Source organism: Meles meles, chromosome 21 (genome assembly GCF_922984935.1).
Source record: "Meles meles chromosome 21, mMelMel3.1 paternal haplotype, whole genome shotgun sequence".
Classification (NCBI taxonomy): Eukaryota; Metazoa; Chordata; class Mammalia; order Carnivora; family Mustelidae; genus Meles; species Meles meles.
The window spans coordinates 17,633,481-17,757,541 of NC_060086.1; the positions used below are offsets into that span (position 1 = coordinate 17,633,481).

Genomic DNA, 124,061 nt, shown 5'->3' on the forward strand with positions numbered 1-124,061 from the left:
TTTGATTGTCACATTGCAGTGCTATTCTAAGGAGTAAAGGTAAGGGGCAAATCATGTTTAATAATTGATTTAATTGAATTAAACACTGGAAAAGTCACTTGTCTCAATGTGATCAGGGAAGGCCAGTTCCCTGGACTATCTTGCATGCATGTGGTTAGCATTTAATTTAGTTCAACCAATAAATACTTAGTATAAACTCCATGACAAACATCTTAAGCTCTCTGATTACTTCCTTCCTGAAGATAGAGTTCTGAACCCATATAAAAATATACTGAGGAGTCAAGATGGCGGGGAAGTAGGAGGAGGCACCATTTCAACCTGTACCCTAAAGTGAGCTGATTACCTACCAAAGAACTCCGACCACCCATGAAATCAGCCTGAGATCAGAATTATACACGTCTGGATCTCTACAGGAGCAGAAGACGCCAGTGGCAGGTAAAGCAGACTGGGAACGTCCGACTGAAATCGGAAGATAAACAAAAGGGGGAGGGAGCCACCAGAGGTGACCGATCGGAAAGTAACACCCCAACACGAGAGTGCTCTGCGTCTGGGGACCAGCATTAACTTGGAGTCTGGTTGAAAGCACTCAAAAAACAAACAGCAAAGGATCGTGGGGGGTAATAGTGGGAACCTGGGCAGTTAGGGTCAGGGACTTAAGTCCCCGGACCCAGGACAGCCTCCCCTGGTGCGGAGCCAGAGAGAGTGCGGCGGAGAAATCAGGTCTCCGTCCCTGAGCGGCCAGTGCACCTGAACGCCAGCGCGCCCAAGAACGAGTGGGGTCTGGCTCCCATGAGGGGCTGGGAGCCTGGTCAGACGGCAATCCTGAAACGCGCGCGTCCCACACCCTCCCTTGGGATAGGTGCTCATAGGCGCTAGCCTGGAGCTCTGGCAGCCGGAAAAACCAGACATTCCCAGCCCGGGACAGCGGGAAAATCTCAGAGTGTGATCTCTGCTCGGAACCTCTCTGGTGGTCTGGAGCTGCCTAGACAGCCACAACTGCCCTGGTTTTGGGTACAATGAGGAGCTCCTGCAACCCCAGGGACAGTGACTCAGAACCGACTCTGCCAGTAGCTTTTGCAAAACAGTCTGAGGCTTATCTCTGAGAGGGAGGTCGGGGTGCTGTTTGCTCTCCTGTAAACCTCCAAAAACCATCAAAAGCTGTCAAGGCGAGAGAAAGCAGATGAAAGAACATAAAAACCCCCAGAGAACAAAAGGCTGAAAAAAACAGTTTCCTGAAAAAAAAAAAGAGCTCACCCCCTTGAGGGGAGCGGGAGGACCTAACTCAGGGAACATCATTGTCTGAAAACCCACGTGGCAGGCCCCTCCCCGAGAAAACCAACCAGGAAGGAAGAAAAAAAAAAAAAGACTACAAGAGAACAACCACCACTACTTCATAAATACAACTTTTATTTTTAACTTTTTTTTAATTTACTTATTTTTATTTGTTTATTTACAGCATAAGAGTGTTCATTGTTTTGGCATCACACCCAGTGCTCCATGCAGTACGTGCCCTCCCTATTACCCACCACCTGGTTCCTGAACCTCCCACCCCCCCCCACCGCCCCTTCATAACCGTCTGGTTGTTTTTCAGAGTCCATAGTCTCTCATGGTTCATCTCCCCTTCCAGTTTCCCTCAACTCCCTCTCCTCCCCATCTCCCCATGTCCTCCATGTTATTTGTTATGCTCCACAAATAAGTGAGACCATATGATACTTGACTCTCTCTGCTTGACTTATTTCACTCAGCATAATTTCTTCCAGTCCCGTCCATGTTGCTACAAAAGTTGGGTATTCGTCCTTTCTTTTTTTTTTTTCCATTTGATTTATTTTTTCAGCGTAACAGTATTCATTCTTTTTGCACAACACCCAGTGCTCCGTGCAAAACGTGCCCTCCCCATTACCCACCACCTGTTTCCCCAACCTCCCACCCCTGACCCTTCAAAACCCTCAGGTTGCCCCAACCTCCCACCCCTGACCCTTCAAAACCCTCAGGTTGTTTTTCAGAGTCCATAGTCTCTTATGGTTCGCCTCCCCTCCCCAATGTCCATAGCCCGCTCCCCCTCTCCCAATCCCACCTCCCCCCAGCAACCCCCAGTTTGTTTTGTGAGATTAAGAGTCATTTATGGTTTGTCTCCCTCCCAATCCCATCTTGCTTCATTGATTCTTCGCCTATCCCCCTACCCCCCCATGTTGCTTCTCCATGTCCTCATATCAGGGAGATCATATGATAGTTGCCTTTCTCCGATTGACTTATTTCACTAAGCATGATACGCTCTAGTTCCATCCACGTCGTCGCAAATGGCAAGATTTCATTTCTTTTGATGGCTGCATAGTATTCCATTGTGTATATATACCACATCTTCTTTATCCATTCATCTGTTGATGGACATCTAGGTTCTTTCCATAGTCTGGCTATTGTAGACATTGCTGCTATAAACATTCGGGTACACGTGCCCCTTCGGATCACTATGTTTGTATCTTTAGGGTAAATACCCAGTAGTCCAATTGCTGGGTCATAAGGTAGTTCTATTTTCAACATTTTGAGGAACCTCCATGCTGTTTTCCAGAGTGGTTGCACCAGCTTGCATTCCCACCAACAGTGGAGGAGGGTTCCCCTTTCTCCACATCCTCGCCAGCATCTGTCATTTCCTGACTTGTTCATTTTAGCCATTCTGACTGGTGTGAGGTGATATCTCATTGTGGTTTTGATTTGTATTTCCCTGATGCCGAGTGACGTGGAGCACTTTTTCATGTGTCTGTTGGCCATCTGGATGTCTTCTTTGCAGAAATGTCTGTTCATGTCCTCTGCCCATTTCTTAAGACTAAAGAATCATGGGGAGAAAGCCATGAGTTCCGTGCTTTGCTTTCTCCTCCTCTGGAATTGCTCTGCTGTCTTAGGAATTGAACCTGCTTTCTCCTTGATAGATGAGCTTCGTCCTGGCTGGATATTTTGTTGATCTTCTGGGGGAGGGGCCTGTTGTAGTGACTCTCAAGTGTCTTTGCCCGAGGCGGGACTGCACCGCCCTTACTAATCGGCTGGGGTTTGCTTTTGGGAGCTTCTGTTCCCTGAACGCTTTCCGTAGAGTTCTGGAGGACGGGAATGAAAATGGCGGCCTCCTAGTCTCCGGCCCGGAGGAGCCGAGAGCCCGGGGCCCCACTCCTCAGTGCGCCCCCAGAGGACAGCACCCAATCACTCCCGTATCCCCAGCCTCTAGCCGCGCTCCGAGCTCACCCAGCCCGCGACCAGTTCAAGGTAACCCCGAGCTGAGAGTTCAGTCCTCGGCTCTGTCTCTGCAGCCGGCTTCTCCGTTCTAATACCTGCGAGCTCTCCGACACTCCGACACCCCCGATCCTTCTGTGACCCTGCGGGGCCTGGGGCCACGCTGGCCCCACGTGGGCTTCACCCTGGTTTAGCCTCTGGAGCAATGTCCCTCAGTGGAACAGACTTTTAAAAGTCCTGATTTTGTGCTCCGTTCCTCCGCCGCTTGCTGGGAGCCGGCCCCTCCCCCCGCGGTCTATCTTCCCATCGTTTTAGATTCACTTCTCCGCCAGTCCTACCTTTCAGAAAGTGGTTGATTTTCTGTTTCTAGAGTTGCTGTTCTTCTTCTCTTTGCTCTCCTGTTGGATTTGTAGGTGTTTGCAATGTTTAGATAAGCTATCGAGCTGATCTCCTGTTACCTGATGTAGTCTCAGGCTGCTACTTCTCCGCCATCTTAACTCCTCTGTATAACTTATTTTTGACCCCCAAATCTATTCATATTCTATTCAATGAATGTTCAACCTATTCAATTTTGACAAGGGATCATGCAGACATTTACAAAATATTCATTATTTCACATTTCCCTAGCTTTTTTATGTTAGTAACCATACAGTTTGTCATTAGTTTTTTATATTGTATATATTTATTGAGATAGAATTTATACATTGTCTCCAGCTTTACTGACATACAAGTATAATGTGTACAGTGCGTTGATTTGATACATTTATAGATTCTAAAATGATTACCACCATGGCTGATGCCTTCAGCCTTCCCCATGGTTGCTTTTTGTGGTGTATGTAATAGAGTATTGCCGTTCTGTGTCTTTGGATGAATTTAGTGCAGGTTCCTGCCATCCTAATTACAACACAAAACGTTCCCGCCACTGTCAGTTTGTTGAGTGCCTCTTTCCATTCAGTTCTACCCTACAGGTGCTTGTGTGTCTTTTTTGTCTTTCATGGGGCGTGTTTCTTGGATGCATCCATATTGTGTGGAATCTCAAATCTCTCGGATGGGAATTGTTGCAAATCATTACAGTATGTGTGACCTTTTGTGTCTGGCTTCCCTCATTAAGTTCTTTGTGGAGATGAAGAACCAAGAGAATTAGTAGTGAAACTTGTGGGAAGAATCTGAGATTCCATAATGGGACAAAAGGAGTATCTGTTAGGGTCTTGGCAGCGCCCAAAATGGACTATTTTGTGGTCAACAGAATGGTCTGGGAGAACCTTCAGATTGGAGCATATGCTGAGTTGGAAGGAAGGTATTAGGTGATCTGTATAAATCAGGGAAGCTTGGTAGGCACCATGGGGGAAACCTGGAGGGGCAACCACGGGTCCCTTGGAAGAGCGGGTATAGACTTCTACTCCAGCTAACTGCTGTTTGGCTTTCCTGAGTTTTCCTCTGTGGTTCTTGAACCAAACCTGCAGTACAGTGGGGTGTATCTCCAGTTTTGAGGCCATTTTTTTCTGAAGGCTGGAAAGTGGGGTATTGGTTCCTGCTAAGCAAGGATTCCAAAATGACCAGTTGTTTCTCAGTGAACATGGTTTGTTTCCTTTGTGAATGCTTCTGGTGCTTTCCTTTAGGAAGGTCCCTGGTGCTGGACATCCCAAGATCTAGCTGTGACCCCATGCTCTGGTTCTGTGTCTCCCTCATTAGTTTTTGATGCAGTGTTCTAGGATTCACTGTTTGTGTGTAACACCAGTGCTCCATGCAATACATGCCTTCCTTTATACCCATCACCAGGTTGACCCATCTCCCCACACCCCTCCCCTCTAAAACCCTCAGTTTGCTTCCCAGCATCCACAGTCATTCATGGTTCATCTCCCCCTCTGATTGCACCTCCCTAATTCATTTTCATCTTCCTTCTCATAATATCCTCCATGCTACTCCTTATATTCCACAAATAAGTGAAACCATATGATAAGTGACTTTCTCCATTGGACTTATTTCTCTTGGCATATTTCCTAAATTTTTTGTAACACAATATCTGCAGTGAAGTATAGAACCTGGGACTTTTTTGAAATCCTGAAAGAAAGAAAATGGAAGGAAGGAGGAAAGAAGGAAGGCAGGCAGGCAAGGGAGCAAAGGCTGTGTCAAGGATATGCCTCTTTCTCTACAAAGCTTTCCTGAAACCTTACAAAGAGTTGGCTGTTTGCTGAATTCACACACAGTTACAGCCCATCAGGTGCTATGAAGTTTCCCAGACTGTTTCAAACGCGGTGTCATCAAAAAGAAGTAAAAGCCATAGGATGAGAAAAAGAGTGGCCCATGATGAGAGATGAAGCATAAGCCATGACAGAAAAGACAGTTGATGTTTCCAAAAAGGGGAGCCAGGCAATTTAGAAAGAGAGCAAGCACGAGAATCACACTTCCTGTAGCAGAAGTGATGGGGAGAGCAGGATGGACTTCAAAGTGTCTTCGATGTATGATACTGGGTCTAAGGGAAAAGTGCACAAGAGGAAGAAGAGATGGTAAATGTGGACAGAGATGTGAAACTCTAAGGCTGTAACATGATTCTGGACAACAACACCATTACAGAAATCAAGAGTGCTTGTGCTGACTTCATGAAGACACTCAAAATAAAACAGAGAAAAGAATCACTTACATTAAGAATGTCAAGTAGAAACTTCCAGAAAGGAAACACAAAAGGCGCCTGGGTAGCTCAGTGGGTTGAGCCTCTGCTTTAGCTCAGGTCATGATCTCAGGTTCTCGGTCTCTCTTGTTGGTGGGGAGCCAGCTTCCTCCTCTCTCTCTCTGCCTGCCTCTCTGCCTCCTTGTGATCTTTCTCTGTCAAATAAATTTTAAAAGATTATTAATATTTTTAAAAAGAGAGACAAATACAAAAATTACAAAGACAGCACAGAAAATCTAAGACTAGTAGGTCATCACAAAATGTGTAACACACACGTAATAGGAATACCTATTCCTATAGGAGAATGGATGGAGAGATATTTTAAGCAATGAAAGAGGATTTTCTGAAATTAATGGAGATGCCAAATCAAGATCCAGGAAAATCAAAACATCAAAAGCAGGATAAATACCAAAACAAACACACAAAGAACCAATGATGCCTAATCTAGAATATTCCCCTACAGATCATTAAAGACAAAGAAACAGTTCTGGAAATCTGGAGCAGGGGTTGGGAGTGGGTGGGGGAAGGGGGAGAGGGGAGCAGTAACATCTTACTCCAGAGGAAGAAGGATAAGAATGACATCACACTTCTTTTCAGAAACCATGCCATCAAGACAATGAAATGTTTTTAGTGTTTAAAGAAACATCAAACTAGAAACCTGTGCCCAGTGAAATGATCCTTCAAAACACACCACAGAGAAAGGAAAACCATCAGGAATAATGATGGGCATTATTTCAATGAGGAAGGGGTCAATTCTCCAAAAAGACACAACAATTTCTAATGTGCATGCATCAACAACAGAGTATCAGAGCACATGAAGCAGAAACTGAAAATATTGCTGTGGGAAGAGATGAATCCATTCCTACAGCTGGAGAATTCAAAACCCTCTTATCAGTCATTCACAGACCCAGAGATACAGAAGTTCCATGAGAACACAGGTGAACTGACCAGTATCACCCATCCACTGCATTCCCTAACATCAGCAGAATACTTCACTCAACAACGAGATAGACATTCCTCTCAAGCTCACATGGAACAGTCACCGAGAGAGCCCATATTCGGGGCCATACAACACATGTGAACCACCAAAGGATTCGAAATCACAGAAATTATGCTCTCAGACCACAGATGACTCAAACTAGAGATCGATAACAGAAAGACAGCTGGAGAATGACCAAAAAATGGAGATTCACCAGCACACTTCTAAAGAAGACATAGGTGGGAGGCAGGTGGGTGGAGGGATGGGTGAAAGAGGTGAAGAGGAAGAAGAATTCACTTCTTGTGCTGAGCACTGAGAAATGTACAGAATTGCTGAGTCATGTAGTACACCTGAAATTCACATTACACTGTTTGCCAATTATGCTTGAACTTAAAAAAAAAAGAACATATGGATCAAGAAGGCACGTCAGTAGAAATTTAAAACTACATCAATCTAGGTGATAATCAAAATTGGCATATTAGAGGGCAATTTGTAGTACTGAATGGACATAAAAATGTCCAGTGACTATAAAATTTTCTGCTTATTTATGAATGAAAGTATAGAAGGTACATTAGTATACTTACAGCGAGGACGGTTCTCCAGAGGTAAATGAGAAAGGCACAGATTCCCAAGGAGGCAGTTAAAATGAGAAGCTTCCATAGAACTTCAATCCCATCAGGGCCGAGATGGAAATGGCCAGGCAAGTAAAGGACAAGCTGAAATACTATTTGAGACAATGAGGAATCTCAAAGACAGTTACTGTGTATCTGTCACAAAGAATCAACTTTACAAACCCTCAACCAGCCTCCAGGAGGTAAGCATACCTCTCAACTATCTCCTCCTAGAGGAGAAGGAGCACAGAGGGATTTCCAAGGAGCTGGGGCAAGCTTTTGGCAGTGATGAGTGTGTTTATCATCTTACCATGGTGATGGCTTCCTTGTTGCTTACCTATTTCCAATATCAACAAACAGTATTCTTTGAAAAGATGTTGTGATCACATATACATTACAACACACTGAAGCTGGAGGCAAAATCTAATAGACAAATCTTAATAGATTTTATTTTACCTACAAACACACTGCAAATTTTTTTTCTATAACTAACAGAACTTGAGAATTTATAAGCCAACATCAAATAGGCAAGATAAGTCAATGTAAACTTAGAATAGGTAAGAAGTCAGTGACTTCTATTGTACATCCATGAAGGACCTGGAAAAACTCCTCTGGAACATGTCCAAAACTACAACCAAAATTTATGGAACAATGAGAGAAATCATGAATATAAGGTACTAGAGGTACAAATGAGCATGTTATATGGACAGATGTTTATAGATTAGGACATAATTGAGAGAGATGGGAGGCTGCTCATTAATATGATCTGCAATTATTTTCCAATAAAAAGAAACTAGAATTTTTGCTTAGTTTCTGAAAACATTGATGTTTTCTTTCAATGCTCACATTGCTTCTGAATCACCGTCGCAAATGTCAGATTTCTGAAGTCCATAAAGATTTGCATAATCAGGTGATCATGTATGTTCTAACATAGGGTATCTGTGAGGTTTACTATCTCCAAAAAGCCAATGGAAGGAATTCATGTTCGTCTGTCTTAGTATTGCAATTTAATCAGGCATTAACAGCTATAAAATTAAACTTTTTAAAGAAAGAAAATATTAACAAATGTATTTATTTATTTGAAAGAGAGAGGGGGAAGGGCAGAGGAAGACTGAGCAGCAGACTGCCAGCTGAGCAGAGAACCCAACCAGGGCTCAATCCCAGGACCCTAGGATCATGAGCCAAGACTAAGGCAGACACTTAACTGCCTGAACCACCCAGGTGCCTGTGAATTCTAAAAGAATATGAAATTCATGTATATGAACACCAAGGCAAGGAACACGTCATTTTACAAAAACTATATTTAGAAGTATTTCAGCGTAAAGGACAATAACAATGGAATTCAGACTAATTCCCACCAAGCTTGAATTTTGTACAAACACACCTCTCTAGAAAGGAGCTCCTGAAATCTGTAACATTTTCCTTCAGGCCTCACAGATGTCAGGAAAATATGTGCTGGTGGGAAACGTACACTGTCTTTGAATAGCCACTGTCTGAAAGAGAGCAGTAGCTGTCAGCACAATGGTTGATCATGGGGATCAAATGCATAAAAGACAGAGGCCGTCTTGTCAGGAATGTAAAACGCACCCAGCTGTGGGCACTCAGTATATCTGACAGCTGTCTGGATGCTGCTACCAGTAGCTGAGTCTTAACTAGATGACAGCCAGTGGGGCCAAAAACAATAGGTTCTCCGACAGTGGCCATGAGCAGGTGGAGGTGGGAAATGCAAGACCAGTTTGTTCAGGCAAGAGTTCAAAGTTGGGGTAGGGTGAAAAAGGTGAACTGATCCATGAGATGCAGCCTAGGTAGATAGGAATGATTCCAATCAAGATGACCAAGAAATTCCCTCTTCTGAAGACTCAAATGAAACAGAATGAAGTCTATTTTGACTAGAGGTCTTCATGTGAAATGGGCCTGCCCTAGTACCAAGTTCCTTCTTGACTACTGACACTTCTGGACCCCTCTTTCATAATCTGGAGCAAGCGGAACTAAAGAAGTCTACTTGTATCCAGGGGTGTTCCCTAACTGTTGGCTGACTCTCTCTTTCTCCTGGGGGTACAGGTTTTACTTTTTCATGATAGAGTGAAATATTCATGCTGGGAACCATGTATTTCTTTATATTTAGACAATCCTAAGGACATCCAGAACTTTTTTATTTTGGGGAAATCGACACTCTGCACATACTTGGTCAAAGAAAGAACAACAACTCATTCACTTCCTGATCACGTCACTCCTAGTGATTTTCCGATGACATATATTCCAGCAGGATGCAGTCACTTAGTGTCTTCTGGGATTCTCAGGTCTCTATGGACCTGGTGGGACACACTGTCCTTGAGTCAGCCTCCAAAACCAGAAGGAAAGGGCTGATTCAGAAGTTGCTAGAAGTCAACAAACCAAGAAGCGCAGAGCACAAAGGACATTTCACTTTTTAACACTCTAGTCCCAACACCAATGCTTGAGATACCCAGGGCTGTCAAAGGTCACAAATAGAAACAATGCACTGACAGGAAAACAAACTACACAGAAGATGGACCCTGAATTTACCAGGCTTGCAGCAGGATCTTCACTGGGCTTCCAGGGGCCAATCTAATACCCCTAGCTCCTATTAAATTAGAGTTCCTGACATTTTCAAAGACAGTTTTAAATTGATATGATGTACATATCACACAAGCCCCCTATTTAGGTCAAAGAGCTCAATGGCTTTTCCTATCTTCACAAATCCTTCCTCTTGACACTATAAACCTGGTGTCTACAGGTTTCCATCCTACCAAAGCTGCTCTTCTTGGACCAAGCAGCACAGACAGGACCCAAAACTGGATGGAAATGGCTGTGGCCACAACCCCTTCAGGTTGACCCAGAAACCTGCCCTGTGGTATCTAGTCGTCAGGAAGAACTGTCTTTCTTCTGAAGTTACCATCAGGAACCCCATGAAAAAGCTGTTATTTAACCACCGTGTGAAAGAACCCAGTCACCATGAAAGATGGTCAGATTCACCTTGATTAGAACTGGAACTGGGAGCAGGGAAAGAAGCAGGGAACAGAGTTTGGGGGCCTTGAATAGGAGAGATCAGTCATAGCGTTGAGGAGGTGTCCCCAAAGTCAGTGTCAGCCTCCCATCTACAAAACCCGTTGTAGCCCCTAGAGACAAGCCATGAGCCTAGAGTTTGAGATCCAGTCGTCCTGCTTACCTGCTGTTTGGCCCAGTGCTCATTTCCTTCAGTGAAGGGGGAGTGTTCACACCTGTGTCCATAACTGTGTGGAGGACAAGATGAAGCCACATGTTGAGCACATATAGACATTGGTGTCATCTCCATGGGCCAAGAGTCTTCCCGGATCCAATACCTCATGTCTCACAGATGTTAATGGCAGCCTGGGTGACAACCACAGGTCCCTCCTGTTTCAGTCCTGTGCTATGCCCTGCCTTTTGCCCACATCAGCTCTCGGGCTCCAGATGGCAGGAGGACCCCATCAACTGGGGGGAGAGCTCTGGGCCCCTGGTGAGACTGAGAGATTCGTGGACCCTGGGAAAGGTGAGTAAGTGAGGGATCGTACAGGACTGAGGAACTGAGCTCTGGAGCTCCCTGGAAGGAATGGGGGATTGGGCAGCCATGGAAAGGGCTGGAGGCATCTTACAAGATTCCTGGGTCCCCACAGGGCAGATCCCTCCCTCACCTATGCTGGTGCTGGCGGGGATCTGGAAGCAACAGCAGCAGCAGCAGATCAATGGGATGCTGGATGGAGCTGGGAAGAATGGTCTGGCAGGTAAATGGAATCACCAGGCTGGGATACCCTGGGCCTCTTCCTCCTTCCCCAGCCACATCACTACCCATGACCCTGACCTCACCCTCCAGCAGGGTGTGGAAAAGCCAGGCAGAGGTGGACTCCCATGGCCAAGGAAGGGTCCCCCCAAGACCTCTGTGTCCTGGTTGTTGAACAGACAGAAGGAGTCACCCGGGGCCCCTGGAACAGGGAGGGAGAATCTGGCCCCAGAGCCCTCTCTGATGGGTCCTGGGGAGAATCCTGGAGGGAAAGAATGGAGCACTGTTTCATAGTCTAAAAAATAAACGTTTATTAAGGAAATGGAAAAAAAAACGAGTTGACAGTTGAGCCTCTGGAGGATAACAGGACCAGTTTCCATTCTTCCAATTTCTACTCTTTGCCTGGAAAATTACTTCCCCTCTCTTACCCTCCATGTCCTTCTCTGTGATGTGGGGACAGCACGGATTCATTTTTCATGGCATGGATGCCAAGATTCATCAAGATCGGTCATACAAACCGTGAAGCTAGTTTAAACTGATTTTATACCTATCATTATCATCATTTTTTCTTAAAGATCAAACTTATTTCTCTAAACATTATGCTAAGTAAAGTACAATGGTAAATCAATAGCAAAGAGGCAATCTTTTCAACAAATAGTTTTGGAATGTGTAGACATGCATGTTCAATAAAAGGAATGTCAACCTATACCTCACAATGCATAGAAAAATTAAAACAGTTCATAAAGCAAACATAAAATGCAAAACTACAGACTCTTTAAAGAAAGCCTAGGAGAAAATCTTTATGACGTCCTTTTAGACAAAGTCTTCTCAGATACCACACAAAAAGCAGACCCATAAACCACAAGTAAAATCTACAAATTAAACTACAGCAAAATTAAAATATTTTACTCTATAAAGAACACTTCGCTCTTTACTCTCTTTCTCAGTAAAGAGAATTAAAAAGCAAGCCACAAACAGGGAGTTTCTGCAAATTACATATCAGACAGAAGATTTATATCCAGAATATATGAAGAATGCTCAAGGGAAGTACACTTGATTATCATTATTTATGTTAGTATTGTCTATGGAGTCGTCACACACACTGAATTACTGAACAGAGAACATTCTTCCTAGGGAATCTATAGGATTAGGTTGCTAAGGAGTCTCTGACTGAAACATTTTCATAAGCTAATCAATACATAACCTTGTTTTATGTGTGTTTCTGTTTTAAGACACCTTATTTAATGCACAATGTTAATAATTAAAATTGAAATAATAGCTAACAGCACTATAAAACTCATAGCTGGACAAAGCTTACGTAGCTTATGCATTTTCTCTGTAAGGCACATTGTATCTTTCTTACACTCATGAACATTACACATCATTTCAGCATTACATTTGAAGGTCATTTTAATCAATGAAATCACCAACAAAACACACAAAAAAGTGTGAAGAGAATTGCATTATACAGTCTGTCAAAAGTAAACTTGAGTGTGAGAGCTAAAACAGTGAGGTAGAGGGTGACTGTTTGACCTCACCTGGGAACACGCATCTTGAGTGACTCAAATTGTTCACTGTTCTGCAAACATGAACGTATGCAAATCCTACTGAGTATTGATTTCAGTTTCTAATACACTTTCACAAGTATGAAAATTTGCAAATGTAGAATCTGTGAATAATGAATATTGACTGTAAAATAACAAACCAATAAAAACATTGGTAAAAGTTTTATGCAGACACTTCACCAAAAATATATATACAAATAGCAAAGCACATGAAAGATGTTCAACCTTATTAGTCATTTGAAAGAATCAAAATTAAGTTCAAAATTACACACCATTACACAACAACTAAGAAATCTAAAATTTACATTTAGAATCAATACCGTAACTACCATTACACACACACACACACACACACACACACACACACACACACACCACACCCCATAAATTTTAACATACATCTTTTCAGAAACAATCTGTACTATCAGGGTTTCACCAAGGCATAAAGGGGTTTTCTGGATGGCTGGAAGAGTTCACAGATCTAACTGCTTTACAACTTTATGTAATTTGGGGGTCACTGTGCTCTTACATTCCGCAGAACAGAGTAAAATCTTACTCTTCTTCCCCATCGTCACATCAGTATCTGATCCAGCAAAAAATACAGCCAGGCTAAGTTTAGCGATCAATATTCTAGTTAGCTCTTTCTTGCTTCATAGCAGCTGAAAGTTTTTGTGGGGCTGGACACAGGGAGAGGTGGCACTTCTTTTCACCACTGCTGAATCCCTGAGTCTTGAAAAGCCAGAGGGGGAAGGGAAGAAAGGGAAACCAACTGCCACTTCCCAGAAGCCTTCCTTTTTTTTAAATTCCAGGGCTTGGGTTGGTTAGTTCGTTAGAGCTGGGGCTGAGTAGCGATAACAAGGTTTAAACTAACAATTAAAAGGAATTTCCGGGTTACATGAACAAAGTCATAGAAATTTGAGTGGAAAATGGCACAAACTGCTCTGAATTCATCAGCTATTCTTTGCTGCAAAGCAAAGGAAGCCAACGAGATTGCTTTCTTGATTCTAAAGTGGCAAAACTTAAAAATGTGCTCATTCATATACAATAAACAGTATTCCACAATTTAATACAAATATCTGCCAAGCTGAAGGTCAAATTATAATCCTCCAGAACGGACCTATAGTAAAAGTCTGATTTATCTGCTAACTACAAATGTTCTTACTCAAAAGGACAATCCACCAGACCAAAAGACTGTTCTTTAATGGAAAGAAAAAAAAATATTTAAAAAACTACAATAAAACCGCATTCTGTAGCTTGTTTTTTAACATCTAGACAGTTCTGCTCAATTGCATAAAGGTAAGAGAGTTTTTGACAATGAAAGACTAAGTAGCAGACACCACCCATGAACGCCAAGTTATCAGTTTAGCTCACACCTCTTTCCTCACAATCTGATTTGTTTGAACTGGAGTTAGAAAAGTTAATATGACACCAAAATAGTCCAGATATATCTATCATTATGTTAGAATTTCAAAGACTTTCCACCACTTCAACATACTAGTACTAAAACTTTGGAGAAAACTACTGCAAATTTAAATTTCACTGTATAGAGAAGACACTTGAGAAAGTAAAGAGTTACAAATACAACCCTCATTTCTAAAACAGTATTTCATATAAAACTAGAGGGCCTGGATAAAGGAAGGACGAATAGGAAAAACTAATTAAGCCTATTGATCTATTTACTTGACAAAAATCAATGAACTGGAAAAAAAGCAAGCTTCTGGGGCTTGCAAAACGAAACTGAAAAGTAAAGATTATACTGGTCACTGAGAAGAACAAAGCAAATATCCTTATACAATCTTCTGAGCATGTTCTGAATAAAATTAATTCTGAAAATACACCTTTCAAAACCACGAGAGGATCACAATGATTCAAGGTACCACTAGCTGATTTAACAAATACGATTAAGCCCAACACTAAGTTTAGCCAAAGTTCCCCAGTTAGGGATCAACATGCTGCTGTGTACTAAATTTACTCATGTCTGAATAGGACATTTCCTGTTTACAAATGTTTTTACAACTAGGTATGGATTTTGGAAGGTTGCATGTAAATCTCTTTAGAAGCCAACCTGCAGTTCATCATTAGTCTCTCTTTTCACTGAGAATTGATAGATTCTCAAAGTTTGTGTTCTATTACTGAAATGCTTAAGAGTTACCAACTTTAAAATGTCACAAGTTCTTATTGACCAGAACATTCCAACTCATCAGACATATCCTCTCTCATGAAATTCATTATTAGATCAATGACTTTTGGAAGTACCGATATACAGGGGCACCTGGAGGGCTCAGCTGGTGAAGCATCTCCCTTTGGCCTAGGTCATGATCCCAGGGTTCTGGAATTGAGCCCCACATCGGACTACCTGCTGGGCGGGGATCCAGCTTCCCCCCTCTCCGTGCCACCCCCTCGAGTCCCCCCAAGCCTCCCCCCCCATCTGGTGTGTGCTCAATTCCAGGCACACAGGCATTCTCTGTCAAATAAACAAATGAAATCCAAAGAAAATAGAAGATAAAATAGACAATTTAAGAGCCTTCATTTATAAAACGATACCAACTGAAAGGGAAAGATCACCTAGGACTTCAATCCTGAAAAGTAACAGATAAAATACCAGTATCTAAATTACTAATAGTTCAAAAGATTGTCCAGCCCACCTCTTGAAAATCCCTTGCTAAGTAAGGGAAGCCCAGTCATCCGGAGTCCTATTCAGCTGTAAAATTTCCAAGAAAAACACAGACTTCATGATCTTGTCAACTGGAATCCTTTTCCTCCTTAAGTCATGCTGTATCAAGACACCACTCTAGTCACTGTTCTACCAACTGTTTCCAGATAGCTCTGTTTCTAAAACCTGAAGCCAGCAAGCACAGAACAAAATGGAATGTCAGAGAAAGGCATTTTCTAGTTCTCCTGAGGTGACCCTTTTTAAAACAGACACTGGTTGGGAAGACTTCTTTTTTGCAATAAATTGTTGCCTCAGCTGTGAGCAGAGGAGCAGGTATGAACTTGAAAGGGAGATGATAAAGAGACATAATGTTAAGAGACTATGCAATGGGAAACGGCCCCCCTCCCCAGTGGCCCAGTCAGTTAAGCTGCTGTCTTGGGCTCAGGTCATGATCCCAAGGTACTGGAAAGGAGTCCTGCATTGGACTCCTTGTTCTGTGGGGAGCCTACTTCTCCCTCTGACTCTGCCTGCAACTCTGCCTGCTTGGGTGCTCTCTCTCTCTCTCTCTGACACATAAATAAATTAAAAACTAACAAAAAAAGGAAGTAAGAGGCTATGCAAAGAGGGGCACGTGGGTGGCCCAGTCCTTCAGCCTCTGCCTTCCACTCAGGTCTTGATCACAGGGTCCTGGGATCCAGCCCTGCATGGGGCTCACTGGTTGGCAGGAAGGCTGCTTTTTCCTCTCCTATTCCCTCTGCTTGTATCCCTTCTCTCACCGTCATTCTCTCTGTCAAATACATAAATAAATAAATCTCAAAAAATAGAGGCTATACGAAGAGTAAAATTAAAAACTAAAAAGAGGGGAGTCAAGATGACGGGGAAGTAGGAGGAGGTGCCATTTCAACCTGTACCCTAAAGTGAGCTGATTACCTACCAAATAACTCCGACCACCCATGAAATCAGCCTGAGATCAGAATTATACATGTCTGGATCTCTACAGGAGCAGACGACGCCAGTGGCAGGTAAAGCAGAGTGGGAACATCGGACTTATATCAGAAGATAAACAAAAGGGGGAGGTAGCCACCAGAGGTGACTGATTGGAATGTAATACCCCAATACGAGAGTGCCCTGCGTCTGGGGACCAGCATTAACTTGGAGTCTGGTTGAAAGCCCTAAAAAAACAACGAGCAAAGGATCGCGGGGGAAAATAGTGGGAATCTGGGCAGTTAGGGACAGGGACCTAAGTCCCCGGACCCAGGATAGCCTCCCCTGGCGCTGAGCCAGAGAGAGTGCGGTGGAGAAAGCAGGTCTCCATCCCTGAGCCGCCAGTGCGCCTGAGCCACCAGCACACCTGAGAACAAGTGGGGTATGGCTCTGGTGAGGGGCTGGGAGCCTGGCCAGACGGCAATCCTGAAACACGCGTCCCACACCCTCCCTTGGGAGAGGTGCTCATAGGTGCTAGCCTGGAGCTCTGGCATCCGGAAAAACCAGACATTCCCAGCCCGGGACAGCAGGAAAATCTCAGTGTGCGATCTCTGCTTGGAACCTCTCTGGTGGTCTGGAGCTGCCTAGACAGCCGCCGCTGCCCTAGTATTGGGTACAAGGAGGAGCTCCTGCATCCCCAGGGACCGTGACTCAGAACCGACTCCGCGAGCAGCTCTGCAGAGCATTCTGAGGCTTCTCTCTGAGAGGGAGGTCGGGGTGCAGTTTGCTCTCCTCTAAAACTCCAAAAACCATCAAAAGCTGTCAAGGCGAGAGAAAACAGATGAAAGAACATAAAACCCCCCAGAGAACAAAAGCCTGAAAAAAACAGTTTCCTCAGAGGGGAACTTTAAGGGGAGCGGGAGGACCTAACTCAGGGAACATCATTGTCTGAAAACCCAAATTAAAACTACATTGAGATACCACCTTACTCCAGTTAGAATGGCCAAAATTAGCAAGGCAGGAAACAACGTGTGTTGGAGAGGATGAAAGGGGAACCCTCTTACACTGTTGGTGGGAATGCAAGTTGGTGCAGCCACTTTGGAGAACAGTGTGGAGATTCCTCAAGAAATTAAAAATAGAGCTTCCCTATGACCCCGCAATTGCACTAATGGGTATTTACCCCAAAGATACAGATGTAGTGAAAAGAAGGGCCATCTGTACCCCAATGTTTATAGCAGCAATGGCTACGGTTGCCAAACTGTGGAAAGAACCAAGATGCCCTTCAACGGATGAATGGATAAGGAAGATGTGGTACATATACACAATGGAGTATTATGCCTCGATCAGAAAGGATGAATATCCAACTTTTGTAGCAACATGGACGGGACTGGAAGAGATTATGCTGAGCGAAATAAGTCAAGCAGAGAGAGTCAAGTATCATATGGTCTCACTTATTTTTGGAGCATAACAAAGAACACGGTGGACATGGGGAGATGAAGAGGAGAGGGAGTTGAGGGAAACTGGAAGGGGAGATGAACCATGAGAGACTATGGACTCTGAAAAACAACCAGAGGGTTTTGAAGGGGTGGGGGGGGATGTTGAGGATCCAGGTGATGGGTAATAGGGAGGGCACGTACTGCATGGAGCACTGGGTGTGGTGCAAAAACAATGACCACTGTTATGCTGAAAATAAACAACAGGAAAAAAAAAGGTAAAAAAAAAAGAATAAGATGGGATTCATTCCCATTTTAAATGGTCTCCAATGCACAGTGATTTGGAGGGGAAGAAAAAGCAAGTCAGAGAATACAATACTCCTAACTAGGCAGATATACATAAGGCCTGAGAGCATTCAGGTTACCCATAGAGTGCTTTTGCGGACAACAGAAAAGGAAATGATTTAGAAAAAATAGAAAATAAAACATAAGCTAACAGAAATGAGACTGACCTGGGAAAAACAAACTTGCCTTTTTTATTTTTTTTACCTTATATTCATCTTGTACTTTCGTGGTATTCACCTTGTTTCCCATATAATGAGTGTGTGCTCGTATATTTGATATATTTGGAAGATAAAACAAGTTGATGTGTTCCTAGATCAGATATATGAACACACCTGACCCTTAGGAAAACCTTAAAGCATTACAGACATTATTGGAAGAATCCTTTGACCACACGCTCCAAGCCCAGCAGTGCCAAGACTCCTAAAAAAGTCACCACTGTTGTGGCACCCAGATGGCTCAGTCTGTTAACCATCTGCCTTTGGCTCTGGTCATGATCCTGGGGTCCTAGGATCAGGTCACAGGTCAGGACCTCTGCTCGATGGGGAATCTACTTCTCTCTTTCCCTCTGCTTCTCCCCCTGCTTGTGTGCCCCCAATTACTGTCAAAAAAAAAAAATAAAGAAAATCTTAAAAAAAAAAAAAAGAGGGGCGCCTGGGTGGCTCAGTGGATTAAGCCGCTGCCTTCGGCTCAGGTCATGATCTCAGGGTCCTGGGATCGAGTCCCGCATCGGGCTCTCTGCTCTGCGGGGAGCCTGCTTCCTCCTCTCTCTCTGCCTGCCTCTCTCTGCCTACTTGTGATCTCTCTCTCTGTCAAATAAATAAATAAAATCTTAAAAAAAAAAAAAGAAGTCACCACTGTTTTCACTTTGGCGAATACTTCTACAGTCATTAAATGGCCCCTTTTTTGTTAAGTCATAAAAGAATATGTTTATTAAGCTGAATGCAAAACTGCAAATAGACTACATTTTGAAAAAGGACATTTGGGGTTAAGGTAGACACACAGAGTGACTTGGGATCTTCAAAGTGTGGTCTCGTCTCTGGCTTGAAAATCATCTATTTCTTTGAGAGGTCTCTGGCCACCATTCCAACCTTCTTGGCAGGTGACAATATACAGGGCGTGTACCTGGGTAAAGAATCAGAGATAACATTTAGAAGAAGGTGCTCCGATCCATCCATTTCTGGTCCAGGTGGGTTAATAAGAGACACAGCTGTGGTGCGGGTGTGGACATCGTTTTTTCCGCATATGGATCCCAGGGTAGCATTCAGTCGTGGTGGGCCTTGTTTCTTAGGCAGTTTTCCCCTTCCTCGTGAATCTGGGGGTTTCACGTCATGAGCAGAGGGGTTTGGTGGTGGAAAAGCTGAATGAGATTCTGCTTCTAGAAACTGGATGAAAAGTCCTGAAAAAGAATGATTGGCCACAGCTTGGTGATTTGGCTTTGCAGGTGCTTCGGGGGTGCTTCTGGATCCAGGCCCCCCAGTCACCCCGCTGGGCACACCCACAGGCTCTTGACCGCGCAGCTGCTGCAGCTGGTCTTCTCGGATCCACAGCGTGCTTGCCATCAACCTCAATGCTTCCTGCCGTTCCGCATCAGCTGCCTGGAAAGATCCCACAAAGAGTCTCCTTAGGAGGGTTTTGTCCACCATTCCTTTGGCCTTACTTACTAAGGTCAAGAGTTTCTTCTGTGTGTCCTCCAGTATTTCCTGCTGGACTTCATTCTGTTTCTTGAACTCTTGGAGTTGGTCTTCCTTCACCTCCAAGTCAGCATTTGTTTGATGCAATCGTCCCTGTAACGACTTCAGTTTTCCCTCTAGGGTGTCTGCCTTTTCCATCCATTCGGCGAGTTCCAGTTTGAGGTTTGCTAGTCTTCGCTCATGGTGCCTTCCCTCTTCCTGGGAGGCAGCAAGCAGGAGCAGTTTCCTCCTTCTGCTGGGTGACCACGTACAATTGCTCCCACAGCGACTCTTCCTGCTGACTGGCTCCGTGGCTGGCCTTTTCCATGGCAGCGGAAGACAAAATGAGTTTTCCCTGCAGGACCGTCACTTCCTCTCTTAGCTGAGCTACTTGGTCTTCTGAGGCCAAAGGTTCCCGGAGATGAGAATCTTGGGCTTCTGCAGTGAGGTGCCTCCCTCTCTCCAGCTCCTGGGTTAGGCGCAATTCTCTCTCATGTAACTGGGGAACCTCCTTCTGGAGGGCACAGGTTTCTATTTCTTTCTGTTTCAGTGCCAACATGACATCTCTCTCCTGTTGACACACAACTGCTTTTTCCTGCATTGACCGAACGGCGTCCACAAGCTGGTTCAATTCCCCGGTCTCACCCTGTTCTTTCTCTCGCAGCAGTTGCTCCAGGGCAAGTGTCTTCTCTTTCATCACAGCACGCTGGGATTCCTCCTCCCTCTGCATCTTTGAAAGCAGCCGATTTGTCTCTTGCAATGCCTGATTTTCCCTATCCTTTTCTCTAGACATTTCCACGATCTTCGCGTTTTCCTCTTTCAGCCGACACACATCCGTTTCAAAATCTGCTATTCTCTCCTTCAGATTGGTGACTGCCTGCCTCAGCAGCTCATTCTCACTCAGTTGGCCCCTGAGCTTCTCCTGTAAAGAAACCAGTTCCTCACTTTTCGCTGGGAGTTGGAGCTCCTGAGCCTGAAGGAAGTTTTGTAGAACAGCCTGTTTCTCCTTCTCCTGCTCCATGTGGGAATCGGAATCACTGTGTTCCTGTGGTTTGCCTTCTCCTTCCCCCGTGGTAGCCCCTGAAGCAATCCATCTCTGCTGATCTTCCTGGAGGGTTTGAATCATTGTATCTCCTCCTTGCCCTGATTTTCTGAGCTCTTCTACCTCCTCTTGGAGCACCTGAGAAGACTCACTCACTCGGTCAGACTTCACAGCCTTCAGAGCTTCGGCTGCCTCTGCGAAGTCGCTGGAGGGCCGGAGGAAAATCACGTCAAGGTTCCCTAAAAGGAGGTCTTTGGCATTGCAAAGCTCCCCAATGTGGAGCTGAACTTGTGCCAGTTCCTTCTCTAGCTCTTGTAAGTTTATTTCATGTCCTTGGTAAGTGTGGATCTGGTCAAGAGAGGTCGTCTGCAGTTTCAAAACCTTCTCGCTGTTGGTGCAAGCCCATGCCTGGAGTTGCCGCAGATCTCTCTGAAGCTGGGGGGACTCACGCTTCATATTTTGGACCGTGGTCAGCACCTGCTCTTTCCACTCCTCCATGATCTTCACCCGCTGTGTTAATGTGTCCCGTTCCTGTAGAAGCTGCTGGAACTGATCGATACAAACTCCTCCAACCTCATGACCAGTGCTGGGTGTCTGCAGGATCGTCAATAAAGTCTGGCATTTTTTGACTTAACGCCTCCACTTCCAGGTCTTTTTCTCGAATAATGTGTGACATATTCCGAATCGTTTCTCTAAACACCTCCTGGCTGCTGCTTTCCATTCTAGTGGACAATTTCTGAATTTCCTCTTGCATCCTCTGGAGCTCTGCTTCTTTGACAGCAAGTCGATCGGTCATTCTGTGATAGTCCCTTTTCAGATTGCTATTCTCCCTCCTCTTCTCATGTAGGACGGCCAAGACCTGTTCACTTTTCAAAGCACACTCTTGCAGTTGGCGCTGAAGTTGTTCCACATGCCCATTCTGGCAGTGAGAAGCACCAGAGATTTTGCTAGAAAGACCCTGAATCTCCAAATCCTTTTGCTGGATAATCTGAGTGAGTTTCCCAATCTCCTCTTTGGAGAGCAGATCTATCCGTTGATAGTCTATAATTTGTTTGCGGTGCCGGTCAGTGAGGTCTGCTAGCTTCTGCCAGTGGGTGTTTTGCAACACTGCCACTTCCAGCTGATGTTCGTCCATCTCCCGCATCCGCCGCTGCTCTAGGTCCCTGATGTGGCTCTTCAATTTCCACACTGCTTCCGTGTCGATGGTATTAGGTCCCTGGGTGGAACACTGGCGCAACTTCTTCCAATGAGTCACTTCAGCCGCCGATGTTTCCATCTCATGGTGGAGTCTATTGATCTCTGTCTGGGATGAGATAACCTCAGCCAAAACCATGGCATCCCCAGGGAAAGTCCCTTTCCCCGGCATATGTCTGTTAATATTGAAGATGTCCCTGGTCAAAGAGGTCTGGCTGCTGTCCACGGCCCCTAGGGAATGGCCTAGGCCAGAGCCAGCCTACCAGCCCAGGAGAACATCTGACGGTCATACAATTGCTCTGGTCCGCGGTGCGAAAGCATCCAGCCCAGTTGGACTACCCCGCCAAGTGTCCCAGAACCCCTGCCTGCCAGAGGTTAAGAATCAAAAGCCTACAGAGGTTTCCAGGCAACGCCTGCATGCCCCGCCCTGCACCCCTCGCGCATGCTCCCAGGCGCCTAAGCAGACAGACGTTTCCAGGCAATGCCTGCATGCCCCTCCCCGGCCTGTGGGCCTCTACTGGTCAGGTAGCTCCAAAGAGCCAAGGCCCGCTGGCCACTGGTCAGGGTCCCCACAACTCATCCCCACGAGTTCCCACCCAGGCTTGGGCCCCTTGCCCTCCTTCCCATGCTTTGGTGGCTGTCCTGGGTGGGCCCCTAGTGCATGCTCTCGCCTGACTGGGCCCAGGTGCCTGCCTCCAGAAAATGCACATGGCCCTCCACTTCCCATTAAGTGAGATCACAGTACACAAAGGCCTGTGGCTTGCTCTTTCCACACAATAGTACCTTTTTCATTCAGGTGAAACTACACGGTCACACACATCCATCCAGCTAGGAGAGAGGATCCTTGGTGCATTTCACAGAGGCCTACATCCACGCAGAGGATGGCCCTCACAGACACTTCGGGTATTTCCAGCCTCCAGTGGCTGCAGAGTGCCCTGCCCAATTGCCCCGTCAGTTCTGCGGGGACAGCTTGGCTCGTGACTCGGTTTGGCGGTTCACTGGCCACCACCCATGCTGCGCCTCTATCACCTCCCGCAGCTGTGCGCCTAGAGCGGGCAGGCAGTTGCGCAGAACGGTGGACTCGCCTGGTCCTCGGGTCCTCTGCCTGCACAGAGTGGCCCAGGTGTGCAGCAGCAGAGGCCCGATTCCACCCCCCACCCCACAGTCCCGGCTGAGGCAAGTCCAGGGGATAGGGTTAGGAACCATGCCAGCAGCTGCCCTGCAGAAGCCCCACTGCCCACCCCACCGCCACGATGAAGCAGCAATACGCTGCGTGAAGCAGCTGGCCAACCAGACCCTGGCCTGTAAATGTGCCCATTCGAGCCAGCCGGGATTGCGCCAGGTGAGGTCTGGGGCCGGAACGTGAGAGCTGGCTGCTCTCCTGGTGGCATGCTCCCATCCCCTGCCACCACCATGCACCAGGAACAGGGGGTCCTGGCCCGGGACTGTGCCACGCCACAGAGTGGAGGCCAGCTCAGGCCAGCGCAGCAGTCCAGGAAGAGCCCCTTGGCGGATCTGCCTTTCCAAGACGCCCCCCCCCCTTGGGTGGGTCTCCACAGCCCTTGGTCCTGGCCCCGCCCAGCATCGCCCTGGAGGGACTCACCGGAGCCTTCCCCTGCCCCCCACACCAGGGTTTGCCCTGGGTGAAAACTCTGGTCATGGATGTGCCTGAGGCCCGATGGATGCTGTGCTCTGGGGGAGGTGTTCTCTGCCTTTCAGGGGCTCCCCACCTCTGCAGATCCTCAGTCTCCAAGTGCCTGATGGCAGGAAAGAGTGAAGGGGACTTGCGGGCCCAGAGGATCTGCCTCCGGAATTCCTGGCATCCTTGGAGGGACTGTAGAGGTGCTGCTGCCTCCAAACCCAGGCCTCTGGGAGGAAAGAACTGTGTAAATGCTTTGGGCCGACTTTTAGGTTTGTTTGTTTTTTTAAGAGCTTTTAAAAAGCCTTTCTCCCTCTGGGTTTGGAAGCAGATCCTCTCCAGGATTCTTTGGTTTCTGCTTTAATGCCTGACAGGAAACAGTATCCATTACGAAATGACAGCAGACACCAGGGTTTGTAGACCATCCGGCTGTTGGAACAGGAACCACTGGTGGTTTTGAGAGCTCCTGGAGGTGATGGTCATGTGCCCAGTCATCTGGGGCTCAGCTTTCAAGGTCCTTAGGGCTGTTGGCTGTACTGGACCTACTGACTGTTTATTCTGGATGAGATACCAAAGTGTGAGTTTTCCACAGCTTTTGCTTTTTTGTTTTTTCCCCAATACCTGGGTCAAAGGGGGAGTGTGGTTTGGCCAAAGCACATGTGACAGTTCTTCTGGTGTGTGTGTACCAAAATGCTTTTCCTTCCCCTCGCGTTTTCTAAACTTGCTACTGAGGGTTTGGGGTCCCTCCCCCATAACTTTTTGCTTAGTGGCTTTGTTTTGTGTTTAATTTGGTTGCTACTCCACCCTATGATCTGAGTGGGCATTGATCCTGTCTCCAGAGTTGACGCCTGTCCCCTAAAGCCTAGCAGTGCCTACTTTGCTGTCATTTGTAGGAGGTAGCACGTAGACAGGTGTGTAGTCACAGAGTTTTGGAAGGTAGGTGACGTTTGTTGGGGTGAGGTCCAGAGCCGATGACGAGAAAGAGTTCTTGAGACCTCTTTGGTGCAAAATAGTGGTTTTACTAAAGCATGGGGACAGGATCCGTGCGCAGAAAGAGCGGCATCAGCATTGTGGGGGGAACGGATACGCCCTTGGAAGGTGGGGGAGGTTAGGAAAGGGAAGGGTTTCCAAAGAACTTTCCTATGCTAAAGAAGACCTACAAGATACTGGAGACCTTGCCATTGTCAAGTGAGGTGGTTTTACTGTCTAGCAGGGAATGAACATGAAGATGGTTGGAACAGGCATTCTTTTTTTTCAAGGACACTTGAGTTTTTTAAAAACCCTTTGGACCGATCCAAAACACCTCCACTAAATCTTTCCTACCCTGTGCTATTTGCCATCCTTACTACTGGCAGATAACCTTTTCCTTGGAAAGGGTACCTAAGTGTCAGTGTACTGGGACCAGAAATGAAAATGTCAGATTTATTCCCGATCAACCCAACTACATGACACGAAGGACAAAACAAACCTGGGGACCAATTCAAAAGGGTGTAGGGCCGAGAGGAGGCATTTCTCCAGTGGCTTCTGCTCATACTGCACACGTTCTGCCCCTGCATTCTGCTCCAGCTCCTTCCTCCATACCATGGTCACCAAGGTACAGAGGCACCACCGACTGATGGACCACAAAGACCCCCCTGAGCAAGCACAAGTCTCTGGACAAAGAACAGGGAAGCAACCTGGACTTGCGGGATCTGCAGTCTATTCGGTCCTGGTTCTGCCACTAACCGGACCCGTCTCATTTCCTGTGAGAGTAGTTATACCTGTGCTTGCCCGTTAACAGAGCAGGTGAGGGATCACATCAAGCAACAGCTATGAAAGGCCTTTGTACATATCACTATCACCCAGCCCTGCACATCTCTAAACTCTACTGAAGACACTGTCACGCTGACAATAAATCTTCGTGACTGTGAATACAGCAGACACAGGGGTCTAGGGCTCACGATCCCACTAGCATGGTCTTCCACTCATGCAGAGGACACATCGACAAGGTTTTTTGTCAGGAGCCCTGTTGGTAACAGCAAAGGATGAGAAGCCAAGCACCCATCCTTCACCAGGGCCCCGGTGACATCAAGTACGTGGGTGACGGCGGCAGCAGGCGCAAGTAGCTGGGGACTGGGGGTGGGGGGGAGACAGGCAGTCACTGCATCTCCTCCTAATATATTTTTAATATTTTGAACCAGGCAGGCACCTTCACAAATGAAACAATTTGGGAAAGAAGAGGGCGAATGTTCATTTACCTTTAAACTCCAGAAGGTGGTCTCCATCCCAGTCCCAAGATTTAGAATCTGACAATGACATTCTGTCTTCCATAAAAATGCCTTTATCAGCTGACACCATAGACTCGAGCAAAATATCCTGAGAGAGAGACACAGAGAGACAAGTTATCGCTCAGTGATGTCGGAAAGCATCCCTGCAGAGCCCGCCCCAGGAGAAGAGCAAATGAGGATTCGGCTGCTCTTCTTTGGGGTCAGTGAGTTTTCTGCGGACTCATGGGAGAAATCAGGACTTTCACATTCTCTTCTTTTTAACTTAAACCTGCTGGAACAAAAGTAAGTACAGCCTATTTAATGATTTAATGGTGGAAATAAAGATCTTAGAAATAAAATGCCGCTTGGGACACCTGAGTGTCTCAGTCGGTAAAGCATCTGCCTTTGGCTTAGGTCAGGATCTCAGGCTGCTGGGATCAAGCCCTGCATTGGGCTTCCTGCTCGGCTGACAGCCTGCTTTTCCCTCTCCCTCTGGCCCTCCCACTCATGCTCTCCCTCTCCAATAAATACATAAATGAAATCTTTAAAGGTTACCATAAAATGTCCCATGATTGTACACAGGAAAGACAAGTGTTTTACATCAAAACATCAGATCTTAATGTTCCTCTTCGAAATATGCTTTTTCGTGGCCAGGTACAAACCACTTAGGACTCAGCTAAACCTCCAAATGTGAGATCAAGATGAAATAATATTTTGCGGTCAGAATATGGGGCAGATAAATGTCCAAGCAAAATGAAATAAAATAAAATAAAGCCGTATTTCTTACCATGTTCCCTTCATCTCCATCCTGTGTGGGTAAAAGCCTCTATGCTTAAAAACTGACCTCACAGACCGTCTGCGGGAGAAGAAGGCACGAGTGAACATTGCCCCCAAAATGGACTTATTCAGCTCCAGCGTGGGGAGCTTGGGTAAAGGAGATGGCAAATAAAAGTGGGGAAAGGAAGATAAAATCTGTGTTCTACAGCCCTGTTGCTTAAAGCATAACTATCTTAAGAACAAAACTTGAGCAGCATTTAGAAATGTATTGCAATGTGATTTAGGAGTTCTATGTCTATTGATTCTCCTAATAAATCATGTGAGCTTGTAGTTTACAGGCTATCTTGCATTTTATTTCTAGGAAATCATTTTTATTGTATGTTATAGAATATCATCCAAAACAGACTGGATGTTGAAACAAAAACTGAAAAGATGCTCACCACACCCTACTTGGGAAGTATTCTGGACATGCCAGCCCATGCAGAGAAAGAAGGCAGGCAGGCTGCTGACACGCTGCCTGGGGGCACCCAGGTCCCCAGGGCTCCAAGGTGGGTCCCTGCCTCTGGTTACAAAAGCTGCCTCAGGAGCCCCAGACGGAGGCTTCAGGCCTCTTAGGCAGGCCTGGCCCCATCTTCCTAAAGCCTGGGTTCACCCTCAGCTCAAAGGAAGGTCCATGTCCTTATTGTCACTTTAAACTTCCTTTGCATTTCTTACAGAATCTACCCAGAGGCTCTGTCTTCAGGGCCAGGATTCCCTGCATGCCCAAGGACTTGGGGTCATTTGGCTAGTTTCTCAATCTGATTGAGAATGAGTCACCCTCCCATCTCAATTCCTTTCACCGCCTTCCTTGATAGAAAGGTCTTGCAGAGCCTAATAGTGTTATTATCACTTTAATACGGCCAAAAAGGTGATTCCTTACTTGGACAGTTCACTGTGAAATATACTAAAAATGTTTCTTAAGCATAAAAATCATCCTTAATTTCAGCCTCCAAATAAAAGGAATATAATAAAATAAATATTTTTTAAAGATTTTATTTACTTTTTTGACAGACAGAGATCACAAGTAGGCAGAGAGGCAGGCAGAGAGAGAGGAAGGGAAGCAGGCTCCCTGCTGAGCAGAGAGCCCGATGTGGGGCTGGATCCCAGGACCCTGAGATCATGACCTGAGCTGAAGACAGAGGCTTTAACCCACGGAGCCACCCAGGCACCCCTAATAAAATAAATTTACTGTAAGATACCATTTTTCACATATCAGAAGAACCACAATGAACAGGTCCCTCTGTTGGTGAGGATGTTGGGAAATGAGCACTTCCCTATGCCACTGGAGAGAGTGAACACTGGAACACTCTCTTTTGAAGAGTGAACCCCTAAAACCTCAGGCCTCTGGGCTGATGAGGGGACGTTGGGATGGAGGGAGTCACTTGCCTCTCTTAATTCTGGGGGCTTCCTCTCCTTAGACAGTCTTATAAAATGCTAGATGGAAGGGTCATGCCAGTAGCTAAGGCTTACTGCAGACCTAGAAGGGAAGAAAGGAGGCAGGTGAGGTGAGGTCAATAGGTTCTGGCCCAGTTCTCAGGAACCAGGTCGAGGAGGACAATCAGCTACCTCCAAAGGTCAAAAGAGGCACATTTCGTGCTCCATTACAAACCTCAGCAGACTCAGCCATCCGCCTTGCTGCTCAAATACACAGCCCCTCATCATCCCACCCCTCTCCGGCGGCCGTTTCTTCTCTTTATTTGCTCAGGTGCCTAAATCCCTTCCCAGGACCCTACAGAGCACAGCACCTCACCTCATACCTCACCTAGAAGACCTGCCACCATATATTCCCTCAGCAAACTCACTGGCAAGAGCCAGTCAGACAACTCTGCTCGACCACAAGTTCTGTGTCCATAGGAAAAGAGATCCAAGATTATTTCCTAAAACTCACTTGAATGGCTTCCTAAGCCTTTCCCCCAGCTCTGTGTTAGGTACCAGTCCTTCCACATCCCTTAGGCAGGTCACAGTGGGAAAACCAGGAACCAATAAACATAATAGCTACAACCTAGAAAATGGTGCAGTAGCCTGAACTCTGGTCTACACAACCTGGAAAATGCTATGGTAGCCTAAACTCTCCCTGGTGTACGCTACAAGGAACCAAAGCTTTAGTGTTCTAAACCAGGAGCTGAAGCCCAAATTACCAGTGAAGGTCTTCTGCCAACTTCGAAGAACCAGCCTTAGGAAAACAAGAAGTAGCGGAAGGAGCCTGGATCTCTAAGGCCATTTGAAGCCATTTTGGCCTTTGCCCTTCAATGGGTATCTTGGGAATTAACAAACATCTTTACCATTTAAACCAAATGGCATGCACGGCCAGCTCTCGGTTTCGGCTCAGGTCCCGATCTCAGGGTCCTGGCATCCAGCCCGGCGGAGGACTTCATCTTGAGTGGGGAGTCTGCTTCAGGATTCTCTCTCCCTCTCTCCACAAATATCTGTTTAATGGGCACATGTATAAAAACTCGCTAAATTGTTTGACAGGTGAATTGTGTATTATAATATTTAAAAAAGCTGTTATAAAATAATATAAGGTAAAAAAAAAAAGGCTGTTATAAGTGAAAACCCAGCCCTCCAAAAATTTTAGTAGAAGCTAATTTAATTTTCAACATATTCTCACATTTACCAAAGGCCAAAGATTGTATTTTCAAACACCAATTGTAATAGAATTAAAAGCAACTTAAGATGACAGTTTTCCATGTAAGGTGTATCGTTTAGCAATGTCTAACACAGCAGATACTTCATTCTTATCTACATGGTCAAAACAAACTAACAAAAAAAAAAAAACAAAAAAACAAAATGCAGTCAATACATTGCTCAGTAAGTATACTCTTGGGTATTTATATTAAAGAAAGAAAAACCTATGTTCACACCAAAACCTTTACATAAGTGTTTCTAGCAGCTTTATCTGATCATAGCCCAAAACCGAAAACAACTCAAATACCCTTCGATGGCTGGATATTATAGCTGCAGTACATCCACAGCATGGAATACCACTTACGAATAAAAAGGGATTAGCTACTAAAACACACAATTTGAATGCACCTTAAATAAATTATGATTAAGTGAAAAAAAATCCACTCTTAATGGGTAACATACATATGATTCCATTTACAAAACCTTCTTGAAATGACAAAATCACAAGAGAGACCAGATGAGTGGTTGCCGAAGAGGCTGGGAGCAGAGGACAGGACTGTAGGGATTCTTGTGATGGACTTATTCTGTATCTCTACTGTGATGGTGGCATTACAAACTACATGTGTGGTAACATTGCCTACAACTAAATACGCATACACACACTCGCTTTCTTTCTCATTTTCTCTACCTGACAGCCCACAGATAGGTCTAAGTAAAACTTGGGAATTTAAATAAAGTCTGGATTGTGTCAGTGTCAAGTTTCTGGACGTGAACAGGAATGACTGTTTCCTACAGTCATTCAAGACGTTATCTTGAATCTGAAGGGAATCTGAAGGGAAAAACAGGATAAAGGTTATAGGAGATGTGAGATGTCACTAGTATTTCTTACAACTGCGTATAAATCTACAAGTATTTCAAGATGAAGTTTTTTTAAAGTTAAAAAAATTCAACATAGCAGATTTGCACTGCTACCTCCACAGAATACCAGTAGTTCACATATTCTGAGGCTGCATTACGTTTTACGTCTTGCAATATATGACTCTTTTTTATGGGGTATAAACCTTCTGTACAGCAGACCAAAGAAAAGTGATTTCAATCAATCATTAGCTACTGATTCTTTTTTTTTTAAGATTATTTATTTATTTATTTAACAGGCAGAGATCACAAGTAGGCAGAGAGACAGGCAGAGAGAGAGGGAAAGCAGGCTCCCTGCTGAGCAGACAGGCAGATGCTGGGCTTGATCCCAGGACCCTGGGATCATGACCTGAGCTGAAGGCAGAGGCTTTAACCCACTGAGCCACCCAGGCGCCCCGAGCTACTGATTCTTAAACACCAGAGAACAAACACAGAAAAGAAATTCAGCACCAAAAACTTCTACATCAAGCTGCAAAAAACAATCTCTAGAGGTGGGTTTAAAATTTTAACCAAAAACCCTGGAACAATCTCTTCAATCAGAAAGGTATGGTACAGATGAAGCCATGCCTTCAAGATTGTAGGACACACAAAAAGGCATACCCTTCATTATTAATTCCAAGTTTACCAAGTCAGTTCAAATCACCAACCTAGGTTCTTAGCACCTTGACACCTTCAACTCCCATCTGACAGGATACCTGGTTAGTGGAAAGAACTGTCACAATGAACTGCTTATACTTCAGTCTTTTGGGAGCCCGATTTCATCTTCATCTCTGAACTCCACATAAAGCATGCACAGCTATCCCCTTTCCACCTGGTGACCTACTGATGGCACCCATCAAGTCTTCAAATGCAAAGGACAGCTGCCAGAAAAAGGAGGGCGGAGAATAAAGGTGGAGAAGCCTTCCTTTCCATTTCAAAGTAAAAAGCAACAGTAAAGGAGCCATCTGAAAACTGTAACGTTACCTGACACTTATAAAAGAAAGAACATCAAGATGGGCACATACTGTGGTCCTTTTGCACCCTGAAATTACAGGTAACAAGACAAAGGACAGAAAACATGAGAAAAGACTATAAAGGTACCGAAAGAAAGGAAGGCCAAAGTTCAAATTATAACTCTGGGGACAATGTCCAGAAGATTATACCTTCTGAACATTCCACGCAGTTAACAAACAGAGAAGGATTTCACAACAAAAACAAAAAACTCAAGGTGCAAAAAGATACGTAAAGTACACCATTTAGACAGATTTTCCAAACTAAGAAAAAAGGCTTATCCGGAGGATGAATTCATACAAACATGTACGAAAAGATAGAGAAATATGCAAAGGAATGATATAGATCTCCTTCAGTAACAGTGGTTCGGAAAGGCACTGAAGGAGAAAAAGTCAGAAGACGTGCTCTCTGTTTCAGTTCCTGCAAAATGTTCAGTGTTTGAATATTTTAACAAAACTATCCAAATCAAATGTACAAAAAAAGTTAACATTTCTTAAATTTAGAGGATGAGTATTACTTTGTCCTTTTCTATTAGTTTAAAAGATTGTTGTTCCAAAGGTTTTCAAAACGGGAAAGTACATTAAGTCAAAGGAAAAAAGGAGATGCAAATTCTACCAAGAATCAAGAAAAAGACATCATTACAAATCTTATAGATATTAAAAGGATAAGGGAAACTTACAATTTGTGTATGTGACAGCTTAGATGAGATGTCTCAAAGAATCTTTCCAATTACCAAAAGTTACATAAGAATAGGTGAAGGAAATAGATCTATATATATTTAAAATAACTGATTTGTACTTAAAGACTTCAACAATTAAAACAAAAGCAAAAGAATACCCCCACCAAGAGGACTTCTTTGGTGAATTTCTACCAAAAATTTCAGAAAGAATTCTTCACCAATTCTTCCTTCCCAAAAGAACACTTTCCAACTCAGTGTTATGAAGTCAGCATTACCAGAACACCAAAAATAAAGACGACACAAGAGAACGATCCATCTGTCTCAAGAATATGGAACCAAAACTCCTTAAGAAATTAGAAAATTGAATCCAGCAATACCTAAAAAGGGTAACACGCAATGAAAAATTGAGTTTTTTCACCATGAGTGCAAAATTCTTTCATATCTGAAAAATGAAATACTAAATAAGTGAAATATGAAATATGAAAAATGAAATACTAAGTGAATATGTGAATAAATAAGTGAAATATGAAATATGAAAAATGAAATACTAAATAAGTGAATATGTGAATAAATAAGTGAAATATGAAATATGAAATATGAAAAATGAAATACTAAATAAATGAAATACTAAAATAAGTACAGTATTATTGACATATTACTAACAACTGGAAATAAAACATAAAGTACAACTTAACAATAGCATCAAAAAAAACACATTAACTATTCAGGGATAAATGTAACAAAATATGTGCGAGATTCTGTATGCTACAATCTATAAAACACTGAGGACAGAACCAAAGACTTAACTGAGTAAGAGATATACCATGCTTGTAGGTGAGAAAACTTATTAATGTTAAAATCAATTTTCCTCAAAATGACCCATAGTTATGATACCCAACACAGCAGCCACTAGTAACATGGCTATTTACATTTGCATTTAGTTAAAATCACATAAAAGTTAGAATTCGTTTCCTCAACTTCACTAACCACTTTCCAAGTGCTCAAGTCACATGATGTCAGTCACTACCACACTGGACAGTGTAGATGGGAAACTTTACCCTCATTACAAGAAGTTCTTACTGCTACTGGACAGTGCTAGCTACCGACTCAATGCAATCCCGTCACAATCTCACCAAATTTCACAGAAATGAGGATGGAAAAAGAGGACCTCATATACTCTTAAGTAAGTAAGTAAGTAATTTAAAAAAATTCTGGGGGCGCCTGGGTGGCTCAGTGGGCTAAAGCCTCTGCTTTCGGCTCAGGTCATGATCCCAGGGTTCTGGGATCGAGCCCCGCATCGGGCTCTCTGCTCCGCGGAAAGCCTGCTTCCTCCTCTCTCTCTGACTGTCTCCCTGCCTACTTGTGATTTCTGTCAAATAAATAAATAAATTCTTTAAAAAAAAAAATTCTGAAAAAGTAGTACCCAGCTGAGGGACGGATGTTACTGGATTTCATGATTTATGACGATGGCTAATAGTACTTAAAGATGGTGTGGTATTGGCAAAAACACAAAGTTCAGATACATATACACACATACATAGGACCATTTGATTTTGAACAAAGATACCAATGTAACTCGTTAGAGAAAGGAGAGTCTTCAATAAATGGTACAGAAAAACGTGGGGATACATAAAAATTAAGAACCTCAATCCATACTCTTATCCATATCTAAGAATGGATTAAATACCTAATTGTAAAACCTCCAAGTTATTATAAAACTTCTGAGAAAACATAAAGGGAAATCTTTAGGACCCCCGTCTATGCAAAGATTCCTTGGCTAGAACATAAAAAGCAGGGCACCTGGGTGCTCAGCGGGTTAAAGACTCTGCCATCAGCTCAGGTCTTGATCCCAGGGTCCTGGGATCCAGCCCCACATTGGGCTCTCTGCTCGGCAGGGAGCCTGCTTCCCCACCCCCTCGCACTCTCTCTTTGCCTGCCTCTCTGCCTACCTGTGATCTCTGCCTGTCAAATAAATAAGTAAATTCTTAAAAAAAAAATAGAAAGCATAACCTGCAAAAGAAAAAAAATACCTATATTGAGTTTCAAAAAATTAAAAATCTCTGTTTTCTGAAAGAGAGCATTTCCCCAGGTTTGAGAAATAATTGACACATACCACTATAAAAGTTTAAGGTGTACAGCATGAAGGTTTGAATTATGTATGTCGTAAAACGATTACCACAAGTTTGGAACAGCCATCATCTTCTATAAATACAATAAAAAGGAAAAAAAGTCTCCTTGTGGTAAGAACTCTCAGAATGCACTCCTTTAACAACTTTCCTATACACCATACAACAGACTCATGGTCATGATGCTGTACATTTCATCCTTAGTACTTATAACTTATAACTTGGCATTTGTGCCTTTTGACCACCTTCCTCAAATTCCCTCTCCCACCGAAAGACACCATTAAGGAAATGAAAAGCCAATGACCAGGAGAGTAAAAATACGCAAAATATGTACCTAATAAACTGTTATTTATTTGGAATATATGAAAACTTATATGAAAGCTGAGTAATAAATGCAATGGGCAAAAAAAAAAAAATCTGAAGGCATTTCCCCAGAGATATATGGGTGACTAACAAAAAAAACACATGAAAAGATGGGTGCCTGGGTGGCTCAGTGGGTTAAGCCTCTGCCTTCAGCTCAGGTCATGATCCTAGGGTCCTAGGATTGAGCCCCACATAGGGCTCTCCACTCAGTGGGAAGACTGTTTCCCCCTCTGTCTCTGCCTGCCTCTTGGCCTACTTGTGATCTCTGTCAAATAAATAAAATCTTAAAAAAAATAAAACCATGAAAAGAACTTATCATTAGTCATTAAGGCAATGTAAATTAAGACTACAATGACAGACCACTAAAATCTGCAATACTGGTATTTCAAAAACAAAACAAAAACAAACAACAACAAAAAAAATGAACGGGCGCCTGGGTGGCTCAGTGGGTTAAGCCGCTGCCTTCGGCTCAGGTCATGATCTCAGGGTCCTGGGATCGAGTCCCGCATCGGGCTCTCTGCTCAGCGGCGAGCCTGCTTCCCTCTCTCTCTCTCTGCCTGCCTCTCTGTCTGCTTGTGATCTCTCTCTGTCAAATAAATAAATAAAATCTTTAAAACAAAAATGAAGAACTGGCAATGTCAAATACCGAAGATGCACAGACAGGGAATTCTACATCATCTGTTGATGATGAAAAAGAAAATGCTACTCTTGAGGATGATGCAAATATTATTATTGGTTGTAATTACAAGGTTTATAAGTTCATAAACATTCACAGACCTGTACACCAAGAAGGATTAATCTGACTATATGGATATCTCAGTACATCTGACCTTAAAAGAAGTCATAATTTTCTTAAGTATTTTCTTTAAAATATTTTAACATTTCAGTTTTCCAAACTCCATTTGAATTTCTCTAACAGCTCCTCTCATCATGTACTTCTAAATGTACTTCTGAAAGACTCACATAACCATACAGACCAAACCTCAACTCCAAAGACAACCAAATGTTCCATATGACTAAACAATCCAGTATTTCCAATGCAGAGTACTACAGAGCTAATCTCATAAACTTCAAAAAGAATAAAAGCATGTAAAGCATTCCACCTCTGCCAAAGTACTACAGGACCTCCACAATCATCTATGAAGAAAATCATCTGAGAAGAATAATCAAAGGAAAGGAGTCTAGAAACAAAGGAAATCTTAGTGAGTGTTATGCATGTGATGGTAACATCAACAACAACAAATCACCACCCACGTTCATACAGTATCTCTCCCACTGGGAGACATCAGTTGCTCAGAGAAATCAAGAGAAAGCTAATTCACACCCTGAATCCCCTCGTATCAAATTTACCTGTCCTGCAAACCAAATCAGAGGACTTCCTATGACAACACCCAAGTATTGGAAGTCTAAGATAGTTCAGACTGTAATGGGGAGTATTTCACGGAAGTGCTTTATACAGAGAAAAATGAGAGCAGGAAATTGAGATGAAATGGTTCTTATTTCATTATGATATACACACGTGCCTACCAGGGTTCTGAATCTTCAATGTAAAGAAACTGTAAAATCTAAGGCTATTATATCACTCATACTGCAGAGTACAGAGGAATGCCTCTTATCATCTTCCTAATTCTTGGTCTGTCAGAAAGGTGATATGACTTGGCAGAAGAGGACAAAACTAGTCCAGAAGTCTAGTTAGTAGTCTACTACTACTAACCCTGACTTGGGCTCAGTCACTTAAGTTCACCGGATTCTAGTTTTCCTGGATGTAATGACTGGATAAAATGATCTCTAAGGTCCATTCTAAAGCAATTTGTCCATGGAGGAAAAACAGTACCCAGGGCAATTCAAAGAATTCTAGCTCTTCTGGGCCAGCTACAACTATAGTCACTATGAATGTGGATTGAACATTAGTTCATTTTATAAAAATGTTCCTTATTTATTTCCCAATAGCCTATAGGCTTTAAGCAGAAAGCACAGTGCTGCTCAACAAACCCTACGCACAAGAAACATGTAGAAAACAACGCCAAGGGCCATCACAAACTGCTAAAAGCCAGAGATAAAGAGAAATCTTAGAAGCAACTAAGACACACTTTGTAGACAAAGAAAAAATGGGGTGGGGGATGGCAGCAGATTACTCATCTGAAATAATGAAACCAAGAAAACAAGGGAACACCACCTTTAAGGTACTGAAAGAGAGAAACTGAACCCAGAATTCTATACCCACTGAAAACATTTTTCAAAACAAGGACAGAAACTGGAAGCCTCATACACCATTGGCAATATGAAATGGTGCAGCCACTTTGGAAAACAGCCTACACTTCAAAAGGTTAAAGAGTTACCATTTGTCCCAGCGATTCCAAGTCTAAGCATAAATCCCAGAGAAATTAAAACATGGATCCATACAAAAATGTGTACACTAATGTTCTGGCAGCATTATTCATTCGTAGCCAAAAGGTGGTTTACCTATACAACGGAATATTATCTGGCTATTAACAGGAGTAGGTCCTGATACATGCTACAACATACATGTTTCCAAGGTGAGCCTTAGAAACATGACGGTAGGGACACCTGGGTGGCTCGGTTGTTTAAGCCTCTGCCTTCGGCTCGGGTTATGATCTCAGGGTCCTGGGATCGAGTCCCGCATCGGGCTCTCTGCTCAGTGGGGAACCTGTTTCTCCCCTCTCTCTGCCTGCCTCTCTGCCTACTTGTGACCGACCTCTCTCTCTGTCAAATAAATAAATAAAATATTTAAAAAAAAGAAACATGATGGTAGTGAAAGGACCCAGTCATAATAGACCACATGTCATCTGATTCCATTTATACAGAATACCCAGAACCCCAAATCTTTAGAGAGAGAGTTTATCAGGGGTTCCCTAGGACTGGGGATGGCTGCGTGCACTGGGAGTGGGGGCACCCTGAAGGGTGACAGGGAAAAACAAGGGGATTCCTTTGGAGGGTGATGAAATGAGGCCACAGTTCATAATTCTGCCAATATACTCAAGACCAATGAACTGCACACTTTAAATAGATGAACTGTATTATATATGCGTTGTATCCTCAAAAAGCTAGACATTTACACCATTCAGCTGTTATCAGAACATTTAGACATTTAGCTGTTATCAGAAAAAGGCAAAATAAAAACTGAGAAATAAAAAACAAAAGAATCACTCACCGGCAGACCCAAACTGTAAGAATGTTACAGGAAGTCCTTCAGGCAGAAGGAAAACATTACCCCATGGAAATCTGGCTCTACACAAAGGAATGAAGAGCACCAGAAGTGATAAGTATGTGGAAAAATAGAAAAGATTTCTTCTTTTATATTTTGCAATCTTTTTTTTTTTAAAGATTTTACTTATTTATCTGACAGATAGAGATCATAAGCAGGCAGAGAGGCAGGCAGAGAGAGGAAGGGAATCAGTCTTTGTGCTGAGCAGAGAGCCCAATGTGGGGCTCGATCCCAGGACCCCGGGATCATGACCTGAGCTGAAGGCAGAGGCCCTAACCCACTGAGCCACCCAGGTGCCCCTATATTTTGCAATCTCTTTAGAAGATAAGTGACTATATACAAATTTTCTTATGGAGGATTACAATAGCGCTAACAGCAGAAAGACTACGTCCAGGAAAGTGGCAGCATACCTGTACTCTGATACTACAGACGACCCTTGAAAAACACGGTTTGAACTATGTGGGTCCAATTACAAGTCGATTTCTTTTTAAAAAATACATGGTACGAAAAATATTGTAAGTGTATTTTCTCTTCCTTTTGATTTTCTTAGTATTTTCTTTTCTCACTTACTTCACCGCAGTGTACACTGTATAATATATACGGCATACATAATATGTTAACTGACTGCTTCTGTTCTTAGTAAGTGTTCCTGTAAACAGTAGGCTGGAAGTATGTAAGTTCTGGGGGACTCATAAGTTATATTTGGATTTCAACTCTAAATGGGGCCAGCACCCCTAACCCCCAAGTTGTTCAGTGGTCAACTGGATATGGAAAGAAGTGTGTCTTTTGAAGATAATCTTAGATATATACTAAAGATATATACTAAACAACTAAAACCAGAGAGTTACAGCTAAGAAGAAATCATGTAAACTGGATTAAAAAAAAAAAACTCAACTAAGCCAAAGACAGTAGAAGAAAAGAGGAAAGAGGATGGGTGGGAAAAACAGAAAAGAAATAGAAAGATTTAAAACGAATCATATCAATAATCATAATAACTGAACATGGACTTTTTAAAAGGGCAAAGACTATAATATTTACAAAAAAGAAACACGATTATATCTGCATATAAGAAATCCACGTCAAATAAAAAGACAAATATGGATAACAGTACGTCATGCTAACCCTATTCATTTACTCAATCTACTTAATACACAACGAAGTAGTAGCAGAGCAAAAAAATTACGTGACAAAGTTGATTTCATAATGACAAAGGGCTCTATTCCTCAAGACATAATTCTAGATGCTTAGTCCATCTAATAAGCAAAAGAATTAAATCAGAAGTAAAAAGCAGCAGGATAGCTGGAAAATCCTCACATATTTGGAAATGAAGCAACAATTCAAAACAAAGCGTAAGCCAAAAGAGAAAGGGATGATCAGAAAATAGCTTGAGCCAAACGAAAATGAAATACATTATCAAATTTTATGGACAGTAACTAAAGTAATACTTGAGAAGTTAATTTATAGCATCAAATGCCTATACATGAAAAAAAAAAAAGTCCTCAAATCAATGACCACACTGATACTTTAGGAAACTAGGAATAGAAGAGCAAATGACACTCAAAATAAGCAAAAGAAAGACCAGATCTGAAATCAAGACAAAACAAGATAAACAAAGAAGAAAAAAAATCAAAATCTTGTTGAGAAAAATAAAATCAGAAAGATACAAATCATCAATAAGGAATAAGAAAGGGACATCTCAATAGCTGCTACAGGAATTAAAATCAATGTACAAGAATGTACAAGACAGCTGCTACAGGTATCAAAAAGTATGATACAGGAATATTATCAACACCTTTCCTTCAATAAAATGGGCAAATTCCAACATTTCTTGAAAGGGACAAAGTGCCAAAACTCATTCAAGAGGAAACAAATCATCTAAATATCCCTATAGACTTACAGAAATTTAATTTGTAGTTAAAATCTCCATAAGGAAAACTCTAGGCCCAGATGGCTTCACTGGTGAATTCTAATAAACGCTTCAAAAGAAATAATACCAATTCTATCCAAACTCTTCCCGTAAAATGAGGAGAAGAAAAATGATGCGTCCCCAACTTATTCTAGGGGAGAGCCCCATCAGTCTAAATACAAAACCAAGTACACTGCCAGAAAGCTAAACCAATCTGACAGACAGAGACAGAGATAAGGAGAGAGCACGAGCGCTGAAGAGAGTTGGAGAAGCAGGCTCCCTGACACAGGGGTCCATCCCAGGATGCTGGGATCATGACCTGAGCTCAAGGCAGACACTTAACAGAGTCACCCAGGCAACCCAGATGCAAATACTCTTTAAAAAGAAAATAATCTAACTCAGATTACTGCCAAGAGAATACATAGTGGGATTTTTCCCAGGAGTGAAAGGCTGGTTTAGAATTCCAAAATTCAACCAATGCGATTCAGCATTAAATATGAAAAACTGTATGACTGTCTTAAAAGATGCAGGAGAGGGAAAAAATGCAGGAGATGCAGAACAGGAAAATGTACTTGACATATCCAACATCTATTCCCTAATTAAGAACTCTTAGCAAACTAGAAGAGTTTCCTCAACCTACCAAAAATGACAGCTCATACCATACTTCATGATAAAAGACTCAGTGTTTTACTCCATTAAAACCCAAGAACAATGCAAGGATGTGAGCTCTTCGCTACTTTAATTCAACACTGTTCTGAAGAGTTAAACCATGCCGTAGGCAAGAAGAGAAAAATAAAAGGCATCCAAATTGGAAAAGTAAAACTGTCTTAACTCACAGATAAGATCATCTATGAAAAAAACTGCAAAATCCTCAGAAAGCTACCAGAATAGGTAAGTTTAGCAAAAAGGTAGTATAAGACATACAAAAGTAACTATTTGTATAAATCAGCTAAGCACAACCAGAAATGGAAATCCTTAAAGTAGAAATGTTTGTAGAGCATCAAAAACGTGAAACACTTCGTGATGAATTTGACACAAGATATGCACAATTCGTACATTAAAACCCACAAAACACTGCTGAGAGAAGACCCAACCAAAGAGGAGACCTAAAGAGGGGATGCCATTTTCAGGGATTTGAACACTGAACTAATCTGGTTAAGCTGTGTCAGTTTTCTACAAATTCAATGAATTCCAATAAAAAGCCATGCAGGCTTTTTTGTAGAAATTGACAAGGTGGGGTGCCTGGGTGGCTCAGTCGGTTAAAGCCTCTGCCTTCAGCTCAGGTCATGATCCCAGGGTCATGGGATCGAGCCCCGCATTGGGCTCTCTGCTCAGCGGGGAACCTGCTTCCTCCTCTCTCTTTCTGCCTGCTTCTCTGCCTACTTGTGATCTCCATCTGTCAAATAAATGAATAAAAAAATCTTAAAAAAAAAGAAAAAGAAATTGAAAAGGTGGGGACACCTGGGTGGTCAGTCATGGAAGCATGTGCCTTCAGCTCAGGTCATGATGCCAGGGTCCTGGGACTGGGTCCTGCACTGGGCTCCTTGCTCAGTGGGGAGCTTGCTTCTCCCTCTGCCTGCCTCTCTCGGACAAATAAATAAAAATCTTTTAAAAAATTTTAAAAATTGACAGGGTAATTCTAAAACTTATATGCAAATACAAAGGATCTAGTAGAAGAGGCAAATTGACTTTGAAAATGAACAACATTAGTAGTCTTATACCCCCTGATTTCAAGACCTTAAAAAAACAAGACTAAGACAGTATAGTACCAGTGTAAAGACAAAACAGACTGACGGAACAAGAGAGAGTCCAGAAACAGCATCAAATACACAGTCCATTGATTTCACCAAGATGCCAAGGCAATTCAATGAACAAAGAATAATCTTTCCGATAAACGATGCCAGAATAACAGGATGGCCATATGTTAAACACACACACACACACACACACACACACACACAACAAAGAAAAAACCCCAAACCCCCAAAACAGCTTACCTCACCCTTACCAATCTGTATACAAGTATCACTTCAAAACAGACTGGGTGGCTCAGTGGGTTAAAGCCTCTGCCTTTGGCTCGGGTCGTGATCTCAGGGTCCTGGGATCGAGCCCCGCGTCGGGCTCTCTGCTCTGCGGGGAGCCTGCTTCCTCCTCTCTCTCTGCCTGCCTCTCTGCCTACTTGTGATATCTGTCTGTCAAATAAATAAAATCTTAAAAAAAAAAACAGGCTATATACCCAAATATAAGAGTTAAAACTGTAAAACTCCTACTAGAAAAAATCTGAGAAAATTTTGGTGATGTTGGGTTTGGCAAAGATTTTTTAAAATGACAGAAAAAATAAAAGTTATAAAAGAAAACAAACAGGATTTCATCTAGTGTTCTTCAACAGACTTTTAAAACATACATCTGGGTAATAGGGAGGGCACGTATTGCATGGAGCACTGGGTGTGGTGCAAAAACAATGAATACTGTTATGCTGAAAAGAAATAAATAAAAAGTGAGAAAACAAAACAAAACAAAAAAACATACATCTGGGCGCGCCTGGGTGACTCAGTGGGTTAAAGTCTCTGCCTTCTGCTCAGGTCAGGATCCCAGGGTTCTGGGATGGATGAGCATTGGATGAGCTCTATGTTCAGCAGGGAGCCGGCTCCCCCCCACCCCACGCCTGCCTCTCTGGCCTACTTGTGATCTCTGTCGGTCAAATAAATAAATAAAATCTTAAAAAAAATAAAACATACATCTGAACCTAAAACAAAGAAATCTCATAATTCATTAAGTCAACCAAACTTAAAAATGGGTAAAAGATATTTTAAAAACTTTAAAAAGATGGCAAATAAGCATTTGAAAATAACAATCTTTTTTACTTATTTGGAAAATACAAAACCACAATGAGATACCATCAGACACAATCTATTTGCCTAAAAATTTAAAAGGCTATACAACAAGGCTGGCAAAAGGTGGAACAACTGAACTCACACACAGCTTTGGCAATTTAACACACACAACCACTGTAAAAAAAAAAAAAAAAGAAAGAAAGAAAGAAAGAGAGAAAGAAAGAAAGAGTGTGGCATTTTGCTAAAAAGTTAAAACACCATTGATTCCACTGCTTTACACAAGTAAAATGAAAGTGTACGTCTACACAAGACTTGTCCAGGGATGTACAAGACAGCTTTTCTGTTCTAGCCAGAAAATGGATCTCAAATGTCCATCAACACATGGATAGATAAAACAGCAAAACAGGCATACAATGGAATAGTATTCAGCAATAAAAAGGGATAAACATGGATGAATCTCAAAATAAGCATGCTGATTTAAAGAAACCAAAGGAAATCCCAAAAGTACATACTGTAGAATCACAGTTACACAAAATCCAAGAAAATGCAAACTAATCTGTAGTTACAGAAAGCAGATCAGTGGTTGACTGGGGATAGAAAAGGGTAGAAGGAATTACCAAAGGGCAAGAGAAAAATTTGGGGGGTGACAAACAGGACAATTCTTTTCTCTGTGGTGGTTGGTTTTTCCAGGTTATTCTTTCAATGTGAGTATCTTAGAGGCCAATTACATTTTAATAAAGCTAGAAGGAATTAAACCCTGATAACAAGATGGCTTTTTTTCTCCCAATTAATATACTTTTTAGTTTTTTGAGAGGATTAATACAGAAATAGAGAAATGATGCATCACTATATAAATTAATCTACGTGTTTTACTGTTCATTTTTAAAATTAGGAAATCAATTCCAGTTGTGCAGTTCTGTTTGAAAATGTACTCTAGAAATGCTACAAATACATCACTTTTTGGTAGAGCAAAGTATTTTCTCACTAGCTTTTAAGTATTTTCAAAATGCTTTATCTTCATTCCTAGTAATTTTAATAGGCATTAGAGACTAACATTTTAGCTGTAAATTTAGGATGAATACCGTAATTACCATTACACACATACACACCCAGAACACACCCCATAAAGTGTAGCATGCATCTTTTCAGAAACAATCTGTACCATCAGGGTTTCACCAAGGCATAAGTGGTTTTCCAGATGACTGGCAGAGTTCATAGATCTAACTGCTTTACAACTTTATGTAATTTGGGTATGACTGTGCTCTTATATTCCCTAGAGCAGAGTAAAACCTTTACTCTTCTTCCCCATCTCCACACCAGTATCTGGTCCAGCAAAAAAACACAGCCAGGCTAAGTTTAGCGATCAATATTCTACTTAGCTCTTTCTTGTTTCCTATCATCTGTAAGTTTCTGTGGGGCTGGACACAGGGAGAGGTGGCACTTTTTTTTTTTTTTTTTTTTTTTTTTTTTAAGATTTTATTTATTTATTTGACAGAGAGAGATCACAAGCAGACAGAGAGGCAGGCAGAGAGAGAGGAGGAAGCAGGCTCGCTGCTGAGCAGAGAGCCCGATGCGGGACTCAATCCCAGGACCCTGAGATCATGACCTGAGCCGAAGGCAGCGGCTTAACCCACTGAGCCACCCAGGCGCCCCTAGGTGGCACTTCTTTTCACCACTTTTGAATCCCTCAGTCTTGAAGAGCCAGAGCGAAGGGAAGAAAGGGAAACCAACTACCACTTGCCAGAAGCCTTCTTTTTTTAAAATTCCAGGGCTTGGGTTGGTTAGTTTGTTAGAGCTGGGGCTGAGTAGCAATAAAAAAAAGGTTTAAACTAACAATTAAAATGAATGTCTGGGTTACATCAACAAAGTCATAGAAATTCGAGTGGAAAATGGCACAAACTGTTCTGCATTCATCAGCTGTTCTTTGCTGCAAAGCAGAGGAGGCCAACGAGATTGCTTTCTTTTTTAAGATTTCTTTTTTAATTTATTTATTTGACAGACAGAGATCACAAGCAGGCAGAGAGGCAGGCAGAGAGAGAGGAGGAAGCAGACTCCCTGCTGAGCAGAGAGCCCCATGCAGTGCTGGATCCCAGGACCCTGGGATCATGACCGGAGTGGAAGGCAGAGGTTTTAACCCACTGAGCCACCCAGGCTCCCCAAGATTGCTTTCTTGATTCTCAAGTGGCAAGACTTAAAAATGTGCTCATTCATATACAATAAACAGTATTCCACAATTTAATACAAATATCTGCCAAACTGAAGGTCAAATTATAATCCTCCAGAACGGACCTATAGAAAAAGTCTGATTTATCTGCTAACTACAAATGTTCTTATTCAAAAGGACAATCCGTCAGCCCAAAAGCCTGTTCTTAATGGAAAGGAAAAAAAAATTAAAAAAAATACAATAAAACCGCATTCTGTAGCTTACTTTTTATCATCTAGACAGATCTGCTCAATTGCATAAAGGTAAGAGAGTGTTTGACGATGAAAGACTAAGTAGCAGATACCACCCATGAACGCCAAGTTATCAGTTTAGCTCACACCTCTTTCCTCAAAAATCTGATTTGTTTGCACTGGAGTTAGAAAAGTTAAAATGACACCAAAATAGTCCAGATATATCTGTCATTATGTTAGAATTTCAACGACTTTCCACCACTTCAACATACTAGTACTAAAACATTGGAGAAAACTACCGCAAATGTAAATTTCACTGTATAGAGAAGACACTTGAGAAAGTAAAGAGGTATAAATACAACCCTCATTTCTAAAACAGTATTTCATATAAAACTAGAGGGACTGGATAAAGGACGGACGAATAGGAAAAAATAATTAGGCCTACTGATCTATTTACTTGACAAGAATCAATGAACTGGAAACAAAGCAAGCTTCTGGGGCTTGCAAAACGAACTGAAAAGTAAAGATTACACTGGTTACTGAGAAGAACAAAGCAAATATCCTTATACAATCTTCTGAGCATGTTCTGAATAAAATTAATTCTGAAAATACACCTTTCAAAACCATGAGAGGATCACAATGATTCAAGGTACCACTAGCTGATCTAACAAATACGATTAAGCCCAACACTAAGTTTAGCCAAAGTTCCCCAGTTAGGGATCAACATGCTGCTGTGTACTAAATTTACTCATGTCTGAATAGGACATTTCCTGTTTGCAAATGTTTTTACAACTAGGTATGGATTTTGGAAGGTTGCATGTAAATCTCTTCAGAAGCCAACTTGCAGTTCAGCATTAGTCTCTCTTTTCACTGAGAATTGATAGATTCTCAAAGTTTGTGTTCCATTAATGAAATGCTTATTAAGAGTTACCAAACTTAAAATGTCACAAATTCTTATTGACCAGAACATTCCAACTCATCAGACGTATCCTCTCTCATAAAATTCATTATTACATCAATGACTTTTGGAAATACTGATATACAGGGCCACCTGGATGGCTCAGTTGGTTAAGCATCTCCCTTTGGTCCAGGTGATGATCCCAGGGTTCTGGAATTGAGCCCCGCATCGGACTACCTGTTGGGTGGGGAGTCAGCTTCCCCCTCCCCCAACCTCCCCCCCATCCCTGGTGTGTGCTCAATTCCAGGCACACAGGCATTCTCTGTCAAATAAACAAATGAAATCCAAAGAAAAAAGAAGATAAAATAGACAATTTAAGAGGCTTCATTTATAAAATGCTACCAACGGAAAGGAAAGATCACCTAGGACTTCAATCCTGAAAAATAACAGATAAAATACCAGTATCTAAATTACTAATAGTTCAAAAGATTGTCCAGCCCACCTCTTGAAAATCTCTTGCTAAGTAAAGGAAGCCCAGTCATCTGGAATCCTATTCAGCTGTCAAACTGACAAGAAAAAAAGAGAATTCATGATCTTGTCAACTGGAATCCTTTTCCTCCTTAAGTCATGCTGTATCTAGACACCACTCTAGTCACTGTTCTACCAACTGTTTCCAGATAGCTCTGTTTCTAAAGCCTGAAGCCAGCAAGCACAGAACAAAATGGAATGTAAGAGAAAGGCACTTTCTAGTTCTCCTGAGGTGACCCTTTTTAAAACAGGCACTGGTTGAGAAGACTTCTATTTTGCAATAGATTGTTGCCTCAGCTGTGAGCAAAGGAGCAGGTATGAACTTGAAAGGGCCTAATAAAGGGACCTAATGTTAAGAGACTATGCAAAGGGATGCCCCCCCCCACCTGGGTCAGTCAGGTAAGCCACTGTCTTGGGCTCAGGTCATGATCTCAAGGTCCTGGAAAGGAATCCTGCATTGAACTCCCTTGCTCGGTGGGGAGCCTACTTCTCCCTCTGCCTGCAACTGTGCCTGCTTGTGTGCTCTCTCTCTCTCTCTCTGACAAATAAGTAAATTAAAAACAAACAAACAAACAAAAGGAGTGAGAGATTATGCGAAGAGGGGCACCTGGGTGGCTCAGTCCTTTGGCCTCTGCCTTCGGCTCAGGTCTTGATCCCAGGGTCCTGGGATCCAACCCTGTACGGGGCTCCCTGGTTGGCAGGAAGGCTGCTGCTTCCTCTCCCACTCCCTCTGCTTGTATCCCTTCTCTCACTGTCATTCTCTGTGTCAAATAAATAAATATATAAATCTTTCTAAAATAGAGGCTATACAAAGAGTAAAATTAAAAACTAAAGAGAGGAAGTAAACGAATATTGGCAGTATTTCCAAGTCCTTTGCCAAGTGCTTTTTAAAATTTTTAATAGACATACCCTATTTGCAGAAAAAACTCTCCACTATAGGACATTATTTTAAAAAGGAAACATTTTAAAACTAGAGATTGGAAGAATGGATTACCCTTTAAAAGTTAAACCTAAGAGTACAGAAGCTGTAGCACATTAAGACCTTGCCTCTGAAGATTTAACAGTGTGTCAGTGGCACTATCCTTGGCCATGTGGGCTTCAAATTTAAATCTGGGACAAAAATGTAAAAAGGAAATTCCACGACAAAATGAAATGCACAAAGTTCTTCAATGACCACAGAAAAAAAGAATTGAGAGTCTTCCCAAAAGAGTTTACATGAAACACACTAACGTTACAGAAAAGTCATCCAAAGAACCTCAGCTAAAACAAACCATCTTTGTTGTCTGTTTCTGAAATTATGCATTTTAAGAATAAATTCCAATTAAATTCTCCTGGCATTCAAAAAAAAAAAAAAAAGAGTTTACATGAGCTGGGTCTTACATCTGAAGGTGGCTTTTACCAAGTAAAACTAAGAGGTGGAAAGTCTTCAGGCGACACAGTGACATGAGAGAACGTGCTGAGGAACACAAGTTTGACCATGGTAAGAAGTGGCAAAGATGAGCTGGTAGGTAGGACAGAGCCAGACCATGACCGGGCCTCACAGGTCGTTTAAGGAAACAAGGCAATACCTCCTCAGGCAATCAGGCAGCAACCAAGCATTCTAGGCAGACAAGCTACATGATCTATGTGTTTTCTAGAGAGATCACTGGACACCTGGCCGAGCAAAGCTACTCCAAGAGTCCAGGTGCAGGTCTGTGCCATAGAGATTTGCAATGAATGAAGTGCACAATGAACTGAAAAATTTAAGAGTGAGGACCTAAATTAAGGTGGTAGTGACAGGAATACTGGAGGAATAAAACAACAGAATTTGGCATCTGACTGCTGCAGTTGGTGTCTAATGATGCCTATAAACTGCTGGCTGTAGAGACAGTAATACCGTTTTCAGAAAAAAGCTTATTAAAAACAATAGGAATGTGAAGTTGGAAAAGATCTGAGTCAAGTGCAATGGCGCAATAGAATCCCAGCTGGGAATGGAAACTCTAAGGTTCATTTCATTATCTGTAAAATGTAGAGAAGTATCATACCCTTAAAAGGATTAAAGAGGGGGCACCTGGGTGGCTCAGTGGGTTGAAGCCTCTGCCTTCGGCTCAGGTCATGATGCTGGGGTCCTGGGATCGAGCCCCGCGTCGGGGCTCCATGGGGAGCCTGCTTCCTCCTCTCTCTCTGCCTGCCTCTCTGCCTAGTTGTGATTTCTCTCTGTCAAATAAATAAAATATTTTAAAAAAAGGATTAAGGAGACAGTCCATGAAATCGGTTTCATAGAGTGCCTATTTGTTAAATGCAGGTTAAGTGGTGGCCCTTATCAGTATTCCTATTAGGGTGAGTGCAAGTTACTGATGAAGACTAGATGAGGTGTCCCACTCTTCTTCCTGTTACCCAATGAAGCTGTTTCTAGGTCTGTTGTTCCAATTCCTACCCCAATAACAGCCGTTCCATAAATACTAAGCATGAAAAAGTGCAAATGAACACCTGTTCTAATAGAACCAAACTTTACCTTGGGGCACGACACAGTATTAGCTATTTCAGTCATACACATTCCCGAAAAGACAGAAGCACTGAGTCTTTCTTTTAATTAAGCAGCAAAGACTATGACCACCCCTAGGGCTGTAGTACAAGATTCTGTAGTTAATACACCTTCCACAGCAGGTGTTTTGACAGAAAGCTCTTATCACCCACCCTTTCCGGGACAGAAACAGTGACCATGGAAGGCATGGGGTGCCCCCAAGGGCACCCCGCAACCTCTGGCCTGGACCATGCTGCCTAGCACAGAAGGCAGCGACGGTGGCGCCCTGGGAAAGACCGCCTCGGGCACAGTAAGCTGGCCTACTTGTGGACTTGAGCATCATGCTAGGGGGCCAGCAAAGGAGCTGTGGGCCAGATCTGGAGGGAGCGAGCAGGGGCAGCCCAAGGCCGGTGGCAGGGAGTGGGCCCGCTCCTTCCCTCTCCCCTCCCAGGCTCCTGCCCTCCAGGGGTGGCAAACCACTGAGCAGGAAGTGGCAGGGCTGCTGTGCACACAGCCGCCTTCCACCAGCAGGAGGGACTCTGCCCGCCACTGCTGCCACCCTCCCACAGCCCTGGCCGGGGATCTCCATCTTAGAAGCCCCCCCCCCCAGCCCCGGGTGGCTCCCAGGCATAGTCATTGCCGCTCCCCCCTGACCCCAGCCCTTCCTCCCCTTCCACCCCCTCAGCTCGAAGCAGGTACCTAGATGGGTTCTTCTTGACACCCATAGTGTTGGATGGGCTGTATCCCCACTCGCCCCCTTCAAAGCTGAAACTAACGCCACTCCCAGGAGAAACACCCTCTGCCCTTCCCAGCGACCTTCCAAAGCCCTACCTCAGCCAGACCACAGCCCCTGGGCCTCAAGCTCCCGCTGCCACCCCCGCCACTTGCGCCTCCCCAGCTGCCAGTATGGAGAGTAGACCATCTCCCACCTGCGCCGCCTCGGGAAGGGAATGATGAGTGGCGGGGCCGGGCGCCATGGCAGGAAGGGGGAGGAAGGGCAGGGCGTGGCATGGGTGGAGGACGTGGACCTGGCTGTCCTGCGGGTGCCCAGAAGGGTGTGCTCCCTGGGGTCGCCTGGGCCTGCTGGTGACCCGGCGGCCCAGTGTGGCGGAGCATGAGAGCCCAGCAAGCGGCGATGGGCTCTGGACCCTGCAAGTCCGCCTTAAGGGGCTGTCACAGGGACCCTGCCCGGAAGCCGCAACCAGGGAAGCAGTTCTGCACACTCTGCAGAACTTGCAGCTGCACTGGGGCTTGCAACTGCCAGCGCTGTTTGCTATGCCTCCAGGCTTGGAGTGCCCTGGGAGCCAGCGGGCCTCTTTCTTTTGGCCCAGGTTCCCATGTTCCCTTCTGTTCTGCCACCAGGAGCTTTGGAGCAGCCTCTGCTAAAGTCCTGGCCTCCTGTAGATACCCCAGTCCTAAGCCCCTTCCCAGGTCCCGGAGGCAGGAGAGAACTGTGCCCAAAGGGTGTGGCACAACTAAAGGTTCCCCAAAGCCCTACTCAGGGACACGAACTCCCACTTGAGACACCCCCAACCCCCACTCCCCTTGCCAGACCCTAAATAGGGTGTTTCCCTAGGGAATTTGCTCAATAAAGGCTCTTCAAATAAATACTAAGCATGAAGAAGTGCAAATGTGCACTTGTTCTAATAGAACCAAACTTTACCTTGGGGCATAACACAGTATTAACTATTTAACTATTTCAGAAATACAACCCCCCAAAAAGAAAGAAAGAAAGAAATAAAGAAAGAAAGAAAGAAAGAAAGAAAGAAAGAAAGAAAGAAAGAAAAAGAAGCACTGAGTCTTTCTTTTAATTAAACAAGACTATGACGACCCCTAGGGGTATAGTACAGGATTCTGTAGTTAACACTCCTCCCACACCAGGTGCTTTGACAGAAAACTCTTATCTTAAAGATCTGTAAATAGGAGGATAACTGAATCTAGTCATCTGGTCAGTCTGTGATGAGTTTAAGTTCTTAGACTGGGAAAGAGAAGAACAAATATTTTTAAGTCCATAAATGAAAGATTAGTAGTGAAGGATTTCAAAATAAAAACCTTAATTATACCTTAATTAAGGAAATTTCAACTATACATACTTTAAAAAAAATATTTTATTTATTTGACAAGAGAGAGAGAGCATAAGCAGGCAGGGTGGCAGGCAGAGGGAGAAAGAGAAGCAGGCTCCTCGCCTAGCAAGGAGCCTGATGAGGGACTCAATCCTAGCACTCTGGGATCATGACCTGAGCAGAAAGCAGTCGCTTAACCGACTGAGCCACCTGGCATCCCACGACTACACATACTCTTGCCAAAAAGTTTTAACAGATAAAATCTTCCTATTCAGAGATTCAGAAATGTGTAAGTATCTACTGACATATCCTGGGGGTGGAGGAGTGAGACAATAAAATAAGTTATTTTCAATAAGCTTTAGACAAGTCATTTGGCATCATGATATTTCATTACTGGAAAGTGCCCAAACTGACATAAATCACAGTATAACTGGAGGAACCAAGAAATCATCCAGTTCCATGAATTTCAGGGAACTTCAATTAACTGCAACCCACGGTTTAAAATCCCAACCTGCATATGTGTCTACACATACATAATATCCTTCAATGTGGTATTTTTAAAGCTTTTATCCACAACATAATTGCAGTAAACAGACACTGTGTATACTGAAACTTTTAAGACACCCTATAGCACTGAGAAAAACACAAAAATCTATGAAACATCATTACATCAAATTTCAGTTAGTCTGGACAGCCACATTCCACAATCCTCACAACCCTCCAAGAAAGAAAAAAAAAAAACACTCTAATTGCAGAATTTCATGTTGCTAAGATTCACCAAAATCAGAAATGAGTTCTTCATAAAGAATGCTGAGGCGTTCTTAGTACATTTACAGGTTTGGTAGACAAGAAGAGAGGGACCCTCAAGAAGAGAGGCACAGAATGAGGAGGCTGGGGGCAGGGGGAAGCAGATAAAGGGGCAAAGAACACTTTACCTACCCACTTCCCCCAGTTATCACTCCTGTCTTCAGCACCAAAATGCAATCTCCCCTCTTATAAATAAACGTCAATGATGTACACAAAAAGTACAGGTCACAATGAATTCACTGTCATACATTTGGTTCCAGAGTACTCAACAACAAATTACAAGACTTGTGACTCCCTCAATTTACTTTTTTTTTTTAAAGATTTTTTTATGTATTTGACAGACAGAGATCACAAGTAGGCAGAGGCAGGCAGAGAGAGAGAGAGGAAGGGAAGCAGGCTCCCTGCTGAGCAGAGAGCCTATGCAGGCCTCCAAACCAGGACCTGAGATCAAGACCTGAGCCAAAGGCAGAGGCTTTAACCCACTGAGCCACCGAGGCGCACCCCTCAATTTTCTTAACTGGAGGAAAAAAAACCACAAAAACAAAGACAGCAGTGCATACACTGGAAAGCAGAGTCAACATAATTAGAACACAGAGGCCAAAGGCCTAATTATACGTGCTCCATCAGACCCTGTCCAGACACCACTGCCTTGGCAGAGTCACTCATTCACAAACTCACTGCTGCCTCTGACTACTGATTTTCATGATAAAATGCCATGTTCTTTCAAAGAACTGTGTAATTTTCTGAATGAGTCCAGTGGTAAACAGTACTTCAAAGGTGATTTGAAGACAGTCAGCAGTATTATAATGCATATTCTCCACCCATTTTCAAGAGTTTATTTCATCAAGAGACAGAGTGAGAAAAACTCAACATTATAGAGAGAAACATCACAACAAGCAAAATAAATAGTTTAACCTAATGGGCTTATGTTAACCTTTTTCATCAGAGGCAATATGAGTATCTAGTAAGAGCTAATAATCTCAGGATAACTCTAAACAAAGTGGACACTCCATTATTGCCCTTATCTAATTTAAATGGCCCTGGAAAAGTGTTCTCCCTTGAGACAGTGAAGGAGGAAGGAAAGAAGTTAAAAGAATGCAGTTAAACACTGTGGTCCCATATTAATTTGTCCATTTAATTACATCACCTTTCTATTTCTTCTATTCTACTAACTGGGTATGAAATCAACTAGGTTACTTCACTTTTCTGAGTCTCAACTTCCTCAGCTGTGAAAGTTGGAAAACCACATGCTCAAGTGCCTGGTGCAATACACTGCACAGCAGTGCTCAAATATGTGTCCCTTTATTCCATCATCATTTAAAACGCAGGTCCCAAAAGTTCCATTCTGGAAACAAAGACTATCACATGGACTACTTATGTATTTTTCACTAGTAATATCATTAAGAAATCAGTTGTGCCTTGTGAATGATGAGTCATTCAACCCAACCCAACAACCCAACCCGACCCGACCCGACCCAGTCCAATCCAATCCAATCCACCAATAGCTTTATTACTTTTAACTATGTATTCTGTGTTAGATCCTGTGCCAAGTTCCTTCAAACATTCTCTCACTGAAACCTTAGAATACCCCTATGGAGAAGTGACTATTCACAAATGAAACACTACAGCACAAGGTTAAGTCACCTGCCCAAGGTCACCAGGTTAGCAAATGACAGGGCTGCTGTTACTCAAACTGAGGTCTGACACCAACGCCTTGCCTTGGCTCTCACCTCCAACTACTGCTCTCCAATATGGTCGCCACATGGGGCTACTGAGCACTTGAAAGGTGGCTAGTCTGAACTTAGTTGTGCTGGGGGCGCCTGGGTGGCTCAGTGGATTAAGCCGCTGCCTTCGGCTCAGGTCATGATCTCGGGGCCCTGGGATCGAGCCCCGCATCGGGCTCTCTGCTCCGCAGGGAGCCTGCTTCCTCCTCTCTCTCTGCCTGCCTCCTCCTCTCTCTCTGCCTGCCTCTCTGGCTACTTGTGTTCTCTCTGTCAAATAAATAAATAAATGAAAACAAAAACAAAAACAAAAAAAAACATTGCATTGAACTTAGTTGTGCTGTAACTGTAAAATGCAGACCACATCATAGTATCACTGAAGTTCGAGAACACAGGTGACGTTCGGTGGGGTGAGGTCCAGAGCCAATGACCGAGAAAGAATTCTTGAGATATCTTGGGTGCAAAATGGTGGTTTATTGAAGCATGGGGACAGGACCCGTGGGCAGGAAGAGAGGCTGTCGTGGGGTTGTCAGGAGTGGTCTCTTATATACTTATAAGTTGGGGAGGGGATAAGTTAGGGATGGTGTCAGTCTCTAAGGAATTTTGGAAGCAAGGTTTCTAGGACCTTGAAGGGCTTCTATTGTTTTGGGGGAAAGGTTATTCATTACCAGTTATAAAACATTTTTGTGAGACCCTTTAGGTGTCTACCAGTGGGCCATATGCTTGGGAATGATCGTCAACACTATCTTGGAAGTTTAGAGATAATAACGTTTCCAAAGCAATTGTTAAAGTAGACTTACAGGATCCTGGTTGGGGGTAGGGGTTCCGTCAGGCTCGGTTTGTCCTTTGCCCTTAGCAAAGCCTTAAGGTGGGGGTAGTTGAGTCCCTAGAGGAGAGTCACTCTACCGGTTTAATAATAATATTAATAATAATTTAATAATTATTTAATAATTATTCTTCTGCCTCTGTTTCCCACATCATTCCCCCCTGAACAATGTTGACCCTTGAAACTTCATGGTAGTTGAAGGGGGAAGGTATCATCTTCTGTAACTTCTTCCTGCTGAATAGGGGCGAAGAGTTGTCCCTACCTACTCGGGTCAACATTGATCAGTTGAGGAATGTGTTGGGGAGTTCCAAAAGAGGGAGGCAGCTGAATCCAGCACTGACAGTGAAGAAGTGTCTCTGTGCGGGGTAAGGATCATCTGTCCTCGTGAAGTCATTGCAGCAATGGATTCTCGGCACCACGTAGAGAAACACTGAACAAGGTAACACGTTAAGATTACTAAGGCCGTAAGAATGAGAAGTCCAAAAAGGAGATTTTTCATTGTTGGCCATAGTCCTCCTTTAAACCAGGAACTCAACCAATCACTGAGAGAGACAGAGAGACAGACAGAGAGAGAGAGAGAGAGAGAGAGAGAAGGATGCTGCAGAGCCTCAATCTGGGTATTCTTATCTTTTATTAGTCCTGTGACATTTCGGTGATATTCTGGGATGTACACACAACATTCTGCTTTGATAATGGTGCATGTGCCACCCTGTGCTGCTGTCAGGACATCTAAGGCAATCCCATTTTGTAGGACCGCCTTACGCATCTGTGAGACTTCAATATTAAGGAAGGAGATGCTATGTAGTGAATCACTGAGAGCCTTTGCAGTATATTTATTAAGGGCTTCTACATGCCAAATGACATCCTCTAGTCCCACAGAGGGAGCAAAAATGGATGTGCAGTGATCATACCATTTAAAAACAGATCATATCCGTCTTTGCTTTAAACTGGGAGGTCAGTTGGAGTAGTGATGATTTTAGTACTGCGCCCATGAATCCAGGCAAATCCTAAGGTGCAGCGACCTATCCACCCTGGAGGAAGCCAGGGCCACAGGTTAGTTCCATATATCCAGTGGGTTCCGTTTGGAGCTGGCCATCTCATGCCAGGTCGCCTGACCCAATCAGTAGCAAACCCGTCAGTAGCCTGGAGTACTAGTCTTTGGGAACACATTTCTAATGACAGCCATCCTAGATGTCGTGTGCTATTTGCCCCAGTATCATATGTATGATTTCTTTGTTCCCGGCATAAAACTGCCTTTTGACTGAGCTGTCCAATAGCGGGTATGAGCCACAAATATGTATCCCAAATTTGATATACGTCATCCTTGGTATAGCGATGAGGAGGGTTTTGTAGCTTAGGCCCTAGTTGCTGGGTATTAATTTGTGGGCTTGTAAAGTCAGTTAGGACTTTGAGAGTATGAGAAAGTTTGGTCATGTCATGGTGAACTCCATTTTTCACTGAGCATGGGCCAGGAAGAAACATCTTGATTAGTGATAGACCTATCCTGGTACATACTGTCTCCATATATTATATCTGAACTATAATCCTGCAGAGAATGCCAATCAGTGCCCTGTAAAGGGGAAACCCACCAGGGTACCCTGGACGTACTGACATGGGCAAAATTCCATATATCCAACGATCTGTTTGATTATGTAGTTCAGCATAAATGCTGTGCCCACTGTAGAAAGGAACGGTCAGTTAAGATAGGTGAAAGGAAGAGAAAGAGAATTACAACCTTCCTTTTTGTTTGAAGAGAAGTTTGAGGTCTTCTATGGGCTCACAGGAGTAAGAAGGAGCGTTAATTTGCTCACTGGGTTCCTGTGAAGGAGGTACAGATTTTATTCTAGATATATGCACCCATGAAGAGTGTCCTTCAAGCATTCCCGCAGGTTTGGGGGGAATATGATTATTATATTCATTGAGTAACTTATCAGTTAAAGCAGCCTCTAGTGAGTAATTTAGTAGGCATTATAATCTTCATCTGGTAACAGATCTACAGAAATAAATATAATATATATATAATAACTCATTATTACATAATAATAATTATTATAATTATTAGTATTATGTAATATTATTATGTAATAACTCACAACGGCTGAGTCCTAGAGGTTGTTCTGGAGCATTTCTCATCCTGAGAAGTCCCATTGGTAGGACAGTAACTCAATTTTCCTGGGTTACTAGACTAAGCTTAGTAAGATGACGTTTTAAAGTATGATTAGTTTTTTCTACCTTTCCAGAGGATTGTGGATGCCAGGCTGAATGCAGCAAATATTTAACCTTTTAAGGCTTTCGCAATTGCAAAGTGCTAGTGAGCACTATTCTCTATATCTCTGTAGATCTCTATATCTCTAGTATAGAGATATCTATATCTCTAGCGAGAATAAGCTTTTCTTATTCTTTTCATGAAAACTATTGTCACCAGTAAACCAACTATCATTTGTATTTCAAACAGAGGCATCTTAAATCTGGCCAAATATAGTAAGCAAGATCAATAACCTCTGAACAGTTATGCTCTATAGAGAAGAACAATAGTCAAGGTGATAGTTAAGTTATACAATTGTTGGGGAATCGATTCTATTTTCCAGTTGTTGAATCATGTGCCATGGGCTCTTGTTATTTTCCCCACAGAATAAAAATGCAAGAAGATCGTCTAAATGAGCTATTGTGCAACCTTTCTGAAGTTCGCCTCAAATTGCCTAGCTTAGGTAAACAAACATTTAAAGACCATCCAATCCAGAATTTAACATCCATAAATTTGTGTTATTAAAACATAATTTTTCTCTCTAAAATAACCCTCGTTGCCAGAGATATAACCAAATCAGGACTCGTTTATTTGAAAAACAAGTCCAGTTTTAACAAACCTGGCCTAAATATTTACATAAGCTCAGCAAGAACAGTGAGTGATCATATCGATCTTTTAGAATCTGCTTTGCTGGAACTTCTTATAAGGAATCTCTAGGTTGAACCTCATTAGCGTCTCCAGGCCAGAAGCCAAGCCCCGTACTTGCCATCACACATGCCTGCAATACCCGTCCATTTGGGTGAATTCCTCTTCCTGAGGTCCCCAAAGTATCCCGAGATTCCAGCACCTGCCAGGAAGTGACATTCTTTACTCACCTGGTGAGGCTGCTGGGAACTCTGTAAGCAAGGTATCGGGCCAACAGTTCCAGGGGGCTTTATGGCTCCAGGTTTCAAAAAGGCAACCTTAGTTCCTTAAAGCTGTCTGGTCATATCTGAGTCGTTCTTTCTGTCTTTCTCAAATAGGACATTCCAGTCGAAGCCTTGGTAAAATAACCCATGTTTCCAATGGTGTCCTGTTAAAGGAGAACAGATTCTTATCGAACTTATGCAAATGACTGATTGCCATGGAGGAAAGAATACTTACTGAGACCTTTTGAGTTTGAGGGCTCAGATAGAGAGAAAAGTTGAATGCTTTATTTACACATAAAGATATTTACATTTCTGTAACTCAGGGACATCTTAAGAAAAAAGTGTCCTTAGTCTGGAAGAGCTAACATTAGAGAACCAGCAATGTGTAAAATAACAGCTACAACACTATAAGCTTTTAGTTCATTTAGTCCCCTGTTACGAATTCTGGTTTAGTTTGAATGCAGCTTTAGTTAGTTCTGGAAATTCTTACCCATTTTAGTTTAATATATTGAATACCTGTATTTGTCCTGAAAGTCCTTTATATGAATCTCCGTGAAGATAAAAACTCATTTTACAAGAAAATCAAGACTTTGTTCCAGATTTAGATCTTGGGGAAGTTTGATAAAACCTTTTAAAGCACATGCCTAAACAGGATTAAGGATGTTAAAGATCTGATGAAACAAAATAGAGAAACTGTTTTTTGGGGGCAGACAAAGAGAAAACCATTTACATCTTCCTCTTAACAGCAATCAATTAATCTAAGAAACCGTTCTCCTTTTTGAACAGAGAGAAAGCAGACTTTCTATCCCAGTGTCTTTTTAAAATTCATTTCAAACTTAGTCCATCCTCCCCATACCCAAAATTCCTTTTCTGAAGATTTCCCTTCGAAAACCTTTTACAACTTTCCTTTGCACTGTTCAGGTTTTGCCCCAAGACATTTCCTTCCAACCAACCATATCATTTAGGATAAAACTGCCTTTTTTTTAACCTTCAACAAACTGCATTTCCATTCCTTAAATCTTTCTTATGTATCTTCTACTTTTCCACATACAGAGTTGTTTCCCTTACTTCCATCAGTCTTAGTTAAAGTTGGCAGAATTTTGTACTCTTAGAAACACCTTAATCTCTAGTGAAGACTAAGTATTAACCAATTATGAACTGTTACAACAGAATTCTTCAGATGCCAACTTTATGAATCAGTTAAGCACAAAACATGTTTAAAAACAGATTTAAATATTCTTAGTTTCTTTTCAGTAAGAAGTCAAACGCACAAACCTACATCCAGTACTCAATGCTTTAGCACTTTATCCTATTTGGAAAAGACCTAGATGTCCAACAAATTTAATTTTGTTATCCAAGCAAAACTTTAAATTTTTAAGCTACCAAAGATTTTGAAAGCTACCTCAGCAATTACCCATTCAAACTCGGAGACAGACAATTAACCATCTGTTTACTCATCTTTTTTGATGAACAACCCAACAGAGTTAACACAAGGTTATTTGAACTTCAGTAAACCTTGACAGAAGAAAAGCTTCACGTTTACTATTGTAACGTCAAAGACTTGTCTATCTTATTTAAACCAACAAACTTAACTTAGTTCAAATACGGATGCTGTGCGCACTGTAGAAAGGAACTGTCGGTTAAGATAGGTGAAAGGAAGATAAAGAGAATTACAATCTTCATTTTTGTTTGAAGAGAGGTTTGAGGTCTTCTATGGGCTCACAGGAGTAAGAAAGCACATTAATTTGCTCACTGGGTTCCTGTGAAGGACGTACAGGTTTTATTCTAGATATACGGACCCATGAAGAGTGTCCTTCTAGCTTTCCTGCAGCTACATAGTATGACCCGATATGGACCTTTCCATTTCAGATGTAGGTTTTCTGTTGTATGTGACTTCCATTTTTTTTTTTTTAATAAACCATGATTTACATTGCACCTGGGCCCACTCCACTTTGAATGTTTACCTGAGACACTGGTGGGAAGATCTGGAGTGGGTGGGGGGTGTTAGGTCCAGGGGGTGCTTTCTTCCTCCTTGAAAGTGAAGAGAGAAGAAGCCATAGTGCAGGAAGCACCGAGGATGGTCTAGAGGCCAGTTATGCAGGCCACACCCAGACTGGTGCAGAAACAGGAGAAGGGGGAGTCAGAAGAAACAAAGCCCTGTCAGGAGGCAGAGAAAGGATTCCCGGTATTAGAGCTCAACAGCTCCAACAGAGGGGCAGAAGCCATGTTTTCCCGCCAGGAAGGGAGGAGGGGTTGAGCAGTCCACGTAGGGCCAGAGAAGACAGAGAATTTCCCCGAAACAAAGGGAGTACTGGCAGCTGCCTGGGAATATTCCTCAAAGTCTCTGTCTCGAGTTAGACTAACCCCAGTTGGCTCCAATTATAGCCATTAACGCGGAAATGAGTAAAGGAGAATCCCCACAACTATTAGGAGAAACGAAACAGAGAGACATAAAGTCAGAGTCCTCTTTCCTAGGACTGGCCCTGCAACCTGGCTTTACTAGAAGGCTTATTTACATAATTATCACCCAATATGTCAGGAGGGAGTTTACTAGCGAACTCATTCAGGCAAACACATTCTGCAAAAGGCCCTTAGGTCGGGCTCCTGGTGTAGAGCAATGAAGCCCTATGCATGAGCAATGAAGGCACCCTAGGATCATTCACTCTGTCTCCTGCAGAGGACATCTAACTGATTGATCCCACTGAGGCCATGCAGTGTTACAGGAGCTCAGTCCTTTCCTAAGTTTTGCAATCCAAATTATTTCCAGTGGGTTAAAAGGCACCCCACGGTAGAGTCCTTGGGACCTAAGGAAGCCTACTGAGGCCATGCTCCCAGAAAAGTAAAGAAGGTCCATTACGAAATCTCCTCTGATGCCTGGGTGGCATCCCACACAGGATATGTCAGCGGCGCCCCTGTGTCAAAAGCGACCAGAGGCGTCCCTCAAGACATCGCTAATGATCACCATTCTAACTTCCCGGGAAGGCATACGTGCTATAAAAGGCCCTGGAGGGGTGCTGGCGTCCCTCCTCTTCCCCATCGCATCCTAGGCTACAGATGGGTGCCTGGTGAATGGACTAGGATATTGTGCCATCCCATACTGTAAAAGTTGTATGACTGCCCTGCCATTTTTAACCCACAGGAAACATAAAAATGTTTGGCAAGGGAAAATTACCCAATTTCTTAGCTTTAAGTAGTTTGTAGAAGACACTGACGTGAAACAGTAAAGACCGAAATCCATCATGTTCTATGTGACATTCCAACACATGTGGTCCTTATAGCCAACTTCCCTAGGAAAAGATCCTCGGTTGCATTTTAATTCAATTTGGTACTGCTTCCCGTCGGCTCCCAGTGGAGGGAAGGAAAGGCAGGAAGGGCAGGAAGGGCTACACCACGCATGTGGAAGGGATCACATTAGATCAATCAGGAAGAAACCTCACACAGGAGTCTTAATATTGGCAGCTGTCCTTCCTGGTGACTTAGGTGGCTGTCCTGTGCCCAAGGAAGACAACTTTATGTAAGAACAGGAATAAAGAGAGGGCATCAAGTTTCTGGGTCTTATTACCATTCTGGCCAGGGTACTAACTTCCAGCCAAAGTCAGATGTTCTCCTCCCAGCAGGGTAGCCACGGGCTAGAGGATTACAGCCTGAGCAATCGACATGCAAGTGTTCCAATAAGACCACACTCCTTGAAAAGCCCTGAGAGTAAAGAAGAAACGAGAAAGTACTCACCAATTTTGTACCAAAGCTCAGAGTCCAAATGTAAAGACTCACAGCCCCACACTGGGCTCCAAATGATGAACGTCTAGAACATAGGTGAGGTTTGCTGGGATGAGGTCTGGAACTGACGACCAAGAATGAATTCTTGAGACATCTCTGGTGCAAAATGGTGGTTTATTAAAGCACGGGGACAGGACCTGTGGGCAGGAAGAGATGCTGCCAGGGGTTGTCAGGAGTGGTCTATTATATACTTGTAAGGTGGGGAGAGGATTAGGGATGGTGTCAGTCTCTAAGGAATTTTGGAAGCAAGTTTTCTAGGACCTAGAGGGGCTAGCTATTGTTAGGGGAAAAGGTTAGTCATTAATAGTCGTAAAACCTTTTAGTGAGACCCTTTCGTTGTCTATCAGTAGGCGACAGGCTTGGGAGTGATTGTCAACACCATCTTGGAGGTTTAGAGATAAAGTTTCCAAAGGAATTGTTAAAGTACTCACAGGGTCCTGGTTAGGGGTAGGGGGTCGGTCAGACTAGGACTGCCCTTTGCCCTTAGCAAAGTCTTAAGGTAGAGTGAGGAGAGTCACTCTGCCTGTTTTAAGGGCTTGTCAGGAGGCAAGGAAATTTAACAATTTTTCTTCTGCCTCTGTTTCCCACATCAGCATGATTTTTATTACAGTATGATTAAAAGAATGTAAAATATCTCACTGCAATTTTATACTGATTATATACTGAAATAATAATATTCTGGATATAACTGATTAAACAAACTAAATTTCTTAAAAATGATTTCACCAAAGGACACCTGAGTGGCTCAGTTAATTAAGCTTGAGCTCAGGTCATGATCTCAGGGTGCTGGGATCAAATTCCACATCCAGCTCCTTGCTTACCAGAGCCTGCTTCTCATTTCTGCCTGTCCTGTCTCCTCTGCCTGCCCCTGTCCCACGCTCTAGGGCACGTGTGCACAGGCTCTTGGACGTGAGAGTGCGTTCTCTCTCTCTCTCTGACAAAAAATAAAATAGAATCTTTAAAATAATCATTCTGCCTGCTTTTTACTTTCTCACTGTGGTAAATGAAGCTTAACATTTCATGTGGCCTGCAATGTATAGACTTATATTGGACAACACTGGGGAGGCAGAACATCAAACAGGACATTTGTAATACCAAGAGCAAAAAACAGCTTTAAGTTTACATACACAACATGTAGTAGAGGATAAATATACTCTCCCATCTCAGCTAATAGGTATTTAAATGCTAACTTGGTGTAACCAATATAAACAAAACTCTACAATCTCAATGTAAATGTTATTTAAATTTCAACATTCCAGATTTAGATTTTTGGAACTTATTATGAATACTGTTTTCAAACTACAGAAGTGATACCAACTCATCTAAACCACAGAAATTATAGAGAAGCATACACATACACAAAAGAATCTAAAGAATCCACCACGCTACTGCTCAGAATATTTGGATCCCTCATGACTTCCAGGTAAATATACTAAATTAAGTGATATGAAATATTAAAGTGGGATCATATGCTTTACCACTCTGAAACTTCTTTTATTCTAACACTGTGAACATTTCCTTTTATTATATATTCTTTCTAAAACTTCACATTTTATTTGGAAATAATTACAGATTCACAGGGTGTTGCAAAAACAGTATGAAGTCCCATATAATACGCACCCCATTTCCCAGACAGGGTTGCATCAAAACCAAGAAACTGACATTGGGACGCATGTGTACCATTTCAGGTCACCTTATCACATGTGTAGATTCATGTAACAACCACCACAATCAAGATCAGATTTCATCAACACAAAACGTTCCCTCTCAGTACCCCTTTCCAGTCACAACCACCCACCCCGTCCCAACCTCATCAGCCCTAACCCTTGGCGACTGCTAATCTAACTGTGTGATAACAAAAACGTGAATGGCTGCCTACAGTGTGTGATCTGCATAGATTGGCTTTTTTCACTCAGCATCATGCCCTTGAAATCTACAGCAGTCGTTGTATGCATCCAGAGTTTGTTCCTTCTTAATTGCTGAGAAGTATTCCATCTGGTATGGTTGTAGTGCTCATCTACTGAAGGACATTTGGATTATTTCCAGTTTTACGGTATTACAAGTAAAGCTGGCATTTTTAAGAGCTGCACAATATTTGTAACTATTGCATAGTTTTGTATCAGTTCCCTGACCTCTATGTAGGCTGTTTTGCTTGTTTTTAACTCGTAGCAAGAATTACTATCAAACTCCACTTTTTGGGCCACAGACCGTTGTGGTCTTAGCAAAAGACCTGCCCTTCATGAAGCATACTCCCAACATTTAATGAGTTCATCGGCCAGGCAGCTAATTTTTTGTTATAATAATGATGCAACAAACGTATTTACACGGAAAAGATATATGCAGAGAACACTAATTCCTAGTTAAAATGCTGGGTCACAAGCCACAAATATTTTTGGTAGCCAGTTGCTACCAACTGACCTTCAGAAAAGTTAATCACACCCCAGATACTAAGAATCCAAAGACATATTTTCATTCTCCCCCAAAGTAAAACAAAACAAAACAACAACAAAAAAAAAAAAAGAAAGAAAAACGGAAACTGGATGTTAGCTTTATTTCCTACAAAAAGGAATCCCTAAAACTATGAAGTGATCACAAAAAATTTCCTTAGAGAAGAAAAAACCAAAATGAACCACAAGAAACCAACAGGTCAGAACTGATGTCTTCCAAACCAGAGACTCAATTAGTTTGTAACATACTCTGCCTGATACCTCCATTCCTACACGGAACTACAACCTACAGCACTTTCAAAATTCAATGAACTGGCATATTAAACAGCATCTGGAAAACTATAGTTATGCGAATATTTGTGGTCCAGGGAATAGACAAATAAATTGATCAAATAAAAATAATTATGCATTGGCAGAATAAAAAATAAAAATAAAATATAAAATAAATAAAATAATAATAATAAATAATAAAAATAAATAAAATATTATAGATAATAAAAAATAAAAAATAAATAAAAAATAAAAAACCTTTATGTTGTTTTGTCCCCTAACTTCTTCTAAGCATGTATTACCACCTTCACAACCAAAATAAAGGAGAATCGGGACTCTATGGAATGATACAGGAAAATACCCTACCAATACATGTTATTTTTAATTTTACCAATGCGCTGATAATCTCTCTCCTTCGTGTGATAAAAACTTACATCTTGTAAGAGAGGCCCGGGTAGTACCAGATAAACAGAGCTCCAGCCTTCATGCTTATTAAAATTTGAAATTCGAAGTGAACACATGGGTATTAACCCGGTTACAAAGAGGTGTTACTACAGTAGCTACTTCCTATCCACCTGGGTGAGTGTCCCATTTCCCTCCAAGTAAGACCTTCTGAGCAGGGAGCCCGACGTAGGGCTCAATCCCAGGACCTCAGGATCATGACCTGAGCCAAAGGCAGATGCTTAACCAACTGAGCCACCAGGCACCCCAAGACAAACCAGAAGGGTTTGGTTTCGACTGAAGGTCGTTTTAAGCTGAATTCTTATTTCCTGAAAACCTAAAATATTCTGGAAGACTTATGATATTCAACAACTTTTAGTTCCAGAAAAGAATGAACACTGTATAAACGTTCTACCCTATATAGGAAATCTCATCAATTCTCAGAAAGCGGTCATCAGGTTTATTTTCTCCCAGACGAACCACCAAGTACTCGATAGATTTTAAGATCCACTAAAGGGCTGATAAAATTGGCATCCTACATCCCCTTTAATTTCCTGTCCCCTGCAAAAGCAACTTCATCTTAAAATGTGTTGTGAAAGCTCTTAATATGAAGTTTTAAGTAAGATTTTTTTTTTTAACATATCCCATCTACCAGTTTCTTCTTTCAACTGAAGGATCATTTAAATAGTTTTTTCTTAATGAGAAAAGAGGTAAAGAGAGCATTATCTAATCCTATTGAAAAATTAAAATTTCACTTGTTTACCTTATGATTTCAACTATTCCTGATTTCTAACACTGCAGATTTCTTGCACTGTCTTTAGTGACAATTCTTCTTGGACACGACAGTCAATCACTGCATAGAACTTAAATTAAAGCTAAATACATGAAGTGAATGAGTCAAGACTTCAATTTAACAGAATTAATCCACAGTCCTCAACAGAATATACTCCATGTACAACTTCCAACTTACAGGTATATGAACACAAGAGAACTTACATGAAGGACAGCATAACCCCTCCATTGATACCCAACGTGTTCTGTACCCATTCTTAACCTGCTTTAGACGCCAGGTTACATGCACACCCATCTAGTTCCTCAAAACTGATTCTGCACATGACTGATCTCCGCTTCCTTAGCAGACTTTTAAGACTTTCTTAGCCGCTTCAATAACCAAATGGACAACCAAAAAGGATTAGGAATCATCAGAGTTCACCTTCAGGTAAATGTGCTCATGCTCTGAAGCTCCAAACGACTCCAGGAAGTACTTTCAATGCACTGCCTACAGCGTCCAAGACTCAAGTTCTGGGTTTAATTTCCAGCACATGGCGAGAACAACAAAATGAGAAAAACAAGTACATTACTTTTAAGGACACACTTCATAAAGACAACTTTCCACTCTACTAGTAACATTACACACACAGGATTCGAGCCATAATATGAAAGCTTATTTATTCCATAAAACTTTTAAATGGATGGAAGGGATATTCCAACTGACACTCGTCTTCATCTACTCTATATACATTTACTGCACCCCAGTCAGTGCCAGGCACTGTACTACATGATTAAGAAAAATAAAGATGTGAAAACAGAGGTCCTGCCCTCAGGGGGCACCTGTGTGGCTCAAATCAGTTAAGGGTCAGATGCTCATGATCTCAGGGTCATCAGATGGAGCCCCGTGTGGGGCTCAGAGTTTGCATGGAGACTGTTTACAACTCTCACTCTCCCTCTGTCCCCACCCTCCCTCTCTCTCTCAAATTAAAATCATTAGGTTGTTTTGTTTGGTTTTTAAAAGGTCCTACCCTCCAAAAAGACAAAACATAACAGGTGATCAAATAAAACTTCTCTTCAAATGTTAAATGAGTTATACATGATTTGGAAGGTGAGGCAAGCAAATAGAAATACAATTCAAGTGTTACAAAAATGAGCTACACCTGACTGGAGTGATGAAAAGGCTTCCTGAGACATCTAGGAGTCCAAATGGTAGTGAAGCAGGACACAGAAGCAAGGGAATGCGTTTCAGAGAAAATCCAGAGGAAGAGAAGGTGTGAAGTATGGAAATGAGGTATCATGGTCCAAGCGCGGGACACAAGCAGTTTGGCAGGAAACACACACCCCCTCTATGTGGAAGGCAGACGGGGTTTGGTGGCAGTCTGCTTGCAGAAATCCTAGAGGAACACGAAAGGACTGAATCAGAAGCCTCTTGCGATGCTTGGCATTTGGATTTTATTTTAAAGGCAATGAGAACGAGCAGGTCATTTCAGTGGACTAAGCAGAGAGAGCTGGATTTGCCTGCCTCGGTCATGGACACATAAGGCTGGTGATGGTTATTATACAGTAAATGGGAGTTGCCAGCCTGTGGGGAGAAGTCGAAAGGTGTGGATGATCTCTGAAGTGAAGGAAAAGCTGAGAAGGACGGAGGAGGGAACAAACAACTAACTTGTATCGGCCTGCCCAAGAAACGATCTCTAAGAATCATAAATCCCAGATTCAGTAAGGCCTTCCCAGTGTACCCACACAGACCAACTATCTCCCCCACAGACTCATTTATTCCATGAGTGCGACTCCCACCACTGAAGACCTTTTTGTCTCACCTTTTCAACATCTATTCCGTTCCCTGAATGCAGGAATTTTCTATCCACTTCACCAATGACTTGAAAGAGCAATGACTGATAAAACACTACAACTGAGGAGGCAAAAGCTTACTCCCTTTATGGGCTGTAGAAAAGTTCCACACACCAGGCTTGATCCTTATACCCAACGATGTGTGAATTGACACTACCGTTCAAAGAAGACACCTGTGTTCAAGGATGCAGGTAATAAAAAGATACCAAGGAGATATCCTATTTCTAAAATGTGTAAGGGTCTACATGCAGAGTGAAGCTCTAAAACAGTCTGAGGATGAAACAGCAGCACTGGTAAACTCAGAACCACGCACACAAACATGGATGACTCTCCGTAAGGCAGGCCCAGGAGTGCATCGAACTGGATGACTCCACTTACACCAAATTCGGGAACATGCGCTACAGCTCCCCAGCAACGGAAGTCAAGAACAGCAGCAGAAGTGACCGTCAAGAGGGTTATCATGGACTCTGGGGTCCTGGGTGCAAGTCACACGGTGTGTTGCCCTTGTGAAGGTTCCTCAAGCCTTTGGCTTAGGATCTGTGCACTTCTCTGTATATATGCTGCGGTTCAAAAAGTTTACTTAAAGGGGTGCCTCGATGGTTCAGTGGGTTAAGCATCCAACTCCTGACTCTGGCTCAGGTCATGATCTCAGGGTCCTGGGATGGAGCCCGCAGTCTGGCTCCTGCCTCAGTGCAGAGTGTACTTGACATTCTCTCTCTCTCCCTCTGCCCTCCCTCTGCCCCCAAGGAGACTCTCTTGAAGATACAAATATTTTTAAGAGAACAAATAAGCCTTCAAAACAAACACACACAAACCCCTCCTTACCTAAAAAAGGAGGAAGAACCTCCCCATGGGGACGAAGACTCCACAACCAAAAAGGCCCTGGTGACAGAGCCAAAGAGAAACTGAGAGTCAAAAGACTGCAGCGTGTTTCAGTTCAGACTGCAAAGGAGACATTCAGGGGTCCACTATTACCGGAAGTTCTAACCAACTGAGTTAGTGCTGACAACTCCCTCACGCAGCTGCCGTTTACCAAAATAGTTTTTATTCATCTTGGAATTTCTTCAGCATTGACAGAAGCACAGGATGAACGTATGTCACTCAAACTTCCCATCCCAGCAACTAACAGGATACACTGACCAGTAGTTAGCTGTCCTGCCCTCAGTACACAGCAGGCAACCAAGGAAAAGCAGACTAGCCTCTACACAAAGGTTGCAACTTTACATTATCCCCAACCCGAGGAGCTAAATGGCAAAGCCTACAGTAATAACCTACAGAAGTAACTATCCCTTGCCCTAGAAGACAGGAGATTGCATGTTGCCGACAAAAACAAACATGTACCTTAACGCTGTCTAGGAAGAGGTTCTCGTCCCTCTGTAGTTCCACATTCTGCACTCACTTCTCAAAACACTTGCCACTGCCCGAAATTATTTTACTTTTCTGGTTACTTGCTTATTTTCTGCTTATTTTTCCTGGCTTTTAAGAGTTTTAAGTCCTCAGATCTTGGAAATCTGTGATCACATCCTACTCAATGAGAGACCTCAAAAAATTACACAAGGGCACCTGGGTGGCTCAGTTGGTTAAGCGACTGCCTTCAGCTCAGGTCATGATCCCAGAGTCCTGGGATCGAGTCCTACATCGGGCTCCCTGCTCCTGGGAGAGTCTGCTTCTCCCTCTGACTTTCTCCCCTCTCATGCTGTCTCTTACTGTCTCTCTCTCAAATAAATTAAAAAAAAAAAACTTCAAAAAAATACACAAAAACCCTGAAACAGAAGAGGGAAGTATCCTGTTCCTGAAATATTTCATCTTTATTAATTTAATGTATTTGTTAAAAATCGGAATGTCACTGTCATCATCTGTAACTCTTGAACAAACTTCAAACATTTCTATGGTTTTTAAAATCAAAACCTCCCACGTGCCCTCAACAAGTTGGTAAGTAAGATTTTTTGTAAGAAACATGTAGAAACTGGGCGCCTGGGTGGCTCAGTGGGTTAGGCCACTGCCTTTGGCTCAGGTCATGATCTCAGGATCCTGGGATCGAGTCCCGCACCGGGCTCTCTGCTCAGCTGAGAGCCTGCTTCCCTCTCTCTCTCTCTCTCTGCTTGCCTCTCTGTCTACTTGTGATCTCTCTCTGTCAAATAAATAAATTAAAAAATCTAAAAGAAAAACACCTCCAAACAGATCATGGTCTCAGGGTCCTGGGATCGAGTCCCGCATTGGGCTTTCTGCTCTTCGGGGAGCCTGCTTCCCTCTCACTCTCTCTGCCTGCCTCTCTGCCTACTTGTGATCTCTCTCTGTCAAATAAATGAATGAAATTTTTAAAAAACATATTCTAAAAAAAAAAAAAGAAACATGTAGAAACTGAAATGCATTCATAGAAGATAATTATCATCAGCAACACATTAGATGTAAACTTGAATTTGGTTTTGCTCTTCACCAGTAAAGTTCTCAAGTTCTTAGGAGTTTCCTACTCATTTACTTGAACATCATCTAAGGGAACACTCAAAGCAAAACCACAATAAAGTGGTCTGGCCTCTGAGGGATTCTACATGTTAGGCCGCTGCCTTCGGTTCGGGTCATGATCTGAGGGTCCTGGGATCGAGTCCCGCATCGGGCTCTCTACTCAGCGGAGAGCCTGCTTCCCTTCCTCTCTCCATGCCTGCCTCTCTTGTGATTTCTGTCAAATAAATAAAAAAATGTTTAAAAAAATTTAAAAAAAAAGACTCATAAACAAAACACAATGACTATTACTTTAAACAACAACAACATTTCTAAACTTTCATGCCATTTGATGGAATTCCCTGTTTCAGAGAACAAAACGAAATCTATTCAGCTCCCAGGAAACACTTTTTATTTTAACTACATTTATGCTATCCTACTACAAAAAGGGACATGAATTTGCTCTAAAAACTTCTGCAGAAATATTTCAACTTCTTGAGCACTTTCATTCAAAGCACTCTGTATTGAAAGAGTTAGTGGAAGACCCAGAACTGCTCTACCAGTCATTGGACCAAATCATCGCAGAATTCTATTCCTTAGGTTACCCAATAACCGAGGTAATCCCAGGCAGAAATAAAGGAGTGAAACCCGGGCAGGATCCGTGTAGTCAACGAACAACGTCCAGTGAGAACGATGGAGTGCCACAACACAATCATCATAGTGGAACACCACCGATTCAAAAACAAGTACCGGATGAAATGATACTTTCTCGCAATCGACCTCGATCTTCAGAGATTCTCCGGGCAGGCACCCCTCCCCAGCTCTCATACCCATATACCCCAATGCCTTCCTATGAAATGACATCAAGAGTACCCTAATGTCAAACTCCAACATTAAGGACACAGACTGCAGGTTCCACTGAAAAGAGGACCAGAAGGCTACAAAATCAGCTTTGACATTTTCTCCAAATCTATCTAAACATTAAACGTGGGGTAGTTCAACTCCTCCTGATACCAGATGCCATTTACTACCCTCACACAAAGGAAAAGGAATTCTTTCAACATGCTTTTCACTGTAATGAGACTTTCAACACAAAAACACTTCAACAGTCTATTCATTTCACCGTTTGGCAGAATCGTCCTCCATCACCCCGCTGCAGAAGATCATCAGAAAACAAGCAAACAAACACAAACTGACAGTTCAGCTTTCCAAAAAAAAAAAAAATACTTTCTTTACCTAACCCCAACATTTATCCTCAAACACAAGAAAGGAACAGACATTTGCCGCTCCAGACAGGAAAAGCACAACCAGCAGCATAACTGTTCCTCCACCACTAAATCGCTCAGAAAAGAAACCAGTAATTCAGGACAGGCAAATTAAAAGCATTCTACACATGGCCAAAAGGAAAGGTCTAAACTCCTACAGTCCACAGCAAAATCGCTGCTTCCTCTCTTTTTGAGTCCATACCAATAACCCAACGGATACAAGTATCAAACCAACCCAGCCCATTAGAAATGAGACCAAAACCTGACAAAGGCCCTCCCTTAAGTCACTCGCTGAATAGGACCGCTTTGCACCCAACACGAAATACACACAAACAAAACCACACATCAACCACCCCCAAATGCAAAAAGGCCATCCTCAACAAGTTGGAAAGAGGACCTCAAGGATCGCTCTCCACCCTCTCCTACACCTTAAGCAACAAAAGTCCTTCCACAAAAGCGAACCCACATCTTCAAGTACCTGGTGGAGGCGCCTTCCGTCACTTTGCAGACGCCCCATTTCAAGGCTTCACCGCTGCTTCTGAAGGTGCAGATGGTCCAGTCCCAAAAGCCTATGTCTGCAGCAGGTTCTCTGGTCTTTCTGGCCTTCAGAGGAGTGAGGAGTCCGGGAAAGGGGAGGGAAGAGACAGGGAGCGGGTTAAAAAGGGGGAGAAACAGCAAAACACAGGTGCTGGTGAGCCATCCCAATTTCCTAGGAATCCAGGCTTGGAAACTCCCTTAGGGCGACCGCCCACCCACCTTTTCCGAGGACTAAAATAGGGACCTCGGAGTGCACGGGGAGTCCCCACCAGCACCCCACAACATCTGGGCCCAGACCCTGCTGCCTGGCACAGCCAGCGGCGATGGCGGCGGCCCGGGAAAGGCCGCGTTGGTCGCAGAGAGCGGGTGGACTTGTGCACTGGAGCGTGGGGCTGAGGGACCCGGCAGGGGAGCCCCCGGCCGGATTTGGAGGGGGCGGGTAGGGGCAGCCTGAGGCCAGCGGCGGAGAGTGGGCTGGAGCCCTCCCTCCGTCCCCACATGGTTACATCTCCTTTTGCCTGGGAGGCGTGGACGGGCCGCTGCGGTGGCAGTGGCAGAGGGCCACTGAGGAGGAGCCGCCAGGGTTGAGGTGCGCACAGTCGCCAGCCCCTAGCAGGCGCGACACCGCCTCCCGCAGCCGCCACAGCCTCCCCGGTCCCCAGGATCTCCATTTCAGCAGCGCGCACCTCCCCCCGCCCGGCGTGGCCCCGGAGACTAGTCCTCGCCGGCCCCTGCCCGCCCCCAGCCCTCCCTCCCCTTGCACCATCTCAGCGAAAAGCCAGCCCGGGAGCCCTCGCGGACCGGCTTCCCACACTTCTCCCCGCGCATCCTCAGCCCTACCTCCGCCCGTCCTCAGCCGCTGGGCCTCTAGCTCCTGCCGCCGCCACCTGCGCCGCCGCTTGAGCCGCCGACGCCACCGGAGTCTGCGCCGCATGCTCCGCTGCCGCCGCCCTCTCCGCCGCCCCAGCCCTCTGCGCCGCCGCCGCCGCCGCCGCCGCCGCCGCCGCCACCGCCTGCGCCGCGGACGCCGCCGCAGCCTTCCTCTGCGCAGTACCGCCTCCTGCACCGCAGCCCTCTGCGCCGCCACCTACGCCACCATCCGTGCCGCACTCTGGCCGCCGCCGTCCGCGCGCCCTCTACGCCACCGCCGCCACCCGCGCCACCCGCGGCCGCAGCCCAGAGGACTGCGGCGGCGGCGGCGCAGAGGGCGGCGCGGACGGTGGCGTTGGCGGCGGCGACGCAGAGTATAGCGGCGGCGTCGTGGCGCAGGCGGCGGCTTTGGCGGCAGCGGCGTAGGCGCCACCGGCGGCGCAGGGGGCGGTGGCGGCGCAGAGGGCGTCGGCGGCGGCGCAGAGGGCGTCGGCGGCGGCGCAGAGGGCGTCGGCGGCGGCGCAGAGGGCGTCGGCGGCGGCGCAGAGGGCGTCGGCGGCGGCGCAGAGGGCGTCGGCGGCGGCGCAGAGGGCGTCGGCGGCGGCGCAGAGGGCGTCGGCGGCGGCGCAGAGGGCGTCGGCGGCAGCAGCACAGAGGGCGGCGGTGCAGAAGGCGGTGCGGCGCAGAAGACAGCGGCGGCGCAGAGGGCGGCGGCCGCGGCGGCGCAGAGGGCAGCGGCGGCGGCGACGCCAGCACAGAGGGCGGCGGTGCAGGGGGCGGTGCGGCGCAGAGGACTGAGACGTCAGCGGCGCAGCCGGCGGTGGCAGTGGTGCAGAAGACAGCGGCGGCGCAGAGGGCGGCGGCGGCGGCGACGCCAGCACAGAGTGCGTCGGTGCAGGGGGCGGTGCGGCGCAGAGGACTGAGACGTCAGCGGCGCAGCCGGCGGTGGCAGTGGTGCAGAAGACAGCGGCGGCGCAGAGGGCGGCGGCGGCGGCGACGCCAGCACAGAGGGCGGCGGTGCAGGGGGCGGTGCGGCGCAGAGGACTGAGGCGTCGGCGGCGCAGCCGGCCGTGGCAGCGGCGCAGAGGATAGCGGCGGTGCAGAGGATGGCGGCAGGGGCGCCGTTGGCGGTGCAGAGGGCCGCGGCGTCGGCGGCAGTGGCGGCTCAGAGGACTCGGATGGCGGCAGGAGCTCCATGCCCAGCGACCCAGGACTGGTGGAGGTAGGGCTGAGATTGCGCGCGGAGAAGGGGGGGGGGGGGGTTGGTCCATGAGGACTCTCCAGCTCGGTGTTTCTTCTTCCAGCGGCGCCGGTTTCGGCACTGGGGGGAAGGGTGGGGGTACAGCCCATCTTTATTGTTGGGCGACAAGAAGAGCCCAACCACGTACTTGCTCAGAGCTGAGGTGGTGGAAGGGGAGGGAGGTCTGGGGGAGGGCAGGGGCCTGCAACAACTAGTCTCTGGGGCACCCCGGAGGCGGGGGGGGGGAGGGAGGCGTGCGCTGCTAAAATGGAGATTCTGGGGAGGGGGGAGGTTGCAGTGGCGCCAGGCGGCGGGCGGTGTCGCTCCCAATCAGGGCTGGCGGCTCCTCCTCAGCGGTTCTCCGCCACTGCCACCACCGCCGCGGCCCTGTCACTCCTCCCAGGCAAAGGGAGATGTAACCGTGTGGGGAGGGAGGGAGGGCGCCATCCCACTCTCCAGCGCCATCCTCGAGCTGCCCCTACCCGCCCCCTCCAGATCTGGCCGGTGGCTCCCCTGCCGGGTCGGGTCCCCCAGCCCCACGCTCCAGTGCACAAGTCCACCCGCTCTCTGCGACCAACGCGGCTTTTCCCGGGCGGCAGCCATCGCCGCCGGCTGTGCGAGGTAGCAAGGTCTGGGCCCAGAGGTTGTGGGGTGCCGGTGGGGACTCCCCGTGCACTCCCAGGTCCCTGTTTTGATGCCTGGAAGGGGTGGATGGGTGGTCGCCCAACGGGGGATTCCAAGCTTGTATGCCTAGGAAATTGGGATGGCTACCAACACCTGTGTTTTGCTGTTTTTCCTCCTTTTTGATCCGTTCCTTGTCTCTTCCCTCCCCTTTCCCTGACTCAAGTCCTCTGAAGGCTAGAAAGACCAGCGAACCTGCCTCAGACAGAGGCTTTTGGGACTGGAGGGTCTGCACCTTCAGAAGCAGCGCTAAAGCTTTGAAATGCAGCCTCTGCGAAGCGACTGATGGCGCCTCCACCAGGTACTTGAAGATCTGGGTTAGCTTTTGTGGAAGGACTTTTGTTGCTTAAGGTGTAGGAGAGGGTGGAGCTTTTCCTTGAGACCCTCTTTCCAACTTGTTGAGGATGGCTTTTCTTGCATTTGGGGGTGGTTGATGTGTGGTTTTGGTTGTGTGCGTTGGGTGCAAAGCGGTCCTATTCAGTGCGTGACTTAAGGGAGGGCATTTGTCCAGGTTTTGGTCTCATTTCTAATGAGCTGGGTTGGTTTGACACTTGTATCCATTGGGTTATTGGTATGGACTCAAAAAGAGAGGAAGCAGCGATTTTGCTGTGGACTGTAGGAGTTTAGACCTTTCCTTTTGGCCATGTGTAGAATGCTTTTAATTTGCCTGTCCTGAATTACTGGTTTCTTTTCTGAGCGATTTAGTGGTGGAGGAACAGTTATGCTGCTGGTTGTGCTTTTCCTGTCTGGAGCGGCAAATGTCTGTTCCTTTCTTGTGTTTGAGGATAAATGTTGGGGTTAGGTAAAGAAAGTATTTTTTTTTTTTTTGGAAAGCTGAACTGTCAGTTTGTGTTTGTTTGCTTGTTTTCTGATGATCTTCTGCAGCGGGGTGATGGAGGACGATTCTGCCAAACGGTGAAATGAATAGACTGTTGAAGTGTTTTTGTGTTGAAAGTCTCATTACAGTGAAAAGCATGTTGAAAGAATTCCTTTTCCTTTGTGTGAGGGTAGTAAATGGCATCTGGTATCAGGAGGAGTTGAACTACCCCACGTTTAATGTTTAGATAGATTTGGAGAAAATGTCAAAGCTGATTTTGTAGCCTTCTGGTCCTCTTTTCAGTGGAACCTGCAGTCTGTGTCCTTAATGTTGGAGTTTGACATTAGGGTACTCTTGATGTCATTTCATAGGAAGGCATTGGGGTATATGGGTATGAGAGCTGGGGAGGGGTGCCTGCCCGGAGAATCTCTGAAGATCGAGGTCGATTGCGAGAAAGTATCATTTCATCCGGTACTTGTTTTTGAATCGGTGGTGTTCCACTATGATGATTGTGTTGTGGCACTCCATCGTTCTCACTGGACGTTGTTCGTTGACTACACGGATCCTGCCCGGGTTTCACTCCTTTATTTCTGCCTGGGATTACCTCGGTTATTGGGTAACCTAAGGAATAGAATTCTGCGATGATTTGGTCCAATGACTGGTAGAGCAGTTCTGGGTCTTCCACTAACTCTTTCAATACAGAGTGCTTTGAATGAAAGTGCTCAAGAAGTTGAAATATTTCTGCAGAAGTTTTTAGAGCAAATTCATGTCCCTTTTTGTAGTAGGATAGCACAAATGTAGTTAAAATAAAAAGTGTTTCCTGGGAGCTGAATAGATTTCGTTTTGTTCTCTGAAACAGGGAATTCCATCAAATGGCATGAAAGTTTAGAAATGTTTTTGTTGTTTAAAGCAATAGTCCTTGTGTTTTGGTTATGAGTCTTTTTTTTTTTTTTTTTAACATGTAGAATCCCTCAGAGGCCAGACCACTTTATTGTTTTTGCTTTGAGTGTTCCCTTAGGTGATGTTCAAGTAAATGAGTCGGAAACTCCTAAGAACTTGAGAACTTTACTGGTGGAAGAGCAAAACCAAATTCAAGTTTACATCTAATGTGTTGCTGATGGTAATTATCTTCTAATGAAATGCATTTCAGTTTCTACATTTTTTTTTTTTAAGGTTTTTGGGGGTTTTTATTTTATTTTAATTTTTTAAAGATTTATTTATTTATTTATTTGACAGAGAGAGAGAGAGATTACAAGTAGGCAGAGAGGCAGGGGGAAGCAGGCTCCCTGCTGAGCAGAGAGCCCGATGCGGAACTCGATCCCAGGATCCTGAGATCATGACCTGAGCCGAAGGCAGTGGCCTAACCTACTGAGCCACCCAGGCGCCCAGTTTCTACATGTTTCTTACAAAGAATCTTACTTACCAACTTGTTGAAGGCACGTGGGAGGTTTTGATTTTAAAAACCATAGAAATGTTCGAGGTTTGTTCAAGAGTTACAGATTATGACAGTGATATTCCGATTTTTAACAAATATATTAAATTAATAAAGATGAAATATTTCAGGAACAGGATACTTCCCTGTTCTGTTTATGGGTTTTCGTGTAATTTTTTGAGGTCTCTCATTGAGTAGAATGTGATCACAGATTTCCAAGATCTGAGGACTTAAAACTCTTAAAAGCCAGGAAAAATAAGCAGAGAATAAGCAAGTAACTAGAAAAGTAAAATAATTTCAGGCAGTGGCAAGTGTTTTGAGAAGTGAGAGCAGAATGTGGAACTACAGAGGGACGAGAACCTCTTCCTAGACAGCGTTAAGGTACATGTTTGTTTTGTTCGGCAACATGCAATCTCCTGTCTTCTGGGGCAAGGGATAGTTACTTCTGTAGGTTATTACTGTAGGCTTTGCCATTTAGCTCCTCGGGTTGGGGATAATGTAAAGTTGCAACCTTTGTGTAGAGGCTAGTCTGCTTTTCCTTGGTTGCCTGCCGTGTACTGAGGGCAGGACAGCTAACTGGTCAGTGTATCCTGTTAGTTGCTGGGATGGGAAGTTTGAGTGACATACGTTCATCCTGTGCTTCTGTCAATGCTGAAGAAATTCCAAGATGAATAAAAACTATTTTGGTAAACGGCAGCTGCGTGAGGGAGTTGTCAGCACTAACTCAGTTGGTTAGAACTTCCGGTAATAGTGGACCCCTGAATGTCTCCTTTGCAGTCTGAACTGAAACACGCTGCAGTCTTTTGGCTCTCAGTTTCTCTTTGGCTCTGTCACCAGGGCCTTTTTGGTTGTGGAGTCTTCGTCCCCATGGGGAGGTTCCTCCTCCTTTTTTAGGTAAGGAGGGTTTTGTGTGTGTTTGTTTTGAAGGCTTATTTGTTCTCTTAAAAATATTTGTTCATTCAGGGGTGCCTGGGTGGCTCGGTGGGTTAAAGCCTCTGCCTCCGGCTCAGGTCATGATCCCCGGGTCCTGGGATCAAGCCCCACATCGGGCTCTCTGCTCAGCAGGGAGCCTGCTTCCTCCTCTCTCTCTCTCTGCCTGCCTCTCTGCATACTTGTGATCTCTGTTTGTCAAATAAATAAATAAAATCTTTAAAAAAGTATTTGTTTCTACAAGAGAGTCTCCTTGGGGGCAGAGGGAGGGCAGAGGGAGAGAGAGAGAATGTCAAGTACACTCTGCACTGAGGCAGGAGCCAGACTGCGGGCTCCATCCCAGGACCCTGAGATCATGACCTGAGCCAGAGTCAGGAGTTGGATGCTTAACCCACTGAACCATCGAGGCACCCCTTTAAGTAAACTTTTTGAACCGCAGCATATATACAGAGAAGTGCACAGATCCTAAGCCAAAGGCTTGAGGAACCTTCACAAGGGCAACACACCGTGTGACTTGCACCCAGGACCCCAGAGTCCATGATAACCCTCTTGACGGTCACTTCTGCTGCTGTTCTTGACTTCCGTTGCTGGGGAGCTGTAGCGCATGTTCCCGAATTTGGTGTAAGTGGAGTCATCCAGTTCGATGCACTCCTGGGCCTGCCTTACGGAGAGTCATCCGTGTTTGTGTGCGTGGTTCTGAGTTTACCAGTGCTGCTGTTTCATCCTCAGACTGTTTTAGAGCTCCACTCTGCGTGTAGACCCTTACGCATTCTTGAAATAGGGTATCTCCTTGGTATCCTTTTATTACCTGCATCCTTGAACACAGGTGTCTTCTTTGAACGGTAGTGTAAATTCACACATTGTTGGGTGTAAGGATCAAGCCTGGTGTGTGGAACTTTTCTACAGCCCTTAAAGGGAGTAAGCTTTTGCCTCCTCAGTTGTAGTGTTTTATCAGTCATTGCTATTTCAAGTCATTGGTGAAGTAGATAGAAAATGCCTGCTTTCAGGGAACCGAACAGATGTTGAAAAGGTGAGACAAAAAGGTCTTCAGTGGTGGGAGTCGCACCAATGGAATAAATGAGTCTATGGGGGAGATAGCTGGTCCGTGTGTGTACACTAGGAAAGGCCTTACTGAATCTGAGATTTATGGATCTTAGAGGTCGTTTGTTGGGAAGGCTGATGCAAGTTGGTTGTTTATTCCTCCTCCATCCTTTTTCAGCTCTTCCTTCACTTCAGAGGTCATCCACACCTTTCCACTTCTCCCCACAGGCTGGTAACTTCCATTTGCTGTATAATAACCATCACCAGCCTTATGCGTCCATGACTGAGGCAGGCGAATCCAACTCTCTCTGCTTAGTTCACTTAAATGACCTGCTAGTTCTCATTGCCTTTAAAATGAAGTCCTAATGCCGAGCATCACGAGGGGATTCTGATTCAGTCCTTTCGTGTTCCTCTAGGATTTCTGCAAGCAAACTGCCACCAAACCCCATCTGCCCTCCACATAGAGGGGCGGTGTGTTTCCTGCCAAACTGCTTGTGTCCCGCGCTTGGACCATGATACCTCATTCCATACCTTCACACCTTCTCTTCCTCTGGATTTTCTCTGAAACGCTTTCCCTTGCTTCTGTGTCCTGCTTCACTACCATTTGGACTCCTAGATGTCTCAGGAAGCCTTTTCATCACTCCAGTCAGGTGTAGCTCCTTTTTGTAACACTTAAATTCTATTTTTATTTGGTTGCCTCACCTTCCAAATCATGTATAACTCATTTAACATTTGAAGAGAAGTTTTATTTGATCACCTGTTATGTTTTATCTTTTGGAGGGTAGGTCCTTTTAAAAACCAAACAGAACAACCTAATGATTTTAATTTGAGAGAGGGAGGGAGGGTGGGGACAGAGGGAGAGAGAGAGTTGTAAGCAGTCTCCGTGCAGACTCTGAGCCCCACATGGGGCTCCATCTGATGACCCCGAGATCATGAGCGTCTGACCCTTAACTGATTTGAGCCAGACAGGTGCCCCCTGAGGGCAGGACCTCTCTTTTCACATCTTTATTTTTCTTAACCATGTAGTACAGTGCCTGGCACTGACAGGGGTGCAGTAAATGTATATACAATAGATGAAGAGGAGTTTCAGTTGGGATCCCCCTTCCATCCGTTTAAAAGTTTTATGGAATAAATAAGCTTTCATATTAGGGCTCGAATCCCGTGTGTGTAATGTTACTAGTAGAGTGGAAAGTTGTCTTTAAGAAGTGTGTCCTTAAAAGTAATATACCTGTTTTTCTCATTTTGTTTGTCTCACCATGTGCTGGAAATTAAACCCAGAACTTGAGTCTTGGACGCTGTAGGCAGTGCATTGAAAGTACTTCCTGGAGTTGTTTGGAGCTTCAGAGCATGAGCACATTTATCTGAAGGTGAACTCTGATGATTCCTAATCCTTTTTGGTTGTCCATTTGGTTATTTAAGAGGCTAAGAATGTCTGCTAAGGAAGCGGAGATCAGTCATGTGCAGAATCAGTTTTGAGGAACTAGATGGGTGTGAATGTAACCTGGTGTCTAAAGGCAGGTTAAGAATGGGTACAGAACACGTTGGGTATCGATGGAGGGTTATGCTGTCCATCATGTAAGTTCTCTTGTGTTCATATACCTATAAGTTGGAAGTTGTACATGGAGTATATTTTGTTGAGGACTGTGGATTAATTCTGTTAAATTGAAGTCTTGACTCATTCACTTCATGTATTTAGCTTTAATTTCAGTTCTATGCAGGGATTGACTGTCATGTCAAAGAAAAATTGTCCGTAAAGACAATGCAAGAAACCTGCAGTGTTAGTCACAAATCAGGAATAGTTGGAATCATAAGGTAAACAAGTGAAATTTTAGTTTTTCAATAGGATTAGATAATGCTCTCTTTCCCTCCCTGTCTCATTTTAGAAAAACTATTTAAATGATCCTTTGGTTGAGAGAAGAAACTGGTAGAAGAGATATGTTAAAAAAAAAATCTTACTTAAAACTTCATATTAAGAGTATTTGCAATACATTTTAAGATGAAGTTGCTTTTGCGGGGGACAGGAAATTAAAGGGGATGTAGGATGCTAATGTTATCAGCCTGTTTTGGATCTTAAAATCTCTCGAGTACTTGGTGGTTAGTCATGGAGAAAATAAACCTGATGACTGCTTTCTGAGAAGAGATGAGATTTCCTACTTGGGTAGAAGGTTTATACACTCTTCATTCTTTTCTAGAACTACGAGTTGTTGACTATCATAAGTCTGCTTGAATATTCGAGGTTTCAAGAAATAAAAATTCAGCTTAAAACGACTTTCAGTCGTTCTGTTGTCTTGGGGGCCTGGGTGGCTCAGTTTGTTCAGCATCTGCCTTTGGCTCAGGTCATGATCCTGAGGTCCTGGGATTGAGCCCCACATCGGGCTCCCTGCTCAGAAGGTCTTACTTGGAGGGAAATGGGGCACTCACCCAGGTGGATAGGAAGTAGCTACCATAGTAACACCCCTTTGTAACCGGGTTAATACCCGTGTGTTCACTTCGAATTTCAAATTTTAATAAGCATGAAGGCTGGAGCTCTGTTTATCTGGTACTACCCAAGTCTCTTGTAAATTTTTATCAAATGAAGGAGATTATCAGCGCATTGGTAAAATTTAAAAATAACTGATGTATTTGTAGGGTATTTTCCTGTATCATTCCATATAGTCCTGATTCTCCTTTATTTTGGTTGTGAAGGTGGTGATACATGCTTAGAAGAAGTTAGGGGACAAAACATCATAAAGGTCACTTTTATTCTGCCCATGCAGAATTATTTTTATTTGACCAATTTATTTGTTTATTCCCGGGACCACAAATATTAGAGTTATTGCAGTGTTCCAGGTGCTGTTTAATATGCTAGTTCATTGAATTTTGAAAGTGCTGTAGGTTGTAGTTCCGTGTAGGAATGGGGGTATCGGGCAGCGTATGATAACAAAACTAATTGAGTCTCTGGTTTGAAAGACATCAATTCTGACCTGTTGGTTTCGTGGTTCATTTTGGGTTTTTCTTTTCTAAGGAAATTTTTTGTGATCACTTCATAGTTTAGGGATTCCTTTTTGTAGGAAATAAAGCTAACATCCAGTTTCCAGTTTTCTTTTTGTTTTGTTTTGTTTTACTTTGGGGGAGAATGAAAATATGTCTTTGGATTCTTAGTATCTGGGGCGTGATTAACGTTGCCTGAAGTCTTTCATGGAAAGGGTAAGTATGTAAGGCAATCCAGGTTTAATGTTTTTCTACTAAATTTGTTTAACGTTGTGGTTCTCCAACTTTCCTATGTATTGGAATCCCCTGGAATGCTTGTTGAAACACATTGCTTGATTTCTGCCTCTACCCCCCACCTTCTGGGTTTTTTTTTTTTTTTTTTTTATGAAGTAGGTCTGGGGTAGGGCCTGTGAATTTGCATGTATTTCTTAGAAGTTCCTAGGTGATGGTAGTGCTGCTAGTGCTGGTCTAGAGAGCACGATTTGAGAACTATTGGCTGGGTGACCTTAAATTCTAAAGAGAAGCCAGCCATGTTTCTTAATGAAACTGGAAACAGCTTTGATGTTACAGAAAATTGATGTCTTGGCATTTCACAGGGAATTTAAGAGAAGTGATCTACATTCATGTTTTATGTAGTTATTTATTTAAAGGATTTTATTTGTTGGGGGAAGTGGGGAAGAGTGAGGAAGCACAATCAGGGAGAGGGGCAGGCAGAGGCAGAAGCAGGCTCCCTGCTAAGCAGGAAGCCCCATGAAGGACTTGATCCCAGGACCCTGAGACCGTGGCCAGAGCTAAAGTCAGTTGTTTAAGTGCCTGCACTTAAGTGCCTGCAAACCAGGCATCCCTACATCAATTTTTTTTTTTAACTTAGAGCTGGAATTAGAGGCAATTTCTTCATAAATACATTGTGTGTAGTAGAAGAGCACTTACCAGTTGGGGAACCATACCTACTAAATTTTTATCTTCCACATTGAAAAGTCAGATATTGTCTTGGGCTATTAATATGTGTGTTGTGTTTCAGATACATGTATTTTTAAAAGGCTGTTTCTTTGTAACGTATGTTGGAACCAAGTTTGACAGAAGACTAACATTTCAGTAGAATGTTGGCCAAAGAATATGAATAGGTAGTTAATCAAAGAACGACAAATTAAGTCAGGAACCATGAGGAATGTATAACTTCTATTACTTAAATACAAAACAACATTTTTGGCAAATCAAATTTTAAAGACTACAAAATTGTTAGTGCATCTAGGAAGAAGTGGACATTGGTAACAGAGCCTTGGTGGCTCAGATTAGCTGCTTCAAATTTTCTGAAGGCCAGTTGGTAGCAATTCCTTTAAAAATATTTGTGGCTTGTGACCCAGCATTTTAACTAGGAATTAGTGTTCTCTGCATATATATTTTCTGTGTAAATACGTTTGTTGCATCATTATTATAACAAAATTAGCTGCCTGGCCAATGAACTCATTAAATGTTGGTAGTATGCTTCATGAGGGGCAGGTCTTTTGCTAAGACCACAAGGGTCTGTGGCCCAAAAAGTGGAGTTTGATAGTAATTCATTTTTTTTAAGATTTTATTTATTTGACAGAGAGAGATCACAAGTAGGCAGAGAGGCAGGCAGAGAGAGAGAGAGAGAGGAGGAAGCAGGTTCCCTGCCGAGCAGAGAGCCCGAAATGGGACTCCATCCCAGGACCCTGAGATCATGACCTGAAGGCAGAGGCTTAACCCACTGAGCCACCCAGGCGCCCTGATAGTAATTCTTGCTGCAAGTTAAAAACAAACAAAGAAAGAAAAAAAAACCAGCCTACGTAGAGGTCAGAGAATTGATACAAAGCTATGCAATAGTTACAAATATTTTGCAGTTGTTAAAAATGCCAGCTTTACTTAAAATACCATAAAACTGGAAATAACCCAAATGTCCTTCAGTAGATGAGTGGTACATCCATACCAGATTTAATACTTACCAGCAATTAAGAAGGAACAAACTCTGGATGCATACAACAGCTGGCTTGGATTTCAAGGGCATGATGCGGAGTGAAAAAAGCCAATCTGTGCAGGTCACACACTGTAGGCAGCCATTCACGTTTTTGTTATCACACAGTTAGATTAGCAGTCACCAAAGGTTAGGGCTGATGAGGTTGGGACGGGGGTGGGTGGTTGTGACTGGAAAGGGGTACTGAGAGGGAACATTTTGTGTTGATGAAATCTGATCTTGATTGTGGTGGTTGTTACATGAATCTACACATGTGATAAGGTGACCTGAAATGGTACACAGGCGTCCCAATGTCAGTTTCTTGGTTTTATGTACTGTAATCCAGAGGATGCAACCCTGTCTGGAAAATGGGGTGCTATTTTATGGGACTTCATACTGTTTTGTAACACTCTGTGAATCTGTAATTATTTCAAAATAAAATGTGAAGTTTTAGAAAGAATATATAATAAAAGGAAATGTTCACAGTTTTAGAATAAAAGAAGTTTATAAAACACATGATCCCTCTTTAATATTTCATATCAGTTAATTTAGTGTATTTACCTGGGAGTAATGAATGATCCAAATATTCTGAGTAGTAGCATGGTGGATTCTTTTGGATTCTTTGTGTATGTGTATGCTTCTCTATAGTTTCTATAGTTTAGACGAGTTGTTATCACTTTTGTTGTTTGAAAAACAGTATTCGTAATAAGTTCCAAAAATCTAATTCTGGAATGTTGTAATTTAAGTAACATTTACATAGAGATTGTAAAGTTTTGTTTATATTGGTTACACCAAGTTAGCATTTAAATAGCTATTAGCTGAGGTCAGAGAGTATATTTATCCTCTAAAACATGTTGTGTATGTAAACTTAAAGCTGTTTTTTTTCTCTTGGTATTACAAATGTCCTGTATGATGTTCTGACTCCCCAGTGTTGTCCAATATAAGTCTATACATTGCAGGCCACGTGAAATGTTAAGCTTCATTTACCACAGTGAGAAAGTAAAAGGCAGGCGAAATGATTATTTTTAAAGATTCTATTTTATTTTTTGTCAGAGAGAGAGGGAGGACGCGCTCTGGCGCCCGAGAACCCTTGCACGCATACACAAGCCGGGGGCAGGGGCAGGCAGAGGAGACAGGGCAGGCAGAAATGAGAAGCAGGCTCCCTGGTAAGCAAGGAGCTGGATGTGAAATTTGATCCCAGGACCCTGAGATCATGACCTGAGCTCAAGCTTAATTAACTGAGCCACTCAGGTGTCCTTTGGTGAAATCATTTTTAAGAAATATAGTTTGTTTAATCAGTTATATCCAGAATATTATCATTTCAATATGTAAGCAGTATAAAATTGCAGTGAGATATTTTACATTCTTTTTATCATACTGTAATAAAAATCCTACTGATGTGAGAAACAGAGGCAGAAGAAAAATTATTAAATTTCCTTACCTCCTGAGAAGCCCTTAAAACAGGCAGAGTGACTCTCCTCTAGGGACTCAGCTAACCCCACCTTACGGCTTTGCTAAGGGCAAAGGGCAGTCCTAGCCTGACCCACCACCTACCCCTAACCAGGGCCCTGTAAGTACTTTAACAGTTCCTTTGGAAACTTTGTCGCTAAACCTCCAAGAATGTATTGCCTGTCACTCCCAAGCATATGGGACGCATCAGGGGGGATTGGGTAATGGACCTTCTTTACTTTTCTGGGAGCATGGCCTCAGTAGGCTTCTTTGGTCCCAAGGACTCTACCGTGGGTTGCCTTTTAAGCCACTGGAAAAAATTTGGATTGCCAAACTTAGGAAAGTACTGAGCTCCTGCAACACTGCATGGCCTCCATGGGATCTATCAGTTAGATCTCCTCTGCAGGAAACAGGGTGAATGAACCTAGGGTGCCTTCATTGCTCTCCACCAGGAGCACGACCTAAGGGCCTTTTACAGAATGTGTTTGAATGAGTTTGCTACTAAACTCCCTCCTGACATACTGGGTGATAATTACGTAAGCCTTCTAGTAAAGCCAGGTTGCTGGACCACCCCTAGGAAAGGGGTCTCTGACTTTATCTCTCTCTGTTTCTCCTAATAGATGTGGGGGCTTCTCCTTTACTCACTTCTGTATTAATGGCTATTATTGGAGCCAACTGGGGTTAGTCTAACTCCAGACGGAGACTTTGAGGAATATTCCCAGGCAGCTGCCAATACTCCCTTTGTTTCGGGGAAATTCCCTGTCTTCTCTGGCCCTATGTGGACTGCTGAACCCCTCCTCCCTTCCTGGCGGGAAAACATGGCTTCTGCCCCTCTGTTGGACCTGATGAGCTCTAAAACTGGGAATCGTTTCTCTGCAGCACTTTGTTTCTTCCGTCTCCCCCTTCTCCTGTTTCTACACCAGCCTGGGTGTGGCCTGCATAACTGGCCTCTAGACCATCCTCGGTGCTTCCTGCACTATGGCTTCTTCTCTCTTCACTTTCAAGGAGGAAGAAAGCACCCCCTGGACCTAACACCCCCCACCCACTCCAGATCTTCCCACCCGTGTCTCAGGTAAACATTCAAAGTGGAGTGGGCCCAGGTGCCATGTAAATCATGGTTTATTTAAAAAAAAAAATTTGGAAGTCCCATACAACAGAAAACCCACATCCGAAATGGAAAGGTCCATTTCGGGTCATACTATGTACTCCCACTGCAGGAAAGCTTGAAGGACACTCTTCATGGATCCGTATATCTAGAATAAAACCTGTACGTCCTTCACAGGAACCCAGTGAGCAAATTAATGTGCTTTCTTACTCCTGTGAGCTCATAGAAGACCTCAAACTTCTCTTCAAACAAAAATGAAGATTGTAATTCTCTTTATCTTCCTTTCACCTATCTTACCTGACAGTTCCTTTCTACAGTGCGCACAGCATCCATATTTGAACTAAGTTAAGTTTGTTGGTTTAAATAAGGTAGACATGTCTTTGATGTTACAGTAGTAAACGTGAAGCTTTTCTTCTGTCAAGGTTTACTGAAGTTCAAATAACCTCTTGTTAACTCTGTTGGGTTGTTCATCAAAAAAGATGAGTAAACGGATGGTTAATTATCTGTCTCCAAGTTTTAATGGGTAATTGCTGAGGTAACTTTCAAAGTCTTTGGTAGCTTAAAAATTTAAAGTTTTGCTTGGATAACAAAATTATATATCTTGGACATCTAGGTCTATTCCAAATAGGATAAAGTGCTAAAGCATTGAGTACTGGATGTAGGTTTGTGCGTTTGACTTCTTACTGCAAAGAAACTAAGAATATTTAAATCTGTTTTTAAATATGTTTTGTGCTTAACTGATTCATAAATTTGCCATCTGAAGAATTCTGTTGTAACAGTTCACAATTGGTTAATACTTAGTCTTCACTAGAGATTAAGGTGTTTCTAAGAGTACAAATTCTGCCAACTTTAATTAACTAAGACTGATGGACGTAAGGGAAACAACTCTGTATGTGGAAAAGTGGAAGACATATAAGAAAGATTTGAGGAATGGAAATGCAGTTTGTTGAAGGTTTAAAAAAAGAAAGCAATTTTGTCCTAAATGAGATGGTTGTTTGGAAGGAACTGGCTTGGGACAAAACCTGAATACAAAGGAAGGTTGTAAAAGGTTTGTGAAGGAAAATCTTCAGACAAGGTATTTTGGGTATGATGAGGATGGACTAAGTTTGAAATGAATTTTTAAAAGACACTGGGATAGAAAGTCTGCTTTCTCTCTGTTCAAATAAGACAAAGATTTCTTAGATTAATTGATTGCTGTAAAGAAGAAAATGTAAATGGTTTTCTCTTTGTCTGCCCCCAAAAACCAGGTTCTATGTTTCCTTTTATCAGATCTTTAACATCCCTAATCCTATTTCGGCATGTGCTTTAAAAGGTTTTATCAAACTTTCCCAAGATTTAAGTCTTGAACTAAGTCTTGATTATCTTGTAAAATGAGTTTTATCTTCAAGGAGATTCATATAAAGGACTTTCAGGACAAATACAGGTATTCAATATATTGAACTAAAATAGGTAAGAATTTCCAGAACTAACTAAAGCTGCATTCAATCTCAACCAGAATTTGTAACATGGGACTCAGCGAACTAAAAGCTTATAGTGTTGTAGCTGTTATTTTAAACATTGCTGGTTCTCTAATGTTAGCTCTTCCACACTAAGGAAACTTTTTTCTTAAGATGTCCGTGAGTTACAGAAATGTAAAAATATTTATTGGTAAATAAAGCATTCAACTTTTCTCTCTATCTAAACCCTCTAAAACTCAAAAGGTCTCAGAAAGTATTCTTTCCTCCATGGCAATCAGTCATTTGCATAAGTTCGATAAGAATCTGTTCTTCTTGTAACAGGACACCATTGTTAACGTGGATTATTTTATCAAGGCTTTGACTGGAATGTCCTATTTGAGAAAGACAAAAAGAATGACTCAGATATGACCAGACAGCTTTAGGGAACTAAGGTTGCCTTTTTGAAACCTGGAGCCATAAAGCCCCTTGGAACTGTTGGCCTGATACCTTGCTTACAGAGTTCCCAGCAGCCTCACCAGGTGAGTAAAGAATGTCACTTCCTGGCAGGTGCTGGAACCTCGGGATACTTTGGAGACCTCAGGAAGAGGAATTCACCCAAATGGACGGGTATTGCAGGCATGTGTGATGGCAAGTACGGGGCTTGGCTTCTGGCCTGGAGACACTAATAAGGTTCAACCTAGAGATTCCTTATAAGAAGTTCCAGCAAAGCAGATTCTAAAAGATCGATATGATCACTCACTGTTCTTGCTGAGCTTATGTAAATATTTAGGCCAGGTTTGTTAAAACTGGACTTGTTTTTCAAATAAACGAGTCCTGATTTGGTTATCTCTGGCAACGAGGGTTATTTTAGAGAGAAAAATTATGTTTTAATAACACAAATTTATGGATGTTAAATTCTAGATTGGATGGTCTTTAAATGTTTGTTTACCTAAGCTAGGCAGTTTGAGGTGAACTTCAGAAAGGTTGCACAATAGCTCATTTAGACAATCTTCTTGCATTTTTATTCTGTGGGGAAAATAACAAGAGCCCGTGGCACATGATTCAAGAACTGGAAAATAGAATCGATTCCCCAACAATAACTACCACCTTGACTATTGTTCTTCTCTACAGAGCATAACTGTTCAGAGGCTATTGATCTTGCTTACTATATTTGGCCAGATTTAAGATGCCTCTGTTTAAAATACAAATGATAGTTGGTTTACTGGTGACAATAGTTTTCATGAAAAGAATAAGAAAAGCTAGGTGTGGCATAGTGCTCACTAGCACTTTGCAATTGCAAAAGCCTTAAAAAGTTAAATATTTGCTGCATTCAGCCTGGCATCCACAATCCTCCGTAAAGGTAGAAAAAACTAATCGTACTTTAAAACGTCATCTTACTAAGCTTAGTCTAGTAACCCAGGAAAATTGAGTTACTCTCCTACCAATAGGACTTCTCAGGATGAGAACTGCTCCAAAACAACCTCTAGGACTCAGCCCTTGTGAGTTATTACATAATAATATTATATAATAATTATTATAATAATAATTATTTATGTAGTAATGAGTTATTGTACATATTATAGTATATTTATTTCTGTAGATCTGTTATTAGATGAAGATTATAATGCTTTTTTAAATTACTCACTAGAGAGTGGTTTAACTTACAAGTTACTCAATGAACATACTAATCATATACTCCCCAAACCTGATTTAATTTTAGCTGCAAACACACCCCATGTAAATCCCAGAGACATGGTTTCTTTAAAGAAAAATTGGAAGTCCCATACAACAGAAATCGTCCATATAAAATGGAAAGGTCCATATCGGGTCATATAATGTACTCCCATTGTGGGAAAGCTAGCAGGACACTCTTCATGGGTCCATATATCTAGAATAAAACCTGTACCTCCTTCACAGGAACCCAGTGAGGAAATTAATGTGCTTCTTCCTGTGAGCCCATAGAAGACCTCAATCTTCTCTTCAAACAGAAATGAAGGTTTTTAATTCTCTTTGTCTTCCTTTCACCTATCTTAACTGATAGTTCCTTTCTGCAGTGGGCATAGCATTATGCTGAACCACGTAATCAAACAGATTGTTGGATATGTGGAATTTGGCCTATGTCAAGTATGTCTGGGTTGCCCTGGTGGGTTTCCCCTTTAGAGGGTAATGATTGGCATTCTCTGCAGGATTATCTTTCAGATATAATATATGGAGACAGTATGTACCAGGATAAGTCTATCACTAATCAAGATGTTTCTTCCTGGCCCAGGCTCAGTGAAACTTGGAGTTCATCAGGACATGACCAGACTTTTTCATACTCTCGAACTATTAAAGTCCTAGGTGACCCTACAGGCCCACAAATTAATACCCAGCAACTAGGGCCTAAGCTACAAAACCCTCCTTATCACTATACCAAGGATGGCATATATCAAATTTGGGATACATATTTGTGGCTCATACCCACTATCGGACAGCTCAGTCAAAAGGCAGTTTTATGCTGGGAACAAAGAAATCATATGTATGATACTTGGGCAAATAGCACACGACATCAAGGATGGCTATCAATAGAAATGTGTTCCCAAAGAATAGTACTCCATCCGGGGAGGCCTGGGTGGCTCAGTGGGTTAAGCCACTGCCTTCGGCTCAGGTCATGATCCTGGGGTCCTGGGATCGAGTCCCGCATCGGGCTCCTTGCTTGGCAGGGAGCCTGCTTCCTCCTCTCTCTCTGCCTGCCTCTCTGCCTGCTTGTCTCTCTCTGACAAATAAATAAAAAATCTTTAAAAGAAAAAAAAAAAAAAAAAAAAAAGAATAGTACTCCATCCTACTAACTGGTTTGCTACTGATTGGGTCAGGTGCCCTGGCATGAGATGGCCAACTCCAAATGGAACCCACTGGATATGTGGAACTAACCTGACTTCCTCCAGGGTGGATAGGTCACTGCACCTTAGGATTTGCCTGGATTCATGGGCGCAGTTATAAAGTCATCACTACTCCAGCTAATCTCCCAGTTTAAAGCAAAGATGGCCATGATCTGTTTTTAAATGTTATGATCACTGCACATCCATATTTGCTCCATCTGTGGGACTGGAGGATGTCATTTGGCTTGTAGAAGCCCTTAATAAATATACTGCAAAGGCACTCAGTGATTCACTAAATAGCGTCTCCTTACTTAATATCGAAGTCTCACAGATGTGCAAGGCGGTCCTACAAAATAGGATTGCTTAGATGTCCTGACAGCAGCACAGGGTGGCACATGCGCCATTATCAAAGCAGAATGTTGTGTGTACATCCCAGAATATCACCGAAATGTCACAGGACTAATAAAAGATAAGAATACCCAGATTGAGGCTCTGCAGCCTCCTTCTCTCTCTCTCTCTCTCTCTTTCTCTCTCAGTGACTGGTTAAGTTCCTGTTTTAAAGGAGGACTATGGCCAACAATGAAAAATCTCCTTTTTGGACTTCTCATTCTTAAGGCCTTAGTAATCTTAATGTGTTGCCTTGTTCAGTGTTTCTCTACTTGGTGCCGTGATTCCATTGCTGCAATGACTTCACGAGGACAGATGATCCTTACCCCACACAGAGACACTTCTTCACTGCCAGCGCTGGATTCAGCTGCCTCCCTCTTTTGTAACTCCCCTACGCATTCCTCAACTGATCAATGTTGACCCGAGTAGGTAGGGACAACTCTACGCCCCTATTCAGCAGGAAGAAGTTACAGAAGATGAGACCTTCCCCCTTCAACTACCATAAAGATTTAAGGGTCAGCATTGTTCAGGGGGGAATGATGTGGGAAACAGAGGCAGAAGAAAAATTATTACATTTCCTTACCTCCTGACAAGCCCTTAAAACCGGTAGAATGACTCTCCTCTAGGGACTCAACTACCTCCACCTTAAGGTTTTGCTAAGGGCAAAGGGCAATCCTAGCCTGACTGACCCCGTACCCCCAACCGGATCCTGTAAGTCCACTTTAACAATTCCTTTGGAAACTTTATCTCTAAACTTCCAAGATAGTATTGACAATCATTCCCAGGCATATGGCCCACTGGTAGACATCTAAAGGGTCTCACAAAAAGGTTTTATTACTGGTAATGAATAACCTTTTCCCCAAAACAATAGCTAGCCCCTCAAGGGCCTAGAAATCTTGCTTCCAAAATTCCTTAGAGACTGACACCATCCCTAACATACCCCCTCCCCAGCTTATAAGTATATAATAGACCACTCCTGACAACCCCAGGACAACATCTCTTCCTGCCCACGGGTCCTGTCCCCATGCTTTAATAAACCACCATTTTGCATCCAAGATGTCTCAAGAATTCTTTCTCGGTCGTCGGCTCTGGACCTCACCCCACCGAACCTCACCTATGTTCTAGAACTTCATCGAGACTATGATGTGGTCTGCATTTTACAGTTACAGCACAACTAAGTTCATGTAGCCACATGTGTTGACCATATTGTAGAGTAGTAGTTGGAGGTGAGTGCCAAGGCGTTGGTGTCAGACCTTAGTTTGAGTAACAGCAGCCCTGTTATTTGCTAACCTGGTGACCTTGGGCAGGTCACTTAACCTTGTGCTGTAGTGTTTCATTTGTGAATAGTCACTTCTCCTTAGGGGTATTCTAAGGTTTCAGTGAGAGAATGTTTGAAGGAACTTGGCACAGGACCTAACACAGAATACATAGTTAAAAGTAATAAAGCTGTTGGTGGTTTGGATTGGATTGGATTGAATGACTCATCATTCACAAGGCACAACTGATTTCTTAATGATATTACTAGTGAAAAATACGTAAGTAGTCCATGAGATAGTATTTGTTTCCAGAATGGAACTTTTGGGACCTGGGTTTTAAATAAGGATGCAATAAAGGGACACATATTTGAGCATTCGTGTGCAGTGTATTGCACCAGGCACTTGAGCATGTAGACTGTAAGTCTTTAGAGGATATTCTCAAATACTGTGTATTTGTATAGCACTTCCCATCAACCATACCAGTTTTTTGTTTTTTGGGTTTTTTTTCCAGTGTAACACTCAAAGCAATCCTGATACAGAGTTGGTTTTCCAAATTTCACAGCTGATAAAGTTGGGACTCAGAGAACTGAAGTAACCTAGTTGATTTCATACCCAGTTGGTAGGATAGAAGAAATAGAAAGGTGACATAATTAAATGGACAAATTAATATGGAACAGTGTTTCAACTGCATTCTCTTAACTTCTTTCCTTCCGCCATCACTGTCTCAAGGGAGAAGTCTTTTCCAGGGCCATTTAAATTACATAAGGGCAATAATAGAGTGCCTACTTTGTTTAGAATTATGCTGAGATTATTAGCTCTTACTAGATAGTCATATCATCTCTGATGAAAAAGGTTAACATAAGCCTATTAGGTTAAGCGATTGACTTTGCTTGTTGTGATTTTTCTCTCTTTAATGTTGAGTTTTTCTCACTCTGTCTCTTGATGAAATAAACTCCTGAAAATGGGTGGAGAATATGCATTATAATACTGCTGACTGTCTTCAAATCACCTTTGAAGTACCGTATATCACTGGACTCATTCAGAAAATTACATAATTCTTTGAAAGAACATGGCATGGTATCATGAAAATCAGTAGTCAGAGGCAGCAGTGAGTTTGTGAATGATGGACTCTGCCAAGTCAGTGGTGTCTCGACAGGGTGGGATGAAGCATGTATACTTAGGCCTTTGGCCTCAGTGTTCTAATTGTGTTGATTCTGCTTTCCAGTATATGCATTGCTGTCTTTGTTTTGGGGTTTTTTTTTCCTCCATTAAGAAAATTGAGGGAGTCGCAAGTCTTGTAATTTGTTGTTGAGTCCTCAAACCAAATGTATGACAGTGAACTCATCGTGACCTGTACTTTTGGTGGACATCATTGACGTTTATTTATAAGAGGGGAGATTGCATTATGGTGCTCAAGACAGGAGTGATAATTGGGGGAGGTGGGTACGTAAGTGTTCTTTGCCCCTTTTTCTGCCTCCCCCGGCCCCCAGCCTCCTCGCTCTGTGCCTCTTCTTGTCTACCGGACCTGTAAATGTACTAAGAATGCCTCAGCATTCTTTATGAAGAACTCATTTCTGGGGCACCTGGGTGGCTCAGTGGGTTAAAGCCTCTGCCTTTGGCTCAGATCATGATCCCAGGGTCCTGGGATCGAGCCCCACGTCGGGCTCTCTGCTCCGCCGGGAGCCTGCTTCCTCCTCTCTCTCTGCCTGCCTCTCTGCCTAGTTGTGATTTCTCTCTGTCAAATACATAAAATATTTTTTTAAAAAAAGAACTCATTTCTGATTTTGTTGAATCTTAGCAGCATGAAATTCTGCAATTAGAGTGTTTTTTTCTTTATTGGAGGGTTGTTAGGATTGTGGAATGTGGCTGTCCAGACTAACGGATTCAATGTAATGATGTTTCATAGATTTTTGGTTTTTTCTCAGTGCTTTAGGGTGTCTAAAAGTTTCAGTATACACAGTGTCCGTTTACTGCAATTACGTTGTGGATAAAAGGTTTAAAAATATCACACTGAAGGATATTATGTATGTGTAGACATATATGCAGGGTTGGGATTTTATTTATTTTTTTAATTTTTATTTCTTTATTATTTTTTTATAAACATATAATGTATTTTTTTGTCCCCAGGGGTACAGGTCTGTGAATCGCCAGGTTTAGACACTTCACAGCACTCACCATAGCACACACCCTCCCCAATGTCCATAACCCCACTCCTGCTCTCCCAACCCCCCCACGCCCAGCAACCCTCAGTTTGTTTTGTGAGATTAAGAGTCACTTATGGTTTGTCTCCCTCCCAATCCCATCTTCTTTCATTTATTCTTCTCCTATCCCCCTAACCCCCCATGTTGCATCTCCACATCCTCATATCAGGGAGATCATATGATAGTTGTCTTTCTCCGATTGACTTATTTCACTAAACATGATACCCTCTAGTTCCATCCATGTTGTCGCAAATGGCAAGATTTCATTTCTTTTGATGGCTGCATAGTATTCCATTGTGTATATATACCACATCTTCTTGATCCATTCATCTGTTGATGGGCATCTAGGTTCTTTCCATAGTTTGGCTATTGTAGACATTGCTGCTATAAACATTCGGGTGCACGTGCCCCTTCGGATCACTACGTTTGTATCTTTAGAGTAAATACCTAGTAGTGCAATTGCTGGGTCATAGGGTAGTTCTATTTTCAACCTTTTGAGGAACCTCCATGCTGTTTTCCAGAGTGGTTGCACCAGCTTGCATTCCCACCAATAGTGTAGGAGGGTTCCCCTTTCTCCGCATCCTCGCCGGTATCTGTCATTTCCTGACTTGTTAATTTTAGCCATTCTGACTGGTGTGAGAGGGTTGGGATTTTAAATCGTGGGTTGCAGTTAATTGAAGTTCCCTGAAATTCATGGAACTGGATGATTTCTTGGTTCCTCCAGTTATGCTGTGGTTAATGTCAGTTTTGGCAGTTTCTAATGTAATAATGAAATATCACGATGCCAAATTACTTGTCTAAAGATTATTGAAAATAATTTATTGGTAATGTCTTACTCCTCCACCCCCAGGATATGTCAGTAGATATTTATACATTTCCAAAACTCTGAATAGGAAGGTTTTATCTGTTAAACGTTTTGGCAAGAGTACGTTTAGTCGTGGGATGCCGGGTGGCTTGGTCAGTTAAGCGATGCCTACAGCTCAGGTCATGATCGCAGGGTGGTAGGATCGAGTCCCTCATTGGGCTCCTTGCTAGGCGGGGAGCCCTTCTCTCTCTCCCTCTGCCTGCCACCCTGCCTGCTTGTGCGGTCTCTCTCTTCTGTCAAATAAATAAAATCTTTAAAAAAAAAAGTATGTACAGTGGAAATTTCCTTATTTAAGTTATAATTAAGGTTTATGTTTTGAAATCCTTCATTAATAATCCTTCATTTATGGACTTAAATATATTTGTCCTTCTCTTTCCCAGTCTAAGAACTTAAACTCATCACAGACTGACCAGATGACTAGACTCAGTTATCCTCCTATTTACAGATCTTTTAGAGCTTTCTGTCAAAGCACCTGGTGTGGAAGGTGTATTCACTACAGAATCGTGTACTACAGCCCTAGAGGTCATCATAGTCTTTGTTGTTTAATTAAAGGAAAGACTCAGTGCTTCTCTCTCTCTTTTTGTTTTTGTTTTTTTTTTTTGGAAAGTGTATTACTGAAATAGTTAATACTGTGTTATGCCCCAAGGGAAAGGTTGGTTCTGTTAGAACAGGCGTACATTTGCACTTTTTTCATGCTTAGTATTTATGGAGCAGGTGTTATCGAAGGAGGAATTGGATGAACAGACGTAGAAGGAGCTTCATTGGGTAGCAGGAAGAAGAGTGGGACACCTCATCAAGTCTTCATCCTTAACCTGCACTCACCCTAATAGGAATGCTGATAAGGACCAACACTTAACCTGCATTTAACAAACAACACTACATTAAGCCTATTTCATGGAGTGTCTCATTTAATTTGTCTAATTTAATAATGATACTTCTCTCCATTTTACAGATAACAAAATGAGCCTTAGAGTTTCCATTCCCAGCTGGGTTTCTATTGCACCGTTGCACTTGACTCAGATCTTTTCCATCTTCACAGTCATATTGTTTTTTTGTTTTGTTTTTTTTTTTTTCATATTGTTTTTAATAAGATTTTTTTCTGAAATCGGTATTACTGTCTCTACAGCCAGCAGTTTATAGGCATCATTAGACACCAGTTGTAGCAATCAGATGCCAAATTCTGTTGTTTTATTCCTCTGGTATTCCTGTCACTACCACCTTAATTTAGGTCCTCACTCTTAAATTTTTCAGTTCATTGTGCACTTCACTAATTGCAAATCTCTATGGTACAGACCTGCACTTGAACTCTTGGAGTAGCTTTGCTCAGCCAGGTGTCTAATGATCTCTCTAGAAAACACATAGATCATGTAGCTTGTCTGCTTAGAATGCTTGGTTGCTGCCTGGTTGCGTGAGGAGGTATTGCCTTGTTTCTTTAAACGACCTGTGAGGCCCCTTCATGGTCTGGCTCTGTCCTACCTACTAGCTCATCTTTGCCACTTTGTACCATGGTCAAACTTGTGTTCCTCAGCATGTTTTCTCATGTCACTGTGTCCCCTGAACACTTTCCACCTCTTAGTTTTACTTGGTAAAAGCCACCTTCAGATGTAAGACCCAGCTCATGTAAACTCTTGGGAAATCTCTCGATTCTTTTTTTTCTGTGGTCGTTGAAGAAATTTGTGCATTTCATTTTGTGGTGGAATTTCCTTTTTACATTTTTGTCCCAGATTTAAATTTGAAGCCCCCATGGCCAAGGATAGTGCCACTGACACGCTGTTAAATCTTCAGAGGCAAGGTCTTAATGTGCTACAGCTTCTGTACTCTTCAAGGGTACTGTACTTTTGAAGGGTAATCCATTCTCCCAATCTCTAGTTTTAAAATGTTTCCTTTTTAAAATAATGTCCTATATTGGTCAGTTTTTTCTGCAAGTAGGGTATGTCTATTAAAAATTTTAAAAAGCACTTGGTGAATGGCTTGGAAATACTGCCAACATTCGTTTAATCCTCACTTTAGTTTTTAATTTTACTCTTTGTATAGCCTCTTTTTTAAAGATTTATTTATTTATTTATTTGACAGAGAGAATGACGGTGAGAGAAGGGATGCGAAGAGGGAGTGGGAGAGGAAGCAGCAGCCTTCCTGACAACCAGGGAGCCCCGTGCAGGGCCCGATCCCAGGACCCTGGGATCAAGACCTGGGATCAAGACCGATCCCAGGACCCTGGGATCAAGACCTGAGCAGAAGGCAGAGGCTAAAGGATGTGGCCACCCAGGTGCCCCTCTTTGCATAGTCTCTCACTTCCTTTTTTTGTTTGTTTTTAATTTATTTATTTGTCAGATAGAGAGAGCACACAAGAAGGCAGAGTTGCAGGCAGAGGGAGAAGTAGGCTCCCCACAGAGCAAGGAGTCCAATGCAGGACTCCTTTCCAGGACCTTGGGATCATGACCTGAGCCCAAGACAGAGGCTTAACTGACTGAGCTCCTGGCGGGGGGTGGGTGGTTTGTCCCATTGCATAGTCTCTTAACATTAGGTCCCTTTATCATCTCCCTTTCAAGTTCATACCTGCTCCTCTGCTCACAGCTGAGGCAACAATTTATTGCAAAATAGAAGTCTTCTCAACCAGTGTCTGTTTTAAAAAGGGTCACCTCAGGAGAACTAGAAAATGCCTTTCTCTGACATTCCATTTTGTTCTGTGCTTGCTGGCTTCAGGCTTTAGAAACAGAGCTATCTGGAAACAGTTGGTAGAACAGTGACTAGAGTGGTGTCTAGACACAGTATGACTTAAAGGAGAGATGGGATTCCAGTTGACAAGATCATGAAGTCTCTTTTTTTCTTGGCAGTTTTACAGCTGAATAGGATTCCAGATGACTGGGCTTCCCTTACGTAGCAAGGGATTTTCAAGAGGTGGGCTGGACAATCTTTTGAACTTTTAATAATTTAGATACTGGTATTTTATCTGTTATTTTTCAGGATTGAAGTCCTAGGTGATCTTTCCCTTTCAGTTGGTACCGTTTTATAAATGAAGCCTCTTAAATTGTCTATTTTATCTTCTTTTTTCTTTGGATTTCATTTATTTGACAGAGAATGCCTGTGTGTCTGGAATTGAGCACACACCAGGTGGGGGGTGGGCTTGGGGGAGGGGGAAGCTGGCTCCCCACCCAACAGGTAGTCTGATGTGGGGCTCAATTCCAGAACCCAGGGATCATGACCTAGACCAAAGGGAGATGCTTAACCAACTGAGCCATCCACGTACAATAAGAATTTGTGACATTTTAAGTTTGGTAACTCTTAAGCATTTCATTAATGGAACACAAACTTTGAGAATCTATCAATTCTCCGTGAAAAGAGAGACTAATGCTGAACTGCAAGTTGGCTTCTAAAGAGATTTACATGCAACCTTCCAAAATCCATACCTCCTTGTAAAAACATTTGCAAACAGGAAATGTCCTATTCAGACATGAGTATATTTAGTACACAGCAGCATGTTGATCCCTAACTGGGGAACTTTGGCTAAACTTAGTGTTGGGCTTAATCGTATTTGTCAAATCAGCTAGTGGTAACTTGAATCATTGTGATCCTCTCGTGGTTTTGAAAGGTGTATTTTCAGAATTAATTTGATTCAGAACATGCTCAGAAGATTGTACAAGGATATTTGCTTTGTTCTTCTCAGTGACCAGTGTAATCTTTACTTTTCAGTTTCGTTTTGCAAGCCCCAGAAGCTTGCTTTGTTTCCAGTTCACTGATTTTTGTCAAGTAAATAGATCAGTAGGCCTAATTATCTTTTTTCCTATTCGTCCTTCCTTTATCCAGTCCCTCTAGTTTTATATGAAATACTGTTTTCGAAATGAGGGTTGTATTTGTACCTCTTTACTTTCTCAGGTGTCTTCTCTATACAGTGAAATTTAAATTTGCGGCAGTTTTCTCCAAAGTTTTAGTACTAGTATGTTGAAGTGGTGGAAAGTTGTTGAAATTCTAACATAATGACATATATCTGGACTATTTTGGTGTCATTTTAACTTTTCTAACTCCGGTGCAAACAAATCAGATTTGTGAGGAAAGAGGTGTGAGCTAAACTGATAACTTGGCATTCATGGGTGGTATCTGCTACTTAGTCTTTCATCGTCAAAAACTCTCTTACCTTTATGCAATTGAGCAGATCTGTCTAGATTATAAAAAGTAAGCTACAGAAAGAGGTTTTATTGTATTTTTTTAAATATGTTTTTTTCTTTCCATTAAGAACAGACTTTTGAGCTGATGGATTGTCCTTTTGAATAAGAACATTTGTAGTTAGCCGATAAATCAGACTTTTTCTATAGGTCCGTTCTGGAGGATTATAATTTGACCTTCAGTTTGGCAGATATTTGTATTAAATTATGGAATACTGTTTATTGTATATGAATGAGCACATTTTTAAGTCTTGCCACTTGAGAATCAAGAAAGCAATCTTGGGGCACCTGGGTGGCTCAGTGGGTTAAAGCCTCTGCCTTCCACCCAGGTCATGATCCCAGGGTCCTGGGATCCAGCACCTGCCTGGGGCTCTCTGCTCAGCAGGGAGCCTGCTTCCTCCTCTCTCTCTGCCTGCCTCTCTGCCTGCTTGTGATCTCTGTCTGTCAAATAAATAAATTAAAAAAGAAATCTTAAAAAAGAAAGCAATCTCGATGGCCTCCTCTGCTTTGCAGCAAAGAACAGCTGATGAATGCAGAGCAGTTTGTGCCATTTTCCACTCGAATTTCTATGACTTTGTTGATGTAACCCAGACATTCATCTTAATCGTTAGTTTAAACCTTTTTTATAACTACTCAGCCCTAGCTCTAACAAACTAACCAACCCAAGCCCTGGAATTTTAAAAAAAGAAGGCTTCTGGCAAGTGGTAGTTGGTTTCCCTTTCTTCCCTTCGCTCTGGCTCTTCAAGACTCAGGGATTCAAAAGTGGTGAAAAGAAGTGCCACTTCTCTCTGTGTCCAGCCCCACAGAAACTTTCAGATGATAGGAAGCAAGAAAGAGCTAAGTAGAATATTGATCGCTAAACTTAGGCTGGCTGTGGTTTTTTGCTGGACCAGATACTTTTGTGGAGATGGGGAAGAAGAGTAAAGGTTTTACTCTGCTCTAGGGAATATAAGAGCACAGTCATACCCAAATTACATAAAGTTGTAAAGCCGTTAGATCTATGAACTCTGCCAGCCATCTGGAAAACCACTTATGCCTTGGTGAAACCCTGACGGTACAGATTGTTTCTGAAAAGATGCATGCTACACTTTATGGGGTGTGTTCTGTGTGTGTGTGTGTGTGTGTGTAATGGTAATTACGGTATTGATCCTAAATTTACAGCTAAAATGTTAGTCTCTATTGGCTATTAAAATTACTAGGAATGAAGATAAAGCATTTTAAAAATGAACAGTAAAACACGTAGATTAATTTATACAGTGATGCATCATTTCTCTATTTCTGTATTAACCCTCTCAAAAAAACTAAAAAGTATATTAGTTGGGAGAAAAAAAACATCTTGTTATCAGGGTTTAATTCCTTCTAGCTTTATTAAAATGTAATTGGCCTCTAAGATACTCACATTGAAAGAATAACCTGGAAAACCAACCAGCAGAGAGAAAAGAATTGTCGTGTTTGTCACCCCCATAATTTTTCTCTTGCCCTTCTACCCTTTTCTATCCCCAGTCAACCACTGATCTGCTTTCTGTAACTACAGATTAGTTTGCATTTTCTTGGATTTTGTGTAACTGTGATTTTACAGTATGTACTTTTGGGAATTCCTTTGGTTTCTTTAAATCAGCGTGCTTATTTTGAGATTCATCCATGTTTATCCCTTTTTATTGCTGAATACTATTCCATTGTATGCCTGTTTTGCTGTTTTCTCTATCCACGTGTTGATGGACATTTGAGATTCACTTTCTGGCTAGTACAGAAAAGCTGTCTTGTACATCCCTGGACAAGTCTTGTGTAGACGTACACTTTCATTTTACTTGTGTAAAGCAGTGGAATCAATGGTGCTTTAACTTTTTAGCAAAATGCCACACTCTTTCTTTCTTTCTCTCTTTCTTTCTTTCTTTTTTTTTTTTACAGTGGTTATGTGTGTTAAATTGCCAAAACAGTGTGTGAGTTCAGTTGTTCTACCTTTTTGCCAGGCTTGTTGTATAGCCTTTTTAATTTTTAGGCAAATAGAGGGTGTCTGATGGTATCTCATTGTGGTTTTGTATTTTCCCAATAAGTAAAAAAGATTGTTATTTTCAAATGCTTATTTGCCATCTTTTTAAAGTTTTTAAAATATCTTTTACCCATTTTTAAGTTTGGTTGACTTAATGAATTATGAGATTTCTTTGTTTTAGGTTCAGATGTATGGTTTGTTTTTTTTTTGTATGTTTTATTTTTTTAAAAGATTTTATTTATTTATTTGACCGACAGAGATCACAAGTAGGCCAGAGAGGCAGGCGGGGGGGGGGGGGGGGGGCGGGGATCCGGCTCCCTGCTGAGCATAGAGCCTGATGCAGGGCTCCATCCCAGAACCCTGGGATGCTGACCTGAGCAGAAGGCAGAGACTTTATCCCACTGAGTCACCCAGGCACGCCCAGATGTATGTTTTTTGTTTGTTTGTTTTGTTTTCTCACTTTTTATTTATTTCTTTTCAGTGTAACAGTATTCATTGTTTTTGCACCACACCCAGTGCTGCATGTAATACGTGCCCTCCCTATTACCCAGATGTATGGTTTAAAAGTCTGTTGAAGAACACTAGATGAAATCCTGTTTGTTTTCTTTTATAACTTTTATTTTTTCTGTCATTTTAAAAAATCTTTGCCAAACCCAACATCACCAAAATTTTCTCAGATTTTTTTCTAGTAGGAGTTTTACAGTTTTAACTCTTGTATTTGGGTATATAGTCTGTTTTGAAGTTATACTTGTATACAGATTGGTAAGGGTGAGGTAAGCTGGTTTGGGAGTTTGGGGTTTTTTCTTTGTTGTTGTTGGTGTGTGTGTGTGTGTGTGTGTGTGTGTGTGTGTGTGTGTGTGTGTTTTAAACATATGACCATCCTGTTATTCTGGCATCGTTTATCGGAAAGATTATTCTTTGTTCATTGAATTGCCTTGGCATCTTGGTGAAATCAATGGACTGTGTATTTGATGCTGTTTCTGGACTCTGTCTTGTTCCATCAGTCTGTTTTGTCTTTACACTGGTACTATACTGTCTTAGTCTTGTTTTTTAAGGTCTTGAAATCAGGGGGTATAAGACTACTAATGTTGTTCATTTTCAAAGTCAATTTGCCTCTTCTACTAGATCCTTTGTATTTGCATATAAGTTTTATAATTACCCTGTCAATTTTAAAATTTTTTAAAAGATTTTTATTTATTTGTCCAAGAGAGGCAGGCAGAGGGAGAAGCAGGCTCCCCACTGAGAAAGGAACCCAGTGCAGGACCCAGTCCCAGGACCCTGATATCATGACCTGAGCTGAAGGCACATGCCTCCATGACTGACTACCCAGGCATCCCCACCTTTTCAATTTCTTTTTCTTTTTTTTTAAAGATTTTTTATTTATTTATTTGACAGATGGAGATCACAAGTAGGCAGAGAAGCAGGCAGAAAGAGAGAGGAGGAAGCAGGTTCCCGCTGAGCAGAGAGCCCGATACGGGGCTCGATCCCATGACCCTGGGATCATGACCTGAGCTGAGGGCAGAGGCTTTAACCCAGTGAGCCACCCAGGCACACCACCTTGTCAATTTTTACAAAAAAGCCTGCATGGCTTTTTATTAGAGTTCATTGAATTTGTAGAAAACTGACACTGCTTAACCAGATTAGTTCAGTGTTCAAATCCCTGAAAATGGCGTCTCCTCTTTAGGTCTCCTCTTTGGTTGGGTCTTCTCTCAGCAGTGTTTTGTGGGTTTTAATGTACCAATTGTGCATATCTTGTGTCAAATTCATCACGAAGTGTTTCACATTTTTGATGCTCTACAAACATTTCTACTTTAAGGATTTCCATTTCTGGTTGTTCTTAGCTGATTTTTACAAATAGTTACTTTTGTATGTCTTATACTACATTTTTGCTAAACTTACCTATTGTATTAGCTTTCTGAGGATTTTGCAGTTTCTTCCATAGATGATCTTATCTGTGAGTTCAGACAGTTTTACTTTTCCAAATTGGATGCTTTTTATTTTTCTCTTCTTCCCTACTGCATGGTTTAACTCTTCAGAACAGTGTTGTATGAAAGTAGTGAAGAGCTCACATCCTTGCATTGTTCTTGGGTTTTAATGGAGTAAAGCACTGAGTCTTTTATCATGAAGTATGGTATGAGCTGTCGTTTTTGGTAGGTTGAGGAAGTTCTCTTCTAGTTTGCTAAGAGTTCTTAATTAAGAAATAGATGTTGGATTTGTCAAGTACATTTTCCTGTTCTGTATCTCCTGCATTTTTTTCCTCTCCTGCATCTTTTAAGACAGTCATACAGTTTTTCATATTTAATGCTGAATCGCATTGGTTGAATTTTGGAATTCTAAACCAGCCTTTCACTCCTGGGAAAAATCCCACTATGTATTCTCTTGGCAGTAATCTGAGTTAGACTATTTTCTTTTTAAAGAGTATTTGCATCTGGGATGCCTGGGTGACTCTGTCTGTTAAGTGTCTGCCCTTGAGCTCAGGTCATGATCCCAGCGTCTTGGGATGGAGTCCTGCGTCAGGGAGCAGGTAAACCACCTTTTGGCTACGAATGAATAATGCTGCCATGAACATTAGTGTACACATTTTTGTATGGATCCATGTTTTAATTTCTCTGGGATTTAGGCTTAGACTTGGAATCACTGGCACAAATGGTAACTCTTTAACCTTTTGAAGTGTAGGCTGTTTTCCAAAGTGGCTGCACCATTTCATATTGCCAATGGTGTATGAGGCTTCCAGTTTCTGTCCTTGTTTTGAAAGATGTTTTCAGTGGGTATAGAATTATGGATTCAGTTTCTTTCTTTCAGTACCTTAAAGGTGGTGTTCCCTTGTTTTCTGGGTTTCATTATTTCAGATGAGTGATCTGCTGCCATCCCCCACCCCCTTTTTTCTTTGTCTACAAAGTGTGTCTTAGTTGCTTCTAAGATTTCTCTTTATCTCTGGCTTTTAGCAGTTTGTGATGGCCCTTGGTGTTGTTCTCTACATGTTTCTTGTGCATAGGGTTTGTTGAGCAACACTGTGCTTTCTACTTAAAGCCTATAGGCTATTGGGAAATAAATAAGGAACATTTTTATAAAATGAACTAATGTTCAATCCACATTCATAGTGACTATAGTTGTAGCTGGCCCAGAAGAGCTAGAATTCTTTGAATTGCCCTGGGTACTGTTTTTCCTCCATGGACAAATTGCTTTAGAATGGACCTTAGAGATCATTTTATCCAGTCATTACATCCAGGAAAAGTAGAATCCGGTGAGCTTAAGTGACTGGCCCCAAGTCACAAAACAGGTTAGTAGTAGTAGACTACTAACTAGACTTCTGGACTAGTTTTGTCCTCTTCTGCCAAGTCGTATCACCTTCCTGACAGACCAAGAATTAGGAAGATGATAAGAGGCATTCCTCTGTACTCTGCAGTATGAGTGCAATTATGCCTTAGATTTTACAGTTTCTTTACATTGAAGATTCAGAACCGTGGTAGGCACGTGTGTATTTCATAACGAAATAAGAACCGTTTCATCTCAATTTCCTGCTCTCATTTTTCTCTGTTTAAAACACTTCCGTGAAATACTCCCCATTACAGTCTGAACTATCTTAGACTTCCAATACTTGGGTGTTGTCATAGGAAGTCCTGTGATTTGGTTTGCAGGACAGGGAAATTTGATATGAGGGGATTCAGGGTGTGAATTAGCTTTCTCTTGAATTGTCTGAGCAACTGATGTCTCCCAGTGGGAGAGATGTATGAACGTGGGTGGTGATTTGTTGTTGTTGATGTTACCATCACATGCATAACACTCACTAAGATTTCCTTTGTTTCTAGACTCCTTTCCTTTGATTATTCTTCTCAGATGATTTTCTTCATAGATGATTGTGGAGGTCCTGTAGTACTTTGGCAGAGGTGGAATGCTTTATATGCTTTTATTCTTTTTGAAGTTTATGAGATTAGCTCTATAGTACTCTGCATTGGAAATACTGGATTGTTTAGTCATATGGAACATTTGGTTGTCTTTGGAGTTGAGGTTTGGTCAGTATGGTTATGTGAGTCTTTCAGAAGTACATTTAGAAGTACATGATGAGAGGAGTTGTTAGAGAAGTGCAAATGGAGTTTGGAAAACTGAAATGTTAAAATATTTTAAAGAAAATACTTAAGAAAATTATGATTTCTTTTAAGGTCAGATGTACTGAGGTATCCATATAGTCAGATTAATCCTTCTTGGTGTACAGGTCTGTGAATGTTTATGAACTTATAAACCCTGTAATTACAACCAATAACAATATTTGCATCATCCTCAAGAGTACCATTTTCTTTTTCATCATCAACAGTGTAGAATTCCCTGTCTGTGCATCCTCGGTATTTGACATTGCCAGTTCTTTGTTTTTTTGTTTTTTTTGTTTTGTTTTTTATAATACCAGTATAGTAGATTTTAGTGTTCTATCATTGTAGTCTTAATTTGCATTGCCTTAATGACTAATGATAAGTTCTTTTCATGTTTTTTTTTTAAGATTTTATTTGACAGAGATCACAAGTAAGCAGAGAGGCAGGCAGAGACAGAGGGGGAAACAGTCTTCCCACTGAGTGGAGAGCACTATGTGGGGCTCAATCCCAGGACCGTAGGATCATGACCTGAGCTGAAGGCAGAGGCTTAACCCACTGAGCTACCCAGGCACCCCATATTTTCATGTGTTTTTATGTTAGTCACCCACATATCTCTGGGGAAATGCCTTCAGATATTTTTTTTGCCCATTGCATTTATTACTCAGCTTTCATATAGGTTTTCATATATTCCAAATAAATAACAGTTTATTAGGTAGATATTTTGCGTATTTTCTCTCCTGGTCATTGGCTTTTCATTTCCTTAATGGTGTCTTTCGGTGGGAGAGGGAATTTGAGGAAGGTGGTCAAAAGGCACAAATGCCAAGTTATAAATTATAAGTACTAAGGATGAAATGTACAGCATCATGACCATGAGTCTGTTGTATGGTGTATAGGAAAGTTGTTAAAGGAGTGCGTTCTGAGAGTTCTTACCACAAGGAGAACTTTTTTCCTTTTAATTGTATTTATAGAAGATGATGGCTGTTCCAAACTTGTGGTGATCATTTTACGACATACATAAATCAAACCTTCATGCTGTATACCTTAAACTTTTTTTTTAAAGATTATTTTTATTTATTTATTTGACAGAGAGAAATCACAAGAGAGGCAGGCAGAGAGAGAGGAAGGGAAGCAGGCTCTCCACTGAGTGGAGAGCCCGATGTGGGACTTGATCCCAGGACCCTGAGATCATGACCTGAGCTGAAGGCAGCGGCTTAACCCACTGAGCCACCCAGGCGCCCACCTTAAACTTTTATAGTGTCAATTATTTCTCAATAATTGACACATATAGTATGTGTCAATTATTTCTCAAACCTGGGGAAATGCTCTCTTTCAGAAAACGGAGATTTTTAATTTTTTGAAACTCAATATAGGTATTTTTTTTTCTTTTGCAGGTTATGCTTTCTATTTTTTTTTTTAAGATTTTACTTATTTATTTGACAGGCAGAGATCACAGGTAGGCAGAGAGGCAGGCCAAGAGAGAGTGCAAGGGGGTGGGGAAGCAGGCTCCCTGCCGAGCAGAGAGCCCAATGTGGGGCTGGATCCCAGGACCCTGGGATCAAGACCCGAGCTGATGGCAGAGGCCTTAAGCCGCTGAGCACCCAGGCGCCCTGCTTTTTATGTTCTAGCCAAGGAATCTTTGCATAGACGGGGGTCCTAAAGATTTCCCTTTATGTTTTCTCAGAAGTTTTATAATAACTTGGAGGTTTTACAATTAGGTATTTAATCCATTCTTATATATGGATAAGAGTATGGATTGAGGTTCTTAATTTTTATGTATCCCCACGTTTTTCTGTACCATTTATTGAAGACTCTCCTTTCTCTAACGAGTTACATTGGTATCTTTGTTCAAAATCAAATGATCCTATGTATGTGTGTATATGTATCTGAACTTTGTGTTTTTGCCAATACCACACCATCTTTAAGTACTATTAGCCGTCGTCATAGATCATGAAATCCAGTAACATCCGTCCCTCAGCTGAGGTACTACTTTTTCAGAATTTTTAAAAATTAACTTACTTACTTACTTAGAGTATATGAGGTCCTCTTTTTCCATCCTCATTTCTGTGAAATTCGGTGAGATTGTTACTGGATTGCATTGAGTCGGTAGCTAGCACTGTCCAGTAGCAGTAAGAACTTCTGGTAATGAGGGTAAAGTTTCCCATCTACGCTGTCCAGTGTGGTAGTGACTGACAACACGTGACTTGAGCACTTGAAAAGTGGTTAGTGAAGTTGAGGAAACGAATTCTAAATTTTATGTGATTTTAATTAAATGCAAATGTAAATAGCCATGTTACTAGTGGCTGCTGTGTTGGGTATCATAACTACGGGTCATTTTGAGGAAAATTGATCTTAACATTAATAAGTTTTCTCACCTACAAACATGGTATATCTCTTACTCAGTTAAGTCTTTGGTTCTGTCCTCAGTGTTTTATAGATTCTAGCCTACAGAATCTCGTACATATTTTGTTACATTTATCCCTGAATAGTTAATGTGTTTTTTGATGCTATTGTTAAGTTGTACTTTATGTTGTATTTCCAGTTGTTGGTAATATGTCAATAATACTGTATGTATTTTAGTATTTCATTTATTTAGTATTTCATTTTTCATATTTCATATTTCACTTATTTATTCACATATTCACTTATTTAGTATTTCATTTTTCATATTTCATATTTCACTTATTTAGTATTTAATTTTTCAGATATGAAAGAATTTTGCACTCAGGGTGAAAAAACTCAATTTTTCATTACGTGTTACCCTTTTTAGGTATTGCCAGATTCAATTTTCTAATTTCTTAAGGAGTTTTGGTTCCATATTCTTGAGACAGATGGATCGTTCTCTTGTGTCGTCTTTATTTTTGGTGTTCTGGTAATGCTGACTTCATAACACTGAGTTGGAAAGTGTTCTTTTGGGAAGGAAGAATTGGTGAAGAATTCTTTCTGAAATTTTTGGTAGAAATTTACCAAAGAAGTCGTCTTGGTGGGGGTATTCTTTTGGTTTTGTTTTAATTGTTGAAGCCTTTAAGTACAAATCAGTTATTTTAAATATATATAGATCTATTTCCTTCACCTATTCTTATGTAACTTTTGGTAATTGGAAAGATTCTTTGAGACATCTCATCTAAGCTGTCACATACACAAATTGTAAGTTTCTCTTATCCTTTTAATATCTATAAGATTTGTAATGATGTCTTTTTCTTGATTCTTGGTAGAATTTGCATCTCCTTTTTTCCTTTGACTTAATGTACTTTCCCGTTTTGAAAACCTTTGGAACAACAATCTTTTAAACTAATAGAAAAGGACAAAGTAATACTCATCCTCTAAATTTAAGAAATGTTAACTTTTTTTGTACATTTGATTTGGATAGTTTTGTTAAAATATTCAAACACTGAACATTTTGCAGGAACTGAAACAGAGAGCACGTCTTCTGACTTTTTCTCCTTCAGTGCCTTTCCGAACCACTGTTACTGAAGGAGATCTATATCATTCCTTTGCATATTTCTCTATCTTTTCGTACATGTTTGTATGAATTCATCCTCCGGATAAGCCTTTTATCTTAGTTTGGAAAATCTGTCTAAATGGTGTACTTTACGTATCTTTTTGCACCTTGGGTTTTTTGTTTATGTTGTGAAATCCTTCTCTTTTTGTTAACTGCGTGGAATGTTCAGAAGGTATAATCTTCTGGACATTGTCCCCAGAGTTATAATTTGAACTTTGGTGTTCCTTTCTTTCGGTGCCTTTATAGTCTTTTCTCATGTTTTCTGTCCTTTGTCTTGTTACCTGTAATTTCAGGGTGCAAAAGGACCACAGTATGTGCCCATCTTGATGTTCTTTCTTTTATAAGTGTCAGGTAACGTTACAGTTTTCAGATGGCTCCTTTACTGTTGCTTTTTACTTTGAAATGGAAAGGAAGGCTTCTCCACCTTTATTCTCCGCCCTCCTTTTTCTGGCAGCTGTCCTTTGCATTTGAAGACTTGATGGGTGCCATCAGTAGGTCACCAGGTGGAAAGGGGATAGCTGTTCATGCTTTATGTGGAGTTCAGAGATGAAGATGAAATCCGGCTCCCAAAAGACTGAAGTATAAGCAGTTCATTGTGACAGTTCTTTCCACTAACCAGGTATCCTGTCAGATGGGAGTTGAAGGTGTCAAGGTGCTAAGAACCTAGGTTGGTGATTTGAACTGACTTGGTAAACTTGGAATTAATAATGAAGGGTATACCTTTTTGTGTGTCCTACAATCTCGAAGGCATGGCTTCATCTGTACCATACCTTTCTGATTGAAGAGATTGTTCCAGGGTTTTTGGTTAAAATTTTAAACCCACCTCTAGAGATTGTTTTCTGCAGCTTGATGTAGAAGTTTTTGGTGCTGAATTTCTTTCCTGTGTTTGTTCTCTGGTGTTTAAGAATCAGTAGCTCGGGGCGCCTGGGTGGCTCAGTGGGTTAAAGCCTCTGCCTTCAGCTCAGGTCATGATCCCAGGGTCCTGGGATCAAGCCCAGCATCTGCCTGTCTGCTCAGCAGGGAGCCTGCTTTCCCTCTCTCTCTGCCTGTCTCTCTACCTACTTGTGATCTCTGCCTGTTAAATAAATAAATAAATAAATAATCTTAAAAAAAAAAAAAAAGAATCAGTAGCTAATGATTGATTGAAATCACTTTTCTTTGGTCTGCTGTACAGAAGGTTTATACCCCATAAAAAAGAGTCATATATTGCAAGACGTAAAACGTGATGCAGCCTCAGAATATGTGAACTACTGGTATTCTGTGGAGGTAGCAGTGCAAATCTGCTATGTTGAATTTTTTTAACTTTAAAAAAACTTCATCTTGAAATACTTGTAGATTTATATGTGCAGTTGTAAGAAATACTAGCGACATCTCACATCTCCTATAACCTTTATCCTGTTTTTCCCAGTGATAACGTCTTGAATGACTGTAGGAAACAGTAACACATCCAGAAACTTGACACTGGCACAATCCAGACTTTATTTAAATTCCCAAGTTTTGCTTAGACCTATCTGCGGGCTGTCAGGTAGAGGAAATGAGAAAGAAAGCGAGTGTGTGTATGCGTATTTAGTTGTAGGCAATGTTACCATACATGTAGTTTGTAATGCCACCATCACAGTAGAGATACAGAATAAGTCCATCACAAGAATCCCTACAGTCCCGTCCTCTGCTCCCAGCCTCTTCGGCAACCACTCATCTGGTCTCTCTTGTGATTTTGTCATTTCAAGAAGGTTTTGTAAATGGAATCATATGTATGTTACCCATTAGGAGTGGATTTTTTTTCACTTAATCATAATTTATTTAAGGTGCATTCAAATTGTGTGCTTTAGTAGTTAATCCCTTTTTACTCGTAAGTGGTATTCCATGCTGTGGATGTACTGCCTATAATATCCAGCCATCGAAGGGTATTTGAGTTGTTTTCAGTTTTGGGCTATGATCAGATAAAGCTGCTAGAAACACTTATGTAAAGGTTTTGGTGTGAACATAGGTTTTTCTTTCTTTAAAATAAATACCCAAGAGTATACTTACTGAGCAATGTATTGACTGCATTTTGGTTTTTTTGTTTTTTTGTTTGTTTGTTTTGACCATGTAGATAAGAATGAAATATCTGCTGTGTTAGACTTTGCTAAACGATACACCTTAAATGGAAAACTGTCATCTTAAGTTGCTTTTAATTCTATTACAATTGGTGTTTGAAAATACAATCTTTGGCCTTTGGTAAATGTGAGAATATTAAATTAAATTAGCTTCTACTAAAATTTTTGGAGGGTTGGGTTTTCACTTATAACAGCCTTTTTTTTTTTTTACCTTATTTTATAACAGCTTTTTTTAATATTATAATACACAATTCACCTGTCAAACAATTCAGCGAGTTTTTTATATGTGCCCATTAAACAGATTTTTGTGGAGAGAGGGAGAGAGAATCCTGAAGCAGACTCCCCACTCAAGATGAAGTCCTCCGCCAGGCTGGATGCCAGGACCCTGAGATCGGGACCTGAGCCGAAACCGAGAGCTGGCCGTGCATACCATTTGGTTTAAATGGTAAAGATGTTTGTTAATTCCCAAGATACCCATTCAAGGGCAAGGCCAAAATGGCTTCAAATGGCCTTAGAGATCCAGGCTCCTTCCGCTACTTCTTGTTTTCCTAAGGCTGGTTCTTCAAAGTTGGCAGAAGTCCTTCACTGGTAATTTGAGCTTCAGCTCCTGGTTTAGAACACTAAAGCTTTGGTTCCTCGTAGCGTACACCAGGGAGAGTTTAGGCTACCATAGCATTTTCCAGGTTGTGTAGACCAGAGTTCAGGCTACTGCACCATTTTCTAAGTTGTAGCTCTTATGTTTATTGGTTCCTGGTTTTCCCACTGTGACCTGCCTAAGGGATGTGGAAGGACTGGTACCTAACACAGAGCTGGGGGAAAGGCTTAGGAAGCCATTCAAGTGAGTTTTAGGAAATAATCTTGGATCTCTTTTCCTATGGACACAGAACTTGTGGTCGAGCAGAGTTGTCTGACTGGCTCTTGCCAGTGAGTTTGCTGAGGGAATATATGGTGGCAGGTCTTCTAGGTGAGGTATGAGGTGAGGTGCTGTGCTCTGTAGGGTCCTGGGAAGGGATTTAGGCACCTGAGCAAATAAAGAGAAGAAACGGCCGCCGGAGAGGAGTGGGATGATGAGGGGCTGTGTATTTGAGCAGCAAGGCGGATGGCTGAGTCTGCTGAGGTTTGTAATGGAGCACGAAATGTGCCTCTTTTGACCTTTGGAGGTAGCTGATTGTCCTCCTCGACCTGGTTCCTGAGAACTGGGCCAGAACCTATTGACCTCACCTCACCTGCCTCCTTTCTTCCCTTCTAGGTCTGCAGTAAGCCTTAGCTACTGGCATGACCCTTCCATCCAGCATTTTATAAGACTGTCTAAGGAGAGGAAGGCCCCCAGAATTAAGAGAGGCAAGTGACTCCCTCCCTCCCAACGTCCCCTCATCAGCCCAGAGGCCTGAGGTTTTAGGGGTTCACTCTTCAAAAGAGAGAGTTCCAGTGTTCACTCTCTCCAGTGGCATAGGGAAGTGCTCATTTCCCAACATCCTCACCAACACAGGGACCTGTTCATTGTGGTTCATCTGATATGTGAAAAATGGTATCTTACAGTAACTTTATTTTATTAGGGGTGCCTGGATGGCTCAGTGGGTTAAAGCCTCTGTCCTCAGCTCAGGTCATGATCTCAGGGTCCTGGGATCAAGCCCCACATCGGGCTCTCTGCTCAGCAGGGAGCCTGCTTCCCTTCCTCTCTCTCTGCCTACTTCTCTGCCTACTTGTGATCTCTGTCTGTCAAAAAAGTAAATAAAATCTTTAAAAAAAATTTATTTTATTATATTCCTCTTATTTGGGGGCTGAAATTAAGGATGATTTTTATATACTTAAGAACCATTTTTAGTATCTTTTACAGTGAACTGTCCAAGTAAGGAATCACCTTTTTGGCCGTATTAAAGTGATAATAACACTATTAGGCTCTGCAAGACCTTTCTATCAAGGAAGGCGGTGAAAGGATTTGAGATGGGAGGGTGACTCATTCTCAATCAGATTGAGAAACTAGCCAAATGACCCCAAGTCCTTGGGCATGCAGGGAATCCTGGCCGTGAAGATAGAGCCTCTGGATAGATTCTGTAAGAAATGCAAAGAAAGTTTAAAGTGACAATAAGGACATGGACCTTCCTTTGAGCTGAGGGTGAACCCAGGCTTTAGGAAGATGGGGCCAGGCCCGCCTAAGAGGCCTGAAGCCTCCGTCCGGGGCTCCTGAGGCAGCTTTCGTAACCAGAGGCAGGGACCCACCTTGGAGCCCTGGGGACCTGGGTGCCCCCAGGCAGCGTGTCAGCAGCCTGCCTGCCTTCTTTCTCTGCATGGGCTGGCATGTCCAGAGTGCTTCCCAAGTAGGGTGTGGTGATCATCTTTTCAGTATTTGTTTCAACATCCAGTCTGTTTTGGACGATATTCTATAACATACAATAAAAATGATTTCCTAGAAATAAAATGCAAGATAACCTGTAAACTACAAGCTCACATGATTTATTAGGAGAATCAATAGACACAGAACTCCTATTTCACATTGCAATACATTTCTAAATGCTGCTCAAGTTTTGTTCTTAAGATAGTTATGCTTTAAGCAACAGGGCTGTAGAACACAGATTTTATCTTCCTTTCCCCACTTTTATTCGCCATCTCCTTTACCCAAGCTCCCCACCCTGGAGCTGAATAAGTCCATTTTGGGGGCAATGTTCACTCATGCCTTCCTCTCCCGCAGACGGTCTGTGAAGTCAGTTTTTAAGCATAGAGGCTTTTACCCACACAGGATGGAGATGAAGGGAACATGGTAAGAAATATGACTTTATTTTATTTTATTTTATTTCATTTCATTTTGCTTGGACATTTATCTGCCCCATATTCTGACCGCAAAATATTATTTCATCTTGATCTCACATTTGGAGGTTTAGCTGAGTCCTAAGTGGTTTGTACCTGGCCACGAAAAAGCATATTTCGGAGAGGAACATTAAGATCTGATGTTTTGATGTAAAACACTTGTCTTTCCTGTGTACAATCATGCGACATTTTATGGTAACCTTTAAAGATTTCATTTATGTATTTATTGGAAGGGGAGAGCATGAGTGGGAGGGCCAGAGGGAGAGGGAAAAGCAGGCTGTCAGCCGAGCAGGGAGCCCAATGCGGGGCTTGATCCCCAGCAGCCTGAGATCCTGACCTGAAGCCAAAGGCAGATGCTTTACCGACTGAGCCACTCAGGTGCCCCAAGCAGCATTTTATTTCTAAGATCTTTATTTCCAGCATTAAATCATTAAATAGGCTGTACTGACTTTTGTTCCAGCAGGTTTAGTTAAAAAGAAGAGAATGTGAAAGTCCTGATTTCTCCCATGAGTCTGCAGAAAACTCACTGACCCCAAAGAAGAGCAGCCGAATCCTCATTTGCTCTTCTCCTGGGGCAGGCTCTGCAGGGATGCTTTCCGACCTCACTGAGCGATAACTTGTGTCTCTGTGTCTCTCAGGATATTTTGCTGGAGTCTATGGTGTCAGTCAGCTCATAAAGGCATTACTATGGAAGACAGAATGTCACTGTCAGATTCTAAATCTTGGGACTGGGATGGAGACCACCTTCTGGAGCTTAAAGGTAAATGAACATTCGCCCTCTTCTTTCCCGAATTGTTTCATTTGTGAAGGTGCCTGCCTGGTTCAAAATGTTAAAAATATATTAGGAGGAGATGCAGTGACTGCCTGTCCCCCCCGCCCCCCCGTCCCCAGCTACTTGCGCCTGCTGCCGCCGTCACCCACGTACTTTATGTCACTGGGGCCCTGGTGAAGGATGGGTGCTTGGCTTCTCATCCTTTGCTGTTATCAACAGGGCTGCTGACAAAAAACCCTTGTCGATGTGTCCTCTGCATGAGTGGAAGACCCTGCCAGTGGGATCGTGAGCCCTAGACCCCTGTGTCTGCTGAATTCACAATCACGAAGATTTATTGTCAGCGTGACAGTGTCTTCAGTAGAGTTTAGAGATGCGCAGGGCTGGGTGATAGTGATATGTACAAAGGCCTTTCATAGCTGTTCCTTGATGTGATCCCTCACTTGCTCTGTTAACGAGCAAGCACAGGTATAACTACTCTCACAGGAAATGAGATGGGTCCGGTTAGTGGTAGAACCAGGACCGAATAGACTGCAGATCCCGCAAGTCCAGGTTGCTTCCCTGTTCTTTGTCCAGAGACTTGTACTTGCTCAGGGGGGTCTTTGTGGTCCATCAGTTGGTGGTGCCTCTGTACCTCAGTGACCATGGTGTGGAGGAAGGAGCTAGAGCAGAATGCAGGGGCAGAACGTGTGCAGTATGAGCAGAAGCCACTGGAGAAATGCCTCCTCTCGGCCATACACCCTTTCGAATTGGTCCCCAGGTTTGTTTTGTCCTCCGTGTCATGTAGTTGGGTTGATCGGGAATAAATCTGACATTTTCATTTCTGGTCCCAGTACACTGACACTTAGGTACCCCTTCCAAGGAAAAGGTTATCTGCCAGTAGTAAGGATGGCAAATAGCACAGGGTAGGAAAGATTTAGTGGAGGTGTTTTGGATCGATCCAGAGGGTTTGTAAAAAAACTCAAGTGTCCTTGAAAAAAAAAGAATGCCTGTTCCAACCATCTTCATGTTCATTCCCTGCTAGACGGTAAAACCACCTCGCTTGACAATGGCAAGGTCTCCAGTATCTTGTAGGTCTTCTTTAGCATAGGAAAGTTCTTTGGAAACCCTTCCCTTTCCTAACCTCCCCCACCTTCCAAGGGCGTATCCGTTCCCCCCACAATGCTGATGCCGCTCTTTCTGCGCACGGATCCTGTCCCCATGCTTTAATAAAACCACCGTTTTGCACCAAAGAGGTCTCAAGAACTCTTTCTCGTCATCGGCTCTGGACCTCACCCCAACAAACGTCACCTACCTTCCAAAACTCTGTGACTACACCCCTGTCTACCTGCCGCTTGGCGTTATTTCTCCCATTTCCTACAAATGACAGCAAAGTAGGCACTGCTAGGCTTTAGGGAATAGGCGTCAACTCTGGAGACAGGATCAATGCCCACTCAGATCATAGGGTGGAGTAGCAACCAAATTAAACACAAAACAAAGCCACTAAGCAAAAAGTTATGGGGGAGGGACCCCAAACCCTCAGTAGCAAGTTTAGAAAACGCGAGGGGAAGGAAAAGCATTTTGGTACACACACACCAGAAGAACTGTCACATGTGCTTTGGCCAAACCACACTCCCCCTTTGATCCAGGCGTTGGGGAAAAACCAAAAAAGCAAAAGCTGTAGAAATCTCACACTTTGGTATCACATCCAGAATAAAGAGTCAGTAGGTCCAGTACAGCCAACAGCCCTAAGGACCTTGAAAGCTGAGCCCCAGATGACTGGGCACATGACCATCACCTCCAGGAGCTCTCAAAACCACCAGTGGTTCCTGTTCCAACAGCCGGATGGTCTACAAACCCTGGTGTCTGCTGTCATTTCGTAATGGATACTGTTTCCTGTCAGGCATTAAAGCAGAAACCAAAGAATCCTGGAGAGGATCTGCTTCCAAACCCAAAGGGAGAAAGGCTTTTTTAAAAGCTCTTAAAAAAACAAACCTAAAAGTCGGCCCAAAGCATTTACACAGTTCTTTCCTCCCAGAGGCCTGGGTTTGGAGGTAGCAGCACCTCTACAGTCCTTCCAAGGATGCCAGGAATTCCGGAGGCAGATCCTCTGGGCCCCCACGTCCCCTTCACTCTTTCCTGCCATCAGGCACTTGGAGACTGAGGATCTGCAGAGGTGGGGATCCCCTGAAAGGCAGAGAACACCTCCCCCAGAGCACAGCATCCATCAGGCCTCAGGCACATTCATGACCAGAGTTTTCGCCCAGGGCAAACCCTGGCATGGGGGGCAGGGGAAGGCTCCGGTGAGTCCCCCCAGGGCGATGCTGGGCGGGGCCATGACCAAGGACTGTGGAGACCCACGCAAGGGGCGGGGCGTCTTGGAAAGGCAGATCCGCCAAGGGCTCTTCCTGGACTGCTGCGCTGGCCTGAGCTGGCCTCCACTCTGTGGCGTGGCACAGTCCCGGGCCAGGACCCCCTGTGCCTGGTGCGTGGTGGTGGCAGGGGACGGGAGCACGGCACCAGGAGGGCAGCCAGCTCTCCCGTTCCCACCCCGGACCTCTCCTGGCGCAATCCCGGCTGGCTCGAATGGGCACATTTACAGGCCAGGGTCTGGTTGGCCAGCTGCTTCATGCAGCGAATTGCTGCTTCATCGTGGCGGTGGGGTGGGCAGCGGGGCTCCTGCAGGGCAGCTGCTGGCGTGGTTCCTAACCCTATCCCCTGGACTAGCCACAGCCGGGACTGCGGGGTGGGGGGTGGAATCGGGCCTCTGCTGCTGCACACCTGGGCCATTCTGTGCAGGCGGAGGACCCGAGGACCAGGCGAGTCCACCGTTCTGCGCAACCGCCTGCCTGCTCTAGGCGCACAGCTGTGGGAGGCGATATAGGCGCAGCGTGGGCGGTGGCCAGTGAACCACCAAACCGAGTCACGAGCCAAGCTGTCCCCACAGAACTGACGGGGCAATGAGGGGCAGGGCTCTCTGCAGCCACTGGAGGCTGGAAATACCCAAAGTCTCTGTGAGGGCCGTCCTCTGCGCGGATGTAGACCTCTGGGAAATGCACAAGGATCCTCTCTCCTAGCTGGATGGATGTGTGTGACCCTGTAATTTCACCTGAATGAAAAAGGTACTATTGCGTGGAAAGAGCAAGCCACAGGCCTTTGTGTACTGCGATCCCACTTAGGGGGAAGTGGAGGGCCATGTGCATTTTCTGGGGGCAGGCACCTGGGTGCAGTCAGGCGGGAGCATGCACTAGGGGCCCACCCAGGACAGCCACCAAAGCATGGGAAGGAGGGCAAGGGGCCCAGGCCTGGGTGGGAAGTCATGGGGATGAGTTGTGGGGACCCTGACCAGTGGCCAGCGGGCCTTGGCTCTTTGGAGCTACCTGACCAGTAGAGGCCCACAGGCCGGGGAGGGGCATGCCGGCGTTGCCTGGAAACGTCTGTCTGCTTAGGCGCCTGGGAGCGTGGGTGAGGGGGGCAGGGTGGGGCACGCAGGCGTTGCCTGGAAACCTCTGTAGGCTTTTGATTCTTAACCTCTGGCAGGCAGGGGTTCTGGGACACTTGGCGGGGTAGTCCGACTGGGCTGGACGCTTTCGCACTGTGGACCAGAGCAGTTGTATGACCGTCAGATGTTCTCCTGGGCTGTTAGGCTGGGCTCTGGCCTAGGCCATTCCCTAGGGGCCGTGGACAGCAGCCAGACCTCTTTGACCAGGGACATCTTCAATATTAACAGACATATGCCGGGGAAAGGGACTTTCCCTTTGGATGCCATGGGTTTGGCTGATGTTATCTCATCCCAGACACAGATCAGTAGACTCCGCGGTGAGATGGAAACATCGGCAGCTGAAGTGACTCATTGGAAGAAGTCGAGCCAGTGTTCCACCCAGGGACCAAATACCATCGACAGGGAAGCAGTGTGGAAATTGAAGAGCCACATCAGGGACCTAGAGCAGCGGCGGATGCGGGAGATGGACGAACATCAGCTGGAAGGGGCGGTGTTGCAAAACACCCACCGGCAGAAGCTAGCAGACCTCACTGACCGGCACCACAAACAACTTACAGACTCTCATCGGATGGATCGGCTCTCCAAAGAGGAGATTGGGAAACTCACTCAGATTATCCAGCAAAAGGATTTGGAGATTCAGGGTCTTTCTAGCAAAATCTCTGGTGCTTCTCACTGCCAGAATGGGCATGTGGAACAACTTCAGCGCCAATTGCAAGAGTGTGCTTTGAAAAGTGAACAGGTCTTGGCCGTCCTACATGAGAAGACGAGGGAGAATAGCAATCTGAAAAGGGACTATCACAGAATGACCGATCGACTTGCTGTCAAAGAAGCAGAGCTCCAGAGGATGCAAGAGGAAATTCAGAAATTGTCCACTAGAATGGAAAGCAGCAGCCAGGAGGTGTTTAGAGAAACGATTCGGAATTTGTCACACATCATTCGAGAAAAAGACCTGGAAGTGGATGCGTTAAGTCAAAAATGCCAGACTTTATTGACGATCCTGCAGACACCCAGCACTGGTCATGAGGTTGGAGGAGTTTGTATCGATCAGTTCCAGCAGCTTCTACAGGAACGGGACACATTAACACAGCGGGTGAAGATCATGGAGGAGTGGAAAGAGCAGGTGCTGACCACGGTCCAAAATATGAAGCGTGAGTACCCCCAGCTTCAGAGAGATCTGCGGCAACTCCAGGCGTGAGCTTGCGCCAACAGCGAGAAGGTTTTGAAACTGCAGACGACCTCTCTTGACCAGATCCACACTTACCAAGGACATGAAATAAACTTACAAGAGCTAGAGAAGGAACTGGCACAAGTTCAGCTCCACATTGGGGAGCTTTGCAATGCCAAAGACCTCCTTTTAGGGAACCTTGACGTGATTTTCCTCCGGCCCTCCAGCGACTCCGCAGAGGCAGCCGAAGCTCTGAAGGCTGTGAAGTCTGACCGAGTGAGTGAGTCTTCTCAGGTGCTCCAAGAGGAGGTAGAAGAGCTCAGAAAATCAGGGCAAGGAGGAGATACAATGATTCGAACCCTCCAGGAAGATCAGCTGAGATGGATTGCTTCAGGGGCTACCACGGGGGAAGGAGAAGGCAAACCACAGGAACACAGTGAATCCGATTCCCACATGGAGCAGCAGAAGGAGAAACAGGCTGTTCTACAAAACTTCCTTCAGGCTCAGGAGCTCCAAATCCCAGCGAAAAGTGAGGAACTGGTTTCTTTAGAGGAGAAGCTCAGGGGCCAACTGAGTGAGAATGAGCTGCTGAGGCAGGCAGTCACCAATCTGAAGGAGAGAATAGCAGATTTTGAAATGGATGTGTGTCGGCTGAAAGAGGAAAACGCGAAGATCGTGGAAATGTCTAGAGAAAAGGATATGGAAAATCAGGCATTGCAAGAGACAAATCAGCTGCTTTCAAAGATGCGGAGGGAGGAGGAATCCCAGCGTGCCGTGATGAAAGAGAAGACACTTGCACTGGAGCAACTGCTGCGAGAGAAAGAACAGGGTGAGACGGGGGAATTGAACCGGCTTGTGGACGCCGTTCAGTCAATGCAGGAAAAAGCAGTTGTGTGTCAACAGGAGAGAGATGTCATGTTGGCACTGAAACAGAAAGAAACGGAAACCTGTGCCCTCCAAAAGGAGGTTCCCCAGTTACGTGAGAGAGAATTGCGCCTAACCCAGGAGCTGGAGAAAGGGAGGCACCTCACTGCAGAAGCCCAAGATTCTCATCGCCGGGAACCTTTGGCCTCAGAAGACCAAGTAGCTCAGCTAAGAGAAGAAGTGACGGTCCTGCAGGGAAAACTCGTTTTGACTTCCACTGCCATGGAAAAGGCCAGCCACGGAGCCAGTCGGCAGGTAGAGTCGCTGTGGGAGCAATTGCACGTGGTCACCCAGCAGAAAGAGGAAACTGCGCTGCGGCTTGCTGCCTCCCAGGAAGAGGGAAGGCACTATGAGCGAAGACTAGCGAACCTCAAGCTGGAGCTCGCGGAATGGATGGAAAAGGCAGACACCCTAGAGGGAAAACTGAAGTCGTTACAGGGACGATTGCATCAAACAAATGCTGACTTGGAGGTGAAGGAAGACCAACTCCAAGAGTTCAAGAAACAGAATGAAGTCCAGCAGGAAATACTGGAGGACACACAGAAGAAACTCTTGACCTTAGTAAGTAAGGCCGAAGGAATGGTGGACAAAACCCTCCTGAGGAGACTCTTTGTGGGATCTTTCCAGGCAGCTGATGCGGAACGGCAGGAAGCGTTGAGGTTGATGGCAAGCACTCTGGGGATCCGAGACGACCAGCTGCAACAGCTGTGTGGTCAAGAGCCTGCAGGTGTGCCCAGCGGGGTGACTGGGGGGCCTGGATCCAGAAGCGCCCCTGACGCACCTGTGAAGCCAAATCACCAAGCTGTGGCCAATCATTCTTTTTCAGGACTTTTCATCCAGTTCCTAGAAGCAGAATCTCATTCAGCTTTTCCACCGCCAAACCCCTCTGCTCATGACGTGAAACCCCCAGATTCACGAGGAAGGGGAAAACTGCCTAAGAAACAAGGCCCACCACGACTGAATGGTACCCTGGGATCCACACGCCGAAAAAACGATGTCCACCCCCGCACCACAGCTGTATCTCTTATTAACCCACCTGGACCGGAAATGGATGGATCGGAGAACCTTCTTCTAAATGTTATCTCTGATTCCTTACCCAGGTACACGCCCTGTATACTGTCACCTGCCAAGAAGGTTGGAATAGCGGCCAGAGACCTCTCAAAGAAATAGATGATTGTCAAGCCAGAGACGAGACCACGCTTTGAAGATCCCAAGTCACTCTGGGTGTCTACCTTAACCCCAAATGTCCTTTTTCAAAATGTAAGCTATTTTCAGTTTTGCTTTCAGCTTAATAAACATATTCTTTTATGACTTAACAAAAAAGGGGCCATTTAATGACTGTAGACGTATTCACCAAAATGAAAACAGTGGTGACTTCTTTATTTTTTTTTTAAGATTTTCTTTATTTTTTGACAGAAATTGGGGGCACACAAGCAGGGGGAGAAGCAGAGGGAAAGAGAGAAGTAGGTTCCCCATCGAGCAGAGGTCCTGACCTATGACCTGATCCTAGGACCCCGGGATCATGACCAGAGCCAACGGCAGATGGTTAACAGACTGAGCCATCTGGGTGGCACAACAGTGGTGACTTTTTTAGGAGAGTTGACACTTCTGGGCTTGGAGCGTGTGGTCAAAGGATTCTTCCAATAATGTCTGTAATGCTTTAAGGTTTTCCCAAGGGTCAGGTGTGTTCATATATCTGATCTAGGGAACACATCAACTTGTTTTAATCTTCCAAATTTATCAAATATAGGAGCACACACTCATTATATGGGAAACAAGGTGAATACCACAAAAGTACAAGAATATAAGGTTAAAAAAAAAAAAGGCAAGTTCGTTTTTCCCAGGTCAGTCTCATTTCTGTTAGCTTGTTTTATTTTCTATTTTTTCGAAATCATTTCCTTTTCTTTTTTTTTTTTATTTTTATTTGTTTATTTACAGCATAACAGTGTTCATTGTTTTGGCATCACACCCAGTTACCCACCAACTGGTTCCTCAACCTCCCACCCCCATCCCCCGCCCCTTCAAAACCCTCTGGTTGTTTTTCAGAGTCCATAGTCTCTCATGGTTCATCTACCCTTCCAGTTTCCCTCAACTCCTTCTCCTCTCCATCTCCCCATGTCCACCGTGTTCTTTGTTATGCTCCACAAATAAGTAAGACCATATGATACTTGACTCTCTCTGCTTGACTTATTTCGCTCAGCATAATCTCTTCCAGTCCCGTCCATGTTGCTACAAACGTTGGGTATTCATCCTTTCTGATGGAGGCATAATACTCCATTGTGTATATGTACCACATCTTCCTTATCCATTCATCCGTTGAAGGGCATCTTGGTTCTTCCCACAGTTTGGCGACCGTGGCCATTGCTGCTATAAACATTGGGGTACAGATGGCTCTTCTTTTCACTACATCTGTATCTCTGGGGTAAATACCCAGCAGTGCAATTGCAGGGTCATAGGGAAGCTCTATTTTTAATTTCTTGAGGAATTTCCACACTGTTCTCTAGAGTGGCTGCACCAACTTGCATTCCCACCAACAGTGTAAGAGGGTTCCCCTTTCTCCACATCCTCTCCAACACATGTTGTTTCCTGCCTTGCTAATTTTGGCCATTCTAACTGGTGTGAGGTGGTATCTCAATGTGGATTTAATTTGAATCTCCCTGATGGCTAGTGATGATGACCATTTTTTCATGTGTCTGAGAGCCATTTGTATGTCTTCATTGGAGAAGTGTCTGTTCATATCTTCTGCCCATTTTTTGATCTGATTATCTGTTTTGTGTGTGTTGAGTTTGAAGAGTTCTTTATAGATCCTGGATATCAACCTTTTGTCTGTCATTTGCAAATATCTTCTCCCATTCCGTGGGTTGCCTCTTTGCTTTGTTGACTGTTTCCTTTGCTGTGCAGAAGCTTTTGATCTTGATGAAGTCCCAAAAGTTCATTTTCACTTTTGTTTCCTTTGCCTTTGGAGACATATCTTGAAAGAAGTTGCTGTGGCTGATATCGAAGTGGTTACTGCCTATGTTCTCCTCTAGGATTCTGATGGATTCCTGTCTCACATTGAGGTCTTTTATCCATTCTGAGTTTATCTTTGTGTGCGTGTAAGAGAATGGTCGAGTTTCATTCTTCTACATATCGCTGTCCAGTTTTCCCAGCACTATTTATTGAAGAGATGGTCTTTTTTCCACCGCATGTTATTTCCTGTTTTGTCAAAGATTATTTGACCATAGAGTTGAGGGTCCATATCTGGGCTCTCCACTCTGTTCCACTGGTCAATGTGCCTGTTTTTATGCCAGTACCATGCTGTCTTGGTGATCACAGCTTTGTAGTAAAGCTTGAAATCGGGTAACATGATGCCGCCAGTTTTGTTTTTGTTTTTCAACATTTCCTTAGCAATTCGGGGTCTCTTCTGATTCCGTACAAATTTTAGGATGATTTGCTCCAGCTCTTTGAAAAATACCGGTGGAATTTTGATCGGAATGGTGTTAAAAGTATAGATTGCTCTAGGCAGTATAGACATTTTAACAATGTTTATTCTTCCAATCCAAGAGCATGGAACAGTCTTCCATCTTTTTGTGTCTTCTTCAATTTCTTTCATGAGTGTTCTGTAGTTCCTCGAATACAGGTCCTTTAACTCTTTGGTTAGGTTTATTCCCAGGTATCTTATGGTTCTTGGTGCTAATGTAAATAGAATCGATTCTCTAATTTGCCTTTCTGTATTTTCATTGTTAGTGTATAAGAAAGCCACTGATTTCTGTACATTGACTTTGTATCCTGCCACGTTACTGAATTGCTGTATGAGTTCTAGTAGTTTGGGGGTGGAGTCTTGGGGGTTTTCCATATAAAGAATCATGTCATCTGTGAAGAGAGAGAGTTTGACGTCTTCATTGCCAATTTGGATACCTTTTATTTCTCTTTGTTGTCTGATTGCCGTTGCTAGGACTTCTAATACTAGGTTGAACAAGAGTGGTGAGAGTGGGCATCCTTGTCATGTTCCTGATCTCAGCGGGAAGGCTGCAAGCTTTTTCCCATTGAGGATGATATTTGCTGTGGGTCTTTCATAGATAAATTTTATGAAGTTCAGAAATGTTCCCTCTATCCCTATACTTTGAAGACTTTTAATCAGGAACAGATGCTGGATTTTGTCAAATGCTTTTTCTGCATCAGTTGAGAGGACCATGTGGTTCTTCTCTCTTCTTATTGATTTGTTCTATCATATTGATTGATTTGCGAATGTTGAACCAACCTTGTAACCCAGGGATGGATCCTACCTGGTCATGGTGGATAATCTTTTTAATGTGCTGCTGGATCCTGTTTGCTAGGATCTTGTTGAGAATCTTTGCATCCATATTCATCAGCGGTATTGGTCTGAAATTCTCCTTTTTGGTAGGGTCTTTGCCTGGTTTGGGGATCAGGGTAATGCTGGCTTCATGGAAAGAGTCTGGAAGTTTTCCTTCTGCTTCAGTT

General features: G+C 43.1%; 1 long non-coding RNA gene and 1 other non-coding gene across 3 annotated transcripts; both read right to left on the reverse strand.

Moving 5' to 3' along the window:
• Positions 1–5,648: 5,648 nt before the first annotated feature.
• LOC123933504 lies at positions 5,649–72,294 on the reverse strand. 2 transcript variants are annotated; one of them, XR_006816616.1, is made up of 6 exons: positions 71,957–72,294; positions 71,058–71,182; positions 25,937–26,054; positions 10,665–10,728; positions 7,451–7,590; positions 5,649–5,692 (listed from the first exon to the last, which is right to left on the reverse strand). It is a non-coding gene; the product is annotated as an uncharacterized LOC123933504 (long non-coding RNA). The 2 variants fall into 2 exon arrangements; XR_006816617.1 differs by lacking the exons at positions 5,649–5,692; positions 7,451–7,590; positions 10,665–10,728 and adding an exon at positions 19,130–19,276.
• Positions 63,257–63,407, reverse strand: LOC123934313. Its single transcript, XR_006816778.1, has one exon. It is a non-coding gene; the product is annotated as a small nucleolar RNA SNORA62/SNORA6 family (small nucleolar RNA).
• Positions 72,295–124,061: the final 51,767 nt, after the last annotated feature.